The 144,179-nt window shown below is 42.9% G+C and overlaps 1 protein-coding gene, 1 long non-coding RNA gene and 1 other non-coding gene across 3 annotated transcripts; 2 read left to right on the top strand and 1 right to left on the bottom strand.

The window, feature by feature from the left end:
* Positions 1-30,604: 30,604 nt before the first annotated feature.
* Positions 30,605-30,760, bottom strand: LOC129063987 (U1 spliceosomal RNA). The gene has a single exon (XR_008528417.1). It is a non-coding gene; the product is annotated as a U1 spliceosomal RNA (small nuclear RNA).
* A 24,099-nt stretch (positions 30,761-54,859) lies between these two features.
* Positions 54,860-59,375, top strand: LOC129063881 (uncharacterized). Its single transcript, XR_008528403.1, has 3 exons — positions 54,860-54,917; positions 55,920-56,040; positions 57,203-59,375. It is a non-coding gene; the product is annotated as an uncharacterized LOC129063881 (long non-coding RNA).
* Positions 59,376-82,794: 23,419 nt separating this feature from the next.
* LRIG2 (leucine rich repeats and immunoglobulin like domains 2) lies at positions 82,795-128,241 on the top strand. The gene is made up of 18 exons (XM_054564978.1): positions 82,795-83,152; positions 102,403-102,468; positions 104,067-104,141; positions 104,305-104,439; positions 104,983-105,126; positions 105,236-105,379; positions 106,359-106,502; positions 106,708-106,851; positions 109,304-109,384; positions 110,061-110,132; positions 110,271-110,339; positions 114,210-114,373; positions 114,832-115,152; positions 116,329-116,610; positions 117,998-118,447; positions 119,057-119,206; positions 120,817-121,107; positions 123,091-128,241. Exons 1-18 carry the CDS (start codon positions 82,914-82,916, stop codon positions 123,315-123,317), a joined length of 3,198 nt encoding a protein of 1,065 aa, XP_054420953.1. The 5' UTR covers positions 82,795-82,913; the 3' UTR covers positions 123,318-128,241.
* Positions 128,242-144,179: the final 15,938 nt, after the last annotated feature.

The raw sequence follows: 144,179 nt of genomic DNA, 5'->3' as shown, positions 1-144,179 counted from the left end.
AGTAGTTTTTCCTCCCAATTCAGACTTTAGTTTCGTTCTTTTTTTTTTTTTTTTTTTTTTTTTTTTAGGTTTTTATTTATTTTTAAAGAGAGGGAAAGGGAGGGAGAAAGAGAGGGAGAGAAATATCAATCAGTTGCCTCCTGCATGCCCATAACCAGAGACCTGGCCTGCAATCCAGGCTTGTGTCCTCACTGGGAATTGAAGGAGCAACCTTTCAGTTTGCAGGCTCGTGTTCAACCCCCTGAACCACACCAGCCAGGGTTATTTTTGTTCTTAAAAAGCCATTTAGTTTCATGCAATTATGAAATTTCACTATTTAGCAGTAAGGTTTGATAAAACTGCTTGGGACCTGACATTTTAATAATAGAGAGTACATTTTCTTCTAGACCACAAGAGGTGTTTTTGCTAGTGAGTAGTAATTCTCCCACAGATTTAGGGGATAGAGGATAATCTGGCTTTGCTTAGTTTGGAATTTTTAGAGCACTAGCCTAGAACCAATAATAAAAATGTTTTTCTGTCAGTCAAAGCCCTTTCCTTAGCTGTACCACATTCTGTTGTTTCTGAAGGCATTTGTGAAAAGCTTAATACCATTTGGCACAGTTATTTTAACAATGCCATGCTATACATTATGGACTCCATAAGGCTTTATTAATCCAAGTGCAGGCTTAAGACATTCATTCATTTTAGTTAATTCATCCATTTATTTATTCATTCCATGTTATTGGATACCTAGTATGTGTAGTAAGAGTTTTATAATTCTGTTTTTAAATTGTTAATTACTGTACACAGAACAACACTTTAAAGGTACAAAGTGAAAAAGAATACAAAGTAAAAAGGAAGTCTTGCATCCCAGTTTCCCAACCATTCACTTCACCTCTCCAGGGTCAACTAAATATTACCAGTAGCATGTTTATATGTTACTGTTATATCCTTCTCAAGGCATCCTATAAATATGGACATAGATATGTCTTTTTTATACAATGCCAGCATACCATGTATACTATTCTGTACCTCTTATTTCACTTAGCGGTTTCTAGTAAAGATTTATTGCTCTTTTGGTATATTACATAAATTTCAATAAAATAATACATTTCAATATTAAAATGTTAATTGGCTGGGTGGGTCAGTTGGAGCATCGTTCTGTAAACCAAAAGGCTATGGATTCAATCCCCGGTCAGGGTGCATGTAAGAGGCAACTGATCAGTGTTTCTCTTTTCTCTCTCTCTCTCTCTCCCCCCCCCCCCCACCCACCCAAAATCAATAAACGTATTGTCAGGAGAGGATTTTTAAAAATTAAAAAAATAAAATACATTCCCCACAAAAGGCCTGGAAGTGATTTCCTGGAAGTCCATAAGTACAGTGTTTGTTACAGAATCAAAGAGTTACCACAACTTTTACCTTTCCAAAAAAAATTCTAAAAATAGCTGTACACATGAAACAAGATCCAAAAGGAGATCAAAAGAGAAAATAATAGATATATGCTCAGAAAAGAATAGATACAAACCCAGGTAAAGGTAATGGGGAAATAAGCTCTGTGAGGATGTGCTCTGTGCTCTGTCCGTTATGGTTCAATGGATTGAGTGCTGGCCTGCAAACCAGAAAGTCGCCAGTTCAATTCCCAGTCAGGGCACAAGCCTCGGTTGTGGCCAAGTCCCCATTTGGGGGTGTGCGAAAGACAACCACACACTGATGTTTCTCTCTCTTTTCTCTCTTAACCCTCTAAAAATAAATAAAATCTTTTTTTTAATGTGTTTTGATATTTCATACATGTCTGGCATGTTAAAAGTTGATCTTTTGAATGATCAACTACCAACAATAACCTGCCCAGCCAGTAGTTCCAGAGTTCAGTGAGGGGATTCTGTGGGTTTTCATCAATTCTAGCTTAGTATTTCTTCTAAAGGCTCTAAAGAACACCCCAGACGAAAGCTTTTCGTTTGTTGAAAAGTTTTAACGAAGGTCGCCACTTCCAAGGTATTTACTTTTTTACTTACCCAGCTAGTCCACACCCAGAATCTGATGAATCAAATTGTAGGGACATATCTAAATGTAAATGCTTTGTTCTGCTACAAGTTTCATATATATACCCTAGTAGGTTGTACATTTAAAAATCGAATTCCTGCAGTGTGCTCAGGTTCATCCCATATATCCAATATTAGTCTACAAATGTTTTAAGATTTATTAATGTTTCGATGCATAAAATGAATGGCCTTAATATTCTGTTAAAATATTTCATTATTAAACTGTTGATGGAAAAGGTGCTCTAGAAGAGAGCCCTGAAATGATTTTACTGGTAGGTTTTGTATTTAAAAAGAAAAACAAAGTCATAAAATAATTTGTGGATAGGCCAAAGGAAAACTTTTTAAAAAAGACATTAATTGAAGTTTTGATCTGGGACCTTAATTACAGTATGGTAATTTTGATATTCAACTACAACTGAATCTCCCTAAACCGGCAGGGTACCTTGTAAAATCTACTCCATCAAAAATAATAAAACATTTCAGGCATCTCAAAAAGAAGGGGGTGAACAGATAGGAAATGGGCAAAAGGATGGAATTGATATTTAACCAAAAAAGAATGGTTAAATTCTTTGGTCATTTGGTGCAAATGACCAAAGCAAAATACAGGAAAATGTTCATTAATATTCAAACATGGATATTGACAAGGGTTTCTCTAAATTAAAAAGCCCAGAACCTCAAGAGCTTTTCATTTGGGGTTTCTTTAAATTATAAAACCAGCTTTATTACCCTCAAGGTGACTGGAAACCACCACTCATACATTGATAGTAGGAGTAATTTTTCTTATGAGAAGTTATCCTTAGGAAAAAAGCAGCTATTCTTGTACAAGTTTGTTCAATGCAGTATTATTTATAATAAAGAAAGACTATAAATTACCTAGATGTCTTAACACTAATAGGTGAGCTTTTCTGGCATTTCTAGATGATAGATTACAAATGCAGCCATGAAAAACAGTAATACTTTAGAAAAATGTGAGGAAATATTTATGATATAACATTGAAGAATGTGGGTTTCAAAACTAAGTACAAAGTGGTCAAAGTTTTGTTTTTAAGTATGCATAGAAGTATGGCCACAAAAGTAATATTAGAAGATTGTAACTCAATGTTAAGAATGTTTATTCTTTAGAGGTGGTATTATAGGGTAGCATTTATTTTCTTTATATCTTTATATTTGGGTATTTTTATAATTTTTAAGCGGTACCATGACCACCTGAAAAAAAAAAATAAGGCAAACATGCTATATAGAGAGAGGTATTTTATTTTAAATATCTGTGGTAAGTGACTTAAAAAATAAAACAGAAAAGATTGGGCATTCCATAAACAACTACAAAGATGACAAAGGGGAGTTTGCCTGTCAGGTGATACCATAGACTATCCAAATTGGGGAGTGGGTAGAAATAATTCAACCCAGCTGTCTTTTATTACTAATGAAAAATTAAAGTCCAGGCTTACTCAAGGCCACACAAATAATATTTAGAATTGAAGCAATGATTGGATTTTCTAATTTCTAGGATTTTTATCTCATCTTTCTCCTCATGTATAATAAAATAGTTGGCAATTGTGTTCTTTTAAGTCTGAAAAAAGTGAAAAATTTTTGGGATACAGAGGAAAGCTCTGTGTTAAATAACATAGTAATATAGCTTTTTTTCCCGTGATTTTGAATTAGCATTTGCCTTCCTTCCCCCAAATAAACACTGTGTACTTATCTTCAGTATAGCCCATTTGAAATAAAACCTTTAAATACAACTTTATGATGCAGATTTAAATGTTTTTTTCCTCTTACACTTTTCCCCCAGCCAGTTCCATTAACCTTCTTCATGGCCACAGCCTGATGATAAAAAGTAAAAATTAAAATCAGCTCTTACTGGAGGCCCTGCTAAAATCTGAGTTATTGATGGCTGATGTTGAACTGTTTGATGCAATTTTAATCTACAAATAAAATGTGGTTGTCAATGAATTCAGTGCTCACTTGTATTAGAAAGGTAAGATCAGATAACATATTTGTTCATACAGTCTTACATTTATTCAGTATTTATTGAATCCCTACTATGACACACACTGTGTTATCCCTGGGTATAAAGCGGTAATTGAAACAGACCCAAAACTTGATTTTGGAACTCACAGTCTATTGTATAATAACCTCTACTAAATTATATATTATAAAGGGGGAATCATGGTATTCATCAGTACAATGAATAGAGAAGATTTTCTTTGAATATTGTAGACTAAATGAATGAATTTACCAGGGATTACTTTGCCCTAAACATAACTAAACATACTCTAAATGTAACAGGCATAAACTTGTGGGAGTTGAGAAATAAGTGGACTAAGAAACCCTGAAATAACCTCACTAATTTTAGCATGTTCCTTTCAAAGCAAGCCAGTCATTCACATCACCCAAAAGTGAGTCTAATGCCTGATTATGAAGAGATTTCTGACCAAAAAAAAAAAAAAAAAAACCATTTAAATGTGGCCACCCAATGATAAAGCAAGTAGCCTTGATACTGCTCATAGACAGCTGTCATTTAGATTAGAATAGATTTTTATTATTGTAATATTGTTCTTTAAAAAGAAAACCCTTTGACATTTATTTTTATAATGGTTTTCATAGTTGCCTGAGATAATTCAGGAAGTAATCTGAGAGGTTATATGACCCAGCATTTTTGGAAGCACCAATATTTCATGTGCTGATACTTAATGGAAATATCCAAAGTAATATATTTTTAAATGATCATAACAACAGGAACTTTATTTTGGGGGAGATTTGTTTAGGCACCACGAAGTCAGGAAATCAAGACATATTCGCTTAAAAATCAGAAGCAAAAAAGAAGAGTCTCACAAATAATGGGAAGACAAAGAAATACCCCCTACTTAAAGGGGAAGACAGAATCCCCACAAAGAGAATTAAATGAAATAGAGGAAAGTAAACTATCAGATACTGAGTTCAAAACAATGGTTCTAAGGGAGCTCAATGAGCTCAGTGAGCTCAGACAGAATTACAAAAAACTACAGGGAAACTATGAGGAACTTACTACAAATTATATCAGCATGAAAAAGGACATAGAAACTATCAGTGAGAGACAAGAAGAAATGAAGAATACAATTTCTGAATTGAAGAACACAGTAGAAGGAATCAAAAGCAGGCTAGATGAAGCTGAGGACCAAATCAGCGAGCTGGAAAATAAATAAAAAAGCTCCCAGAAAGAGCAAGAAAATGAAAAAAAGACTCAAAAAGAATGAAGAGCCATTTAGGGAAATGCAGGACAACCTGAAACATAATAATATCTGTATAATAGGGATACCAGGAGGAGAAGAGGATGAGGAAAGGATAGAGAACCTGTTTGCAAAAGTAATGATGGAAAACTTCTCTAATTGGAGGAGAGAAAAAGTCATACAAATCCAGGAAGCACAGAGGGTCCCATTCAAGAGGAACCCAATGAGGCCCACTCCAAGACACATCATCATTAAAATGGCAAATATCAAAAACAAACAAAATCCTAAAGGCAGCAAGAGAGAAAGAGGTAGTAACACACAAGGGAGCCTCGATATGGCTAGCAGCTGACTTCTCAACAGAAACACTACAAGCCAGAAGGGAATGGCAAGAAATACTCCAAGTAGTGAAAAGGAAAGGCCTGCCACCAAAACTACTCTACCCAGCAAGGCTCTCAATTAAAATGGAAGGTGAAATAAGGAGTTTCCTAGACAAAAGGAGGCTAAAAGAATACACCTCCACCAAACCAGCATGGCAAAATATGCTAAAGGAACTGCTTTAAGATGAAGAGAGAGAGTCTGAATACCCAGTTCCTTTCACATTCACCAATATTTCATATTACCAATATTTTTAATATGTATTAATTTGATTGTGACAGTGATGTTATTTTAATTGTTTCTTTATAATTTGTTGAAACTAAACCTGTTCTTGTATATTTCTTGCCTATTTCTATTATTTTTAAAAAGCTTTAAATGACTTTTTGGTATTTATCCATTTTTGATTAAATGTTTGTAGAACTCCCCCCCAAAAAATCAAAACAAAACAAACCATTAACCCTTTTTTAGATGTGTTGCAAATACTTCCTATTCTATTATTTGTCCTTTAACTTTTTTATATGTATGTTACTGTACAGTCTTAAATGTTTAATATAGTCATATTGTCAGTATTTTACTTTATAGCTTCTGGGTTTGACTATTTTACTTCAGGATAAGAAAAATATTAGTCTCTATTTTCTCCTAAAACTGCTTAGATTCTACATATTGATTTTTAACTCACCTGAATATTTCTTGTATAATGTGTGAAACAGGGCTCTATATTTGTTTTATTTCAAGTAATAGTGGTCCACCGTATTTGTTGAATAAGCCTTATTTTACCCATTGATTTGAAATATCAACTTAATCATATATTACATTGTTAGATATATAAGTTTGTCTCTAGAATGCTCATTATATTTCATTGATCTACTTGATTATTTCTGTGCTGGTGTCATGTTTTAATTGCTGAGACTTTATAATGATTTTAAAATTTTTAATATTTTGCCCTGGCTGGTATGGCTCAGTGGATTGAGTGTCAGCCTGTGAACCAAAAGGTCGCAGGTTCGATTCCCAGTCAGGGCACATGCCTGGGTTGCGGACCAGGTCCCCAGTAGGGGGCACTTGAGAGGCAACCACACATTAATCTTCTGTCCTTCTCTCCCTCCCTTCCCCTCTGTCTAAAAATAAATAAAATCTTTTAAATAAATAAATATTTTTTTTAATATTTTATAATTTGACATTTTATCAATCTGCATTTAAGAAAGAGAGAGAGATGAATCTCCTACCTTTTGCGACAACATGGATGGAACCGGAAAATATTAAGCTGAATGAAATAAGCCAGTTGATGAAAGACAAATATGATCTCACCTATAAGTAGACTCTATTCAACAAAATAAAACCAACGAACAAAATAAACCACAGGCATGGAAACATGGAGCAGACTGAAAGTGACCAGAGGAGATGGAGAAAGAGGACAATAATGGAAAGAAGGGGAAGGGACTAGACAAAGGACATGTATGAATGACCCATGGATATGGACAACAGAGTGGGAATTGACTGTGGGAGCAGGGGGTGGTGGTGGGATGGGGGGGGTAAAGAAAAAAAAAGATTTTATTTTTATTTATTTACCTTTACAGAGAGGGGAAGGAAGGAAGAGAGAGAAACATCAATGTGTGAGAGATACCTGTACATCAGTCAGTTGCCTCTTGCCAGCCCCTAACTGGTTCACAAGCCAGCCAGGGCTGGAGATTGTTAGTTGTTATGCAATGGTATCTTCATTTGCTAAAATCTCAATCAAATCAAGATCTGTGTTCTTGAATCAAAGAAGCAAAAGTTCCTCATGGCTTTCCTCTGTTATCTTCCTTGTAAATAATGGATTTTTCTACCTTAATATACCTGGGGAGGTAAACAGGGTATGAGCAGGCAAAGCTTGGCCTTCCCTGGGTTGGGACTACCTAATGGATAAAGTGGCACTTACCTAGGACTCCATGAGTTAGCCTCTACTGTGTCTTCCAAAGGAAAGAGAATACATTGTCCTCTGGGCTGATGCAAATGGGGAAAGACAGCAACTACATGTATGTGACCTTGTGTTCTGACAAAAGTTCTGGCATCTGGACAGAATTTGGTAGCCTGTGCTTTGTCTTCTAATGAGTACAGAGACCAGGCACCTCGGCCTAAGACTAAACCAATCCGCAAGATTGCATGCTTCCTTGAGGGTACGAGAAAGGGGTGCCAATATTCTCAGCATTTTGTTATTCTCAGAAGAGTTTTAGAGTTCAGCTAATGAGCAGGAGCCACACCAGGAAGAGATACGTGAGCCTGGATATCAAAGGGTATGTACTCTGAAGCTGAAATCATAAACCAGAACATCTGATGTGTGTCTCATGCACAACGAGGGAGGGAGGACTGCTGACGGAAATGTCACATGCAGCTGCTTTTAGCACTTGGCTTTCAGCAATGAGCTTACTCTACCACTGCCCGCTGTCCTCTCCTGCATGAGAGCCATTTAGGGCCTTGCATTTCTGCACTCAGTTCAGCTCTTTGATGTGCCTGACAGGCTCTGGGAGTGATGGCCTCAGCTACTGTTTGGGCCAGGAAAGAGTCTACCTTAGACAATAGTGTGTTCTGCCCTAAAAGGCAAGGAATATGGCCTGTGGTCCTAATTAAACTACTAGTCAATATCTTTTGAACACTTCCACCACTTCTCCAGCTATATAACTATGTAATACTGTGTGACTCCATAGTAAGGATTGTGAATGCAAGCTATTCCCTCTACCTGGAATTCTCTTCCCCTCACTTTTCCATTGATGAATCCTCCCTATCCTTTGGATTTAAGTTGAAACATCAATTTATTAAGATTTTCCCTGACCCTACTTCTGTACCACTCAAAACCAAGAAGTCCCCCAGTTCATCACACCATATAGCACCTGGTACTTCCTTTTTGTCACCTATGTCATGCTTATTATGCTGGTGGTTAAGTGTCTGTCTTCCCTAAGTTCCATTAGGGTAGGAATTATTTCCTCTTGTCTGAATCTCCAGAACTAAGCATAGTGCTTTGCATATTTTTGGTGCTTAATAAACATTTGTTGAATGAATGAGTGAGTGAATGAATGATGACTTACATCTTATAATCACTGAGATTCCTTCATGAACACCCAATATTGAATTCTGTGCCTTCATCACCATAGAGGCAATAACTTACTGTACAATCCCCATACCCTACTAGTGCTTGCCTTTTCCTACCACAGTCTGAATTCTTATCATCATGGGAAGTTGTGCAACTATTTCTATGGAGAGTGCAGCCTGTTTTCATTTTTAAGTGAAAGCAAACATCAAAACTGGCTTTTGAGTTGAATGTTTTGTGCCCTCATATTTTAGTCAATTTTAAAAATCATTAAGCTCCTAAAGACAAGAATTCATATAATCTAATTATATTTGAGAGTGAGTTTGCCAACTTCAAATAAATTCTTGCCAAAATACCTTCTTGTAAACTCTAGATATTTCTGAAATACTAACCTGAACTTGAGAATCTAATTTGATTAGAAACTTTTCAGAGTAGATTTCATTGTTGAAATGAGGAAAACCAGCTTCAGGTGCCATTTATTCATTGGTTTATTGATTCAGTAATTATTAGTGAACATTATAGATAATTGAGAATATCAATGAATTCTTGCCCTCCAGGAAATAATTATAGGACCACTGTGGTATAGACAGTACTCGTCAAATACGCCATTGCTCCTCTGCTTTTCCTAGCCTCCCTTCAGTTAGGTTAAGACCATGTGATTGCTTCCAGCAAATGGCCTGTGAAGGAAATGACTTGCATCACTTTGAAGCTGAGGAACTGAAGTGCCTCCCTTCTTTCCCCCTCACAGCAACTTTAAAGGTTACATGTTCCTCGTGGTACATCTACAAGATGATGAATCCTAAGTCTTCTTGGCTACCAAGTGAAGGTGTGGAGTAGAACATTACAGCCTTCACCACCTGCCAGCCTGGGCTAGATATATGATGTGGGAGACATATTTTGTTAGGTAAGCCACCAAGAAAGGTTTGAGCCCTGGCTGGTGTGGCTCAGTTGGTCGGAGCGTCATCCCTAGACCAAAGAGTCGTGGGATTGACCCCCCCGCCCCCGTCAGGACGCAGACGAGAAGGCACCCAGTCAATGTTTCTCACATCGATTCGTTCCCTTCCTCTCTCTCTGAAAGCAATGAAAAAAATGCCTCAGGTGAGGATTAAAAAAAAAAATTCAGGGTTTGACTACTGGGAAAACCAGCATTAACTTACCCTGAGTAATACAACTATTATTCGATACCTTTTATGTGCTAGGTACAATATTAGGCTGTTTGTGATAGTGATTTATTATTGTTAAAGGATTTATTATTGTTAATCCTTGCCAAAAGGGAGGCAGTTTCAGTGTTCATCCTGAGCTGCTCTGTTCATTTTCACCAGATCTCTCTCTCTCTCTTTTTTAAACAGGAGCACTAGGATTGATACAAACCTTGAAATCTTAGAGGGAAAAGGGGATTTTAAGCCTACTCTAGAGGTCCGAGTCCTTATCCTGACTCTCTGGTTGTTTGGGTTATTTAATCTGCGTTTTCCCACATTTGGACTAATTTTTTTTAATTGTTCAATTGTACTTGCCCCAAACTGCACCTCCCCCACCCCCCGCCCCATTGCTCTCCTCCGCTCCCCATCCCCCAAAGTCATGAGTCAGTATTTTGCTCCTAATACTACAAGGTTATGACGATGACCAAAATGGGTTAACGATATGACCTATGAAGCATTTATACAAATACAATATGACCATTCTTACTGAACCTAAGATTCACCTAAGATACCACCAGTGGTAGGGCACAACATTATTTTGTATGGCACTGAGAAAGAAAATAATGCTTCAAGTCAACCTATGGCACGGTGCTTGCTTATGACTCAGCTTTTATTAAAGGACTTACTCAAGTTCATTTAAACATTGATTTTTTTATCATATATCATACTTGTGTATTGATAAAAGAGAAGTCCAAAATGTCTTCCCCGTTCAGAGTTGTCTCGTGAATCACTTTTGAGCTCCAGGTCACCGATGTCTGTTTACAGTGCAGGGCCACCCCCGCACTACCAGGACACACCCGTGGTGTGCCTTTCCTTATGGAGGCGCTGTCGTTTTTTTCCTGAGCTTTTTTTCCAAGCTTCTGACATTGGTTCTGCAAGTTTTGAGGCTGGTGCTCTCTTGATCTCACTAGAAGATGTCAGTGGAAGGTTTTCAGGCATCAACTAGGACTGATTCCTTGTGTAAATGGTGCTTAAGTTTTTTTGTGTTTTTGTTTTTGTTTTTGTTTTTTTTACTGAAATGTCCACGGGTTTTAGTTCAGTGATGCCACCAGGAATGACAACCAAACTTGCCAATGAGCAGGCAATAGCAACCGTGTCGACAGCTGAGCAGTGGAAACAACTAAAAACACCATCAATCGTCTCAATTTCAGATATGTTAAAATGTGAAAACATAGTATCTTGGAATAGATAAAGTATTGGTGTTTTGTTTCTTAAAAACAAGCACATATAATAACAAGGCCCTAAGGAGCTCAGCTACCCAGGATGTCACCAATCATTCTTTGACCTCCAACCCATTGTTCGCACTCTGATCCAAGTCATCACAATCTTAAATCTAGGACAACACAGTATGGAGGGCCTGCCGTTTAGGGGACAGAGAACTGGCTTTGGTGTCTGAAGACCTGAGCCTGACTGCCCTGCCACTTTTCAGATGTGCTACTCTGGGGGCCAAGTCACTGCTCTGGGGAAAATATCTAATTCAGGTTTTAGGGAGGGTATAATGTAGGCAAATGCACTTTGTGAATTGTAAAACATATCTAAAAGGAAGAGAATTAGTATTTGTTGAGTGGCAGGAACTGTGCTTGGTACTTTGTATGCATTGGCTCATTTTTTCTGATATAAATTCTAAGGCATGTAGTGTCTTGATGCTTGTCACCTTGCTCTCTCCATTTTATACTATATTAAATCTTTTTCACAAAATACTCCTTTCATTGCCTCCCTCCTTAAAGTAGAAATTGCCTGTGCTAACTGTTTGGATCACAAACAAGTTGATGACTATGAGCTCATAAGAGAGCTGCACCCTCTTAATTGTTTTTGCCTTGTAGCCAGAAACCTTTAAAATAAGAGACCCTTAGGTTACCAGTGTACTGCCTGCTCTGTGACCCTGGTGTCAAAACTATCCCCGAGGACCATGCAGAAAGTTTTAAGTCCAAAATGAGTAGAACATTCGGGATGTTAATCTAAACAAGCATTAGATAATTTGAACAGATTTAGGTGCGCAGAAAGTTGGCATCCAAACACCTGGCCATCAAAATCAGAGGCCCTAGTGACAAGGATATAGTTTTGGGACCTGTAACTATTCATGGAAGGACAAGTTACCAGCAAGGAATCTAGTACTGGGGAATAGAGTATAAGGCAGGAACACCCCAAAGCTTGATTGCTTTTGAGACTCACTCTTTGAAGTAAGAACCTAATCTCCTCAAGTTCTTCTAGCAGGAAGACTTGGAGTTTTTGAATGGGAGTGAAGCTTAATCTACAAATTGGAGTTATTGATTCAGGCTCAAAGGCAAGAGGGATATGAGATTAAGAGCTAAGCACATTATTATACCACTTGTATGAAATGCTATCTTGAGATACTAATGGGGGGGGGCTATTAAAGCAGTAAACTTTATTATTTTTTCAGATGTCTGTAGGATAGAGGACTTTGTGAAGCTTTAGAGGAGCAAAGAACCACAAAAATTGGGAAACTTCCAGACCCGGCATCTCAAGGCAACCTTTAGGACACCTCCCCCAGCAACATTGTTGTAATATTTAATTTGTAACTTAATGTACCACTCATATTGTTCTCTGATTAATTTTATGTGTAACACACATTTACTTCCTATTAAGATTTTAAGCTTAACGGTAATAATATTATCTTTTAAAAATATTCTGCCTGTACTATACCTAACATAATGCTAATGTAGCGCTAAGACAATTTATTAATGTCACCCCTTCTATTTAAATCTGGCAAGGATTATATTTTATGTGATTACAAAGGTGAGAACACAGGTAACTTTTTGCCATTCAACACATGTTTTTCTGCGAACTCAGCCACTCCAGAAAATCGATCTTATTTGCAGAACTGTTGCAAAATCTGACACTCCTCTTTACTTCACTGGAATGCCCTTGTAATTGCCCAATGTTGCCTTGCCTCATGGAAATTCTTGACCAGACCTATGGATCGCCAGCCTTGCAGCTGTTGGCCCTTGAAGTACAATGTACCTATAACATCAAATCAAACAGTATTTCTTAAGGCACTGGGCTAGTTGGCATTGAAGGTACAGTGCCTTGCTTTACTGCGCTTTGCTTTATTGAGCTTCACAGATCATTGTTTTATTTTAGATCTTGAAGGCAAGACCCTCCACCATCAAAAATATAACTTGCTTTGTTGTAATACTTGCTTTATGGTGGTGGTCTAGAACCAAACCTGCAGTGTCACTGAGGTCTTCTTGTGTAAGGGTGTGATTGCTGTGCTCGCGTAGTTTATGTAAGAACAAGCACGAATAGTTAAATAGTAGGTAAAGACAACTCACAGTTATAAATAGTAGAAGGGCAATGATACCATAAAAGTGGCTCAAAGGATTCACTGGGGGACGAGATGACATTTCTACTCCTACCTAGAAAGCTGAGAGAGCCCAGTGTAGGAGCTTCTCGTGTCCTGTTTTTCTTCATGTCATTATTTTGAAGTGCACATATGGAAAAGATATGATGTCCTTGTGCCATACAAGTTTTTCATGTACCTTGGACCATTCTGGGCCTTAGATTCTCACCTCTTGACTTGAGGTTACTCAGTGGCCTGGGGAAAGGTCCCCTTACTGTCTTTACTACTAATTCTGTTTGTTAGAGCATATATTCTTGTTGATTTTGTTTTAAATTTTCAAGACCTGTGTTCCTTGGACTAGTACCAGGCCACAAATACATATTTATTCATGCTGTCAAAAGACTTACTTTCATTCCCCCAGGATATATATATATATATAGGATTTCTACTCATCCCCATCATTCTGCATGAAAAATATAATCTTTCTTGAACAGCCTTTTCTTCTGAGATTAAGGGACTCTGTCAAAAGCATTTTCCCTGCTCCCTTCCTAACTTCTCTCCCCTGGTAACTTCATCCGTTTCCCTATGAGAATGAATGCTATCGTATTCCAAGTCTCCAATCAGTGTGTTCTAAAAGGAGAGAGAGCCTGAGAGTATGAGTCAACTTTATTCCTGGTACTGAACCCTGTCTGTTCTCCAGTTAGCTGGCTTGAGCAACAGGGAAGGGATGTGCAATTTTTGTTTCTCTTGCTATGAAAGGGAGGTGAATGGCAGTCAACCCATTTTATGAATTTAAAAGAGAGTGATAACACGTTGAGCTCCTGATATATGCACACAGGACATTACAAAGCATTTTTGGTGCTTAATATGTTACTGTTTGTTTGTTTTTTAACCTTGCTGCTGGTTTCTTAGGCAAAAACAGAATCAGACAACCCCAGGAGACAGATCAACAGACATCTGCCTGCTGGCCTGTGGATAAAAATGCTCTCTGTCCTTCAACTTCCTTAGATTTGGAGAGTATAATTGTGACCTGCCCTTCTATCGCCACCAGAAATTACGGTGATTTGCGTTTGCTCCTATGTCTCCATTAGTGTGTAGCCTCCTCAAGGTGAGAAATCTGTTTTCTGATTCATCTTTGTTTCCCCCGCATCATCAAGTGGCACACCGCACATGCCAGTGCTCAACAAACATTTGAAATCTGTCAGGCAAGCCTTGCCAAAGCAGTAGCCTAGCTTTGTGGAAGTCTTTCAACTCTGTGTGCCAGCTCCCCAAGTGTTAAAAACAACAACAACAATAGGATTTCCCTGAGGCAGCCACAAAAGGCAACTCCCCTGAGAGCCAATGACAACAAGCAAAAGGGCAAGGAACCAAGCAGAGCCAGGGAACAGCTCAGAGGAACTGCATCCAGAACAGGGCCAGCGGAGGACACCCACATTCAGTATCTGTCTCTGGCTTTCAGCACTCGGCAGACAGCCTCCAAGAGTCTTTGCTCTGTGTCTTCTACTGTGAGTGAGAATGGGGAGACTGTCTCGGGCCCAAGCCTGTAAACTCGAGAGGTTCGTTGACATTGGGATTGCCGAGAGACTGAGCAGATGTAATAGGAATGCCTGTGCTCTTCCCGGACTGCCTATTTTGGCCGCCTCCTTGCTTTCAGACACTGCAGTGGAGGGGTCAGAGGCTTGAGCAAAGCTGAAGATACAGGAGAAAGATCTGAACTCTACCTCAATGGGAAGGGCCAATTAAGACATGAAGGGAACACACAGAGGGGAAAGCTCAGAAAATAAACTTTTTGCAAGAATTTGGAGTCACAAACGGGCCAAGTCTTCCTACTTGGTTAACTCCTGAACACTGGTAGGAGCATCATTTTAATGTGTGAATGTTGGAGAGAGGCAGGAAATGGTAAGAAATGATATTTTGAATGAGTGGACTTGACAGGGAGAATGAGTCCAGTCTCCCTGTTAGACTTCACTGCAGAGAATCAGTAACTATAGCTTGAGTTCCTGATCAGCCATTTCCTTCTCTCCCAGCATCATCTAGAGATCTGTACAGGGAGAGCCTGTGGGTATAATCAGGTCTCTCCAGTGTCCGCGCACCAGTTCTGAGCCTGCCCGAGAGTCTTTCCATCCTGCAGAAAGGAGCTAGGAAAGGTAAGCCTGGAAAGACAGGGCCTTCAGTTCTCGTCCCATCTCAATGTGGCAGCTGGAAAAGTTCTGCTTCCCAGGACCCCTTCCTCTTCCTTCTTCCCTGAAGGTACATAAACCCTTGAGGAGAGGAGAGGAGAGGGGAGAGAAGTTTGTTCACACTTTTCTTTCCCTGTGTTCTGCTGTGTGTAGCTGTCAGGTAGCACACACAGGTAGTGAGGCAGCCATTCCTTGACTTTAAGCTCTGCAGTGACCCTGGGTCCAAAGGTTCTGGGAGTGACTGCCCTCTTGGAAGTCTTGGCTGCTCTAACGGGAAGGGCTTCCAACCTTCTCTTTCACTGGTTCCAAACATTTCATGCTGTTATCAGCTGGAGACTCCCAAGCATTCTGGAAGCTCTTCATGTGCGTAGGAACCCCTGTCATTGCTGTTGCTGCCTGGACCCACAGCAGAGAGCCAAGAAAAATCACTTCACACCATGTGCGCTGATTTCCTCCCAGAAATGACGCAGCCAGGGAGTCTGCAGAGCCACATAAATCTTCCTCCCAGCAGTGTATCTCCAGTTGCTACAGAAGCAGTGTTTGTTACCCTTTAGTTTTCGTAGATGGGTGCAGATCGATGCTAACAGTCTCTCTTTCTGATGGTGGAGAACCAACCAGAAAAACCTTCAGAAGGGAAGAAGCAGTCCCACCAGAGGGTTCCTGTCTCCTTTCGCCACAGTCAGTATTTCGGGGCCTCAGCTAGAGGTTACCCCCCTGAGACCCTGGAATTAAAACTGCCCTTTTAGATTGAAGCCTTAAAGTTAATGAATAATGGATCAAAGTTTTATTGTCAAAATCTTAATGAAAAAGAACTACCCTATAACCTGAAAAAATCATCCTAAATTCAAGAAAGAACAGCTCTGAAAACTGAGGGCAAAAGAGGATCTCAGAGACAAATCTGGTGGTGGTTAACCAAATGTGTTTGGGTCAGAGGTTACCCTTGCCTCTTCAACTCTGGAGGAAGGTAGATTGCTGCTTTGGGGTTGGTTGTGTTTGCCTCTATCAGGCATTCAAATCACAAAACAGACTCCCTTGTTCTCATTCCATGCTCTGTAAGCAACCTTCTCTTTCCATCTGATTCCCAAGTGGTGGTCACAGGACATGAATGTGTTGGCCCTTGGCCAATATATTTCTTTTTATTTCTATTCATAATTTTCATTATGAATCATAACTGGTATGCTAGTTTTGAATGCCAGTCTGTGGGAGCTCGAGTTCACTGTGGGAGCTGAATCCACCATCTGTGTGTTCACAGACTGGATTTCTGAGCCTACAGGGCTGAGGACCAGAACCTCACCCTGGTGACTCACCAAGGTAAGACCATGCCATGGAGAACCTCTCGGGATCCTGAAGAACTTCCTGACAGGCTGCTGGTCAGTCTCCTTCCCGCTCAGACTTGTAAAGTTATCAGACCTAGTGAGGATTCTGTCTATATTCAGGGGCTGGCAGGAGAGAATTTTGTTCAGGTCCCTGGGCTAGAGTCAGATTTGGTATATGTCCATTCTTCAGTTGTTAAGCCAATTGCCTAATCTTTCCATGCCTCCAGTTTCTCATCTATGATTTGGGGGAACAAAAGTATCTCCTTCATAGCATTGTTAGGAAAAAATGAGCATGTTAAGTTTTCATGTAGTGGATATCATAAAATGATGCTAGTAAATAGTTACTCTTATTTTTAGAGCTCTCACTAGATGCCAGACACTGTGCATTGATATATTTGCACAAAGTCAAACAGCTGGCAAGCAGTAGAACTTGGGGTTGAACCAGGCCAAAGCTAACGTCTTTGACTACTAGGTTAAACCGTCTCTGATTGTTTAACAAACATGGCAAAACCTGCACTTCCAAAATGTCTCTTCCCCTTTAAAGGAATGAATTTGGAAGACTGTATACTTATTTCTAAGCCTATTTGGAATTCCTCTTTTGGACTTACCTGAGAAAGTGGTATATTTTTAAGACATCCTTAACAAGGACAAATCTTTGTTTGTAAAGAGAAGATTTCATCTTTCTTAATAACCAAACTTATTCTGTGACAAGCCCAATAAATAAAGTGGAAAATTACAGAAGATGTGGAATAGAAATCAATTCCACAGTTATGAAAAAAGTTGCAAATATATATTGTCACAAAGCATTTTCTGACTTTCCTATGAAGTTGGTCTTGTATGGGATAAAGTAAGGAAATATGTATTGTTAGTAGTAAATTAGGTTAACTAAAAATGATTTAATTCTTGTAATTAATGACTGATTAGTGGATTAATATAAACAAAGGTTGCCAATGAAGGCCTTGTCCTTTTAACAATTCTATCATTGACATGAAAGTATGCTCATCAAACCTGTGAATCAAAGACGGAAATGGGTGATTTTAAAAAGGAGGGAGGGGTTGAAAATTAATTTTAATAGAGTTAAATGAAAGATCCTGCACTTCAAGTTAGAAAAAGATAACTGAATAACTGCATGTATGGGGTAAGCAACATAGGCTAAAAGAAGCCAAAGGAGAAAAATGCTTGGAGGTTTTAGTAGATAAGAACTTCGTCTGAGTTAATGACTGCCAAGAAAAATACTAAGATATTAAGCTGAATTAAAGGACGCACAAATTCTAGAACAAAGGAGGTGACAAGTTGACTCTGGTGACTATAATTCTAGTAACTGATTTAAGAGGAATATGGTCAAACAACTATTTAGAAGAGAGTAATCATCATGGTAAAAGATTATAGAAATGTTGAAGAGTTAGGAGGTATGTTGTTTGAAGATGAAAATATTGAGGGGCATGATTGATTTCTTTAAATATTTAATGTGCAAATCACAGGGGGGCAAGGATTCAGTTTATTGCATATAGTAGCAAGAGATAGGATAAGAGAAGTGGCTGGGAGCCTCATTGACAAAGATTTTTAGTTGAGTATAAAAGAGCTGTGCAATAGTGACAGAAAACGAAAAATGAAATGAGGTTTCAGGAAAAAGAGCTTTCCCATCACTCGAGGGGCTCCTGCAGAAACAGAAACTGCACAACTTCCAACTCTCCCCATAAGAGGATGTGTGCTTCTCAGATCCTCTTTATAACCATTACTGTCACCCAAAAGCAACCATAAAGCCCTCATATATGCTGTAAATCTAGAGTGACTGACTGTCCTGATTTTCCCAGGACTGAGGGGTGTTTTGGGGGGTGGGACTTAGAGCTAAACCTGGGAAAAGTCCCATGCAAATTGTGATGACTTGATCACCCCAGAGGTGAGAGAGTTTGCAATAAGGTGGGTCCTGGAAGGCATGGTTGAGGCAAACATAAAAGATACGCAGGCAATCCAACCTTCATTAAACCAATACATGAATAAATGAAGATGCTGTCTTTTATGTGCAGGGTGGGGCAAAAGTACAGGTTTATAACTGTTCGTGTGGACAATAATACAATAATGATAATATAAGAATAAACTTTTGTGTACTCACAACTCTAAACCTACTTTTGACCCACCCTGTATAAATAAAATTTGTAAATATTTGAAGCTTGCTTTTTTAAAATTTATTGATTTTTAGAGGGGAAGGGAGAAAGAAAGAGAAACATCAATTTTTTGTTCCACTTACTTATGCACTCATTGGTTGATTCTTGTATGTGCCCTTACCAGAGACTGAACCCACAATCTTGGCATACAGAGGCAGTGCTCTAAACTGTGCACCTGGCCAGGGTTTGGACATTACTCTTTAAATACCAACAAATTTATACATACTATATTTAAGATGTCCTAAGATATATAGTTCCCTGGCTCTTTATCAGGCAATAAGAAGTATAGATTTATCTTTTTAAAAATAAAAGATATCAGCAAAAAATTAGAATTGAAACATAGGACAATAAAAATAGTTAAGTATTGACTGAAGTGGGTTTAAACTTACTTTTGTCCATTAGAGCATGTCACATAACTTAATCTATATCTTAGTTTTTTCAACTGTAAGTTGTAGATAATATTTATACCTACTACATAGAACGCTGCTGAGTAGACTATTGTAAGCACTCAGTAAATGGTATTTTATCATTTGTAATAACCAACATAGTTATTGTCAGGGCTAAATAGCAGCAGCCAAGTTGTATTGTCTGCTAGATCATCTGAGCAGACTCTACTGTCTGCTCTCAGAATCTCTGCTCTGCATACTTAAGTTCTTTATTTTAAACACAGTTGAGTAACTGTGTGAGGACACTTAAACTTCCTAAGGAGCAAAACGCAGGTGCTTTTCAATGGCTATTTATTCATCTATATCTAGTCACTGGAGTGTTTTCCAGATACTCAGGGGTTCTGGCAGCATTACCTAACAATAAGTGTGACATTACAAAAATCAATCAATCTGCCAATTTTACCAGCAGTTTGAAGTTAAAAATTTTCAAACATAATTTTATGAAAGGTTCTTCTCTATTTTACCACCCATTTTGCCCCCACCCCTCAATGTCCTTATTCTTCTCAATGGGTCCTCAAATACTGAGGGACCACTTGAACAAATGTGCATCTGAACTTTATTAGTTTTCTCAGGAAAGCCCAAGAAAGGAACATTCCTAAAGTGTAAGAATGAGATTTTAAGGTAGTAACTGTTTTTTGCTTATAACTTTACCCTTGATCCTATACTGAAAAAGCAGTAGATAGACATGTGATTGAGAATAAAAAGAAGGCTGTAAATTAATAAAGGAACTCAGAGGCACACTTAACATGGCACCGTTTAATTTCCCTGCCCTTTTCTCTTCTCCCACCAGCAGATCTAACCACTGCAACCCAAATCTGTAGGGCATTATTTAACCAGCTGTGTTCCTCACTTCAGGACTGGACAAAGATTAAAGTCATTGTTCTCTCAAATCCATGGTACAGTCCTGAGGTGTTCTTGGGAGAGAGGAAAGACTTCAGAAGAGCCGATCAAGTCATGTGCTGGCATCATCCCGTGTCTGTCTGAAAGATGCAGAGTTTTAAAAATCTCTTTAGTCCAAAGTTAACCTATTTGAAACCACTGGGAGTTGGCCTCCTGTCTAAAGGTTTAGCTGTAAGTAAACAATCTAAAAAAAAAAATTAAAGACCTTGTTTTTGATCAGACTGTTCAAAGAAAGACTTTTGTGGGTAAAAGTTCAACTAGGCTGAAACAATAGAAACATTGGTGATTGGAATATGACCTTCCCTCTTCTTCTTTAGTTTTAATTTTATTTAATACAGAAAATTGAAGATTCCAAACAAACCAAATTCATGTAATACTTTCTTTACTATTTCATATTTTCTAAGTAGCCAATTGCATTTTCTAAAAAAATTAAAGTATATTTGCCATACAGTGGCCTTCACTCTTAAAAGTAGAGGTCTCAGACCCCCTTTGTGAGCCTCCTTCATGGGAGAACACAGACACAGTCAGTTCACCTCACAGAATGCTTGACAAGTTGATCACTCATATTAGGAGAGTCATAGAAGGTACTATTCAGTTGGGCATTTATCTAGGTCCGGGAAAAGTTGGGTACAAGTTTCAGAAGGGTTGGTCTTCCCTTGGCAAACAACCTCCTGAATCATCTGGCCAGAGCTCATTTAATGATTAAAACACAAAAGGAAAAAGTAGCAGGAACTTTCCACTCCCATGATTCTTTATCGACCCCACTGTAGATTATAATAAAAATAGTCCAGAACTGAAAAAGAAAAGATAGCCAGTCTGACCTGTCCAGTGATTTAAACCTAACTTTTTAATATTTAAGTGATAGAAGTTAATTCTTTATTAATGTGTCCAATGCTTTACTATTTCAAGAATATGAAGGTAATTACATGTCCATAAATTTGCCTATGTGTTTCAGTTGTGGCAAGCATATGTCCTAAATTATCTAGGAAAGGTCAGATTTTACATATCATGAAGTTAAAAATTTTTTCAGTTTGTGAAATATGATTATTTTAGCTATAGCCTTATAAGATCTGCTAACAGTAATGTGCAAAGCTGTTTTAGGCTGAGGGAAGGCTGTTGAGGAACAGTCTCCTTCGATCCCTCTTACGACATCTTGCCAATGTAATAACAAGTCATATCCTCTATATGATTTTAACACACATGAAAAGAACAGGGTTTATTGCAATTAAGCCTAGAATTATCCTGAACTCAGTACTTTATTGTAAGTGTAGAGAAAAGGAGAAGCATAATGGTTTATATCCCTTCTGAGTTGTCCCCCTCCTAGTTGGAAATTACATGCTTTCCCAGGTGCCTGCTGCATCGTATGCTCTTCACCAGCCATTTGTTCCATCAAGGGTCATATTCATGATGTGTGAAGCAGGGCAAACCTCTCTTTACAGCTTCATCCCCTTATTATCCCCACCTTCACTACACAAGGTGGTATAGGGCTTAGAGAATAGTTGAAGTAACTTAAGGAAATCACTGTAGGAAGGGAAACAAAGTTTTAACTGAACATGAAATGTGCTCTAATTGCACAATTGACAGTATAATTTAATAGGTAGGAACTCTATGTAAGCTGTCTTCCTGGAAGTCCCATTCATACTTCCACTTAATCTCATTAAATAAAAACTTAGTCTCATGGCCAGCAGAACTGCTGCTTCAAGAGCAAAATCCAGGACTTTCAGCCAAGATGGAAGTGTAGGTAGATGCGCTTTGCCTCCTCATACAACCAAAAGAAGGACAACAAGTTTAAAAACAAAAAACAACCAGAACTGCCAGGAAATTGAACTGTATGGAAGTCTGACAACCAAGGAATTAAAGAAGAAACATTCATCCAGACTGGTAGGAGGGGCGGAGACAGGCAGCTTGGGCAGAGAGGACACTTGGCAAGGCTGTGGCTGGAGGATCAGGTGGTCCCGCATCTGCTTGTGGATGAACTGGGAGGAACAGCTGAGGAGTGAAACCAACTGCACAATCCTGGGTTCCAGTGTGAGAAAAGAAAGCCTCTAAACCTCTGGCTGTAAAAACCTGTGGGGGATGCAGCAGCAGGAGAAACTCCCAGCCTCACAGGAGAGGCCGTTGGAGAGACCCATGCAGTTCTAGAACATACACAAGCCCACCCACCAGGGAATCAGCACCAGGAGGGCCCAATTTGCTTGGGGGTAACGGGGGAAGTGACTGAAAGTCGTCTGAGAGCCGAGGAAGCAGCGTTGTTCCTTCTTGGACCCTTCTCCCACATATAGGGCCACAACGCACTGACCTGGGTTGCCCTGCCCTGGTGAATACCTAAGGCTCTGCCCCTTCCAATGTAACAGGCACACTGAGACAAAGAAATATGGCCCAAATGAAAACAGATCAAAGTTCCAAAAATAGAACTAAGTGATGAACAGGTAACCAACCTATCAGATGCACAGTACAAAACACTGCTAATCAAGAGCTCACAGAAATGGTTGAATATGGTTGCAAAATGGAGGGAAAAGTGAAGGCTATGCAAAGTGAAATAAAGAAAAATATAGAGGGAACAAATAGTGAAAGGAAGGAAACTGGGGCCCAGATCAACAACTTGGAGCAGAAGGAAGTTATAAGCATTTAATCAGAACAGAATGAAGAAACAAGAATTCAAAAAAATGAGGAGAGGCTGAGGAACCTCTGGGACAACTTTTAACTATCCAACATCCAAATCATAGGGGTGCCAGAAAGAGAAGAGGAAGAGCAAGAAATTGAAAATTTATTTGAACAAATATTGAAGGAAAACTTCCCCAATCTGGTGAAGGAAACAGACTTCCAGGAGATCCAGGAAGCTCAGAGAGTCCCAAAGAATTTGGACCCAAGGAAGCACACACCAAGGCACATCATAATTACATTACCCAAGATTAAAGATAAAGAGAGAATCTTAAAAGCAGCAAGAGAGAAGGAGACAGTTACCTCCAAAGGAGTTCCCATAAAACTATCAGCTGATTTCTCAAAAGAAATCTTGCAGGCAAGAAGGGGCTGGAAAGCATTTTTCAAAGTCATGAAAGGCAAGGACCTACATCCAAGACTACTCTATCCAGCAAAGCTGTCATTTAGAATGGAAGGGCAGATAAAATGCTTCCCAGATAAGGTAAAGTTAAAGGAGTTCATCATCGCCAAGCCCTTATTACATGAAATTTAGAGGGACTTATCTAAGAAGAAGATCAAAGGCTATGAACAGTAAAATGACAACAAACTCACAACTATCATCAACTGAACCTTAAAACAACCAAAAACCAAACAAACTAAGCAAACAACTAGAACAGGAACAGAATCACAGAAATGGAGATCAGAGGGGAGGGAGAGGGGGGCAAATGGGGGAAAAGGTACAGAGAATAAGAAGCATAAATAGTAGGTACAAAATAGACAGGGGAGGTTAAGAATAGTATAGGAAATGGAGAAGCCAAAGAACTTATGGCCCATGGACATGAACTAAGATGGGGGAATGCTGGTGGGAAGGGGGATGCAGGACTGAGGGGAAAAGGGAGGAAAAAAATGGGACAACTGTAATAGCAGAATCAATAAAATATAAAAAAAAAAGTAACAGAAGGCATAGTCAATTTGTAATAAATGATTGTTCTCCAAAGACGATGCCCATAGGTAATTTTGAATCTGCTAAAAAGAAAAAAGGTTAAGTCCATACTCCACTTGAAACATTTTCATGCCACTGTGATTTCAGCATGGGGTACCCACAAAAGACTAAAGAAGGGAGGCCAGCAAAATTCAGTGGTCTTCCTTCCCCCTCACCACAAGAGGAAGTTGGCGTGGTAGAACAAAATGAGACTGGTGATACTAATTGATCAAGTGACATTTTTTATACATCCTAGTTTTAGCATATCAATGGTAGTCCTTCTAAATGACCTTTCTGATAGTCCCAGGAAAGCGAACAAGACATTCTATCCTTCCAAGGAAATTGTTTTGTAGGTAACCCAATGTATAGTCTTGCTGCCCTACTCTCAAGTCTGAGAGCCTGCCATTTTCTAACCTCTGCCATGGAGCTATCCATCTGTCTTTGGGAAGTTGTATTTGGTCTCAATCTAGGAACTGCTTTCAGCAGTTCATTCTCTCAGCCTGGCTTAGTCAAGGAAACCCAAATGGGCCCTGGCCAAGTAGCTCAGTTGGTTAGATATGCCAATGTTGTGGGTTTGATCCCCAGTGAGGGTACGTACAAGAATCAACCAAGAACAAGTGATACAGGTTACAAAAAAGGCATTCTAGCAGTACAATTATTCCTCAGTTACTCAAGGTTGTTTATTTGGTTGTTAGCCTCTGCATATAACTTTTTCCTCTTTTTCACTTCTTACCCTCCATCTCCTATTCTTAGTGTAAAGCATTAATATTGGGACACCTGATCTGTGAAGACAGTGGCCACAGAGGAGTTATGAATTCCAACCAAGTAGATCAATAGAACTGATCAAACTCTTAAGTCCCCTTTACGCTCTACCAAAGTAGAGTTTTGCCTCAAATTTCTAGTTAAATTTGACCCGCATAAACATGTTGTACAATATGTGACCAACATTAACTCTGATTCCATCAGCATTGCACTATCCAATATTTATCCCTTATTTCTGCTCTCAGGCCTTGTTCTCATGGCACACTGTGGCTGCCACAGTGGCAGGCACACGGGTGACTACAGTCAGAGCATGGCAAGGTGATATAGACTTAAAATTAATTGCAAGCAATCAAAAATTGCCTCTTGTCTAGACATTGTGACAATTATTGGGAAGCATATTCTTGTGCAAGAAATTATAAAGAATGTTAGTTTCACCCATACAAAAGACTTCATTGAATTATGGCTTTGGGACCCTGAACTAAGTTTCATCCAGTCTTTGGTTATGGTAAAATTGTATTATACCAACCAAGAATGTTTAATGACTTATAACCATTTCCTTGCATTTGCTGATATGTCAAATCCCAAATGAACTTCATGATTTCCAGTTTCATCAGTGACTCTGTCCACAGGACCTTGACATATACTTATCCTACAGTACTAAAAATCTTAGCGTGGACTGACAGTGCAGCTATGGTCCTTACAACAGATGACTACTTTGAAGGGATAAAATCAATTTTACCTTTCTGTCAGGGATGTGTTACGGAAGTACACAATAGTCCATCACTTCCCTCAAGCTTTAAAGAAGTAACAAGCAGTGCCATAGACAAATTATCCCAGCAGCTTGAGCAGACCATAGAGACTCTCAGCAACTATACCATTGTGGCTCTGGAAATATGCTCAGTAAATAAAGTAAATAAACTCCTTTCCTGCAACTGGCTTAGTTCAGTAAGATGAGGGCTGAGAAAGGAGACTCTCAGTCACTCCTTTCATATGGATCTTGACTGCACAATGTGTTTGTTGCTGAATATATTAGGGGGCATCTGTATAAGCATGGGATGTGGCCTTCATGAAAGATCTTGTTACCAGGACTTGCCCACTAATGCTCTATTGCAGCTTAGTCAAGGCAGTATAAATATGATGACTTCCAAGATGTTTCCTTAGACACATCATCTACCTCCTTGGATCTAAATCCAGATATCAATGATCTGTTATCTGACACATTGATAATAGAGTCAAGGAAACACTGGAAGTATGAATTTAACATTGTAGCATACAGAGAAAAGAACAAGCAACCCATACAACATCCAGCAAACACAGCCTCAAACGTTTTGTCAAAGCTTTAGTTGATGGTCATTTGGTTAACGTTCCTGCAATGCTGGCTCCATTTTGCGTAGGGAAATTGAAGTCCGGAATGTGTTTCACAGTTCTGGTTCCTAAGGAGAAAGAACTCAAGAGAAAAGCAAGATTCTTTAGTGTTCAGTCAACCCTGGCCAGTGTGTCTCAGTGGACTGAGCTCTGGCCTGCAAACCAAAAGGTCGCATGTTCGATTCCCAGTCAAGGCATATGCCCATGTTGCGGGCCAGGTCCCTAGTTGGAGGTGTGTGATAGTCAACCTATCAATGTATCTCACACATTGCTGTTTCTCTCCCTCTCTTCCTCCCTTCCCCTCACTCTAAGAGTAAATAAATAAAATATTTTTAAAAAAAGATTTTAAAAAATAATTACATCACCAAGTGTATCAAGTTGTAGCAGAGGTTTATATCAAAGAATGCGTAATGCCACTAATCCAAATGCAGTTAAATCTTGTTCTTGCAAAACTATCTCATATTGCCACAATACTTAATAAGTTTGTTATCAATCTAGATTCCTCATCATGGTGTAATTACTTTAACCAGAGATCCAGTATGCATTGTGTGCAGAATCAGATGTCTTTCTTGGATGTGACAAATTCTTTAGGACAGGGAACATTATGCTAAGATATACCACATTTACTACACAAGATAAGTTCAACCCTCCCTGGCAGTTACCTGATGGATTGCCTGTGGAGGACATAAGAACCTGCATACACGGTGCCAGCTGTCCTGGAGAAGGGGTGAGACAAAATTTGTGGCCTCTTACTCAAAATTTTTCAGCTTTTGAAGAAGTTGAGATCAAGGGTGTTATTCTTGACCAGGCTGACAACCGAACAATAGTTGTTACCTGTTCTGAACAAAGAACGAGTCCATGATAGCATGCTGGAATTAATACGAAAACATGCAGAAGCGATGGGCCATGTCTTTTAAAAAGGAAGAATGTTGGGCAAGTGATTGGACAACTGTGGAAAATGGCAGTATCTTCAGAGAACAATAGCACCTAATTTGTTTAAGATCATGTCATGTGTTTCTGATAGCACTGGTGGGATCTTCCCCAATATCTATTCCAAGATTTCATGTATTGTCTCATCATGAGAGGCAGCTGCCAAAGCAGGCCATATACCATGGACAACAATAGTTATAAAATTTACCATCAAACTGACATTTCACATTGAGTTTACCACCAAACTGACCAAATAATATGGAAGGATGTGAGCCACATCATCAATTCATCCGTTATTGGACCGCTGTTTGTTAGGCTGCTGATGGTTACAGTTACTCCATTTACTCTCTTCCTTGGACTGGCAGATCGACAACCATTGCAGGTTGCTGTCACCAGTGCTGGAGTAGAAGAGGGCATATCTCACCAACTTACTCAAATTTCTCTTCCATTTTTAAGGAGGAATATAGCACTTACTACTGATCCAACCTGCCTAAACATTGCACACCCTGAGAAAGTGTTAAGAGAATGGGTAGAAAATGCAATATTGTCTAATGTCAGATCTGTGAGGCCATCTGACCTGTTTGCCACATCACTAAGATATGTCCTCAGTTCTTGTAGCTGATCTAGTATCTATGACTCCATTATACCCAAGAATTGTGAGTGCAATATTTGAAATAAGCAATGTTGCCCATGGGCTTTCATTATTAAATAAATTCCAAACATCAAGTACCATTAAAGCAACAAGCCAGGAACTCTATTTTCGTGACCTGGTATACAAAAGAGATAGATACAAGAGTGAGGTTATGACGTGCTTTATGGGTAATGTCATCCCTGATTAAATCGACATTTTGTCTATTGTTCTTACAGATTGCAGTGCACGGAGTGCTGATATACTCATGGCTTGAAGGAGTCACCATGCCCTTTATTGCTGCACAAATTCATATTACTATTAAGATCAATCCATCTGCTGTTGATCAAAGTATTATATTCTCACCCTGGCCAAGTTGCTCAGTTGTTAGACTGTGGTCTCAATATACCAAGTTTGCCAGTTCGATCCCCAGTCAGGGCACTTACAAGAATCAACCAATAAATGTATCAATAAGTGGAACAAATTGATCTCTCTCTTAATCACTCGTTTCTTACAGCTTGTCTTTCTTCCTTACCCATGATTCCTATACCAACATTTGCTTCTTGTGTCATGCTTTCATCATTACCACCATCACCAATAGCCAATGTTACAGGTTTCTCAGGTGAGGTTATACCTTGGATTTCTGCAGTGGTACCATACGACAGTCCAATGCAGCTGAACAATTTCTGCAAACACCCATAATAGTTTTTCATGCTCTCAGAATGCAAGAGATACACTGGTCCCATCTACCACCAGCCCATGCTAATTCATGCAATCCTCTAATTCTAGCAAGCTACCTCAACTGTTCGCACATTCACTGATTCCTTGTTTATAACTTCAAGGATATTCATGGTTCTGTGGAAATGTCCATATGATAAACTCGCACTAACAGCTGTTTCATGTTTATCTCCGTTAAGTACCCCATATTTTGATACCAACCATTCTCAGTGCTTCAATAGTTTTGAACTTTATCTTGTAGTCTCTCTCCTGCTATAGCTCCAAGTAATGTCAGGTCTTTCCCCATGAGCTAGCTGGAAGACATTTGCCAATTTTTCTTCCTGTTGCTGCAAGACAGTCCTGGCTTCAAATAGGCATCTATTACTTCATACTCTTCAGTTGTCAACTGTCTGTAGGCCATGTGCAGAGGTCTTAAGCCTTTCAAAGCAAATTCATCTACACGAATTGTGGGTTTTTTTATTTGTCCACCTATACATAGGGAGAATTGATGATTCAGTTTAGTGCCAATGATGGCTATAGAAATAAGGATTGTTAGATAAATTATGAGAAATGTATCCATTGACTCTTCTACTCCACATCGTTTCTGTGATGGCACTCATAATTTAATGCCATCTTTATTTCCATTCCTGTGTTTAATATAGAGCAACACCCAAAATTTCTTTGGTTTTTTTCAATCTGATTCCACAAAGCATGACACTCTCTGGCCCCAGAGGTCTTACAACATCTTCCATTTTTTGGATTATTACCATTCATCCCATGAATCTGTATGAGTCTGTTTCTGGTTCTGACATCACAGCTACAAGAGTGTCAACTGTTTGTGATACTGCTGTTTCTGGAGCTGCCACATGTGTCTTCAGGTAGTTTCTCCACCCAAACTAGCAGTTGCAATGTGACAAAAACCAGCAAGTAAGTCTGGGGACAGAAGCACCAAATCTGTAGGGAAAATTTCATCTTTGGCTATTTGAACACTATCATCCACCTGGGTGCTTTTTCGTTTAGTTTTTACAAAGCCACCACTTCAAACAACAAACAGGAGAACAGGAGCTCCGTTTACTTCATTATCTGAGTTATGTTGTAACCAGTCTTCATATCCCTGCTTTATGGCAGTTACTGTTATTACAAAGAACAATGGAAGTTTACTGGTACTTGAACCGATAGGTGTATTATCAATCATAAGCTGAACCAAAAATATAGTAAGAAAATAAAAGTTTGCCACTCTTCTAAAGTGTTCAAAGAAGTTCTTTGGAACAAAATGCCACACAGTATACTCAGATGAAATGATCCGGTTACCTAGAAATTTCTGAAGAATGTAAAGGCCATTCTGAGGAAACCTGTTGGCTAGGTAAAAGTTCTTGCGTCACTCTGACGGGGGCAGGGGTCAAACCCAGCTACTACCAGACCCAGTGCCGCATGCGCACACTGTCGCTGTTCGGTCCTGTGGGACACAGGGGCAAGGGGCTGCAGTGGAGACTGAGGAGCCAGAGGGGAGTGCGGGAGAGCCCCTCTACCGCTGCGACCTCACTCCCAGCAGTACCTGGCCCCCATCTCACCTAGTGGCTGACATCTTACAGGCGCGTCCCCGGGCCTGGTGCAGCTGGGCCTGCCACCTCACTGCAGCCACCCCCATTATTCTAAATTAAAGTTTTGCATAGGTGTATATGTATTGGAAAAATCACAGTATATATAGGGTTCCATGCTACCGTGGTTTCAGGCATCCAGAGGGAATCTGAACATATGTTCTGGAACATATCCCTGTGGGTAAGGGATGCTGTATCCTATACTACGTGAACGTATTTCCTTTTCCCCCTTCTGCTTTTCAACTTTGTCTTTTGAATCTTCAGTTATAATAGGCCACTCACTTAGCTACTCCCACAACACATGAAGTTTTTAAATGTTCCTTTAAAGATCTAGGTAAATTCTTAGTAAGACTTATACTTTCCCCCAACATTTTACCTACTGGCAATGAAGGGGAGGTTTGTTTCTTTTCTTTTTTTTCCAATTACAGTTGTCATTCAGTATTTTATATTAGTGTCAGATAGGTTTGATTCTTCAGGCCACATTCATAGTAGTCTTTTTCCAAGTTCTTAGTATTCTCACTGATATTACTTAGAACATGGATAATTGGGCAATAATCACTTCAGGATTTCATTTAATAATTTTTTTAAATTTATCGATTTGAGAGAGAGATAAACATTGATTTGTCTTCCACCCATCCATGCATTCATTGGCTGACCCTTGTATGTGCCCTGACCAGGGGTCACACTCACGATCTTGGTGTCTTGGGACAGCACTCTAGTCAATTGAGCTGCCAGGCAGGGCTCATTTAATCATTTTAATTTCCTCCTATTATACCACAGAACATTTTGTTACGTTCAACAAAGTTGTTTTTCAGGGGAGAGCGCAAACGCAGTTCCCCACTAACACAAATTATGCAGTTGAGTTTCTCACGTTTGGGGAAACCACAGGGGTCGGCACATCCGCAGGGCAGTGGGAAAGCCTTGCCCTGGGAAAACTGGTCATGGTATCTCCCCTGCCAGGCAAGCCTTCAACGAAGATTTTCTAAACTCCTACTATGATATGGGCATACTCATACAGTAAATAGAGCAATAAACAAAATAAAGCTCCCAGCCCTCATGAAGCCTACATTCTGGCAAACGTTTTCAGTAACCACAGTAGAGAGCCTGTTGTTAATGTCTGTAATGCTGAAGATTTCATATACTCTGGCTTTAATGCAGAATTACCTGTCACATGTGTATCTTTCATGTAATCAGATTTCATCTCTACTGCAGTAAAGTAATTGCATATTGTTAAGCACCAACTTAGTAATGAAATGTTCAAATGTAACACATCTGTGACTCGTTAGCTCAGTAGATAGAGAGGAGTCTCATGACATCAAGGTCATTACCCTTCAGGCTCATAGCCACAGGCTACTTTGCTAACCTGGCCAGCCCTCCTTCGAGGCCTGCAGTTGGGAACAAGAGAAATCAGAGAATGATAGATTAAGTGTCTATTAGCACTGTTGTAAGAACAGCCTAACATCCACACCCTGGTGATGGTACTCTAAGAGGCTTGCCAGACAATAGCGTCATTGTGATCAAATGTGGCCCAGGGCAGTCCACGTTGAAAGCTTCCCAGGCTTCCTTCTTTCTCCTCCAGCCAGGAAAATCAAGAGGGAGTTCTTTACTTTGGACAGGATTGTAGTCCTTTTATTTCCGTGCTGCTTCTGAGGTATAGTCTTCAAGAATTCCTGAATTAAACTATTAATGTGGATAATTTAAGAGAATAACAACTGTGATGGAGAGTGTTGAGAATTTAAGCTGACACATTTGGGTACTCAGAAGAGTCTGGAGGAGTTGGTTCCATGTGTCTTGAAGGTCCCGTGTGTGAAGGATTAAGAAAGATCTCATCCTGCCCTTACTGGCATGACTCAAACGTTTATTGGGCATTGTCTTGCAAAGGGAAAGTCTCTGGTTCAATTCCCAGTCAGGGCACATGCCTGGGTTGCAGGTTAGGTCCCTGGTCAGCGTGCATATAAGAGAGAGGATTGATGTTTCTCTCTCATATTGATGTTCTTCTTCCTCTCTTTCTCCCTCCCTTCTTCTCTCTCTAAAAATAAATAAATAAAATCTTAGAAATAAAGAAAGATCTCATTCTGCCCTGGCAGGGTTGCTCAGTTGGTTGGAGCATCATCCCATTCACCAAAAGATAGCGGGTTCAATCCCTCTTCAAGGCACATACCTAGGTTGTGGGCTTAATCCCTGTCAGGTTGTGTATGGGAAGCAACCAGTTAATGTTTCTCTCTCTCTCTCTCTCTCACTAAGGTCAATAAACATATCCTCAGATGACAATTTTTTTTTTAAGTTTAAAAAAAGACCTCATCCTATCAGAAGAGACAACCACAGCCGGGGTTGGAGGAAAGGGTTGATTCTGGGCACAGATCACATTCATGTTTGGATCCTAGGGAAAAGGAGGGAAAGTAGAGGGCATGTAATACCCAAAAGAGTAGTTTCCATAAAAACATCTGTGAGCCATCAGCACCTTACAGCAGCCCTTCCAGACTGGCCATGTCACTGTGTGGGGCAAGGCCGGGGTGACGGGCGCTATTGCCAGCTGGAATTTCTAGTATAGGCATAACAGGCTGCAATGGCCAACATCAGGGCCAAAGGAAGAGTGAGTGAGCATGGGTGATGAGCACAGACACCAGTGGCTTCAGGTTATTTTGACACCCATGAGTACGTACAGGTTGGCTTCATGTTGACAGATTGCACTGAAGTGAACAAGAGGAAAGAGTGGGTATAGGGGTGGTTCAGTGAAGTAATGGAGACTGTAGTTCCACACATTTCTTGCCGTCAGAGAAGGGGGTTATAACTAGGGAAGGGGGAAGGCTAACCTGAACCCTGCGGTGCTGGGCTGGAATTGGAAATACCAATGCACTTGGTTTTTACAAGTGTGTGTGAGAGAGAGCCTGCCCTCTGAGAGAGCCCATAAGCAATGACATGCCAATACAAATTAGTACACCTAGAACCCAAATTTTCTAAATACTATGCTCCTCTAAAGGAACCAGGGTATCTTAGAGCAGTGGCTGATTTGGGGGCTGGAGCTAGGAAAATCCAAGAAAAGACAAGAATATCTTGTGTCAGGAAGTTAGAAAGCTCAAAGAATTTTGGGAGATAACAAAAGAACAGTTTGAAGGGTCTCTCACTATCCAAGTCAGGGACAATTTGAGCATCACAATAAATAATGTCGATAACATACTATGACCCAGTTAATACAATAGGAATCTGTGAGTCCATACTGGTATAAATAAATAGCCAAACAAGTCATGGAGAAGAGAAAACTTTTCCTTACAGTAGAATTCCAACTAAAACATATAGAAGGGGTGATAGAATTATAAAATCATCATTTGACAATCATCACAGCAATAACTGATTCAGGCAGGGATCATCAATGACTGACAACCATGGCAGTCACAGCGTTGTTGGTGTGAATGAGGCTTGGCATGTGGGGCATTGAGGACCCTGCAAGCCCTGAAAGTCAGAGAATTTCAGCTCCAACACGGCTCCGTCAGGGAGGCTGACGGGGCCACAGAGGGAGGGCGCAGGAGGGCAGGGGACAGAAGAAGGACAATACCTCCCAGTAAGGACTAGAGAGCAACTGGCAGCTTTGAAGAAATACAATGATGATGAGATCACTCACCATAAAAGGAGATGGAGTGTCTGCAGAAAGAAATTGAGCAGCACAAGCAGACCATCAAGAAACTAAAAGATCACACTCAAAGAAGGTCAAACTAAAAGATCATATGTTAAATGCTCACAGTTCCCATAGAACAGCTACATAGTGCACACTTCCATGAAGACATAGTTTGGGTAATTACCATATTTTGCCATGTACAATGCACACATTTTCACCCAAATTTTTGAGCAAAAAATAAGGATACATATTATTCATGGGTATAATAATCCCATGTCTAATGCACAGAAAGACGTGGGTGCACATTATACACGGGAGTGCATTATACATGGCAAAATATGGTAATAGCTCTCTGTGCTGCCAACAAATTATAATAAATTGTCATTGTGAAAAAAAAAAGAATCATCAGTGGATGCTAACAATAGTGGGTGAAGTTAGATGAGGAACAGGATATTTGCAGAGTCCCAGCATGTCTCCCCACAAGATACTTGTTAACAATGAAGGGAAAAATAATTATTTTTTAAGAGCTTAGTTGAGCCAAACTTATGACATATTCTGGGAAGCAAGATCTCAAATACTTCCTGAAAAATAGTAACTTTAAAGCATAGAAATCTGATAGACGCTATCTTAACCAAGTCATTGAAGGTAATTTTAACAATAAAGGAACAAATCAACTCCTGACACTACGTGCTGAGAAGAGCACAACGTCACTTCTGTGGTATTCCTGCTAAGAATGCATAACCTGAATCTAATCACAAGGAAATATCAGGCAGCCCAAGCTGAGAAACAACTCCACAAAACAACTGGCCTGTAACTCTTCAAATATGCCAAGGTCATGAGAGACGACAAAGTATGGAAAATCTATTCCAGGTTAATGGAGACTAAAATAAAGACAGTTGACAACTGAATGCAAGGTATGATCTGGAATTTTCTTTGACTGTAATGGACATTATTGGGGAAATGGCAAAATTTGAATGAGCTCTGTAGATTAGGTAATATTATTGAATCAGTATTGACATAATTTTAATAATTGTACTGTGTTTATGAAAGAGAATTGTTCTTGTTTTTAGGAAATATACCCTGAAGTAGGGGGACCGGGCATTATGTCTGCAATTTACTCTCAAAGAGAAAAAATTTCCAAAACAGTTTATAAATGAATATATATACCCACCGAGAGAGAAAGAACGAGCGTGCACAGGCACACACTTGACATTGGCCTAAGTTGCTAGAAAAAAAAAACTGAAAGTAACAAGCAGCTTATTCATGACTATGTCAGTTCTGACAATATGCCTGAAACCCTGTTATTGGGTACCGAGTGCAAATTTATGGTGTCAGTTAACCAATGTGTTTTTTAAATTTTATTTGAGAGAGAGAGAGAGAGAGAGGGAGGGATAAATAGAAATAGAGAAATGTCGATTTGTTGTGCCACTCATTCATGCATTCGTTAGTTGATTCTTGTATGTACCCTGGCCAGGGATTGAACCTGCAACCTTGGCATATTGGGATGACGCTCTAAATAACTGAGCTACCCAGCCAGGGCTGGTGTATGTTAAAATAAGGAGCCCACAGGGCAGGAAGTCTTGAATACCAGTGCGTCATTCCCTATGTTTGAGAACACTCTTCTAACCCTAAGTCAGGTTAGCCCATCCCAACTTCAATTCCACAAATTCCTCTCCCAAAAATTGTTTCTTTCTTTAACTTCCTATTAAGTCATTGTGGTCACATATTCCACCCAACCTACTTGAACAATAGAATATTCCATTTTCTGATAAACAGGTTTAATCTAAATAAATACTAAATATTTATCTAACAAAAGTAAAATATTATCTAATACAGGAATAAAAGTCAAAGGGATTAAATAGGGATTTTAATATAGGGATTAAAAATGAACATGGATCAGATTGAACCACCACCAACCCCTCTTTGCTCTGTTATTTCTATATCTCTTGTGGGCAGGAAGCAGCCATATTGAAATACAAATTTTACTTGTTTCTTAAAAAATAAAAAAAAGAAAAACAAATAGATGGTTTATTTTAAGAATGTACAGGAACTTATATTCTAAACGTCCAAAAATACATATTCTAGGCGCTCTTATCACCTCGGAACCCTACTACAGCTTCTCTTTAATCTTTTTAAACATCCTGTAACAGAAGTTGCAGCTGCATCTATAGCAGGAAGCGTAATAAGATAATGATTGGTCAAACATCAAAAGCACTTGGGTGGTTCTGACATAGACCTTTAGCCTTCTCTTCCACCAACACCATGTTCTTATTTTCTTTTCCAACCACATTAATGTATTTTTTGTTTGTTCTTTTTCCTTTCCCCTGAGTAATTACTATGAGTTTTTGCCAAGATCAGGAATTTTTCTCAGGAAGAGACCACGAGTATTAAGAAAGCAGACAAACAGCACCTGAAAATAAGACGTAAACTCCTTTCAGGCCCACCCTTTGCTTTGATTTCTTTCTCCATATTGAATGGGATTAATTGGTGGGATCGCAAGTCCTTTGTATGAGGGAGAGATCCTCAGCCTATGCTAGGAATTTCCTACTCACTTTCATGGGATGAACTTAGAACTGTCCTTTCCACCCTGTATTATATAGTAAGAACCATACCAATTGTCTTATGAGGACTGTGAATCTAATAAATACATGTACACGCAGCAAGTGTTTCTTGATCAGAAAATGTTAGGGAGAGTTTTCGAAGGTATTTAGCTTGACCTCTCTTCCAGTACAGACAGTTCTTCCACAAATGGTCACCTGCCAAGCCCTTGTTATTTGTTGTAACAAGGAGCTCCCCGCGGGGTTGGGCAGCCACCTCCGTGCTGGACAGCTCTCGTTGTAACGCTTCTGGCTGCGGTTCCTTGAGCCTCACAGAATATGTCTATGCCTCTTCTACACTGCAACCCTTCCCACATTTGGTGGCTGCTAATATGTCCCAATTAAGCTACCCCCAGGTCTTGTAACGATTCTTCAGGTCACACTGAGTAAATAAATCACTAACATTCCAAAGTTAACCATAGTTAACTCTGGAAGTTAAGATTATGGTTATGTGTTTGTTTTTTGGTTTTTGGTTTTTGTTTTTTGGGGGTTTTTTTGCTTATATATAAATTCTATTTTTTTACAATAAATATTTACTTTAGTAACAATGACAACATTAATTCTTTTTGTTGAGTTTATTCTAGATGCCAGCTCTGGCATGCATATATAATTTCCCCACAATAACCCTGAGAGGAAATACAACTATCCCCTTGTACAGAGGCAGAAACAAAGGCATAGAGGGAGTACGTCATTTGCCAAGCGCACACAGCTGAGTAAGTGGCCGAAAAGAAATTGGAACTCAGATTTGCCTGATTCTTAACCATTCCTCTTATAACAAGAAAAGCAATTTATTTCTTTTTGTTTTGTGTTTAGTGTGGTGTCCTGAGATTGATACAGTATGCTAGGTTTGATCTGAACAGCATGAAGTACACTACAGTTATTACATCCTTTGATTTGGACTCAGTACAATCTAATAATGTCCCTAGGACTGTGTTTGATTTTTCACCTGTGACATGAGGTTATTGACTCGTATAGAACTTTCAGAAAATGCTTTGGTTTTTATTTTATTTTCTTTTTCCCCTTGACTCACTCCCTCTTCTCCCCTCCTCTGTCATCCTATCAGCTCTTATACCTCCAGCAATCATTTTATCATCCTAGCCATTAACATTTTTCTCCATCACATATAGACAAATAACAAATGGATGCATATTCAATATAGACTTTTTTATCATTTAAAAAGTGACTACATTTTGCCTCTTATAATTAACACAATTTCTGGTATAAAATCCCTCTAAATCAAATGGTAGAGTACAAATTCATTCCTTTTAATAATGTTCCAAAATGGGGATGTACTATAATTTCGCAGTCATTCCCCTATTGATGAGCATGCATAGTATTTACAATTTGTGTGTGTGCATCACCACTTAAAATGCTGTTCTAATAAATATCCTTATATGTATGTTTCATGATGTTTTTGCTTTAATAGTTTTATTGAAACCAGCGGTTTTATTTCAATAGAATAGATTCTCAGAACTGAGATTTCTGGGTCAAGGAGTATAAATTTTTTTAAATAATAGCTGTTGCCAGATTGCTTTCCATTTCCTATTTCCATAGCAGCACATGAAAATACCTTTTACTCCACATCTCTGCAGCAGTAGGTGTTACAATGTATTTAGCAGACATTCTAATTAAGTCCCTGTGAAACAAACTATCAAAGGAAACTATTGTACTTAAAAATATAATAAAGATTATGTACTGCAAATCAACAGGAATCCTAATCCTAACTGGCAAAATAGTAAAAGTGTAATTCAAAATCGGGAACTACACATTGAGCTTTTAATTACATACATCTCCCAGGTCTTTTTTACTCTTAACTTTAAAACTGATATATAGCACACATGTAAAAGGGGGCCCAAATCATCAGTGCACAGATCAATGAATTGCTGCAAAATGAACACATCCGTTATCACCACCACCCACGCCGGAAACAGACATTACCAGCACCTCAAAAGCCTTCCTCATGCCCCTCCCAGTCATTGCCCCCATTTCCCTTGCTCAAGAGAGCCGCAGAAGAGTTTTGCCTGATTTTGAAATATATGGAAATAGAATCATGCATCTGTACTCTTTTGTGTGTCTTGTTTATTTCCCTCAGTGTTATCTTTGTGAAGTTTCTCCGTGTTGTACATTAACGGTTCACTCAATTTTATTGCTGCACAATATTTCATTTTATAAATAATATACCACAATTCATTAGCCATTTTATTTTTGATAGTCTTTCAGGTCCTTTTGAATCTGAAACCAATGATCCAATATATTAGCCACCAATACTCCCAGCTTTGTGCCCTCAGAAATTTGGGTGATTGCACCATTTCTTTCTCTGCAAACCATTGACTTTTACTCATTTGTCAGGACCAGATGGATTTGTGCCAGCCAATCAGAGATCTCCCTGCAGGTTAATCTTAATCCACTAATAAATATTATTTGGACAAACTGTTTGATTAGCTAAGACTGTAGCTATTTGTAGTATCATTTAATACACATTTCCATACTTTATCCAACTCAATTTAACAAATATTTATGAAAGGTTTACTAAGTTCCAGGTACAGCGTGGTAATAGAGCAGTGAACAAAACAAATCAGATCCACACCCTCATGTGGAATTTACACTCTCGCTGATAAGACACATGTAAACAAAAAATAATCTCGATAACTTTATTTCAGTTCATAAGGAAAATGAAAAAGGGCAGCACGACAGGCAGCAGAGAGGAAGGAGGCAGACAGCTGTCGGGGGAGCTCGCCCCGCGAGACTGGCAGGGTAGCAGCCCGGAACCGCGAGCGCGAAGGCCCCGAAGAAGGGAGGGACAGGAAGAAAGAGAAAGGCTAGTGAGCCTAGAGCAAGTTGCGAACCGGAGCGAGTGGAGAGGAGGTAGACCGGGCCGGCTCCTTTAGGAGATGCAACACCAGACCTCCCTTGAAGAAGGGCTTAAGGCCCCGCCTTGAAGGGTGTGATCAGCAGACAGCCCTGAGCTGGCAGCTCTTTCCGGCTCTCGGCTGCGGAGAGCATTGCCGCCTGGGCTCACATTCTCCGGGGCAGAGCTCGTCTGTGCCTGAGCGGGGGGCTGGGGGCGGCTCAAAGGCTGCGCCGTTCGGATCTGGCACGGGGCAGGTCTGACTGGCAGTACCCGTTTCAGAGCTCCCTGGTGGGTCGGCCAGAGCTTTGCTGGGTGTGTATCCCTATGATTTCTTACTCGGTCCAATCTTGTTGCCTCCTCTTTCCTTTCGTAGGTGTTCAGCCCTAATCAACGTCTTGGATCCCAAACTCAGTCTCCACATGCGTAGAGAATCCAACCTGTAACAAATGGAAAGCCACGGATGGGGTTTAGGCAAAGGGTTCGAAGGAAATGGTTTGGTTTTTAGATCACGCCGGCGGCTGTACAGAGAATGGATTGTGGGGTGGGGGGTAGGGGGTAAAAGGAAAAACACAGCGGCCCTGGTAGCGGTGGTTGTGTCCTGGTCTAGAGAGGAGCCAGAAGGTAGGGAGAGGTGTGTGGGCTTCGGATGGAATCTGGTTGTGGAACTAAGTGTATTTCATCCCAAGCGTTTTGATCAGTTGTCTCCATGAAAACAAATTTAGTGTGCCTTTGTACCTGTGCAGTGATCATTGACCTGTCCTGTCTAGTGATTCTTTCAAAAAAAGGAACTTGCACCCTGCCGGATAGCTCAGATCTTAGAATGTCACCCCCGTATGTCAAGGTTGCCCTTGGATCCCTGGTCAGGGCTCAGGGGAGAGTCAGCCAATGAATGCATAAATAAGCGGAACAACAATTCACTGTCTCTCTCTCTCTCTCCTTTACTCTTTCTAAAATCAATCTATATATATATATATATATTTTTTTTTTTTTTTAAAAAGGAAATACCATTAATTACACCCCATAGTCACCTGGGCAGTCTCATTGTGCGCTCCCCTTCCTGTTTGCTGTCCTGGCCACCTCATGCGACCTTCCCCTAGCATGCCAGGGTCACTGCTGCCCCACGCCTTTTCCTTGGGATTTTGGATTGTCTGCCACAGTCCCCAAGGTTTGCCCACCGAAATCCTATCTGTCCTTGGGGGCTCAGATTACATGCTGCTTCCTCCCAAGAGGATTTCTCTGGCACTGCCCCCTCCCACAGTGAGGCTAGTTCCTCTAATTAATTCCTCACATATATTGCTGTGTTTCCTTTCATAGCTTATCACACATTGTAATTATGTTGTAATTTGCGTTATTTGCCTTCCTCACTAGAGTTCCACAAGGGGCAGGAACAGCCCCTATTTTGGTTTCTGCTTCATCGCTAGTACCCTGCACAGTAACTGGGACCCAGTAGGTGCACAGTTAATATTTGTTAATGAACTTGCCCATAGTGGACTCATGTTAAGACCTAGGGTAAACTCCTTTAAATGCTCATAAAATATCTTTTCATAATCCATACCAAAATCTTTCAGGGATCATTGAGATTTTCAGACCGTAGTTTTAATGTCTCTCTCTCTCTCTTTCTCTCTCTCTCTCTCTTTTTATTCCCCCCCAAATGAAGAACATTTTGTTGGGTAAAATTTAGTTACTGTATTATATGGATAAAATCTTAAAGTAGTATTGAATATTTATAACGAGAACAAAATAACTCTACTCCCTAGTCTTACTCTCTAGATAGGCAACTACTTTAAACTAAGCAGGTTTGGTCAATCTATCTTTTTCACACTAGAAGATCAATATACTTCACCTTCTTATGCTTTTCCTGCTGTAGATGATTTTTATATTTCCATGTGTGGTTTACAATCATATGGGCAATTTCTTTCACTGTCTTTCAGTATGTAGGACTAGAAGTCTTGCTTTGTTCAAAGCGACAGAACATCTCATTATCTCACATGCCTCTCATGTTAAAAATTTCTTACCTGTTTGTTCTTCCTCTTCCAGCATGAAAATTATCCTTTTTTTCTTTTTTTATGGAGATATAACCTACCATCAAATTCATTTTAAAAATAAAAGTATCTTTCTTCATAAAGAACATGGAAAGAAAAGTGTGCAACCTCCGTGGTTCATCAGCAGATGCGCTGCTTTCCTCTAGAAACAATGGCCTCACCATTGGAGGGCGGCCTGGGCCTCGAAGCCGAGGTGAGGAGGGCGGGCGCCAGTGAGAGCGGATGCGCAGAGGCGGGAAGGAGCGAGGCCTTGACTTTGATCAGAAAGGGATAGAGGATTCCTTTCAGCAGTTTAGTCTCATAACCAGTTTGTCATTCCTTATTCACATCAGATAGTCATTTATCAAGTATCATACGCAGACTTAGACACACATTTGTTTTTATAGAGTTTGGAGTTTATGCTGCCCAGGTCCCTCTTAAGAGCCTCTTCTGCTCTAGACATTGTTACCTTTGGAGAGTCTATGTAGTATTATATATACATATTAAAATATATAATCACATCCCAAAGCAAATACCAAATTTTGCTGAAAAATTTTGACAGAATTTGGTGTAATTTTTCTTTTGAAATTATTAAATTATGAGTAAATAATGTTTAATTTATGCTTGGTTATCATTTGTCAAAAATTATCATGTAATCTTGTGAATTTATTCAGAATGAAATAAAATCTAAACTTCAAATACTTTCAAATGTGATAAAACTTCTTTTGAATATTAATTTCATAATTAATGAACTTTACATGTTACATGTGTAGACATTTAATTAAAAATTTTATTAATCAAAAGAATGTGCACAGGCATAACTTTTGTTTTAAATGTGTACATTTTAAAAAAAATAAATACATTCACATAGTAAACGAATTGATCAGTCAACTCAGAAAAGTAAACTCCTTTTTCCTATCAGCTATTCCCATTTTCTACAGTCTAGAAGCAACGACTATTGACAGTGTCTTGTGTGTCCTTCAAGAAAATTTGCATACACATCCCTGCGTGATACATAGCTATAAAAATACACAGGAGCCCTGGCTGGCGTGGCTCAGTGGACTGAGCGCAGACCTGTGAATCTGAAGGTCGCTGGTTTGATTCCCTGTCAGGGCACGTGCCTGGGTTGCCGGCCAGGTTCCCAGTTTGGGGCGTGCAAGAGACAACCAGTTGATATTTCCTATTCTTTCTCCCTCCCTTACACTCTCTCTGAAAATAAATAAGACATATTTTTTAAAAATACATACATAGTAGTGCATGATGATTATTGTTATGTATCATACCTTCACTCTATAATTACTACGGGCTTTTTTTCATGCCTATAGATTCATCTCATTGTTTTCAAATGTTGTATAACATTTTACAAGATGAATTATGTAAATATTTATCTTTCTGGGGGTAGTTGTGTTTTGGTTGACCTTTCCTGCCTTTTATTTAGAACTGTATTAATGTTGCTGTGCTGCTCATGTAATTAATCATTTTTAATTAAAAAAGAAAAAGAACCATCCCTTAGGGTGTGATCTGTAGTAACAAATTTAACAGGGGCCTCTGGGAGTCAGCAAAGACCGAGAAGGGGCATCTGAAATTGCCATTGAGGAGTAGATAGCCTCTAACTACATTTTCAATAGAGACCAAAACCAAGTGGAAAGGGGAAGGTAACTGCCAGGGCAAGTCATTTGTTAGAGGAGTTTGCCAAAGGCAGATAGAAACAGGACAGACTCTTTAAAGAACAAAACAGTTGAGCAAAGTCTTAGTTCCTTGTTGGAAAGGCACAGACAAAGCAGGTGTTGGTTCTGCCCCCTTGGCTATTCCGACTGTAAGCCTAAAGATGACCAGAGTAACAGTGGAGAGTTGGTAGCATCTACAAGAGCTTCTCCCTCTTTTTCCTTCCATTTCTTTCAAAGGGAAGTGAAGGGCAAGACCATCATTTATGATGGTCATGAGCGGTCCGAAACAAGGCACTGGGAAGGGGAGAAAGCCACTCATCTGTAAATGCCTCACCCTTCACCCGTTAGCCAAACCTGTTTGTGTCAAGCTGGCTCTTCTGGAAGATTGGGGGGCCATGGGAAAAAGAGCTCATTACACTTCAGATCCTGAAATCGAATTTGCCCTAGTGAGGGTCCCTTAGAGCTTTCCCAGAAGGGCGTTTGTTGTGCGGAAGTAGGTGGGGAGAACAAAATCACTGGAAAAAAACAATGACTAGGTTGCTGAGCAGAAATGCCTTCAGGCAAAATTCCCGAGTTTGACAGTTACCCTTCTCCTGCGTAGTTCTGGAAGTGATGCCCCCTTCTTTGCTTACTGTAGGGATTACCCCTCACTGGGAGGCATTTCCTGTCAGGCTCAAGGGAAGGTGGTGCCAGACCAGGGCAGATATAGTTCAGACAAAGCTTTGCATCTTTTCACACTTCTCAGATCGATGGGGGGCGCAAGAGTTGGAAAATGTTAGTTTAATGTAATAGTTGATAAGCCTAGTAGTTGATGCACGTAAAAAGCTATTGTTTCAGGAACTGAAGGCACAGCTCCCCCTGACTCCAGGAGACCACAAGCCACTAACCTTTGTGCTCCCAAGAGGCCATAAGCCATCAAGGTGGTGTCCGAGGCTTTGTGTTCCAGGGAGAGACATTCCACCACCCAGGACACAGATAAAGAAAATCACACAGGACACAGGACACAGATAAAGAAAATCACTGGTCAGTAGATGAAAGGATGTTAGGGAATTTGCCAGACTGCAGCTTTTATCTGATTAACCTCTTTCCTGAATTCCAAATCCCTTACCTACACTTTTTTTCCCCTTAAATTCTAAACCCCTTGCCTGCACTTCTTCCCCCTTATAAAAAGGCTGGCTTGAAAGGAAATGTAAGATGGTCTGTTAGGATACAAACCCGCCCTCTCCTCAGACCATCAACCTTCTGAATAAAGTGACCATGAAGATCCCATCTGTCTCTGCTCACTGGGCCTGGTAGGGGACAGGCAGCGTGAACACCGGCTTCCCCGATTTTAAAATCATTCCGTGTGAAGAGCATTCTCTTCCAGTACCCGAAACCTTTACTGTTTAGGCTGAATCAAGGTCTTTTTGGTATTTTACGATGGTCAGGTTGGCTGGCAGGGGCGTGGGGGTCGGCAGACGGAAAGTGACTTTTCATGTTATGTCTTTTGAATGTTGTATTATAGACATGTATCGTTTTATTTATTTTTTTTAACAAAGTTGTTGTTTTAAAGACTCAATTAAGGCTAAGAAGAGACATTTTGAATTTTGTTCTCTGGGCAGCACAGCCTCCTGGATTTACTTAATTTCAGACTCTGTTGTTAGGGTGGCCAGTGACATAGGCTGTGGAGGGATTCACAAAAAGAAGAAAGTGTAGAGCGTAAAGGTGTTATTCGCTCTCCCAGAGAGGAGAGGGGCCCGGCGTGGAGAGACCCCAGCATTGGAGGTGGGGGGCTCTGCGCTCGTATTGGATTATAATCGGATCAGAGAAGGGCGGGGGGTTGCTGTTGTGAGGCCCCTGCGCTGTTGAGGGAGAGCACAGGCTGCAGTTTGTCCCATTATCTTCTGCCGGTGGCTGTAGGGAGTGGTCCTGCTCTTGCTGTCCAGTCCTTTCCAGTCCTGGGGACACAGGCTCAGAAGAGCAAAAGGGCAGTCATGTTCAACAAGGTCATAGGCCTGCTAGGCAAATGGCGACACAATAGCAATGGCGCTGACTTTTATCGTTTCACCTCTTTTGTTTTTATTTTTAATCCTCACCAGAGGATATGTGTATTGATTTAAGAGAGAGACATCTAGGTGAGAAAGAGACATTGATTGGTTGATTGCCCCTTGTACGCACCCTGGCCGGGGACTGAACCCAAAACCTAGGTAGTTATGTACCCTGACCAGGGACAGAACCTGCAGCCTTTAGGTGCCCAGGACGACTCTCCAACTAACCAAGCCCCCCGGCCAGGGCCAGACCCTATCTGCTCATCTGATTTGTGATTTCATAGTGTGATGTTTTGGCAAACCACACCCCCAATCTAAGATTAACTAACCTTGTCTAAACAGGTCAATTTATTTGTGCTATCTCTTTTTCTTCCACCGCACTTTTGTTTTTCATCAGCAAACAAAACATCTTGTTAAACACACAGTGTCACCTCAAGCTTGAGATCGGAATCGCAGGCAGCTGCCAGCCCTGCTGTTTAGTAGTTCTGTGGCCTTGCAGATCGTGGAAGGCATTCTAGGGGAGCGGGGCAGTAGAGGGGGTCAAATACACGGTGCTGGAAGATTTGACTCTGGGTAGTGAGCACACAATGCAGTGTACAGATGATGTATCATAGAACTGTACACTTAAAACCTATATAATCTTATTAACCAGTATCACTCCAATAAATTTAATTAAAAAACATTCTGGGATTCTGTTTCCTCATGCGGGACTGTAGAAGGTGCACTTAGGTCAGGAGTCAAAGGGTGTGGGTTCAACTTCTGGTTCTGCCGTTTTGTTGCTGTCCGATACTGGGATACTGGACATGCCTGGCCTGTGAGCTTCCATTTCTATAAAACGGAGATAAATCTTGTTAGAGGGGACATTGGGAAAGTGAGATGAGAGATATGTGTCCAGGACACATTCAGCTATCAAGCCATGTTAGTGTCTTTTCTTTCCGTTTTTGTTTTGTTTTCTTTTAACTTTGTAACGCTTGCCTGTTACTGAGATCCCTTACCTGTCAGGTGCTCTTTAAACTGGAGAGCAGAACATGTGGTTGGCTTGGGACCAGGCAGACACAGGGCCCCAGGCTGTTAATGTCTTTGACCTCTCTAAGTTGGGCTTGAAAGCCCAAGGGAGAGCTCTGTTTTTCTCGTTGGAAATTAGGCGAGCTGTTCCAGGAGCTCCCCCCCCCGCGCCCCCCCCCGCCCCCCCCGCAGCTCGCAGGGGCTGGGGCTTCCCTCCCGAAGCCTCCCATCACTGCCAGAGGGGCTCAGCACCGCAGGCCTGCTGGGCGTTGCTTCGAGGAGAGGAGCCGCCTGGTCGCTGGCTTCTCTGACTAGGCCCGCACATGTCCTTGACACTGGCCCTTCCAAAGGAAAGGCCAGTGTGAGAGAAGCTGCTCGAGCTTTTAAATCACCCAGCTCACATGTGGGAGCCAAACTGATGAGGACCATGATGTTAACGATGACAACACTATTAAACCGCAGCTGCTCTTCACTCTGTGCACTACGGTCTGGGAGAAGGCAGAACGCACTTAGCCCAGAACTTAATTTGATTATTAAAGATTCTATTCCTTGTCTATCTCCTCTGAAGTTTTGCTTCTACAGGCACGTCTAGATGTCAAATTAAAGCTCTGAACTAGGCACAGTGAGAGACTGGAAAAGAGAAGACTGTTAACCTAAAAACTTGTAACTTAGTCACGTTAATTAGTTTGGAAATGCGCCAGAGGTACAAAGTGGAAATTTAGGAGAGTTCATTAAGATACTTAGCTCTGCCACTCAGTGGATTTGTAACCGTTATTAAACTAGCAACTGCCTCCCGGCCTCGATTTCCCTGTCTTAAGGTGAGAGTTGGTGAGCTGATGCCTACCACTTCTTAGCTCTACCTTTCCTAGGCCAGATGCTTACACATTGAAAGTCCTCAGAGTCAGCCCTGTCCTCTTCTGTGGACAGAGGGGAGGAGATGGAGGAGTCCTAGTTTTGATAGAGCAGCTGCCATATGCCAGGCACTGTGTAAGGGATTTCGTGTACATTAATGTCTATATTAATGCCTAGCACAGAATTGCTCTGTTAATTTGACTAGCGGTCTTCAAATGGGTATGCACACAAGCCAGTGGTACCATCACAGGATAGACAAAGGAGAAGTGTGTGTATGTGTGCATAAATTATATTCATACATAATTTATATAAGTTATATATTTATGTGTGGTGCGTAATTTAAGTTTTACATTAGGGGTGCAAAATTTTTACAACAGCATTGAGACATTATCCTAGACACTAGAAATAAGATAATCACAGTTAACCTGCCAAACAGATATTTTACTTGGGGGTAATTTAGAGTTCATAGTATGTCTAAATCAAGTTTCATGTATAAATTACAAGTGAGCTGTTTCTCAATTTCTCCCTCCCTTTCTCCCTCCCTTCTTGTTTCCCTCCCTCCCTCCTTTTCTTCCTTCTCTCTTTCCTTACTTAACAGATTTATACATGTAATTCACTAATCATGCTCATCGTGAAAGAGTCCATTGATACAGAGCAAAGGGTCCTGGTTGGTTCTCCCCCAGCCCCTGGCCTTACTCCCTCGCCCACCCAAGTCCTCTCACCAGAGATAAGCACAGCTATTATCATTTTGATGTGTATTCCAGGCCATTTTCAAATTACAGTTTTATTCTCGCTAACATTAAGTGGGTGCCTTAAGAAAAAAAAAGAGACTGGAAAGAGTGAGGAGCAAGTCGGAGTCAGTACCTACAGCACATTTTAGGGAGGACACTTTTCAAACTGCGCCAGGCAGAACTGGAAACCGCATGTGGTTTCCAGAGCAGGCCGGCAAGCCACCTGCAGGCTGGCCAAGGCTGCCCGTTGACTGGCTCCGCCCCGGCTGCGGCCCGCCTGCCAGTGGCAGCCAAGCCCACGAAACCCAACAGATCACTAGCATTTTGTCTCCTCTCCTTTTTATTCTTTATTACTTACCAGTCCCCCGTACCCTGATAATGGCTTGGAGTACAAGTTTCTCTTTCTATACAGTAGCAAGGGCGTACTTTCTCTCCTCTTTCCTTTGGAAGGGCCAGTGTCAAGGACATGTGCGGGCCTAGTCAGAGAATGTTACATCAGAGATACTGCTGCTATATTTACCCCCACTTGCCTTTCAAGCCAAGCAATTTATATGACGAAAAACAGCAAAGGCAGACTGCCCAAGGTATCTCCAGAGAAAAGCATTACATTTTAAAGCTGTGTATGATTTTTACATTGCAGTAAATTCCTCTGAGGCTAAGTTTCCTTTTTTTCTTTTCATTTTAAAAGTTCTCTCTTAGAAGAGTGTTAAAGAGACATTTCTTCACCCCGGGTCTAGAGGCCTGCTGCTGCTCTTCAGGGTCTAACCCACGCCAGGCTGCCGCCGTAGCCTTGAGATGAGAAGCTGAACAGGAGAAGGACGAGTAGGGCGATCACTGTTTGCTTCGGTCGTGATGTTTCCATGTTGGCCTCTGCTGCACTCGCGCTCCCCACCCCTCTGGGCCACTTATTCCTGTTCCCTAGACCTCAGTTTCCTGCTCACTAAACAAGGAAGAATCAGTTCGGTTTCACTGGGAGGGGTGTTGGTAGGTGAAGAAATGTGAATGCAGTCTTGATGGGGAAGGAAGGGGTTATTCAGCTCTGGTTCAATTCAACAGTCACTTTCTGAGCACATGTGAAGTGCTGGTAGACAGTACTCTCCAGAGTAAAAGATTTTACCTGCCCTTAATGAGTTAACAATCTGATAGCGGGTTAAAAAATGTTTTACGCCCTGACTGGTGTGGCTCAGTGAGTTGGGCATCATCCCCCAACCTGAAAGGTCACCAGTCTGAGTCCTGGTCAGGGCACATGCCTCGGCTATGGACCAGGTCCCCGGCAGGGGGGCCATGCGGGGGGCAACCGATTGATGTTTCTCTCCTCTCTTTCTCCCTTTCTTCCCCTCTACCAGTAAATAAATAAATAAAATCTTTAAAAATTTTTTTATTTTACAAAGAACCTTAACCCCCAGGGAGCAGATGATAAGAGCCTAAGTTTCACATGGAAGAATGTTGAAGGAATGAGAGGATCAGGAGAAGCTCCAAAGAGAGAGGATCAGGGGAGGCTCCTCCATTTGGGATGGGAGGGAAGAGAGGACATTCCAGATGGAGAATAAAGAAGGGCGTGAAGGAGCCAAAGCTCAGGATGAGTTCCAGGGATGGCGAGCACAGCGGGGGCCCGTCTGAGAATAGCGGGTGGTAAGTTGGGTTCACGCTGGAGAGGTTACATGAAGTCTGCACTATGTGCTTAAGTCCCCAGGTCTTGCAGATGTTCCATTGAGGAGCAGCCTGATTAAAGTGATGCTTTAAGGCAGTCTCTGGGGCAGTTGTGGCAGTTGTGGCAGTGGAGGGCCCACACTGGAGGGATAAAAGGAACAGGCGCTTGAGTGAGGATGATGGTCTTGCCGGTGGAAGTGGAGTCCTTGCGGTGTCACAAGAAAAGCATTTTTGGGGACTCACAAAGGAAGATGAGGTCTGGTGATAACAGTTATTTTTGGCACCAGATGTAAAACCAAAGGAGTTCCCCTTGGTTTCCAATATCCCATCTCTGTCCATCCTGTGATGGAAAAAGTCCAATCTTGCCTTCTTCAGGCCCAGAAATAGGGCCGGTGTCAGAGACTCTGTGCCGTGCCAAGGCCAGTCCAGTCTGGCCTCTCTCCCCATCCGGCTAGTGCCGTCTGTGTCCCTGCTGAGCTTGGGCTGGCTTGTGTCCTGGCCTGCACTTGGAGCCCGCGTGTTCTGCCCCAGGGCCCTGGGCAGCTGCTGGGGCCACATGGCTGCTACAAAGAAAATGTGTAGCATGAGAGAGAGAGGAAGCTCTTTGTTAGCTGGGATTGTATTATCTCAGACTTGGGAAGTACTGGGAGCTTTTTCAAAGTAGCCAATCAACTTTCCAAGCTTTACTAGGCTTTTGGTGGTCTACTATCTTTTCTCGGCCTAGACTGATAGCCTCTACGGTCACCATTTGGGCTCCCATTAAGCATATGCTCACCTCCCCCTTTATTGTTCTATCCCCCCCCCAACCCCAGTGATCTTTGGGGACGGACCAGTGGTTCCCTGGGGCATGTGTAAAGCTTCAGCTTCCTAGGGAAGCAAGCCTATGCTCCCTAGTGGATTATGCTTAATAATGCCTGACTTCCTTTGCTCTCTTCCTTTATTAAGATCTAGCTAACCTATGCTATACTACCAATGGCAGAGCATCAGAAAGTCCTCCTTGATTAGTCACCCACAGTGAATCTCTGTGTCAAATGCTGTTAAAGGGAACTGCCCTGGCTGGCGCGGCTCAGGGGCTGTGGACCAAAAGATCACCGGTTCCGTTCCCTGTCAGGGCATGCCTTGGCCGCAAGCCAGGTCCCAGGTTGGGGGTGAGAGGCAACCCATCAATGTATCTCTCATGTATCAATGTTTCTGTCCTCCTCTTTCTTCCTCCCTTCCTGACTCTCTAAAATAAATAAATAAAAATATTTTTTTAAAAAGGCGGGAAGCAGGGGGAGAACTTCCCTCCTAGCCTTTGCCTATTCAATATTTGTACTTACCCATATCTGAATTGGGTGGGTCTTTCTTTCCCAACCATGATTCCTGGCTCCCCATTGGAGGGTGAACTTCCTTTATCTTCTCTGTCTGTGCCAGCAGCCCAAATACCTTCTAGCGATGGCCAGCCAGAGCTGTAACTCAGGGTGAAGAGATTGGCACATGCCCTCCAGACCCAGCCTGCACTTCCTCTCTGCTTTTGTTTCAGGCATTTTCAACATCATCCAAAGCATCCGTTATTTCTGAGGGTGAAAGAGGGAAATAATGGGTAGGCAAATGGAGGAGGAGGAGATGGGCCTGTGTCAGAGTGAAAGACCAACTTTGGATTATGGTCCTTCATTTTTTTATGTAAATTTTTTTTCTATTTTATTGATTTTAGAAAGAGAGAAGGGGAGAAACATTGATTTGTTGTTCCACTTATTTATGCATTCATTGGTTGATTCTCATTTGTGCCCTGACCAAAGATCAAAACTTCAACCTTGGTGTTCTCAGGACAATGGTCGAACCAACTGAGCTATCCTGCCAAGGTGGATTATGGTCCTTTAAACAATTTTCAGACAGCATTGATTGGGCAGCTATTATGTCAGGCATCTTGCACTTCAAGTGCATTATCTCATTATACCCAGTTAGCAATTCTATGAGATAGTGACTATTATTTTATAGATAAGAAACCTGATGTGCAGAGAAGTTCAGTAATTTGGTCAGTAACTCATAACAAGTGATAGACTGAGGACTTCAGTCAGTCCTTCAATCCATACCTTTCTCCTCCAGCACAGCAGCACAGTTCACTGAAGAAGTTTAGCCTCAGATTGACTTTGTTGCTGGTGGTTAAATTGCACAGCCCTAGCCTTTCACTGCTAAGTAGTTCTCAGTGGTAGATCTTAATGTTTCAGAAGACCTTAGCCTGCCAGACGAATAAAATTTATTAATTAATTTCATTTCCCATAAGACAGCCAGGCCTACTGCACAGAGCTGATGGGGCTGCAGACAAAAACAAAGATATCTGAGTAGCCTAAAAAGACAGTTTTTTGTGGCTTCTTTGAAATGGAAAGAACAGCTCTCTGTCCTTAGAGCTGTGGCAGTGAGGGTAACAGAAGTCCCAGACCGCTGTTAGCAACCCTTGCTCCAGCCGCATGGGTTAGAATGCTTGACTGTCTGGTATTTTAGAGAGCTCCACGTGACGGCTGAGGGAGCTTAGAAGAGAACAGAGCATCTGAAGAAATGAGGGAGAGGAAAGGATGGTAAGAGAGAGAGAAGGAAACGTTGAGGGAGAGAGCCATTTTGGGTATTCTGCCTTGAGTTATGACGCTTGTAGCTTTGAGCTCCTTAATTGAATTAAAGCCTGTTTCGATTCAGTTGTTAAGGTGGTGTGGGCGGAAGGATTCTGAGAAGGGTCACATTCAGATTTCAATTCCTGCTTTTTCTTACTGCCTGAATAACTTCTGAATCTCAAGTTATTTCTTAGGATTGTTGTATATGAGACAGAATATTTTAAAAAAGAATTTCTCGCTTAATAGGCATTGAATAAAAGCTATTTATTAAAAGTCTTGAGAACTATCATTTTGTATTGATTTAGGAGGCCTCAGAATTAGACAATTTGCATAATTCACAATTCTTCATAAATTTCAAGAATGTTATCTCTAAGTAGTAATCATTGAAATAAACTAGAAAGACCTCAGATATTTTTAATAGATGATGTGGTCAGCCAAACAAAAAGAGCGTGCATGATCTTAATGAATTTGCTGATCCTCTGGGGATATAGAATGTTAACAAAGTTACCAAATTGTCTGTCAGAATTTTTCATTTAGCTTTTCTAACATAAAATTTTCTCGATCAGTTTTAGACCAAGAAGTAATATTTTCAACATGAAGATCACAAAGAACATACTAAGTAGCATCATTTCAAGTTAGATCTTGAGACATAATTTTTGTTTATTTGTGTTTTTTAAAGATTTTATTTATTTTTGGAGAGGGCAAGGGAGGTAGAAAGGGACAGAAACATGTGGTTGCCCCTTGAGCGCCCCCTACTGGGGACCTGGCCCACAACTCAGGCATTCGCCCTGTCTGGGAATCGAACTGGCGACACTTAGGTTCCCAGGGAGTACTCAATCCACTGAGCCACACCAGCCAGGGTTGCTTATTTGTGTTTTTAAGAGTCTTATTTCCAGGTTCTGCTGGATTGCAAGCTTGGTATTTCAAGGGCCTAGTTTTAGCTTCCAAGCTTCATTATGACTTTCCTGTTTTGTTTTGTTTTGTTTTCTCACCTGAGGCCGGTGCTGAGCCCTAGAGCCAGGAGATGTGATGCATGAGTGGGTGCTTTGTCATGATGAAGTGGCCAATCACCAGCTGCCCAAAGAAATGACCCTATCTCTCCAGTCTATCCAGGCTCATGAAAATAATGAGCATGAAAGAGGCTCCGTAGGTACTCTACCTGGTTCCAGGGGACCCAGGTCTACTTGGTGAGGCTCCTTTAGATCCCACTTCTGACACCATATGTGTTAACCTATAAATAAATGGCCGAAGTGAAAGGCAACAAGCATTTATTTGAAATCCAAAAGAATAGCCATTCAGGAATCATGGACTCAGGCAGAAAGCCGAATAGTGTTTCAGTTAGGAGGTAAAGGCAAGAGGGATTTGTGAATAAAGGAAGGGGAACAATTACATGACTAGAAGAAATAAATTTCTATGAGTGCTAATAAGATAAGGCAATTTCTAGAGGTGCAGATAAACTGACAGTAATGCTAATTGTTTTTCTTTTTTAAGAATTTAATTAATTAATTTATTTATATTTTTATTTTCATTCATTTATGTATTTATGTGCCCTGGGAACCAAACTGGCAACAGTTCGCTTTATAATATGATGCCCAACCAACTGAGCCACACTGGTCAGGGATGCTACCTTTTTTTTTTTTTTTTTTAAGTCCTCACCTGAGGATATGTTTATGGATTTTAGAGAGAGGGGAAGGGAGAAAGAGAGAAACTCTGATGTGAGAGAGAAACATCGATCAGTTGCCTCCCATTTGTGCCCTGACTGGGGATCAAACCTGCAACCTTTTGATGTAGGAGACAATGCTCCAACTAACTGAGCGACCCAGCAAGGGTGACAGTGATGCTAACTTTAAAGGATGCCTTTAATTTTCAGTTTGGGATGCATAACATCTGCTTTCTCGTTACCATCACAAACAGTTGTCCGCGCTACAGTGCTGCTCTAGGCCCAGTCCCATGGTGTTTTGCCCAGTTGTAACACTCCGGAGGTCTGAGGACTGAGACGTGCCGGGCAGTTCCTCTGGGATGGCAGCTCCAGCTTCATTTTGGAGTGACTTCATTTATATTGTATTTCACAAGAGGAAAGGTGGACTGGCAAGAATTAAAGGAGATCAATTATAATAGCACAAAACAGTAAGAAAACTGCAGGACAGGAGGAATAACAGAAGAGCACAAGAAAGGTACAGAATAGAAATCCTTCGAAGAACCCTTCCCCGCCTTCCGGGTTTTGAGTATCTGACTGGTGTGTTGCCTTTGTTTCTCTGGGTGGGGAAGAGCACTGGCTTGTCCTGAGCTGTTCCCTCCAGCCGCACCCCCGCTCCTCTCCTTACCTTACACACAACCCCTCTTCCCTCCTCCCCCATCCTGGTGCACTTACGCATAAGAGGTCTGTCTGGAAGGTATCCAGCCATGTGCTATGGAAAATAGAGACATTTCTAGAAGAAGATACAAGATACAAGAAACATTGTACAGAGGACAACGGCAGCTCAGTCTCCTTCAATGTAGGCACCTTGTGATTTCACACAGTTCTCCCAGTCGCCATCCATTGCCCCGTCGTATTTTCCTGAATCTCATCGCGGGTGTGAAATCTCTTCCCTTTCAAAGGTGGTTTTAGTTTGTGGAAAGGCCAGAAGTCGCAGGGCGACATATCTGGGCTGTACGGCAGCTGAGTCATTTGGGTGGTTTGATGTTTTGCCAAAAAACTCTGCAGGAAATATGATGCGTGAGTGGGTGCTTTGTCATGATGAAGCTGCCAATCACTAGCTGCCCATAGCTGTGACTTCCTGAATCATCCTGATAGATTCTGAAGAGGAATGTTTAAGTTTAATGCTAAATCTGATGCAGAGCTATTCCTGTTGCTCTACTCAATCATTTTGAATGCAATGGGCACACAGTACACATGCTCATTCAATGGCATCTACCGCCCCCACTGACTAGTACAATGAAGTTGTCATTGTTCACGCATATGCATTCCAGTCCACTCTCCTTGGCGACCAGATTATACCAATGTCACACAAACTGCACAAACTGTTCTCATATTAACAATGGCTGGATTTTTCTGGACAGACCTCATGTATGCATCCACTGGGCCCAATTACTGCTGGATGTCTGGCTCACACCTCTTTCTGGCCATCTTTGGTGGTCTGCACACATCCTCCCACAACTCTTGGGATGAAGGAGTATGTCTTGGGCCCTGGCCAGTGTGGCTTAGTTGGTTGGAGCACATCCCTTAAACTAAATGGTCGTAGGATCGATTCCCCATCAGGCACATGCATTGGTTGCCGGTTGGGTCCTAGTCAGGTGGGTATGGGAGGCAACTGATGGATGTTTCCTGCGCAGCTGATGTTTCTCTCTCTCTCTCTCTCTCCCCCCCTTCCCCCCCCCCACCCCGTCCCTTCCCCTCTCTCTGAAATCAATAGGCATGTCCTCGCGGGAGGATTAAAAAAGAAGTATGTGTTGGAATGGAGTCTGGTGAGGGTTGGTTTAAAGGGTGGAATGATATTCTGCAGGAGCCCAGACCTTCCCAAGGAGGGTAAATCAGTATGAATTAAAAACATATATTTCAATCCCAGACATTGTTTCCTCAATTCACACTAGAGGAAAGTATAAGTGTTTATTATTATTTATAATCAAAAGGGATCATGAGCTTTAAAAATTTGAGAGTGACTGGTCAAAAGAGTTAGAAGGTCCTCCCGTTACCCACTGCTCCAGTCACCAAGGAGTTTGTGTGCATGACTGAGCCAGCAACCAGCCGAGGCTGTGTGACTCGGAAGAGAGTAACTGGTGTTCCTCACCGGGGGAGGGGGCGGGGACGGGGGCGGGGAGTGGCTGAGGAGGAAGCTGAAGAGTATCGGCCTTTTCCCTGGAAGAGCCTGGTAGTGCTTCTGAGTCACAGCCCTTCTAGATTTCCCTCTCCGGAAGTGATGTTAGCCTAGAGCTGTTTTTTCACTTTATCTTTCTAAAAGAGTTTTTAGAAACCACGTACTCACACGTTTTCATTTAACTATTCAGGAAGCAGTTAAAAAAATTTTTTTTACTGTTTTTTCCCCCCAGTATTCTCACGTATACATTTTAAAGTTGACATCTAACATTTATCATTGTAAGCTCAAAGAGTTCTAAGAGTTGTAAAATACAATTATTGGCCTCCTGTAAATATTAATATCAATATAACAAAACTATGAAATCAGTCTTCTGAATGAACATAAAGGAGTCATATAAATATCATAGTAATTTGATATTACCTTCACAGGTTTAATCAATTCATGACTAACCTTTCTAAATTGAAAGTTTTATATTGTTTCTTTTTTCTTTGAAATCATATTTCTATTTCTCTTCTATGTAATCTTGTCTTAATATAATTTTATTCATCTCCTATTATACATACTTTTCAACAACAAAAATACATAAATTGAAATTCATTTCAAAAATATTTCCAATGACAGAAAGCTCTAGTTTAAAAAAAAAATGAGTAGCATTTATCAAGACAACAGATGTTACATTTTTTATAATTAACAAGCACTGTTTTACTTCTTAGGTGAACATTTTTTGGAAATTCGTCTCTTAAGGAGTGGAAAGAGTGGAAGAGGTGTGTATAGTTCCTTAACTGAAATAATTGTGGAATTGTCCCTTTGCACAGGATTAGAGAAGAATGAGAAGTAAACTTTATTGTTATTATGGGGTATTTTTGGTCAAGTGGCAAGAGGGCAGCTGAAAAAAGAGACAAGAAAAGAGAGCCAGGGCGGCCGCACCCTCTGAGGCACATCAGTTTCTAGGAAGGACACACGTGGAAACTGAGGCACCGGCCGGGGAAGAAACTAGGTCACGGTCACAGTAACCAAGCAGTGCACTTTGCTCCCTACCCCATGGGATCTACACAACCTCCAGCCCCTGCAAGTTCCCCCTGAGTCCATTCTGGAGTCCGTGGTGGGGGCTTTGTTGTGCTCACAAACTTGTCTTATTGGTCCTTTTGAGATTTTTTCCAGTTTTGTTCATCTTTTGCAGAGTTCCTAGCCCTCAGCTACCACAGCCAGGCAAATGGTTCCACATGAGGAAACTGAGCTTCAGACCCCCAACCCCCTTGTGGGCCTGTTTTGGCTCAAACAGTGGCTCTCCAGAGGCAAAAGTCCCCCCGGCCACGCCCCCCCCCCCCACCCAGCGGATGAGGGTGACCTAGCAGGAAAAGCACCACCTGCTGACAGTTCGTAGAGGGGCTTATGACACAAATCTCCCCTTGGTCTCGGCTTTGGTTTAGGAGTGGTAGTAAGTGTGCAAAGTGGCCTCAAGTGCCAGGTTCTGTGACAGGAAGGAGCCCGTCCCGGAGTGCGATTTGTATTCTGTATTTCAGCGTTGCCTGTATTGTCTTCAGAGCCCAGCACTCAAATGGCCCCTTCTCTTGGCCCTGCCCTTGTCTGCTGGTGAACTCACACTTCCCCTTCAAATCTCAGCGCAAACCTCTCTCTTTCAGGATGCCTTCCCTGTCTGCCAAAGGCCCTGAGGTTTTGGGTCTCCCCCTGCACTTGCTTCATGCTGGTACATTTGCTGTTACACATTTGCCTCTCTCTTCAATTAAACACCGGCCCCTTGAGGGCTAGGACGAGGCTTCCCAGAGACTCTACATCCCCAGGGGCGTGGACAGAGTAGGTGCTCAGAGGGTGTTTGTTCAACCCTCTGAGGGAATGTCGGGCCATTTGGAGAAACTTAGAGTGAAAACTGATACTAGAAGTACCCCCTTGATTTCGGCCTATGTCATAAATGGGGGTGAGGGGGGTGAGAAGTGTCCATTGATACTTTTCTCTGTCTTGTTATCTTCTTGTGCAGGAACAGAAGTGAGTGGATGTCCTTGAATCACTAAGTGCCTTTGGGTGCTTAACTCTCTTGAGAATCGTCAGCTCCTCCCATGAGTCCCTGGGACGCCAGAGGTTCTGAGGTTTTCAGGGCGCTGAGGAGAGACGAAGGCCTCTGGGCGCGAGCTGTCGAACACAGCCATGTTCTGTCGGTCGGCTCTTCCATCTCCTGCCCAGGAATGAAGGGGGTGCCCACTGTGATTATCCCGCTGGCCTCGATGACAGAAGCAGTCCATGGAAACCAGCCTCCTGCAAACAATGCTGGGTTGATACTTTCTCTGCTCCTTTTCCAAGGGGAGGGAGCAGCAGCTGGCTGATCTATGAAGTCTTCTGGCCTGGATTTAGGAGGATCTGGACTAACGGCCTGTTCTGGGTGAGATCATCTTAGCAGGATTTTATCCAAGCAAGCCCCTAACCCAGATCTGCACCATCGATTCGGTGCATTTGATGTATAGCAGTGCTACTGAAAACATGGTCCACCACTGGGAGCAGTAGAATATCTTGGGGGTGTTAAGAATGCGAATTCTTGGGCCCCCCTCCAGACCTACTAAATCAGGTGATTGTTTGGTGTACCAAAGTTGGGAAAATACTGCTATGTTAGGTTCATTCTCTCTCTCTCTCTCTCTCTCTCTCTCTCTCTCTCTCTCTCTCTCTCACACACACACACACACACACACACACACACACACACAGCTGCCTACAGCTCCTGCAGCCACTTGGTCGTTTTCCTGCAGTTTCCCTCAGCAGGGCCCTGGGGTTGTTTTTCTCCACTGTGGACCTTGTTCACTTCCTGCTGCTTCCAAGAAGCTGGGAGAGGAAAGAGCAAGAATGGAGGCAGGCGGGAGGGGGAAGGGGCTAGTGAAGGCAGTGGAGCTTTCAAGAATGAAAAGGAAAATGCTTAGTGACAATGTCCCTTTGTGAAGAGTTAGCTTTATGTTGATGGAGCTGCGAGTCATTAGCAATCAGGCCACGTGGTGCAGAGCTGACCTGGTCATTCTCCAGGGCCAGATCGCCCTCTGCTGCCGACTGATAAATAACACTCCTCAGGGACCCTTGAACTGCCAAGGAAAAGGGGAAGAGTCCCCGGGGCTGGGTGGAACGGCAGACGTGACTAAGGCCAAGAGGTCACAAAGTCACCACTTCAGGCAGCAGAAGAATCTAGTTAGATCTGGTTTGCAGGAAAGGAAGAAGTAGCCAGTTCACTGGGTGTTTCCGGAACCCATCCAACCCCAACAGTGGGGTTCTGCCAAGGTCTCCACCAGCTCCCATGATTCCGAGCTCCCCGCTTGATTTGGCTCGGCAGTCATGGTTTCCCCCTTCTTCCTCACCCTTACCTCACCTTGAAAAGAGAGGTATTTAAAATAGGAAGAGGAATTTTTTTTTTAGAGGATGGAATTTTTTTGGTGTGGAGTCCCCCAGGGGCAGAGGGTCAAGCCTCCAGTTTTTCCTTTGAAATCTCCCCTTCTCAGTGTCGGTGTCTTTTGCCTCTACGAGAGCACTGTGTCTCTCTGTCTCCTCTTGCCAGGGAACTCTTATCCCATGGATGTGGACTCAGCCCTCCTTTATTGCCCCACTTAATTGTTGTTGGGAATTATGGTTCATGTGGGTCACTGGTGAAGAGAGCAAAGATTTGTTCCCAGAATAAAAGCTCAAGCACAGCAGTTGCTGCTGCCAGCCACGGGGCAGTGACCCATTTCCTGCTAGTCCTCGCTTCTGCCTCTTCCCAGCTCTGATTGGAGATGGCCACCACCACACCCCGCGCCCTCCGCCTTTGGATTTCTGCAGATCGCGGGTTCCTTCTGGGGAGATACCTTCAGGGTCAGATCTGGAAAATTACTGCAACTGCTCTAGAGGAGCTAGGATGGAGTAGAAGCTGGAAGAAGGAGGGGTGGTGGGCGGGGACATGGAGCGTGGGGGCGGAGATGAGACTCTCCCCCGAGCATCCTGAAGCACAGAGTAAGTTCACCTACACGATGCCAGGCCCCGCGACCCAGATATCTTTAGAGAGGGATTTGGTTGCTTGCTTGGTTTGGGGTCTCCACGAGACCAAACATCTGGATCTTCAGATACCCACATTTGGATGATTTTATCTATAAGCCCCCAGATATATGCTGGTTATCTCCTTGGATTAAAATCAAAGTACTTTATACACTGCCTTGTGGCTGTGGTACTTGAAGGGCAATTCCACCTCGTGTTAATAATCGACTTGCTTGTCCTCATTGTGTGCAAGGTTACATCTGGAAAGCCAGCTTGTGCCTGGGGTTGGGTCAGAGCTCCCAGGGTGGGGGGCATAATCATGGATACTTTAGCTGATGACAATGGTCTGGTTTCTGCAAAAGGGTGCAGGTAGGGAGGTAAGGAGAAACATGGTTCATCGAAGGTATGATTGGTACACTGTCATGATGGACGATAACTAGACTTATTGTGGTGGACATTTCACAATATACACAAATGTTGAATCATTATGTGGTACACCTGAAACTAATATAATATGCCAATTATATCTCAATAAAAAAAAACGGGGATGTGAGTAGCAACACAATTTGCGGGGCTCTGAGCAAAATGAAAATACAGCCATTCTTCTTAAAAAAGGATTAAGATTTCAAGAAGGCGACCGCAGAACATGAAAAGGGAGGCACTGGTAAGCCTGGGGGCCTGGGGATTGATGGCACAGGTGGAAGCCCCGGAACCAGCTCGGGCGGAGGGTCCCCGAGGGAGGCTGTGGACTAACTACCTCAAGGAGCCCCGATGTGTCCCCTCAGGGTTGGTTTTCCTCCGTTTCAGTGTCATGTCTTCTGCTATTCTCAAGGCTTCTTTCTGGCCTTTTTTCATGCCCGCTTGCTGGACAGAGGTAGCTCTGCTTTGGGGTGGGAAGGGTGGAGCCCGCATCCAGGCTGGGGGGATGCACGGGGCGAGAGCAGCAGCAGCAGCAGCAGCACCTGGGAGGGGCCAGTCCCCAGATGGCATCAGGTGGCCCTGGAGCTGTGGAGCAGCAGCAAGGGTGGCCCATGTGTTTGGGGAGGAAACGCCAGGACCATGTTGGCCTTCTTCCGGGATTCCTGCCACAAACAAACAAGAAAGTAAAGGTGGATCCAATGAGAGTTGATCTGTCATATTTCAAAGAAGACAACTGGAGTCACACTGGAAATGTGTATGTTAAAAAAATGTGACCTCATTCTGTGGTCTTGGAGCCAATGGAGACTTGGGCCCGTTTTTGGTTGCATAACGAGGCGAAGCTGATGTGACACACTTTGTGGCTTAGGGTGCGATGGTAAATATATATGGTCTCATCTTTTAACTTCCCATGAACCACTTGAGCCCTCAGTTGCTTTTAGTGCCAAGAAGTTCAATGTCTCCTTAGCGACCTTGCCATCGCTCCTCTGAGTTGTCTGAGAACAGGGGGAAGCAGCTTCCAGCTGAGTGGTGAGTTCGCTGGCCGGGTGTTCACCAGGTTGAGAGAGCAGGGCCCCTCAGGTTCCGCTTTCCGTCCTTCCCGTCCAGGCTGAATCAGTGTTCTATTTCTGTTCGGGGGAGAATGGGCCAACTGCATCCTTCCTGACTTCCTTCTCGGGTTAGGAAACACTGAGGACATTCAAAGCCCCACTCATTACAGACGCCCGTCATTAATCAAGACCTACATGACCTGCAGATGACATTTAATATTAAGGAAGATCAAGTATCTCTTTAAATATTCAAAACATGTATTTTAAATGTGCTTAACAGATGTGTTTAAAATGCTTATAAGCCTCAATAATCCAAATTGACATTTAAAGCAAGAATTGATTGTCACAGTTTCTTTTTTTCTAAGGGAGGTGACAAAATGCAAGTTGATAGAGAAATAAATCTCTGCCTTGGGTCAGATAAACCTGAGCCCCCCGGGGCCCGCTGGGGAAAGAGAAAGGAAAGGAGATTTCTGAGTGGCCCTGAGGGGTCGACTGGATCTGGGGAAAACGCCAGGCACCAGCCTAGCTCTGCAGAGAAGGCCCGTGGCTGGGTTGGGAAGGAGAAGTCAGTGGTTTTGTGGAACAGAGCGAAGGGAACTGACTTTCTGGGAGGTCAAAGGAAGAGAGGCCTGATGTTGGGTGAGCAGGGAAGCTCTGAGGGGAGAACCGATGACCAAATTCAGTCTGCATCGTTTGTGTTTCTGCAATATAAATTCTTTTCTCCCCAAATCTTCAGTGAAGTCTGCTAAGCACACGAACACCTTGGTCCAACAATGAATTAAACAGCACATAATACTTGCTGTGTATCACATTATTCTAAGCACACAACTTATATAAAATATACACAACTTCATTTAATACTCATAATCATCTTATGAAGTCAGTACTGTTATTCAGTTTTCATGAATGAAGGGACCGAGGCACAGAGAGGGTAATTTGCCTAAAGTCAATCATGGTTAATATATTTTGAAACATCACTAGATGTTAATATGCTATTATTTATTTAAATGTCAGTAATTCAAAAAGCTCAGAAAATTATCCATCAAATACCTGACAAATAAATTTGAAGTGATCAAATTCAACATTAATGGTGAGAGAAAACAAGGGGGAGTGTGGGCGAGGACTGTTTTCTGTTGGTTTGTTTTGTATTTTTCCTTCACAAACTAAAGAAGCGCTGAGGCCAGAACTCCAGCCACTGTGGATGCAGCCAGGCGGAAAGGGACGAGCAAAGCAAGTGTAAGGACAGAAGCACAGTGCTGACCAGGAACTGGAGCCCAGAGAGGAAGGAGGTGGTGAATGAGCTTGTCAAAAATAACCCCTACGATCTCTGGGCTCAGAGCATTCTATTCCATAGCAGTAAAATAACTGCTGATCGGATTATGAATCTCCCAGCAATCTTCTGTCTTTGACCACAAAGTTATACACATTTTAGCATTAAAAATTCTTGCGAAGTTATGATAAAAATAAATGGGTATCAGATGGAAACATGAAAACATTATAAATGTCATACATGGGAAAATGGCAGATTCTGGAACTTCATACCAGGAAGTAGGACGTTGATCACAGGAAAAAGAATCCCAAAATAGTGTGTTAAAGAGTTGTTTTGTGGACACTTCATAAACAAAGACGTTGACACTGGGAATGAGTATGAGTTTTCTAGGACTATTTCCTGTCAAGTTATTTATATTTTATTTTATGATAAAGTTACCAGGTGTGCGAATGACTGAGATGCAGTAGTCTCACTGTCTTGATTTTAGCAAGACATTTTCCGAGTAAGTTGGTGTCATTGAGGAAATGATGAAAGATGTGACAAGACTCTAATATTGTTTGCTGGGTTGTATGGATTAGTTTGTGTCAATGTGAACTTATTTGGGGCCTTTGACCCTATCCTTCTTGGTGTTTTTATCAAGGACTTAAAAAAAGCATTTTTGTTAAAATTGTAGATGACTGAGAAAGTGAAAAAAAAATCGTAGATGACAAATTTGGGAGCAAACTTTAATGAATTAGATAACAGAGTGAAGATTTTACAAGATCTTTTTATTGTTGAATAATTACCCCAAGCTGGTAAGAATATTATTATATCCTGGAATTAAATCTAGAAACACATTGAGCAGGTACGAGCTTTTGGATGATGGTTCAAAAGAAAATCCTATGAAAATCCCCAAGGCCGGTCTCCATTACTACCAGTATAACTGCTAAATACAAACAAGCAAGCAAAGAAACAAAGAAGTGGAAGAACTCTGCCTGGGTGGCCAGGGCTGGAGCTCTGTATAAGGGCTGGAGGGCCATTCTTTAGGAAGATCCTTGAAAAACTGTGGGATATTCAATGATGCTAACACAGTGCAAGAGGCTTTTGCATGCATTTTCTCTTATGATTCTTAAACAATCTTGTGTGATAGCTATCACTATCCTTCCACAAATAAAGAAATTGGGCATTATAAGATTAAGCATTTGCTCTAAATCATACAGCTGTAATGAAGATTTGTACACAGATCTGGCAGACTTTCCCACCCATGTGCCCTGCCTCTGTGCACGCTGCCTCTCGGAAGACTAACCAGGTCACTGTGGTTCTGTATGGTCCTGGAGCAGGTCCTCCCTCTAAATTCTTTTAGGCATTTAGGGGGAAGGCCAAAGGTTTTTCTGAGTCTTTTGTTTCTTGAAAATAGCCAGCTTAAAATAATCAATATCCCAAAGAGGCATATTTTGTGGCGGCAAACTCTTAGTCCTAAGAATTTAGGACTAAGGAGATGTTCCTCCTTAGTCTTAAATTCAACTGTGCCTTAACACAAATGGTTCCAGAGTCAGGATGTGCATTTTAAATATGTTTAGTTTCATGTGGAAAATGTGGCTCCACAAGGCATAATTAGGACAAAATAGTTGATCACTATCTGCTACACATCAAGAAAGACTTGATACTTATTAGAACTGTCCCGAAATGGAATAAGCTGCTTAGGGAAAGAGTGCATCCAGCCTCTGCTCTCGGTGCTGGATGGAACAGAGCAATAGCCCAAGTCCCTTCCTTCATGGAGTTTCTCACCAGGGTTTCAGAGCTTTGTGCAAAGTGTGCTCAAGGCAGCTGGCGAGTCACTTGGGTGCCTCCCAGAAGTGATGACATTTGAGTTGGGTCAATGCAGGGTGGAAGCTTGGAATGGTGAATTCTGAGTTGTGCAATCACCTCAATGACTCCTCTTTATAACTATGAGGATAATTCGACGTTTAAGAGTTTATGCAAACGTTAGCTACGTATACTGAAAAGAAAGAGCTCGCATGCTGCTGCTACCACTCTACCCACGTTTCCTCTTCAGTCACTCACAGTTATTGCTGTTGTTGTTTTAAAAGTTATTCAAATAAGATTGACTATGTGTCTTGTAGTCTTTTTAAAAACTCATTAATTAATTATTTTAATTCTTTCTGTTGAATTTATTGGGACGATACTGTTCAACAAATTATACAGATTTCAGGTGCACAATTCTACAAGTGCACCTCCGGAACGGTTTGTTCACCACCCCAAGTCAAGTCTCCTTCCATCACCATTTATCCCCCCATACCCTCCTCCACCTCCCCCACTTCCCCATAGTCTTATACACAAACATTCAGAGCAGTTTTATTTGTAATAGACACAAACTGGAAATGGCTCATTAATAGATAAACATATTAAAGTACATCCATACCATGGAATATTACTCAGCAACAAAAAGAAATGAAATATCGATACACACATAGCTCAACAGATCTCAAAATGATTATATTGCATGAAAGAAGCCAGACCAAGAAAGAGTATATGGTGTGCTGTTTAATTTACATAAGACTCTAGACTCTGTCCAGTCGCCTACAGTGACAGGAGGCAGGTCAATGGCTGCCTGTGGACAGGGTGGGTAGGTGTGGGAATGGATTACAGAGGAGCATGTGACACATTGGAGAGCGAGGGGAGGTGCATTTTCTTGATCATGGTTATGGTTTCCCAGGTGGAGATACCTGGGAATGTCACCCACTGGTAAACTTCAAATACATAGGCAGTTTATGATATGTCACTTACACCTCAATAAAGCAGAAATTTCAAAAGGAAAATGTGGAAAAGGAACCGTACAGGACACTGTAATCAGTAATTACCTCTGAAGTTAGGACTGAGGAAGGAATGACTTAATTTTCCCTTCTCATGCTGTTTAAAGTTTCATGGAAAAAAAAGTAAAAAATGAAAGGTTTTAAAAATAAAACTGCACAAGCAAAAAAAAAAAAAAAAAAAAAAATCAGTCTGGAGCCCAGAAATTAATGGATTTGGAAAAACTTCAGGATAGTTGCGTGTAGAACAGAGAAGGCTGATGTAAGATCTGTTCGGAGGGGGCCCAGTTACTGAGACCTGCTAAGGCTGAGCTGGAGGCTCTTTCGAAGGTCTCCTCTTGGTCCTCCTCCCTTGGAGTCAAAGTCTCTGGGACTCAGCAGTAATAAGAGAATGGCTCTCTGCCTCCCTGGGACTGAGTTAGAGGGCTTTATGTTAAGAAACCTGGTCATCGGCGCTGGCTGGAATGGCTCAGTGGATTGAGGGCCGGCCTGCGAACCAGAGAGTCACCGGTTCGGTTCCGTCAGGGCACATGCCTGGGTTGCCGACCAGGTCCCCAGTACAGGGCGCATGCTGCTGTTTCTCTCCCTCTCTTTCTCCCTCCCTTCCCCTTCCTCTAAAAATAAATAAATGAAATCTTAAAAAAAGAAAAGAAATCTGATCATCGCTCACATTTAATGAGCACTTAATACTTAGAACATGCAGACACCAGGATGGGTACTAACTGCCTTTGTTGTCAGCTGTAATGGTGATCGTCATAACTGACCCATGCAAGGCTCGCTGCCGAGGACTTCAGATGTGTATCTTGTTTAATCCTAACAGGCGTCTATGATATGGATATTATTATTATTATTTTACTGACTGATTTTAGAGAGAGAAGGGGGGAGAGAGAGAGAGAAAGAAACATCAATTTGTTGTTCCACTCATTTATGCTCTCATTGGTTGCTTCTTGTATGTGCCCTGATTGGGGATAAAACCTGCAAACTTGGTGTATGGGGATGATGCTCTAACCAACAGAGCCACTGGGCCAGGGCTGATATGGATGTTATTTTTACTCTTCATTTTACAGATGAGAAAATTGAAGCAAAAAGAAGTTAAGTATCTTAACCAAGGTGAGAGAGCTAATAAGCTGGGGGCTTACTTCCAGAGCCAGTTTACTCAGCCACCACTTTATACCAAAATGAAAAAGGTCGAGGCCCAGCCCCTGAGGCTGCCAAGGTCTGGCGGGAGACTGGCATAGAAACACATCGCCCCTACCGCGGGGCGAGCCTGGTAAGGAACGGTGTGTACACAGTGCCACAAACAGACCGAGGAAGTCGCCCCGCCCCCCAAGGAAGACGGGTAAAGTGGCCTTTGAGCTGGACCTTGAAGGATAGGTGGGGTTTGCCATGTCAGGAAAGGGGAAGGAGGATGGCAGGCAAAGGGCACTGAGGAACGAAATGGGCAAGCATGCTAGACTGGAAGAGAGCCGGTCATCTGGAGGGAGACTGGAGGGGTGCGGTGGGAGGTGAGAACGGGCAGCTCGCGAGGGGCCTCCACGGGAGTTGAGGAGCCATGGGACGCGTGTGCGGAGTGACAGGCTCAGAGTTCTGATGACAGTGATGATGTGGTGTCACTCCACCCCTACTACCAAACGAGGAGAATCTAAGGCTTTGGCCAAAAGTTTAAGAGACCCTGAGTACGACATGGTCATGACTTTGGAAGAAGAGGAGTTTACGGCTCTGGTTGTTTATTTGCTTCTGCTTAGAGGAGTCAGCCTTGGGCTCTTGGTTCTAGGAGGGTCAGGAAGGGGATCTAGGAAAATACCTGCTATTTTCCTGTGAAATAAAAGGAAACAGTAGCCATGCTTCCTTGTCCGTTGTTATTGCTACCTACACAGAAATATGCTATTGGGATGCTTTCCAGTGCAACTAACACAAAAGTAGACTTGAGTATGGAATTTATCAGCTCATGATGTTAGAAAGTCACGGGGCAGCTAGCTTTAGATGAGGCTTGATATAGCAGCAAAACAATGCCTGCCTTTGTTCTCTGTTGTGTTTTTACTACAGCTGACTCCCTCCGGGGTCCCATGCTGGCTAACAACAGCTCCCAGGGCTGCCTGCTTTCTCATTCACACTCAGCAGGAAAGATAGCACCTTTGTCCCAGAATTCCCACCAACAGTCCTGAGAGTCACTCTGATTACAACAGCTTGGGTCACATGCACCTCAGTGGCTGTGGATAAAACTCAGTGATTACCTTGGCCTTCAGGGGTATCCTGCTTGACCTCTGAAGTCAGGGAAGGAGGCACCTTGCCTAGGACTAAGCAAATCTCCAAGTGTAAACCAGGACTACTGGGAAAGTAGAAGCCGGCCAACCCATACCTGTCCCTACAGTCGGGTGTCAGGGGTACCCTGGGCTTGCTCGATTAAACTGTTGATTTCCATATAACCTCATTGACTCCTTTTTTTAAGTAAAAATTTTTTATTGATTTCTTTTGAGAGAGAGAGAAATATTGACTTGTTGTTCCATTTATTTATGCATTCATTGGTTGATGCGTGGATGTGACCTGACCAGGGATCGAACCCAGAGCCTTGGCCCATCAGGATGACACTCTGAGCTCCCCTGCAAGGGCCGTCAATTGTTAGCAGCCCCCAGAACGTCACACTCATGGCAGGCTCGGTTTAATTTAATGATTCTCAACGCCTTCAGAGATCATGATTTCATCGGCCTGGGCGTCAGTGTTTTGTTTCCAGCTCACTAGGTGATTCCCGTGGGGAGCCAGGCTGAGGATCCTTGCTTAACCTTTCGCTACTGCCACTTCTTCGGGCATAGGCCTAGTTTCATGTATGACTGAATTATGTTGACTCTAAATAGGTAAGAATTTGATAAGTATATTGAAGGGATGAAAATTCTGCCACCCTAAGGCTGCTGTGGGGGACATTGATTTAAGCTGTTCATTAAGAAACAGGGCCCAAAAAGAAGCTTTAACCTTCCTCCCTGTCCTATGCAGGACATTCCGATAGAGAAACCTGCTTCAGGAAGGAGACCTTAGGATGTGGCCTCAGCCTAATTTGAATGAAGTCTGGTAAACAAGAGTGCTTCAGGCAGGGGCCTGTTAGTTAGATACCCGCTGGGCCCCATTGTATCTCAGTCACCTGGCAAGAATTTCCCTGCCAGGTGTGTTCTGCTCACCCTCAGTCACCAATAAAACAACCGCGCTCACTTCTGAAATCTAAGACTCCATTCCCCCTTTCTCCTTTGTCCAAAATTGCCCTTATACACCCAGGGTTGCCCCGCTGTCTTTGGAATTATCATGCCTGTGTGAGTTCCCCATGAGCTCGCATTAAAACTTTGATTTTTCTCCTGTTAATCTGTCCCTGTTAATTTGATTATTAGCCTAGAGAGAAAAACTTACTTGGTGGGAGGAAAAGTATGAATGTATTTTTAGCCCCCACAATGTAATTAAAAGTAACAATAATGAACTAACACTTATTGAGATGTATTATGTTCCAGACACATTGCAAGATGTTTTACGTCCATTGTCTCATTTCATTCACTCAGCAATCTTATGAAATAGAAAATATTGTCTTTTTCACAGATAAGAAACCTGGGGCGCTGAGAACTCATTTTTTCAAAGTCATGCACCTAGTTTGTGCTTAAGAAAGGACTTGAACCCAGATGTTTCTGACTCCAAAATCCCTTGCACTTAGCCCTTTTTACACATTGTTGGTTCCAGAACCATAACCAGAAGAGCTCTCACGTCTAGTGCATTTCCCTGACACTTTTGTGAGGACCTGCATGGGGACCTTAACCAAGGTTTTGTTTTTACCCACCTCTTAGCATCTCCGATACTGTCTACCACATTAAAAAAAAAGATTTTATTTATTTTTAGAGAGAGGGGAAGGGAGGGAGAGAGAGAAACATCCGTTCACAGGAGAGACTTGGTTCTTCTTGCTGACGCATGTAAAGAATTACATATCAGCAAATCGTCCTTGAGAAGAAAACAGAAGTCCGGAGCTCAGCTCACAGGCAACTCATGGTTCCCCGTACTATCACCTGTGCTGCCACGATTTCCAGTTCTTAATCCAGACCCACGTGGCACCTTTTCCTGGCCCACTAGCAAGAGTCCTTTCTCCCCTTCCTTCTGGCATGGTCTTCGCATCGTTCCCCATGGCATGGGGCGAACCACGTCTGAGCTCCTGTGCACGCGCACTGTAACCTGGGGAAGCTGCCTGCATGGCTGCTACATCTTGCTTTCCAGCTTCCCAAACCGTGTGGTCAAAAGCCTCGGGCACAAACCCCAGTGCAAATCCTCCCCCACAACCCCATCTCCGACTCCATCAGCAGGCGCTGCTACGGGGGGAGCTGCTTGCCCAGTTACATCCAGGGTTAAACTTCTGCAAAATTTCCTGGTTAGCCTTGTTGATATCCAAAGTAACCATCTTTGCAATGAGGAGTGACGCTATCCAGCTGTTACTGACATGCAAAGTAACTCTCAGTGGCTCTGCTCCTTGTCTGACAGGAAGTTGGCCGGTTACTCATATGCAAAGCAATTCAACGGCCCTGCTCCTTGTCTCCCATCCCCCTTGGTAGCCCACCTTGGGCTGGGGTGCGGGTATATCCTATATTTTTCTTGGACACCCCAACCTCTGGAACCTATTACAAATCCCCTTTGGGAGGGGCCTATCTGCACCCTGTTACACATCAATGCGGGAGAGATATATCAGTTGGTTGCCTCTTGCACGCCCCCAACTGGGGACGTGGCCTGCAACCCAGGCATGTGCCCTGATTGGGAATCAAACTGGTGACGTTTCGGTTCGCTGGCCAGCATTCAATCCACTGAGCCACATCTATCACATTTTTACACACGTTGTATTCTGCACACAGAGATTACACCTAGTGTATGAGTATAGGGAGAAAATGGGGTATGATCCAAGTATGTGTTCACAAATGACACATTGTGCACTTAGGGTTTATACCTATATACACCCACACCTCTGTTTTACACACTTATAAAAGCTATAGGTGTAGTGCAAGGGAGAAGCCACTGATCTAGAGTTCCAGTCCTGACTAGCATTGTGACCTTGGACAAATCTTCCACATTTATTAACTTCCTTTTTAGCATCTCTAAAATGAGGAGACAATGCTTGCTTTTTTTTAAATGCATTATTATCTGAGGATCAGATGAGATCCAACCTAGGAAGGAGTCTTTTATTATTGATTGATTGATTTTAGAGGAAGAGAGGGAGAGAAACATCGATTTGTTGTTCTCTTTAGGATGCAGTCATTTGTTGATTCTTGTACGTGCCCTGATCCAGCCAGTAACCTCGGCGTATTGGCAACTAGGCTCTAACTGTCAAGGGACAGGGAGCCTGGCCCTGAGCATGTCTGCCCGGGGCCAGCTGTAGTGTGTGGGTTCTTGACTTTATGTAGGAAAGGTTTCACAACACAAGTCCAGGTGGCTAAGGGTACATTTATTAAAGCTGGGGACAGTGAAACAAGTAAGGCGCTGGCATGGAGGAAGCAACAGGCAAGCTTTGGCTTGTCTGCTTCAGCTCACTGGGAAGGGAGGGAAAAGGAGGCCTCAGGGGCAGGTTCAGGGGGTCAGCCTGGGACGAGCTGCCAGCTAGCTGCCATGGCCTTAGCACTTAGGAGATGCGTGCCTGGGAAGAAAGGCGTGGGAGGGCGGAGAATGGAAAAGGAATGGCGGAATGGAATGGCGCAGGCTGCTCCCCAGAGGGAGAGCACACGCACTGGGTCCTTTGTCTTGAGGCTTTTCTCTCTCTGGCAGGCGGGATCTTAGGGGAGGCCCCAGGGGAGCGTTTCAGTAGCGAATGCATCAGTTCCCCGGGTGCGCCCGCCCGTTCAGGGTCATGGTCTCCTCTGATTGGTCACTGGCAGGGCAGGGGGTCTTTAGTCCTTGCAGCTGGTTCTGTCCTGGCCCACCCAGTTTAGCTGCTTTTCTGGGCCTCGGGCTGAAATAGAACTGGAAGGTTATCTCCAGGGAGGAAAGGCCCAGGGAGGAGAGGTTGCCCTGGGGGCGAGGTTCTTGTTTTCCCAGTTTAGCCCCTTGCCAGGCACGCGGGGCCTGCCCTGCCTCCCCCACCCTCCCACCACTTGACCCTCTGCATCTGGCTGTAAATTGCTCCTGGCTGTAAACTGGTGGTCCCTTGTGCTCAGCTCTCAGTTTCCCTATTCCACTTGCCAAAGAATTTTCCTAGCTTCTCACTACCCTGTCTCATCACCAACTGAGCTACCCAGTCAGGGCCCTAGCGAGGAGCCTTGACCATACGTTTTTGATGGCTAATGAGCCATACACGTGAACACTAGCGAATATGTATGATGTATCGTTGTTACCTTTTATAGAGTAAACTTGCACCTCTGCATCCCAGTTAATGAGCCATAAATCCCTCCTCCCCTCATTTTCTAATATACTGACAAACCTTTGGAGTTCCATGTAATGTGCAAGGATCAGAGGTTGTGAATTTAATAGAAAGCAGGGAAAAGAACAGAAGGAAAGGAAAGGAAAGAGTGGGAGACACATTTTTACAATTTACATACCTGCATTTTTTCTTTTACTGCAAAACTAGTCACTGTTGGCTAGGATGGAAGGAAATGGGCCCTTTTATACAGTTGGTGGAGTGTAAATTAGTTTAAAATTTTGGAGAGCTAGTTATCAAATTGAAGACCAGCATATCAACCCCATTTTGTACTAGACACTAAAATATTTTTTTAAAATGTAAACTGCAATTCCTATGGAGATTCAGAAGAAAAAAAACCATGAGAAGACCGAAAACAAATAGTTCACAGTGACTATCCCTGGTGGGTGGGAGTGTCTGGGAGAAGTTCCACTTTTTTGTTATATTCTTCTGTATGTTTGAACTTGCAGACAAACGTTTATGATGTTTTTGCAACAATCAAAAACAACGGAGAGCAGCGATAGCTAGAGAGGCGCACATCGGCTCTGCCGCGGTGCCCTCGATCCCTGGCTCCTCTCTGCGAGTCTGGCCTGGAGCCCGGGGGACGCTGACCCCTGCCTGGCAGGCCCTGTGCTGTTTTGCAGTCCATCACCAGCTGCTTAAGCAGCAGGTTCCTGGTGGCTGGTCAGCTGGAACCTGCCTCTGGAGGACAAACAGGAAGGGCGCAGCTGCCTGGAGAGATTACCCCGTTGGCCTCCTTGGCAGGAAAACAATCCAAATCTTAAAATGTTGAGGAAAACTTCACGCCTCTGCCTGGAGAGGGAAGTGAGCCAGGCCAAGGTGGCCCTGGAGGAAGCCTTGCGTTTGCTTGTATTACAAGCTTCCAGCCCCAGGTCCTGGCGACTGGTCCTCCGCACTTGGTGAGGGCTCTAGATCCACGGGCTAAGGCTCACTGTGATCTGGATGCCCTGTGCTTAACCGGAGCTTCCCTGGGAGAAGAAGAAACCGTCTCACCGTTCCGACAGCTAGCCTTCCGTTTGCAGGATGCCTGCGGGACCCCGGGGCAAAGACGGATTAAGAAAGGCAATGAAAGCTCTGGCTGGTGTGGCTCAGTGGGTTAGCTTCATCCCGCAAGGCGAACGGTCACGGGTTCCATTCCCAGTCAGGGCACATGCCTGGGTGTGGGATCGTCCCCCATCAGAGAGCACATGAGAGGCAACCGATCTGTTTCTCTCACAGGTCTATGTGTCTCTCCCTTTTTCTCCCTCCTATCCCCTCCCCTCCCTCTAAAAACGAATAAATGAAATCTTTACAAAGAAGAAAGGCAACAAAACAGGGCACGAGTTCAGGTCGATGGACATCAGATCCCCACTCTGGTACTTTCTAGTTGTGCGGCCTTAGGCGAACGACTTCACCTCTCTGAACCGAATGTCCTCACCTGGAAGATGGGGTGGATAAAACCCACCCGCTTTACGGGGCGGGGGCGCTGCTCTCTGCGAAGGGCATTGGCAGCCTCTGCCTGACCTGGAGGGATCCTCAGTGAAGGCCACACTTCCGTGCGTGCGGAGCCCTGTGTCCTCTCTCTCCCCGCAACGGCAGGGGTGAAGAATTTGGACTCCGTTATTTGGACAAACCTCTTTGGGCCTCAGTTTTCTCATGAGCAACACGAAGAGAAGGATCCCCAACTTGTGGATCCTGTGAAAATTGACTGAGATATACTGACAATTTGCCAATGAGAGATTAGCATGTTTCCTATTAAGCAGGGTAGACAGCAAACCCAGGCAGGGAGGAGGAGGGGGACGTGTCTCGCCCACTGACTCAGCAGGCCTCAGCCCGCTCCGATGACATTGCCAGGTGTCCCGACAGCGCAGGAAACACCGTGCTGACACGGGAGGAGGGCAGCCCTTGAAATTCTGGGTGTCTCCTCCACTAAATGGCAGAGAAAGCCTTTGAAACTCTGCTTTCATCCCAAGGCCTGAAAGGCCGGAAAGGGCCCGCAGTGCCCAAAGGAAGAAGCCTATTAACACCTTTGGGTATTCACACTCCCCCACACCGAAAGCTGATACCACCTTTACCTGTCAATCAATATGTAACTTCTTCACCCCATCCCACCAACTGAGTAAGTCGTCAGAACAAAGGACTCTCAAGCTTGACGTTCTTGGCTCTCTGGCCTCCTGGCCAGAGGCTGGCTGCCTGGCCCGAGGCCACCTGGCCTCTGGTCCCTTGCACGCTTGCCACCCCAGCTCTCGCCACCGCAGCGCTTGCCACCCCAGCCTTTGGCCGCCCTTACCCGGCTTTGCCCTGGACCTATGCCTTTCACCTCCCCACCCCCACCTTACCTAGGTTGTTCTCCTGAACAGATCACCAACAAACCCTGCTTGCATGCTGATAGACTCACTGATCTGTAGCTCTTTACTACATTGGCAAGAAGAACGGAGTTTCTGGGAGTTTCTCCGATAACACTGTTAAAAAAAATACAAGGTTTATAAAGCCATCTCCCCAACCCCTGCCTTCCCTGGCCGCAGACTCTCAGAAGATGAGCTGCTGGTCCCAGCCCGAAGTTCTGTCCTTAGCTTCTGGGCTGCAGGGTATTCCTGTCTCAGGCCCTTCCCTCCCACTCCTCCAGCTTCTCTTTTTCTCCCTGCCTGCAAGGCCTCTCATTAGTCCAATTAATAAACTGTTACTGTCACTTTAGTTTAGCCCCGGGAGCAGGGTCCCTTGGGGGTGTGCATTTTGTTGGGGAGTGGGGAGTGGAAGAGGGAAGCAGCGTTGGCAGCAGATGGGCCGCCCTGGGCCGGGTCTCCTGGGACGTGACCACGATAATCACTGAGAACTTCATTATACAGAGCGAGAGCTTGGCTGTTTGGCAGAGCACCAGGGTCCCATTCATGAGCTGGAAGGTTCTTCCCTGGAGATAATGACCACCCTGAGGCCCTGAGCCTTCTCTGCACGGGCTTTCGGCTCTCTCTCAGGCATGCACGTACACGCACATGTGAACGTGCATGCAGGCACGCAGGCCAGTTCCCTGGGCCTTCACTCAGCTGAAGGGCTCCTGAGTACATTCCAGGCCTGGAAGGCTGGTAAACAGGGTGAGGCTGGCGGGGCCGGAAATGCACGACCGCTCCTACTGATTGCTGAGAATAACCGAGCCCCGAGGTTCCCAAGGGCCTATTAAACCATCACAATGCCTGATGCAGATGGCTGTTCCCTCCCGGCCTTAGAAGGATAAAAGATAATGGGCCCAACTAGCTAGCTCAGAAGCTCAAGCAGCCCTGGGACAGGCGGGTTGGTTGGGTGCACAACGGAGTCATTTTCAACCCCCTCCCTCACACAGCGCTGGGGTGTGAAACTGGAGTTTATACTGAGGCTGGGGAGGGGGCTGGAGGTGAGAGAGAGAGAGAGAGGGAGAGAGAGAGAGAGAGAGAGAGATCATGAGGTCATGGCTTGATGGGAAGTCAGCCCTTATTCCCTTATTCCCTTATTCAACTAGCTACACTATACTTACCTGTTCAGGCTTATGCTGAGGCAAAAGGAGGTTCGTGTCAAACTCATCCCGCTGACAGACACCTGGCTCTGCCCTGCTGCCCCGTTAGCACCCTGCTCTCCTCCGGGAGTTACAAGCTTCTGTGCTGGCCCCCCCGTCCAAGGTGAATGTGAAGAATGCCACATTTTCTTTCACTGCTCTGTCTCTAATCCCCCACAACCACAAAAATATATGTGCTGTATATAATGGACTTAACCGTAGGCCTCAAAGTGCGGTCTGTGGACCAGCTGTTTCAGCATCACCTAGAAACTTGTTAGGAGTGCGAATTCTCAAGTACACCCCCACATCCACTAAATCAGAAACTGGGGGCGCGGCTCAACAAGATGTGTATTAACACGCTCTTCAAGTGAATCTGATACTTGCTGAAATTTAAGCACCTTTGATGTATGTTTGAGGATAACTTGAAAAAAATTACAACGGAGGGAAGGAAATTAAAACAGAATTGCAAATAGGAGTGTTTGCAAATCAAGAATATAAAAAGGGTCTTTCATGGAGTTTTGCTTCCCAAGGTGAAGGCCCCAGGCAGAGATTGATTTCTTCTTTTATCAAGACAATTCAAAGCATGCACACGCGTGCGCGCACACACGCACATCTATTCCCCACCCTCTTTCCACAGAGGCCACAACATGCTTGAATTTGGTGTTTATCATTCACATGCATGTTTTTACTACCTACTTATTACATAGTATTTTTTGCATACTGTATATACCTGTTGGCAGTTTGGTTTTTTCCACTTGCCATTAAGTTTTGAGATAGATCTTTGGTGCTACTACATCTGTTTATTTTCTTGTTGATGGACTGTTAGGTTGCTTCCAGTTTTTAGCTATTACAAATAATGCTGCACTTAACACTTATATATATGTCCCTTGGCACCAATGTACAAGAATTTTTCTAGGCTATAGACCTAGGAATACAATTACTGGATCATAGAAATGTGCATCTTCATCTTTACTGGATCTTTCCAAGTTACATAACTCCAAAGTGATCATATTGATTTAAACTGCTACAAAAATTTGGTACAATGGTTCCTATTGTTCATTGCCAAGATTTGGTATTGCAAGGCTTTAATATTTTGTTAAATTTTCCTATTTTTGGATGTCAGCAGTATTTTTTTGTAGTTTTTATTTGTATTTATCTCATTACTGTTAAAATTGAACATTTTTTACATGCATATTTGGCCATTTGGTTTCTTTTGTGATTTCATGTTTATTTCCTTTGTTTCTTTTTCTTTTTTTTTTTAAAGATTTTATTTATTTATTTTTTTTGGAGAGAGGGGAAGGTAGGGAAAAAAAGAAGGAGAGAAACATCAATGTGTGAAAGAAATATCAATCAGTTGCCTCTCGCAAGCCCTCAACCAGGGGCCTGACCTGCAACCCCGGCATGTGCCGTAACCAGGAATCGAACTGTCAACCTTTCAGTTTGTGGGATGATGCCCAACCTGCTGAGCCACACCAGTCAGCGCAATTTTGTCTATTTTTCTATTGGGTTATCTTTTCTCTACTGTTCTGAGGAATTTTTTTTATATATATTCTGTGTATTCATTATAAATATTGTCTTTCAATCATGGCTTGTATTTTCACATTAGTTATGGTGTTTTATGGTTAGATATTTTTCATTTTAATGCATTCAAATTTTCAAACTTATTAACATTTTCCCATCTCATTGGTTCTCTTTGAGTCATGGTTACCAAATAGTTCTGTGTCAGTGAAGATGGAGATGCTATAACAGAGATATACCAAAATACAGTGGTTTAAAGAACAGAGACATTTATTCCTCTCTCCCAAAACAGTCCCAAGATGAGTATTCTGATTGCTAAGGAGGCTTTGTTGTGCATAGGCATTCAGGAACCCAGGTTCATGCTGGCTGGTGGCTTCGCCATCCTCTCAGGCATATCACCATCTTGTATGGTCAAAGGTGGGTCATGTCCACATTCAGGTTCCAAACAGCAGGAAAGAGAAGGGGGGTATGGGGGAGACGGAGCTAATGTCAAATCCCAGAGCTGCAAGGGGCACCCATCATTTCTACTCACATCCCACTGTGGGAACCTCACTTCATTACCTGACCCAGCTGTTGGGGAGCCTGGAAAGGTGCCTAACTGCACGGTGGTTACCATGGAAGCAGGGGTTTTGTCGGCAAGGAGTAGTTTCTGTCACACCTTCTCTGCCCCAAGGTCTTTATTCTTTTAGGGTTTTATTTTCATTGTCATGTGAGCTAGGGGTCTAATTTTATTGTTTATTTTTATCCAGCATATTTGTTAATTAATCTATCATTTCTTATTGCTTTATAATTTGACCTGTGTCTTTTTTTAAAAAAAGATTTTTATTTATTTATTTTTAGAGAGAGAGGAAGGGAGGTAGAAGAGAAGGAGAGAAACACTGACCAGTTGCCTCTCCTACTGGGGACCAAACCCACAACCCAGGCATGTACCCTGACTAGGAATCGAACCGGTGATCTTTTACTTTGTGGCATAATGCGTGATCAGCTGGGCCACACTGGTCGAGGCTGACCTGTGGCTTACATCAGCTTTCCTTGTGTGCCTGACTTGACTTTGTGGACTCTCCACTCTATTCTGTTCTGTTTGACTATTTATTTATCTTTATATCTCTTCCCTAGTTTCTTAAAAACTAGAACATTATTAAAAGTCTCATTATCTGGGAGGGTAGGCCTTAACTTTTTCTTATAAAAATAGTCTTTGTTCTTCTTGGCCCTTTGCTCTTACTTATGAAACTTGTTAAGTTTCATAAAATACTTTGTTAGAATTGCATTACACTTATGATTCATTTTGGTGGTATTGTCATTTTTAACCTTTCTATTATAAAATATAAGATATAGGAATCTACATTATGATTGTAAAGCAAAATGCTTTACAGGTCACCACCACTCAGGTCAAGAAAACAGAATACTACTGGAACTCCCTAAGTCCCCTATAATATTCCTTACCCACCACAATGAATTTTTATAGGATTTTTTTGCTTTTCTTTTTTAGTTTCATTGCCTGCATATGCATCTCCAAATAAAACAGCCTTTCTTGTGTTTAAGATTTATAGGAAAAAAATAATGTCAAGCGTACTCTTTTGCAATTTGGATTTTTGGCTCAATGTTATATTTGGATTGTTTCCAGTCTCTCGCAATTATTACACATTGCTTTCTACTTGTGGGTACATGTACCCAGAGGTAGACGCATGCCTGTCTCTGACATGTGTGTCTAACTGGAATTGCTGGATCATGACACATGCAGGTTTCCCGTTTTATGCCGCTTTCCAAAGTGGTTGTGCTAACTTCCGTTCCCACTAGCCTTTGACGAGACACCTCATTGCTCCACTGTCTTAGCAGCTCTCTGGTTTGTCAGGTTTTGTAATTTTTTTCCCCAAGTAATTGTCTCTGCTTTATTAGAAAATGTGCATTTTTGCCTTCTTTTCTCTAGTAAAAAACTTTGCATTTTGATAAGATAGGGGGAAAAGGGAGCCTTGAAAAGATCGCAGAGGATAACCAGGACTCATTAGTCCTTCATATGTGCGAAGTAGGTTTCCCCGCCCCAATGAAAAAAAAAAAACCAAAACACCCCCAAAACCCCTGCTCTTAGAGGAAGCCACCCAAACTCGTTCACAGCACGGTATAAATGACTAATAAGGCTTGCTGGCAGCAAAACGGCACCAGGTGTTAGACCTTTCAGTTCAGCAAACTGGGTCCTTACAGTTCTGGCTAAGAGGGACTTCAGAACCAAGACTTCAAAGCCAAGACTCAAACTGTAAGAGAAAGTTTATTTAAGTCACGGAAGTAGAAGAAATGCGCTGTCGAAGAAACGGGCCCAGGAAACAAGTTACAGAGGCAAAAGGAGCGTCCTTGGAGCTTAGGAGGAAGAGAGGCAAGGAAAACCGAGGCCGGGGAACCCCGCGGGGGAGGGGGAGGCGGGAGAGGTGCGGGCGTGCTTCTCAAAGAGAGCCGCGCCGGGTTCCCCGCCCCGACTGCTTTTATCTTTGTAATTTTTGTCAGTCTGATGTGTATAGTAGTATTTCACTGTGGTTTTAATATTTGGTTTCCCTGACAAATCATGAGATTGAGCAATGTTTCATGCGCTTTGTGGCTATTTTCTTTTTTCTTTTGAAGTGCACGTTAAAATCTTATGCCCATTTTCTTTTGCATTTCATTGCTTTGTAGGAATTTTTTTTTTTTTTTTTTGCAAATTCTGGACACTGTGTTGGTTATATATGTTTCAAATTTTTTTATGGTGCATTTTGTGAATGAAAATTTATTTGAATGTATTCAAATTTATACATTTTTCTTTTTTTCCTCTTTTATTTATTAAATTTTTTAGAGAGGGAAAGGGAGGGAGAAAGAGAGGGAGAGAAACATCAATGTGTGGTTGCCTCTCGAGCGCCCCTCCACTGGAGGCCTGGCCTGCAACCCAGGCCTGTGCCCTAACAGGGAACCGAACTGGCGACCCTTTGGTTCGCAGGCCGGCGTTCAATCCTCTGAGCCACACCAGCCAGGGCTACTTAGGTCTTTTAAAAGTACTTTTTTAATAATGTTTTGGAATGTTTTCCATATGGTTTTTCTTTTGTACTTCTTTGCTCGATCTAGATATCTTTTAGATTTTATTGCTTTGCATATGCTAGCTTTAAAAAATTATGTAATTGCTGTTATTAGAATAATATTGATTTTAGTATATTGATCTTGTAGTTACAACCTTCTTGAAACTTTTGAGTACTTGTAATCATTTACATAAAGATTCTTTTGCACTTTTTTCTTCAGATAATCATATCCCATGTGAGTAAGGGTAGTGTTATTTCTTCTTTTAAGATCCTTATACCTTTAATATTTTTGCTTGCACTGGCGGGGCCTTTTGGTGCATGAGGAGGACCTCTGCCACTGTGTCGTACAGAAGCAGTGCTTGGCGTCATTTCCTTGATCCTAATGTAAAATGAATATTACTAATGTTTTACTATTAGGCAGGAAGTTTGCTGCAGGTTTTGGTAATTACCCTTTGTCAGCTTAAGGAGATTCATTGTATTCCAAGTTGGTGCATAGTTTTTATAATGATATGACTGCAGTATCATATTTTACACACATATATGATATTACATCTCATAGAGTAGATATTTATGTGCATCTTATAGACACGTGTGACGTATATTATATATCATATCGTATCATGTGCTAAAGAGAAAAAACTATACAACTACCTCAGAGTATTAAAAATATTATATATGACATTTATTTATACTATATATAACATATATGTGGGAGTGTATATATATATACACTTATACATGTATATATTTATATACTGTTTCTGATAATGAAGTCATTTATGGGCACTCTCTGCTTATCAAAGAGTTTATTCATATCATTTGCTGTGTGGATGGTTTTGAGGGGTACAGTTTTGTGGAAAGGAGTTCAGTCAGGAAGTGGCTGAAGCGGGGTAGGGGAGAGATGACTGTGGCTTGGGCTGGTGCGATGGTAATAGAAATGGATGGAAGTGAGTTTTGAGATATATTCTCAATTTGTTGATGGCTTGGAGGTGGGAGAGCCGTAGGGAGCACATGGAGAATAAAGGGAAATGAAAAACTCAAAGATGGGTTCCAGATTTCTGGTTTTGGATTTTAAAAAATTGTGGTAAAATGTAACATAACATTTGCCATTTCAATCACTTGCAAGTGTGCAGCTCAGTGGCAGTAATATGTTCACTGTGTCGCGCAACCGTCACCGCTGCCCGTCTCCGGAACTTTTTTATCATCTCAAACTGAAACTCAGTGTCTGTTAAACAGTAACTCCCCGCCCTCTACCCCGCCTAGGCCATGGCGACCACCATCCTATTTGCTGTCTCTGAATTGGGCTACTCTAAGTACCTCATGTAAGTAGAATTAACAATATTTGTTCTTTTGTGACTTTTTTTGGTTTTTAAATTTTCCTTTATTTATTTATTTTTTAGAGAGAAGGGAAGGGAGGAAGAAAGAGAGGGAGAGAAACATCGATATAAGAGAGAAATATCCATCGGTTGCCTCTCATATGGGCCCGGACTGGGGACCGAACTGACACCCAGGAATGTGCCACACCCGGAACTGAACTGGCCACCCTTTCGCTTTGCAGGGTGACACCCACCAATTGAACCACGCCAATCAGAGAAGAATTCCCTTCTTAAGGGTGAAAAATATTCCATTGTATGCCTCTACCGTTTTTCTTTATCTGTTCATGTTTAATGGACACTTGTGTTGCCTCCTCTTGGTTATTGTGAATAATACTGTTATGAACATGGGAGTGTAAATATCTCTTCAAGTCCCTGCTTTCAGTTCTTTTGGACATTTACCCAGAAGTAGAATTGCTGGGTCATATAATAATTTTGTTTAATTTTTTTGAGGAAATACCATACCATTTTCCACAGCAGCTGCATCATTTTGCATTCCCACCAGCAATGTGCAAGAGTTGCAATTCTCCACATCCTCACCAATACTTATTTTTTTGTTTTTTAATAATAGTCATCCTGACGGATGTAAAACAACATCTCGTTGTGGTTTTGATTTGCATTTCAATATTAGGGATGTTGAGCATCTTTTTATGTGCTTTTGGCCATTGTATATCTTCTTTGGAGAAGTGTCTATCTAGATCTTTTGCCCATTTTTTAATTTGGTTTTTTTAAAAATTTTATTTATATTTAGAGAGAGGGGAAGGGAGGGAGGAAGGGAGAGATAAAGAGAGAGAAACATTGACATGTGAGAGAAACATCGATCAGTTGCCTCTGGTATGCACCCTGACTGGGGGCCAAACCTGCAACCCAGGCATGTGCCCTGACCAGGAACCAAACGGATGACCCTTCGCTTTGCGGGATGAAACCCAATCCACTGAGCCACACCAGTTAGGACTTCAACACTCTCTTTTTTTTTTTTTTTTTACATGTTTCATTTGCTTTTCTGTGTGTATGTATATAGGACAGCGTTCTCCAAAACAGAGGAAAGATTATTTTCCTTAGAGACGTGCCTTGCAGGTGCTGTCCCATCACTTACTGAACCTCTGAGCTAGAATAGAAACTGGAGGTACAAAGATGTATAAACAGGGCCTTTGCATTCAGGAGTTTACAAGTCCATCCATCCTTGGTGCTGTTAGGAGAGTGGGAGTCGCTGCCCACTTGCAGGACTGCACCAGCTGCAGACAAGCAGAAGGGGGCAGAGGAGGCCCCAGCTGGGATCTCGCGGCTGTGGGCCAGATGGGGGATCCCAGGCCACTTTCGTGTCTTCTACTTGGAATGCAGCCCTCCTGCTGTTCCACTTTCTTGAAGCTCAGAGAAGATAAAAGGTCCTATTCTATTACTATAGCACAGGGATTTTCAACCTTTTTTCATCTCATGGTAAAACATAAAGTACTAAAATTCTGCAGCACACCAAAAATATGTAATAGTTTTGCCGATCTGACAAAAAATAGGCATAAGTTTGATTGATTTACTTCCCCCCCCCCAAGATAATCACCTCCCTTTTTGCTCCAAAGTGACTTTTTAAAAAAACATCAGGTGCCTATACTTGTATATAAGGATTTCTGATGCCAAGAATTAACCAATCGGACTTAACTTTATTATGCATTGTGACCAATAAAATGCAGTTCTATTTTATGACCTATATATTTATGGTTCAAGACAGGGCATTCACACTGGAGGGCTACAGCCGTATTGGCTATTGTTATTTTTTATTTGACAATCTAAGGGAAAAATAGGTCAGTGCCCCTGACTAAAAAGACAGGAGTTGCATGTTTCAAAAATTCTTGCAGCACACCAGTTGAAAATCGCTGCTTCAGCAGATAATACTCCACGTTGGGACTTCGGACTTGCAGCGCTGCTCGCCCCCGCTTACTCTTAAGGAGCCACGGCGCCCTCCAGCGGAAGAAGGGCCGCACCACCGAACCCCAAGGTGCCCAACAGCTAACAGTCATCCTTAAGGAACCCGTTGGCTCCAGCCCCGCCCCCTAGACGGGGTCCCGCCTCCGACGCGATCTCGTCCTGTGGCACCGATTGGTTGGCTTCTGTGCGTGAGACGTTGCGCCGCGGGGCGGGGCAGAGGAGCGTCGTAGTTTTGGCCTCAGCTGTGTGTCCTGGGTCGCCGCCCCCAGTGCCTTGCTGTGTCCGCCCCTCGCCTGTCTTTAGAGGATACAGGCGACAGCCTGGGCTTCGGGTGGCCGTGCAGCCGCCAAACATCTCGGCTGAGCTGCCGCTTCCAGCCGGCTCCTCTCGTCAGCCGGGTCCAGGTCGGGGAGGAAAATGGCGCCGGCGCCCCGAGGCGCCCGGGAGGAGCCGCTGCTGCAGCGTCGGTCCCGACCTCTTGCCCGGCTCCTTTTCTTCGCCCAGGCCGCCGCCGTCCTGCTGCCGGCCGCCCGGGCGGGCGCCTGCCCCGCGCCCTGCACGTGCCGCCCCCCGCTGCTGGACTGCAGTCGCAGGAGGCTGCCAGCGCCCAGCTGGAGGCTGCTGTCGAGCCCGCTGCCCCCCGACGCCGCCAGCCTGTGAGTGGAGTGGCCGGGCGGGGTCGGGGGCTCTGAGGCCGGGGGAGCTCCCTTCCAAAGGGGGCCGGCCTGGTCGGAGGGCGCGGTCGCGAGCCTGAGCTCTGAAGAGAAGGGCCCTTACGATGATGTGAACTTCGGTGGCGGGGAGTGTTGAGGTTCTGGAGGTTCTGGAGTTAGAATCCTTGCGGCCGGGGCGGCTGTGAATCCTGGGTTGGGGAGGAGCGAGGGCGGGGATATCGTTAGGGGTTCAGTCGTCCTGGGCCCCGCACTGACTCGAGGTGGCTGGGGCTCCTCGCCCACTGTGGGCTGCGTGTTCCCGTGCAGTGTGGACCTCGGCCGGAGTGGTCCCCAGGCACGGGATTACAACCGCGACCGCCGAGGGCACGCGGGCCGTCTTTTGTCCCACGTTTGCATTTTGGCTCGTGTCTTGCTGCAGTTTTGATGCGTAACAAGATTAATTAAAACTAAACGTGTGAGGAGAGCCAATACTACCCTGAACAAGTATCTTTATAAGTAGCATTCTTGGTCTAATGTAGGAAAGGAGCATTCTTTCGAAAATCACGTGATGCTTTAATTGTTTGCAGTGCATTTATTGTAGCAAAGAAACTAAAAATCAGCCCTCTTTGTTTATGTATGAGAAGCAAGTACAGTGATTGGCTGAATTCTCCTAGAGACTCCACTGCCGAGTGCTCTTTTTGACAGGCCTCTGTTAGTGGCACCCGGGAGCTCATTGGTCTGAGTCAGCCTGGTGGCACTAGGAGCAACAGTAGGTAATAAATGCTGCGATTATGGGGCTTCTTAACCACTGACATAGTTATTTCTCTGCCGCTAACTGAGCAATTCATTTTTTAATGGACACTGTTCTAATACAGTCGACTTCAAAAAAGAGCTGTCACAAAAAAGACTAGCTTGAGGTGCAGTTGAAATATGAGGGTCCGTTTGGATTTTCAGTGGAAAATAGTATACAAATACAAGGTTCCTCTCTGCTGCAGAGACTATTTCCACGTTTGCATACAGGTTAGGGTAGACAGGAAAGAAAGCTACCGCAAATTCCTTGAGAAAACTAAGGTAAGTTAAGTAGCAAAGTGCTGTGGGAGCATAGATCTGTAATGTAATAAGATGCTTTCTGTTGTTTTAAGATGTGACATCTGTAGCAAGTTCTGGCTCTGTTGATGCAAATAAAATTAAAAAATTCTTATCAGTGTGCAACATAGTCTGAATGAAACCTAGCCCGGCATCTTTGTAATGCAGCAAGTGCCTTTTTTCTAAGAAATTTTTGGAACAGCTACCTGATTAGGGCACAGTAAATCTGGTGCACATTTAAAAACAACACAGCTTCATTTAGCTGTAATTGAAATAAATGTGGCCTACTTTTTAAGATCCTCCATTGGTAGGTAAACAGTAACTAGACATAGTTTTACATCAGATACATGTGTTTTGTGTCTAGGTTTGATTTTTAATCAAGATGAATTTTCTGAAGCCAAATGACATTCAAAGTTTTTAAATGTTCTAGAATGAAATCGACATTTTCAATTTAAGTGAAATGCCTTGGAGAGCAATTCTGTTTTAGAAATATAATTGGGTGGAAGTCTTACATTAGCAGAACTGTTAGAATATTAAAAGATGGGATTGTGCTGTTTTAAACTGAGAAATATAAGTCTTCAGCAGTAAAACCACCTGGTGCACATGGGTTTCTTTATATAATTTTGAATTTCTAAAACACATGCTATGCTAAAATGTATTCGTGATTCAAACTCACGCTCAGACTTGGGGTCATCATCACAAAGATTGTAGACAAAATTCATTAATCCTGGTTTTCAAAATATATCTGCCCCCAGTTCCTGGCATAGAGCTCCTGAAACCCTGGTACTTTCCTAAGTGATAAGAGTACTAGGAGCATCTTTCTAATATTTAGCCTTTGACCTTGTTTCTTGACACGGGGCTCCTAAATCCCTTGGAATTTCCTGGGTAATAGAAGAAGTGTCTTTTGCTCTACTGAGGCAACTCTTGGTGGGCTCCTGGATGGCATCAGGATCGGGCTGGTCACCAGAAAGACCAATCCGTCATTAGAGGCTTGGGACTTTCAGCCCCACTCTTCTTCATCCTGGAAGGGGAGAGGGGCTGAAGATGGGGTTAATAATTGATTATGTCTTTGTGAGGAAGTCACAATAAAAATCCCCAAATCTCAGATTTAGAGAGCTGCTTGGTTGGTGAACATATCTGTGTGCCATGAGGGTGATGTACCCCAACTCCATAGGGACGGAAGCACCTTTGCTGGGCCCGTTTAGATCTCACCCTACATATCTCTTCACCTAGCTGTTTGTGTCCTTTATAGTGTCTTTTATTATATAATACACCAGTAAATGTAGTAAGTGTTTCTCTTGAGTTCTGTGAGCTGTTCTAGCAGGTGATTGAATCTAACGATGGGGTCATGGGAACCTCTGATTTATAGCCAAGTTGGACAGAAGTTGTGGGTAATATGGGGTCATACTACTTGTGAGTGTTGTCTGCAGTGGGGGTGCAGTCTTGTAGGGCTGAGCCCGTGTTCCAGGAAGTCCGCACTAACTCCAGTTAGTGTCCGAATTGATTTGAATCAAATTGCAGGACACCTGGCTGGTGTTGGAGAAGTGGTTGGTGTGGGGAAGGGAAAAAAACCAAAACAAAACACGTTGAGTGTCGGAAGTATTATGAGTAAAGGAAGAAACGTGACAAAAATTCTTTGCTTGATCAAAGTTTAGTCAGGCTCCTGAACCCTCTCCTAGGCCATCCGTGCACATCCTTGTAAAATGCAGTTTTAGCAAGAGCACTGCTGTATCAGGTTAGCAAGAAGCTGCTACCCTCGTTATCTGATTGGGTTCCTCCCCTGTACCATGTTCCAGGTAGTGCCTGATCACCCTGACCTGCTTTTAACAAGAATCCTGTTAGGTCTGTTTAGTCAGAACCCTCTTACCCCTGATGTTTTCTCTTAGTATTTTTCATCCATTGACCCCACCCTGCTCCTTAGCCTTAAATTCCCATATACACAGGCAGTATTTGGAGTTGAGCCCAATTTTTTACCTACATTAAAAAATTTTGTTGCTGTGGTCCGTATGCCTAGCTCCCGCAAAGTCTTCCTTACTTTAACAAGTATCATTGAATATTTTTTTCCTTTTAACAGTTATGGTGCCACAACTCCAATAGGATCAGATTCATCATTGGACCCCCAGACCTCTCACCCAGGACCCTAAGTGCATATTTTTGAAGCCTTTATCTGCCTCCTGACTGATTGATCGGGGATCCATTGGTGAGTCTGACTCCTAAACCACTGCTCCGGACGAATGTCCGTGGAAGCTGGTAAGGACAGATTTTGACTCCTAAGAGTCTGAGTATACACCAAAAGATGGAATAGAGTCCCAGATAAACGCAAGCCGGGTTAGAGTCCCAGGTATTCCTGATGGTAAGAAGGTCCTTCCAAGTCCCAGGCAGGCAGCTGTTGGTTAGAAGCTGGGTTAGAGTCCCAGGCTTCTTTGTTTGAAAGGTACCTATTGGGCTGGAAGTCTCTTCTTCCTGACCGCCTTTTTGATTATTTCTGGACTCCTTGCACTGGCAGTCTTTCTTCCTGTCTCTCTCTGTGACACCTCTTAGTTTTCTCTGTTTGATCCTGGAACTTCTCAGTTGGAATGCCCTTGTCAAACCCCTGCTGACTATCCTCTCCACCAATTCTGTAAACTTCCGTTTTTGTGGCATGCTTTTGCTGAGAGTAATGTGCAACTTCATTGGCCTCTTTGGGAAACTTGGCACCTCAAACTGGCACCTCTAAGACATCTCCTTTTCCATTCCTTCTGCTGTTCCTTTCTCCTCTTACCACCTTTAGTCTTCCCTCCAGTTCCCTTGCATCCTTTGATAGGTCCCCCTCCAGGCCCCTTCCTCCTTCATCCCTCTGACCTTTTTCCTGCCCATCTCTGTAGTCACTTGAACTTTGGACTCCCTGCCCTCCACTGGGACTGTCGGGGGACTTAGGGACCTTCAGAAGCAACTGCTTGAGGCTGAAAGAGAAAAAGGCTATTTGGAAATAGACCAAATGTTTTGGTTAGTTGGATGGGCTTTGGAAACATCCAGACAGCTGCCATATGTCTCCTTGGTCGCTCACCTAAAATTTGGTCCACAGCCTCCAGAAGATTACGTGTCATGGCAAGGGAAGGGGTTGAAGGTGGTCTGTACAAAACTGGTAAACAGATAACCTTCACTTGTCCCTTTTGTTAGAAACACAGTTTGCATAAAAATAAAAGTCAAGAAAAGACAAGAGCTAATGATTTATGAATCAGTGAGTTTGTACTAACTGATGGGTAAAATTTTAGAATGTAAACCATAAGATTTCTATTCGTGCACTTACATTACAGATGTGTGATATTTTTCTATCTCTGGATGGTATTACCCAATTAATTTATAAAATGCCTTGAAGGAGTTCTCTTCAAATTGGCTTAGAGATAAATGAGCACTTACCTAAACTAAGTATTCTTGAAGCTCTCAGAAACAGAGAAACTAACCAATGTTCTAACTTTACATGATCTGGGATAATTTTTCATGAATAAAACTAATTCGAAAATTGGTAAAATAAGAACAGGTACGTATTGAGAATTATCAGCATTAAGTATAATGCAGACATACAATTTTTTCCTGCCTAGGTTTACTAGCCAAACAAGCTTGTTAGCTGTACTCAGTGTTTAAGGTTATAAAACTATAAGTCCAAACTAAGAATAAAATATACAATAAAAATTAATTACTGTATGTTAAAAACAGCAGTACAAAAAGAAAAAAAGGGAAAGACCATGTATATTTAACCTTTTTATGTATTTGCTTTTTTGATGCCTGTTTAACATGCACATGTTATAAAAATAGGTAATATGAAAATAACTTGAGATGATGGCTAGCTTTGGTGTTATGTCTGCATAAAAAAAATTTAAGTCATTTTTAAGTAAAATAAACCACTGAAACATTCATTACTGAAGTATAACTTTATATATTTATGGCATCTTGTTTTTATATAATGTAAAGAAGCTAAAGATTCTTGGATCTATTAGTAAGCATGTCCTTTGCCACATTGAAAAATTATACTGTGAGGAATCATTGGCCTCTAGAAATTGTAAAATTGAATATTCATAAATGGACTAGTCTACAGAGTTCTGATGTATGACACACCACAATTGTCTACTTCCTAGTTCTTTCCTGTAAAAGAGGTTACTAATAGTTAAAAATTGTAATTATTATATGTAAATTAAACTATTTTAATAGTTTGCATAAGAATGAAGAGAGCCCCTGGAAAAATCCCAAAGGATCTGTCTTGGACGTTGTAAAAGAGACATGTTAAACTAGTTAGGTTTATTTGGTTTGTTAAGTTACTTGGGAAGCATTGGCATACACGAAATGATGACAAACCTTAGATTATATTGTGTCGATATATGTTACTAATATAGGTATTTCAGAAATATATGGAGTTCGTGGAAATTTGTCAGTATGATTGTTGTCTGCTTATCATGTAAAAATATTGTATGCCACAGGAATAACTACTTTTCCTTATCAAATGAACTCTCATTAGAACTGCAGCCATAGCTATTTAAAAATCTTTTTTCGTTCATAGACAAGCTGTTTTACTCTCATTCTTCTCAGAAAGCATTTACAATCAGCTGTAGACCAGAATGTTCCATGATGGCATCAGTTGAATAACTTTTCATGGTGCCACTGGACTAAGAATTTCCAGAACTAATGAAGAAGTTGAAGAATTCATAAAACTGTCAACCCAAGATCAAGCTGAATAAGAGTTAATTACGTGGAACTGGTTGAGGATGATTATAATGTTTGTTTAAAAAATTATTTTAAGAATATGTATTTATTTTTAGACAAAGGGGAAGGGAAGGAGAGAAACATCGATGTGTGGTTACCTGTTGCATGCCCCATACTGGGGACCCAGCCTGCAACCCAGGCATGTGCCCTGATCAGGAACTGAACTGGCGACCCTTTGGTTCTCAGGCCAGCACTCAGTCCACTGAGCTACACCAGCCAGGGTGAATGATTATAATTTTTTATGGCTCTTTGAAATGTTGTTTGTTCTTGAATGTTTTGATTTCTGGATTTAAAAAATCCTTTTTACTTTCCTCTTAAGCTATGTGGTTGATTATACCTTTGTGAACAAATATGAAATGATTACCATTTCTTCCTAAGTGAATCCTTCAGAATTCAGAAACTCATAGTAATTCATTGTTATTTTCACAACAATGTAGTTATTTGCATTAAGTTAATTCTCATTAATTGAGAATTTGTTCTTGTAAGGGGTTACAATTGGAAACATGTTATAACATTGGTCATATTACCAGGGGTTTTACTGGAATGTTTGTCAGCAGTATACACAGAACCTGGTTTAAGGAAGTAAGGTTGACCTCATGGAGCCAATACTCTTGGAAAAACTGGTCTGGTATCTGGCTTAGAGGGTTCCCAGCTTGTTAAGTGAGCGAGGAAGGTCACTTCCTGATAGGCCCAGGAATCTCAGGATATGTTAGGGGGAAGTCACCCAAATCTCTAGGCTGGGAGACGAAGACTGGTGGCTACTTCCTGGGTTGACTTTCTGGCCTTGAGAGGCTTTTAAAAGTCTAATGAGATTTCTTACAAAAAGGTCCAGTAAAAGTAAACTAAAAAAGGACCTGTATGGTCAGTTGGTACTTTAGCTGCACTTAGTAAATAGGACAAATCTAATGAGATCACAATTATTTTGTAAAGAAGAATTAAAAGTTTGACTATAGCGAAAACCCTTTTTTTTTGTTTCAATGCAAAACTATAGTGCATGGTTGTAGAGTCCATTTTACACATTTTGCCAGTTTATACCAAATTCTCAATTCTGGTGTCCTCTAATACCTGCTGTAACTCATCAAACTAATGTTTCCAACACTCCTCCTGCCCTCCTGACTTGGCATCCTTGAGAACTAAGACTGCCCGTTTCCTGAAACCCTGCAAGCTGACGCTAACGACTTGATGTAAACTTAAAAAATAATTACCACAACAGATTAGATACGGGCAGCCTTTGTGCCTGCCGCTGTGCAGGCCGCTCACGGAGTTCCCCAGAAACCCGAGGGCATCACCGGAGACTCAGACTGCAAGCCCCGGGCAGCCTTCAGACGGTCACTGTCATTCTCATGTCGTTCAAAGCGGCTGCAAATCCAAGTCTGAAAGTCTCAGCTGGCTGCCCTCTGGACTCAGGAACTGAGTTTCTGACTATTAATTTTCATTTTTCTTTTACTTACGTAGAAACTCTCCTCATTAACTGCCTGACTGCTGGCACCACCCAGCATGTATCCTCCAACACCAAGCCCCCACAGAAGCTTCAGCTGGTCCTTGGTGAGCAAAAGGCTACTGACTGAGAAAGTAGACTGATGCTGTTCAGAGGAAAGAAGAGTATCTGCTCTTTCCTTGAACAAGAGAGGGTACTGACAAAGATCCTTTGCTTGACCAAATTTTGGACTCCTGAAAGTTCTTCTAGGTTCATATGTATATTTTCTTGTAAAGTGCAGTTTAGGCAAGAACCCTCCAAAGTTATTTTAGCAAGAAGCCCCTACCCTTGATATCTGATCACCCTTGACATCTGATTGAATTTCTTATTTTCCACCATCCCACAGGTGATGTCTGATCACCCCGGCCTGTCTTTGGTAAGAATTCCTTTAGGTCTGTTAGCCAGAACACCCCACCACCCCCGCCAGCTGTTGCCTCTTAGTAACTTTCCATCCACTGCCCTTGGCTGACCACCCTGCTCCTTGGCTCTAGATTCCCGCTTGGCCGTGCGGTACTTGGAGTTCTCTCTTCCTCCATAGAAAAATTTCGTCACAGTGTTCCCTATACCTATAGAGATAACCTCCACCAGCTTGAATGAGGTCTTCCTTACTGGGTTTTAACAATTTTCTTCTTTAGACACAGGAACTTTTTTCCTGGACATTTGTTGTCACAGAAATGATACTTACTAAAATGGCTCTGGCTCATGGAAACTTGTGGTTTGGGAAAAGAAAGGATAAAGGGGTGGAGGATGTGGAACCTTTGTTTCCTCGGTGGTCATGTGGTTGCCCTTGGTGTGGAGCAGTAGCTGTGTAGCTCTCAGTTACTAAAGATAAAAGTTACCAGTGGAATTTAGAGATGGATCCAGTAAGGAGCGCATTAGTTGAGTCCCTTGGTTATTACCTGTAATAGCAAAAATGAAATTATAAGAGAGTGCTGGGTCAGACCTTGATGCCAAACCAAGCTCAGATTTCACTGAGTCTGAGCTTTGGCCACTAGCCTCAAAGCTGACCTTCAAGGGAAAAATTGGGCAGGGACAACAGAAAGGCCCTTTAGACCTCTGGTCACCAAGAAGGTAGTCGGTGTGAGGGATGGGTGAAACCAAGAAACTATATGAAACTAGGGAGTATAGTGTGAAGGAGTGGTTTCATTTTTTGGATCAATAACAGCTTCCAGAAGAATTTTTACTAAAATGTGCTGAGAGTAATTTATTTAGGAGTAGTACCTGGTTTTAAATACTGCAGCGGAGGAAGAGCATGTTTGGGTTGATGTAGGATTTATAGCTCATTATGAAACAATCACAGATGGCTGTATGTGATCCAGGCACAGTGCAGGTTATTCCCGAGGGAACAGCCAGGCTGGTGGACTGCCTCAAAGCCCTGTAAGGTCTGTTTACCCTGAGAAAGGGGACTGCCGGCCCATTTGCCCCATAAATGCCAAGTGGAACAACTCTGATGAAGTAGATGGTAAGTTCTGTATAGAAGCCTTGTGATACTATTTTTATGATAACAGAGATGTTCACCTGAATATGCCTGTTACTGAGTTCATGGTAGACACTGTGGTTAAAGGGGACTCTTTTTCATGGACACCTTATTGCTACAAAACCAAGAGATAGTCAGGGAAGCCTTGTGCATTTGCTGTCTCAGCTTTGCCTCTGGGTCTCAGATGCTAGTAAGAGTTAAACAAATGGGAATGAGGAAAAGCAGAAGAGAGTCAACAAACTGGTCTTAAAAAGGTGAATAAAGCAAATCTATTAGGAGCAAAATAAAGGAACAAGAAAGGGAAGAATCACCATACTCAACTCAGTAGAATGGAAGGCTTTAGATGGTTTTCAAGAAATGGGTGAATCATATCCATATAGGAGTACCTAGGTTTGGGAGGCCAAAAGGCTCTCCTTCTGGTTTCCCAACTTCAGAGAGCCCAAACAAGTCTGCCCTGTTTACCTCAGTTTCGTGAAATTTAAAAGTCCAAAAGCAGAGGTTACAATGAGAAACTTGACCAGCAATTCCTTGAGGCATTGATTAGGCAGATTAAATAAGACAAAAACTGACAGAAGGGCCAGAGTAGCTTTCCTGACTCCTGGTGGAGTGGGGGGTGGGATCCAAAATCTCATGCATAAGAGTGTGTAAAATGATTAAGAGTCGGAGAAGTTTTCAGGATTCCTTGATATGGGAGCCTCTTACACAGCAGTACCAAATCCATTGGTGAAGTCACGGTGTAATTGAGAGGTGTGAAAGCTGGAATGTTTAAATAGAATTTATGTAAAGAAATGAATGGTGTCTCCTTTATCTGAATATATTATGGAAATGATGTTATGCCTGGCTGGGGAACACTACCCTTATCTGGTATTGTAAAACCAAAGCCGATTAATAAAGTCCTAATGGAGATAACAGTGAGGAATGTGAGGTCAAAGTTTGTAGGAGAAGTGCATGTTTGAAGAGGTGTATACCTGATTGTATTATGGAGATGGACATTGTATCCTACTGGGGAGTGTTTCCTCTACCTAATATTGTAAAGCCAAAGGCAAATAAATCCACCCTTCAGGCAGTTTTAATTGGACATTCTCAATGGGACCCAGTAAGGTTGCTGGCGCCCACAGTGTCGAGTGGAAAGTGAAGAGCCGGCACGGACACGTTCTCTGTGCCAAGCCCCGTGCGCGTGGGAGATGGGGCTCAGGGCACAGGCCTCTGAGTGCTTCCCAGCAGCGACACTGGAGGCTCTGGGCCAGAGCATTTCCATTTGAAGGGCAATTATTTGCTTGCTGTTGGGCATTAATTGAAATTGCCACGATGACTAAAAGTCATAAAATAATCTTGAAACACGAAATACTCATGATGTCTTGAGTAATGTCAGATAAACACGCCAGTAGTGTCCAGAAGAGTTCCGTAATAAAATGAAAATGGTTTATATAGGATCATTATGCTACCTGGGGAATGTGAGGAAGAGACATTGAAGAGCAGAGAACCATTTTCCCTCTACTGACTTTGGAGCTGTGCTAGCTTCTCTTGCCCCTTAGGCAGTGCCCCCTATAAACAGCCCACAACTGACTGATAAGGAGCTGCTTGGTTTGTGGAGGGCAGTTCCCAGATGAATGGACAACACCCTATTTGGAAGGCTGCCACTCTGAGGAAGATAAAGACAAATGAGCTCGATGGGCTGAATTGCATGCTGCTTTCCTAGCAGGAATGGAAGAACGACAGTGGTAGAAAATCCCTGTGTTTGTGGGAGCTTTTACAGGACTGAGTCGTGGGCAGTGGCCAGGGGCCTGGTCCTAGGTCAGGCAGAAGAGCAGTGGAAACCTGGCCTATTGAAGGGATGCCTACAGGGGGTACAAACAGTTCTGTGGAAATCACTCTGGGACTTGGAGGGGTGCATTACAATAAGGCATGTTGACTGCCATCAGAAGGACCCCTTCCAGGTTCAGAAGGTGATTGGAACCAACAAGCAGGTATCCCTGTGGGTCCATGAAGTGGGTGGATATGGGGGCACTGCAGCAATGCAGAGATGGGCAGAATCTCAGTGTGTTCCTCTTGCACCCTCTGAGGCTCAAAATGCCAGTAAGCTCTGTTCCGTCTACCAGGAAAAGAGAGGGGCTGCCAGCGGCTCCGCAGCAGATTCCCTGGTAGGAAGGCCCTGAACGTAGCTGCAAGTGGTACTGATGCTGATGTAGCCCTCGGGGGCTACAAATGGGTCCTGACAGGAATAGTTGCTGGCTGCCGACTGCTATATCTGATGGTAGATGCAAATGCCCAGAGTGCTATAAAAGAACCGGAACACAGATAATTGTACCAGTTTGGATGGCTGACCATCATTTCTGGAGACCAGGAAATACACTGTACAGCCCATAATGCCCAGCAGTGGGCAGGGAGATACCCTGCTCAGAGTACAGTAAGTCCTCACTTAACGTCATCGATAGGTTCTTGGAACTGTGGTGAAGTAATGTATGATGAAACCGATTTTACTGTAGGCTAACCGATGGAAGCAGGTTTCTGCAGCATCTCATCACGGTTGTAAGGAAATGATGCTTTTGAGGACATGTTGTGCTAGTGTGATAGAGGATTAGAGTGGGCAGTGAAAACACTGATTGTCTTCAACCGGGGGAAGATAAAGATGGGAAGGACTGGCTCATGTACCGTCCTGAGAGTGTGCAGGCGCCCAGTGTCTCGTGGCCCCAGTGGACAGAGCTGGAGGCCTCTTTCTGGTGGATGCAGAAAAGAAGGGGTGGGGCAGGGTGCTGGGGCGATGATGTGTTTGTTCCTAAGGGAGGAGTGTGCTGGCACAACGGCTGTACTTTTTTCTTCTCCATACGCCTCAACTTTTTTTCCTACTTGATGAAGTGGTCCTAAGACCAGGGCTGCAAAATGTAGGTGCTGGAAACAGGGATGAGGCCTAAGCAAGAAACTATATTATTAAACTGTGGGTCAGAGTTCCTAAGGGCCTAATGGGGTAGGTGTGCCTTCACCCCCATCTAGCAAAATTGAGGTTAACAGTGAATGCTAATATATTGCCTGGTGATAAAAAATAGTTCGTGACTTTTTGCACCTGTGTAACTTGACCCTAACTGAATGGAGTAAACTGAGGGGGAGCTGCTTGCTAGGCTAGCAGTGCTGTTTGCAGGCTAGACCAGCACAGTGGCCGAACCTCATGTCCCTTCCAAAGGTGGAAGAGTTTGGGTATAAATGGAAAGAAGGAGCAATAGTAGCTGAGGGTAAAGGAATGAGTAAGTGGTTGTGTAGTGAGGGAGATCCAATTTTAGTATGTTGAGAGGTGCTCAGAGCAGGAGATGATACTGTCTCTTACTTAGCCCCGCTATACCAGTTGACTGAAAGGGTGAATCCATGTTTGCTTAGGCCACTCCTGCTTTGGAACCGACAAGGTGAATGGAGACCACCTGAGCGGCCTTGTCCGGGAGGCATTTTTCACGTCCAGCGTTTTGCTGCCAGGGGCTCTATGGCCAGACACCAAGGGGGTGGGCTGTGGGATAGTAGAAAAACTTTGTACTTGTTTCTGCCCCTGGTTCCTGGCACAGAGCTCCTGAAACCCCTGTAATTTCCTAACTGATTAGACCACTTACGGGAGCATCTGTTGTTCTCATAGTTAGTCTTTGAAATTTTTCTTTAGTTGCTTCAAACCACAAAGTGGTAAACTAAAAATGAATCCTTTTAAAAAAGTTACAGATTAGATTTTCCTTCCATTTAAGGCCCCTCATGTTTACCTCAGTTTTTACTGTCTACCTTTATTTTCCATTTCTTCCTTCCGTTCATGTCCATATTTTCACCATACGTCCTACAGAGAAGTGAGATTAGCGACGGGGTTGAGCATACATGCATTAGGAGCCTGTTTATTCCGATGCAGGTAGGACTCTTCTCCACTAGCCTCAAGGCCTCCATAGGCAGGAAACAAGAGGAAACTCTTCTTGCTCTGGAGTGTAGACTTGCTATTCCAAGTCTACACCTCAGAGTAAAGAACTCTGCTTACTCCTGGAAAGAGTCCCCTCTCCTTTCCCCTGAACCCGCAGGTCCTCAGCACCAACCAGTGTCTGCCATGCGACCATCAACCCTGGGCTTACCATGCCCTTTATTCTTCTCTGCCAGCCTCCGTGAGAATCTCAGGACGGGCAGGGGGTCTGCTCTCCCAGGAACACCCTGACCCGATACGCGGCTTTACTTTTATCGTTAGCAGGCATCATCTTCTGACATACTACATATTTTACTTTGTCATCTTTTCAGTAGAATATAAATATCTTCAAGGTGTGGAATTTTGTCTGTTTATTCATTGTTGCAGGTCAGCGATTTTTCAGCCAGTGTGCCACAGGAATTTTTAAAACATGCAATACATGACTGTTAGTCAGGGACACTGACTTCTTTTCTCTTAGATTATCAAATTAAAAAACAAAACAGCAGCAGCCAACACAACAATAACCATCTGGTGTGAATGAATCAAAATGGCATCTATTTTTTTGTCAGATTGGCAAAAAGTATATTTTTTTCGTGTGCCATAGAATTGGCAGTAATTTGGGAGTAGTTGGTTTACGTGTGCCGCCTTGAGATGGGAAAGGCCGAAGTTCGTTGCTGTAGATGATGAGTGACCTGCAGTAGACATGCAAGAATATTTATTGAGTGAATGCAGTAAATGAATTATAGAATGTGTGTGTCTGTGCCTTTTGAGGGAGATGAGGAGAAACTCTCAAAGAAATTAAAGCAGTTCTCTCTCATTTGCTTTTCTAGTATCTTATTAAATGATTTATTTTTAAGGTGCCTCATTCTCTGTAGTAAATGTCGTGAATGAATTATAAGTATTATCTTAGCTAATTATTTGTATATTAAGATCATTTTTTAAAAAAGGAAAAATTTGAAATATAGGCACATTACATTACTAACTCTAACTCCCGTCTCACACTGTCTGGGATATTTTGTCTAATTGCACCAAAATTAACAAAAATTTTTGCATGCACAAATAATCTTTCATTTATTCCAATCATCTTTTTCTTTTAATAGGGCTTTGTCTCTAATAGGGCTTTGCAGCATCTATTAGATATTTACTAAATATTACTGAATGGTCAGTTGAATGCAGAATGTCATTATGGCTTGCAGCTGTAATTTGAGGAGTTTTTAATACAACCTAATTCTGACCTGTATACCAGCCATGCATTTCTGAAGTTGGGAAGCATCGAAGGCATTGTGGATGGCTTTTACATATCCTGTCTTTTTAGGTGCTAGCAGAAACACCAATTTTATTCTTTTAAATACGCAGAACTACTGGTAAACCCTTAAAGCACATTTGGGGGGAAGGGGAATGTGCTACCATCATATTTTCCGAATCTAAAATTCTTGGCTTACGTACTGTTCTAATGAACTGTTTCACTTCCAACAATCATTGCAAAGCATACACAGTACGCTTTTCATGGTATTAAGGATTGTAACGTATTTCTTCTGTATCCTGGTCTGTTTGGGGATGTGGTAAACAGAAGGTGTGAGCCCATGAAAGTGAAATCCAGAGGCAATATTTAGTTTACTACTTTGATTTATTGTAGAGGAGGAGTTCCAGTCAGTTAAGATTTTACCTCTGGGAGTGGATTATAGCTGCACGTACAATAGATAAGTACTCAGAAAAGGTGATGGTACTGGACCATCATCCTATTTCAAATCTAGTATTATATAAGAAACTACTGTTTACACACTGACCTGTATGCTAAGCATTTTATTTATATCCTTTTAATTTTCTGCACAATCTAGTGAGGTTGATACTACTGTTCCCATTTAGCAGTACAGGAGACTGAAGTTTGGAGACTGAAGTTTAGAGGTTGAGTGACTGGCCCAAGGTCCCAGAACTGGGCATGCAAAAAGTCTGTTTTTAAATGTAACTGTAGAATTTATATCTCCTCTTTTGTGGTTGTTGTATTCCCCCTAATGAAGCAGTATTTTCATTCATTAAGAGCCCAGGGAAAGATAATGGAAGAAAAGAAAACATGCCTCTTATTCTTGAAGTGAATGCTCTCATCTTCCTATGACCTTCACCTTTTGGATTCATAGACGTATTGTATGATATATTACAAGTAAGTAACACAAATGAAGGATAGAAAGTTTAGTCTGGAGTAGCATTATGTTTCATGATATAATAAAATCTTATTTATCCGAAAAATATTTACATAATATTTCTAACCATCTCTATTTTAACAAAAAATAAAATAAAATAAAAAAGGTTTCCAGGAAGCATTTATTCATAAAGGAGCCTCTCAGGCTCTCAGATCCCATTTGCTCCTATTTCAGACCATTCTGACAGGCACTGGGGTTCCTCACCTGTGCCAGTGATGAGCAGGAATAAATCTAGGGACATTTCAGACAGCTCTCTTATGGACAGGAAGGCTGACTTTTGGTGTAAAGCTCTTAGTGGTAAAGAAAAAGCAAACTTAAAAGCAGACAATTTTAAGAATTCTTTTGGAATCCTTGTCTTTTAAAGGTAGATTATGCTAGATATACTCTAACAAGACATTCCCATTTACAAAAGAAAGAGAAAATTATTCGGGATAAATACATGAAGCATTATCATACCCAAACTATTGGATATAATATGTTCTTATCTTTGAACTTTTGCAAAGAACTCTTTTTAAAAAAGTTGAGTTATTGTTGAAGTTCACAGTGTTGCCTGTTAGTGCTGCAGATGACTCAGAAATGTGCCTGTGTGACTGGGCAGAAGAACCCCTGTGCCTCGGCCGCCGCGGGGCTCTGCGGCCAGCGCAGGGCTGATTCCCCGCCTCGGCCTGTGGAGATTGCTCAGTGCATCCTATAAATTATTTACACCCTGATGGTACTAAACGACTACATTAATGGCACCTCTGGCTCCACATGATACCAAGAACGTTAATAATTCATCCTTTATTACAGATACATCCCTGTAGATTAGCATGAGTGGGAGCTGAGTTTATAACACTGAGATAAAGGCCTTCTTTGAGACCTTTACTCTTAAAACATTGTGTCCATAAATAGTCAGATATTCGTGGTGTTAAAAAATAAAGGAAAGATTATTGACTGTTTCAGAGCTTTAGACTCTTTAGGTGATGTTGATCAAGCGTGAAGTTACTTAAGTTTTTAAGTACATTTTAGGGATGTGTCATGGGGAGAATCTTTGAAAGACAATTCTCTGCTTCTGGACTCTGGCTTTAAATAACAGGCGAACTAGCATTAGCTTATGCAGAGTAAATGGGATTAATGACTGGCCACTGGGAAGAACAGTGAGAGGCTTTAACTTTTAAAATTACCCAAATTCTTAATCTAAGAGTTTTGCATCTGATATTTAAAGTCTTCAAAACAGTCTTCTTCAGCTTTTTGGGAGTACTTTTTATTTTTAGAGAGATGGGAAGGGAGGGAGAAAGAAAGGGAGAGAAACATCGATATGAGAGAGGAACATCAATCAGTTGCTTCATGCACAAACCCCAACCAGGGATGGAACTGGCAACCCAGGCATGTGCCCTGACCATGAATCAAGCGGGTGACCTTGTACTTTGCCAGAGGACTCTCAACCAACTGAGCCACACCCATCAGGGCTTGGGAGTGCTAAAAGAAAGTTAATCTATGCATTTCCAGTGAAGGGAAAGAGTGGAGTTGATGTTGAATTTATGTTTACAGTTTTGGAATGATTCCACTTCCTAGTACTATAAATGTAGCCTTTGAAAAAGTCATAAAAGTTACTAACGTCAGTGTCTGTAACCCTAGCATCAGCACAGTACCTTGCACGTGGTTCAGTAAATGTGCGTATAGCTGATGTTCAGATCAATCTATATAATTCTAGTTAGACACTTTGTGTTTTGGTAAGTTAAACAACTACACCAATTTATACTAGTTGCCTTCAATGATAGTACTACTTTGGGAGCGTATTCCAGTTTACTGTTAGTGTTTTTCAATTCATTCAATGTGTGTTTGTTGCAGAAGAGCCCAGAGAGCCTCATTGTGAGGCCTATATTCTTAAGACAACATTGCCTTGTAGAGAGGCTCCAAAGCATTTCTAGTATCCTTTGGGTTCCACTGAAACACCTTAGAGGTTCTTGAAAGATAGTGAGAAAATCGCTCTTTCCCACAGTAGAGACACTGGGCCATTTTTTACTGATACTAAATTCAGTGGTTTATACCATGCTGAGTTTACCAAGTTCATACAAAGTTGAGTTTAATTTGATTGCTTTCTATTTCTGTAATAATGGTTTTCTTTAAAACTGATGATCTGGTCATCATTGGCATTCATGAGAGAACTATAAGGGATGAGTATAGTCAAGAGTTATATGGCCAGGGAGGTTAGGGTAGGGTTTGGAAACGTATTAGAAGCACTGTTATTAAAATGAAAGCCCTTAATCTGTAAAAGAAAAAAAAACTAAATTTCAGCAAGCATGAGGTATAGAGTTAAATCATAGTATGCTAGTTTGCCATGCAAACGATATTAGTTCTCTATTTGCCGGACCAGCCACCTTGGAGGAGAACGTGGAATATCCAACTTAAATCAGAACAGCTGTATTTCTTCTTCAGTTGAAACACCACAGCAAAGACCATATTTTTCCATGCATAAGGCACTCCGTGTATAATGCGCACCCATGGTTTCGTGTGCCTTATACATGGGATTATTATACCCATGGTATGTAATCATTATACCCATGTATAATGCATATCTTTATGTTTCCCTCAAAAATTGGGGCAAGAAACTGCGCATTATACATGGGAATTTTTTGCTCAAATACAGTAAACATTCTTTTCAGTTGTATGAAATTCTGTGTGTGTTGTTTAGTAGCAAATGTGAATTGGTATAAAGTTTCTGAATGTAAGATTTTTATATAGAGTGAATTCATATATTTTATATTTCCCAACACCTCTCTATTCATGAGTGTCCCTGAGCTGCTACCTGGTGCCAGATATCTTAGAATAAAGGTTTTAGAACTGTTGTGGAAAAGTGGTGGTTTGATTCAGTCTTAGTTATGTTATAGTGTAAGTTAAGCTCTTAAATGAACGTGGCTGTATTTTATAGATAGACATGGATCTAGCTGAGAACAAATGGTTCTGTGATAGAGACATCGTTCAAACCTGCACGCCTCTGTCAGCTGCCTGTGGTGGCACAGCAGGATACAGCGATCTGTAATGTTTCCTTAATGTGCCCCTACTACTAGCCATATTGCAATGCATAATACGTCTCTTGGGCAGACAGCTTGTGTGGGCTGGATTCCACCTCAGGCTTGTAAAGATGCCCGGAAGCATCAAGGTGAACTTTTCTTAAAGCCTATTTAAATATTTAGGCTAACGGCTAGTTTTAGTGAAATCTCTGCTCTATTTAATAAACTTTTTGTTAGAAGTGAGAGGCAATTTCAAGTTTATGGCTTCCTCATTTATTAGCTGTGGGACCTTGGGTTGACAAATTATTATCCTCTGCCCATTATTGTATCAGGAAAGTAGGATTGTAAGAGTATTTGCCTCATAAGCTGGCTGTGTGGATTTAGGCAGTTCACATGTTTAACGTGTATGGAAGAGCGGCATTGAATGTTAGCTCCCACCACCAGCACCACCATCATCAACATTATTTGAAGTAAGATGATTTTCCCTTAAGGTAGATTGTCCTTTTTTTTTTTCTTTTTCTTTTTTAAATGAAGACCGTATCTCTATCGAGGATGTAGTCAACAGTGGTTCTAATACAGAAGCTCATTGTCTTGACTTGTGAAATCTACAAGTTTGTCTTCAGCTAAAATGTAATCATACTGTTATATATCATACTATATATTATGTAAAGTGTATGTTACTTTAACAAGGACACGTTTAGCCCTGACTGGCATGGATCAGTTGCTTAGGGTGTTGTTCCACAAAGCTAAAGGTCACTGGTTCAATTCCCAGTCACGACATGTGCCTGGGTTGCAGGTTTGGTTCCCAGTTTGGGCCCATATGAGAGACAACCAATCAGTGTTTCTCACCTCAGTGTTTTTCACCTTCTCTTTCTCCCTCCTTTCCCCTTTCTCTAACAATAAATAAGTAAAATCTTAAAAAAATACATATTTATATTATATTACTTTAAAATATATAAAGTATAGTACATTATGACAAAGCATAATATCACTAAAATGGATGAAGGTGCTCTGAAATGATCTACAAGATATATTGCTGAGTGAAAAAAGCAAGGGTGAAATAATGTGTAACTTACATAAAAATTTGCTGGTACATGCATAAAAGCCTGACAGTCTACACAAGAAGGGGCCTATTTTCATTTGTTGCTGTGGAAAAGGGAAATTGTATGGCTGGAGTCAGGGGGGAAGACTTTTTACTGTATATCCTTTTATAGTTTTAAAATTATTGAATCATGTGAATATTTCTTAGTTGTTAAAAAAAAACTGAAAATGAAAAAGTAAAATCGCTGTTTTGAAATCTAGGTAAATTTTTTTTTAAAGTCTGTTTTCCAAAACTAAACTAAGAATGCTCTTTTGTGTCCTCCATTAGAGATCTGAGTCATAATCGGTTGTCTAACTGGAACATCAGCTTGGAATCTCAGACATTACAAGAAGTGTAAGTTATTTTACTTACTTAAATTCACATTAAATTCAAGGCGATTTAGTGACTATTAATTTGAGGACATTTAATTTAAATTAAAAGACATTCTTTAAAAACTTAAACTATCATCTTTGGCTTTATTATCACAAACCCTGCGCGTTGTACCATTGGGTTGGTGATTGTAAGTTGCAAACTATAGAAATACCCTTTTTGGGGGGCTGAAAGTAAGATTTTTTTCCTTTCTTGAGAGGAAATATGTTTTGTTTGTTTTTTGCCGGTTTAAGCCAACGAAACTCTCTGTTGTATAAACTTTTTTTAAATGTCTTATCTAAAATAGAAGCATCATGTTTATAGTAGATTTGTAAGAAATACAGTACTTTTGGTATCATTTGGAATATGGTATTTAATCTAATTCAGTTTTCTACTTTACTGAAGTTTTTCCTTTAATACTGAGATACATTATTCTTTGGAGGAAATTTTCTCAAATACAGGGTGGGGCAACAGTAGGTTTACAGTTGTGAGCAAGTGAAACACGGAGTTCATTCTTATATTATTATTTATAATTATTGTATTATTTTCTATACAAACAGCTGTAAATCTGCTGTTGCCCCACCCTGCTTTAGTGCTGTCAGTTACTGCTTTGCGACATTCCCAGAGGGAAAGCTGTTCAGCCTGTTGAGCCTTTCCCCTAACTGCCCTCTGAACCCTCGGATGTAGTTTTCTTTCTAGATTCCTGCTGACAAGGTAACCCGCTGTTCCTGCATTCTGCCCTTCCCTGCCCCTCACTGACGTCCTCCCATCTGCTGTGGAGTCGGGAGACAGTTGATAGGCTTATTAGCTGAAAGAGCAGGCGCTGAGGAAAGGTGTGAAAATGCTTTCGATGGGGGAAGTGCATGAGCTTTTCTATTACATGGACTTTGTAACTTCTTTTGGTTCCTTGGGGCCTTTTACTTAGGTTTTTTTCTGTATTTTAAATTGTTGAGGTTGTTTGTTGATTGAAAAGCAGGTTAATGAAATGTGATTATATTAGATTTGCTACTAAAACGTTTGAGACAATCTGTTTTAAAGAGCTGCTGGGATCAGACGGTGACATGCTATGTGATCTGTAAAATTTAGTCATAGCCTCCATCTCTGGGTTGGTAAATTTCATCTGTGCTCTCAAGCAATCCTCTCTCACTTGGACTGACTTTAAAACATATGTATTTTTTCATGTGTGTGTGTTCTTAAAATTTGTTTAATTTATAATTCCTTTATAAATATATAGAAGAGATATGGATGAGTTAATCATTCTTTGTTTAAGAAGGACGCAAGTTAGGTGTCATAAATGTAACTACTCAGAGAACATTAGTGGCATTAAAAGTATTTAATGTGCACAGTATTTCCTAACCTTTTAAATATCGAGATCAATCATAGGTCTCTACCATGAAAAAGCATTTCTTAGTAAAACCTCTAATTTGTCAGTATGATATACATAGTCTAACTCAGTCTGAGTCATAGACCTTTCTTCAAATGTGGTACCTGTCCTAAATAATACATGTTAGCTAGTAAACCAAACTCAAGAGGTAACATTTCTCTCACTAAATTTTGAAATCTTATTTTCCTCCTGTGCCTAGGAAAATGAATTATAATGAGCTAACAGAAATCCCGTATTTTGGAGAACCAACCTCTAACATTACTGTACTGTCATTGTAAGTAAATAAGATTTCAGATCTTTCACTTAAATTATAAAGAGTACATCATTTTTTGGTTTGTTTGTTTTAGGCACCCTTATTGTTGATCCCAATTATTTAACATTTTTGTGACCTGGAGCAGATCACTGGCAGTAGCTTCAATATAATCTTTGTTTTGTAGGGTCCATAATACAATTGCAGAAATAAATGCAGAGGTGTTCCAGTTTTATCCTGCTCTCGAGAGTTTAGATCTCAGCTCAAATATAATATCAGAAATCAAGACATCTTCATTTCCTCGAATGCAGCTTAAATACCTGTAAGTTAAATAGTTTAAACTAGGTTTACTTAAAGTGCATGTTTATTATTTATTGACACTTCTCAGAAATATCTGTTGTGATTTTGATATGCTTATGTGAAACAAACCTGTGGTCAGTTTTTTGGGGTTTTGGGTTTGTTGGTTTTTTTCTCTCCTCTTAAAGAAAGAATGGACTATTATCAGAAAATATTGTTATGTATCCAGGGTAATTTTTGAGATTTAATTCTGGATTGTGTTTTACTAACAGTTTTGTAAAAAGTAGATAGGAATTGGTTTGTTGAACAGTGGCTCAGCCTGTGCTAATAATTAGCATGTGTTAGTGTTTTACAGTTTACAAGTATATTCACATGTAGTGTTTCAGCCCAAATGATGTAGGTTTTACCCTTATTTTGTAGTTGAGGAAACAAAGCAGTGAAATGATTTGTGAGGTTGGCGCACGGTTGCGAGTGGTGGAGCCCCGTTGTCAGCCACGGCCTTTGGGCAGCTTTCCTGTAGTGGAGTTTTTGTCCCACTAATTTTTTGTCGTTATCTTATTCATTTTAGGAATTTGAGTAATAATAGGATAACCATCTTGGAGGCAGGTTGCTTTGATAATTTATCAAGTTCCTTATTAGTGGTCAAGTTAAACCGAAATAGAATTAGCATGATTCCACCCAAGATCTTCAAACTACCTCACCTCCAATTCTTGTGAGTAACTCAGTAGATAGATTTTTTTTTTTAGTGTCTTTTCCTTTTTAATTATTAGAGAATATTAACAAACTTATTTTTTCTGACTGTAAAACTATTTTTGTTAAAGGGAACTTAAAAGAAACAGGATTAAAGTTGTGGAAGGTCTAACATTTCAAGGGCTGGACTCCTTAAAATCTTTGAAAATGCAGCGGAATGGAATTAGCAGACTTAAAGATGGAGCTTTCTTTGGCTTGGATAACATGGAAGAGTTGTAAGTACTGTGGACTAGAGTAGGAGCTTGCTAGGAAAGGGGTCTGACTGGGACGTTTTAGTGCCAAACAGCTAAAACAGTTGTTCATTATAAATGTGCCAAGGCACATTAGTCCTTTTCCCTTCTCTGATGTGGAGTAAGTGTACACAAAGCTCTTTAAGTTTTTTTTTTTTATCTAACTGGCATTTTTGTCATCATTCTTAGAAACATTTCATCTAAATAGTTTATGTTCTCTTAATGTTTTGGTTGATATAAATTATCAGAATTTATCCAGAACAAATATACTATAGCTCTTGGTGTCTTGACTTTGTAGATCTGATTATTTTATTTTATTTTATTATTTTTTTTGCCTTTTTAAAATTGTTGTTCAATTACAGTTGTCCCCATTTTCCCCCATTACTCTCTCCTGCCCTACCCACCTCCTACCCCCACATTCATTCCTCCCCCCGTGTTGTCTTTGTCCATGAGTCCTTTATACATGTGCCTTGACTTGATCCTTCCCCTTCTTTCTCTCGTTATCCTGCTCCCCTTTCTCCTTAGATCTGATATTTTAGACAGTTTTACTACTTTCTAGCACTAAGTAAGATAAATATTCATTGAACAGAACTTGTTGGCTCACTTGGATTGAACAAAGGTATATGTTTCTCAGAGTCAGACCTAATGGAGATGTTTTTGAGTCTTCTCATTGCACTGCTACTTTTTTTAAAGATTTCATTTACTTATTTATTTTCAGGGAGAGGGGAAGGGAGGGAGAAAGAGAGGGAGAGAAACATCAGTGTGTGAGAGAAGCATCAATTGGCTGCCTCTTGCATGCCCCCAACTAGGGAACTGGCCCACAACCCAGGCATGTGCCCTGACCGGGAATTGAACTAGGGACCTTTTGGGTTTGCTTAACCCCCTAAGCCACACCAGTCAGGACTCCTTGCACTGCTGCTTGTGAAACATATTTTCTTTTTTTTTTCCCCCACTAATTCTGCAGAGAACTGGAACATAACAACCTTACAGAGGTGAACAAGGGATGGTTGTATGGCTTGCGAATGTTACAGCAGCTCTCTGTGAGCCAGAACGCTGTGGAAAGGATCAGCCCTGATGCATGGGAGTTCTGCCAAAGGCTGTCTGAGCTGTAAGTGCTGGGTGGCAGTTCAGTGGGGGCTCTGAGGCTAGAGCAGTTTGGAATAGATCACTGCCATGGCCAGCAGTAGACTCTGACATTCCTCTTTATAAGAAACTTGTTGAAAGCTCTAAATTTATCATGTAAATAGAATAAGGATATGAAAATTGAACTAAAATACAGTGAATTCCTTTCCTTTCGTGTTTTCTGTCTTCAGTGATTTGTCCTATAACCAGTTGACCCGCCTGGATGAATCTGCCTTTGTGGGTCTGAGCTTACTGGAGAGATTGAATTTAGGGGACAACAGAGTCACTCACGTTGCTGACGGTGTATTTCGGTTTCTTTCCAATCTTCAGATACTGTAAGTACATCTGTCTTACTTTTTTTTTTTTTCTATTTTTTAAATTTTTATTTATTTTTAGAGAGGGGAAAGGAGGGAGAAAGTGGGAGAGAAACATCAATGTGTGGTTGCCTCTCGAGTGCCCCCTACTAGGGACCTGGCCCGCAACCCACATATGTGCCCTGACTGGGAATCAAATCAGCAACCCTTTGGTTCGCAGTCCAGTGCTCAATCCACTGAGTCACACCCACCAGGGCCTTTGCAATTTTTTTTTTTTTTAAACAGTAAAGCAAATAAAACACTAATCAATCTACAGATTTTTATATATTAATATTTTGTGGTTCTTTTTGTCCTGTGCCTCAGTGCAAGACAGTCTGTTTCCCTATATCTAAATCTTATTTATCTCTTGCTAGTTCTGTTTGTATTTTAATTCTGAATTAAACAACTAAACAACAGAGCATCTTTAATGGTAGGTACTGTGGAATAAAACGCAGTTGCTAGTTTCAGGAATGCACATTTTCTTGTTCCTCTAACCTTGAACTACCAGCAGTGTACCAGAACTACCACTTCTTATTTGAAAGGATATAGGATGTGTAGCTTTGTCAGGAGACCCGTTCACTGTTACTGATTTGCTGCATGACTTTGGACAGAAAAAACTAACATTAATAATGATCTGGCATGTGCCGACTGCTTTCAGAATACTAGGATATTATTGCTCTTTACCACATCAGGAGACCGAGGGTTAGAGAGATTAGAATGATTTGTTTAAAGTCACATAGCTTATAAAGGTTTGGGCCAGAATTATATCCAAAGTCTCTTTGATATTAAAGCTCATCTGCTTTTACCATGCTGCCAGACGAATAAAATCACTTAACCTTTCCTGGGTATCACTATATTTGTGTCTTCATCCAAAGAAATTAGACATGGGATTAGATGGTTGCTGAAGGCAATTTAAACACTAAAATTTGGTGGTTCTGTAAGTTGAGTGTTACGACGAGCATGGTATATAATTGAATGAAGAGATAGTTTAATGAAATGCAGTAATCGCAAACATAGAGCAAAACAAGAGAAAATGTTAATCAGTATAATTTGTAGAGTCTTAAATTTCCTGCATTAGGGGCCTTGTTGCCCATAGGGTTCAGGGTTGATAAATGATCTCAGAAAAGAGGCAGGCTCCCAAAGTTTGGGCCTTAACCAACAATGAGAAAGAAAGCATGATAATTTTCTAATGGTGGTGCATGTGTGGATGGATGAGTGTGTGTGTGTGATTTTTTTTTTTTTTTTAACTTAATGAGGTAGCCTTCCTTCAGATATGACCTGGAAAAATTAAAAGTGACCACCCCCCCCGCCCCCGTCCCAACTTCCCCCTTTTCTATATTATCAGAGGTGAAACTGTATTTATCAGGTTCAGGTTGCCTTTGGCAATGAAGAGATAGCAAACAGGTTCTTTCAGTATATTACTGATTATTATTTGTAATATTAAAGTTCAAGAAAGTAACTGCAGAAGTACAGGATTGTATAATGCCACAGAGATAGAGTTAAGGCAGAATGAAGATCGGACCTGAGAAATTTCTGCTTGCCAGAGTAGATACAATCCTTACCATTTTGGCAAGTGAATTTTCTTTATGCCGTGCTGGGGGCGGGGGGGGGGGGGCAAGTCCTGAAGAGCCATGTTATTCCTTAGTAAAATAAAATGGGCCTTGTTAGCTTTCACCTCAGGTAAAGGTACAGCAGAGTAAAAAGAGTGATCTCCTGTCTCCTTAGTGTTATTCAAATAACTTTACCTACGTGTCTGTCTTATAGAGCATAAAGCTTTGTGCTTTATTATAAGATGATTCAAGGAAGCAAAAGTGATTGTCTTCAACGGGTATTTCTTCCATCAGGCCACAGCGTGGCACAATTGCATTTCCTCTGAGAATTGAGCAGTGGATTTTAAAAGATCCATACTTCTCCTTTTAAAGATAACAGCAATCCCTCTAGCTCATGGGCATATCATTCTCTGTCCCAGGGGGCATGTTTAATTGCCCTGGAGCTGTGAAACTGTGTCGACCTTACTTGTCAGCCATTTCAGGTTAAGGGCCCAGGGGAAGGCTTGGGTCGCCCAGAAACCCCATTAGTCTGAATCAGATTTGTGAGCCGGATCTCCTGTATCTTGAAGTCCTCCTGCTTTTTGCAGGATCCTAACTATTAACTTTTAATATGCTAACACATTTAGGGGCTATTAGCTAGGGCGATTGATACTCTTAGGAGATTGCTTAATTTATTTATCAATGCCAGCTTAATTTTCAGTTTATGAGAATCAGTTTTTGCATACTTATTGCAGATACTCTTTTTTTTCAAAAAAGGGTTATCTTTATCATAACTAGGCTCATAAAATAAGGATCATAATTAGCATTGCCATGCCAGAATGCTGTCTGATGGTGTAACGGTCATGTTGGCTAACATAACCTGTCTTTCCCTGACGTTTTTGTAGAAACTTAAGAAACAATGAAATTTCATGGGCCATAGAAGATGCTAGTGAAGCCTTTGCTGGACTCACAAGTCTTACTACATTGTATGTATTTAAAATATTTCCAAGAACCAATTGTATTTGTGATTAGATTATGCCTATTTGCTATGGCTGGAAAGTCTAAAAAGCCCTTTGACTCATTCACTAAAAGAAGAAGCTTTGTTGATTATTAAGTTTTTTGTTTTTGTGGGGTTTTTAAATTTTTGTTTTATGTGGTGGGGCACTTTCTATTGAAAGTGCATTCCTATGGGAAAGTTGTTTATGGAATTGAATTTCTATTTTAAGTAAAAAAAATGTACTGAGAAACCAGAGCTGAACCAGTAATCCTGTGAGATAGGGATAATTTATCTAACACGAGAAGATTCTCTCAGATTTTTGGGTCTTCTCCCATGAGAGTTTCTTTAAGGCTTCACACTTGTCTGAATTTCTCTGCTAATGATCTTTTGCTAAAAAGGGAGGAACGGGGAGTATGATCCAACTCCTCGTATGGAAACTGCCAGTGTGCTGGTGTTCAGATGGTTATTCACGGGCACCTCATTGAGCTCGAACAGCTTAATGGAAGCCCTCATTCTGCACTTTGCATTGGTTAATCGTAAATGTTTGCAACTTTCTTAAAAATGCACGTTAAGCTTATTTTCACCTTTATAGGTAAATGTTTGATTTAATGAATTTAATTTTGTTTAGTGGAGAGCTTTATTAGAAAGGTCTGTTTGTATTTCAGAATCTTACAAGGAAATCAGATTAAATCAATTACAAAGAAAGCATTCATTGGTCTTGAATCCCTTGAGCATCTGTAAGTATTTTGCATATATTTGTCTCAGTATATAAATAATCTTTGCTGTTAGCAGAAATTTTCATGACCATTTAAAGTGTTTATAGAACTTAACTGTAGAAATGGTGACTGGTAATGTTTCGTTTGTCTTCATTTCAGAGATTTGAACAACAATGCTATAATGTCTATCCAGGAAAATGCTTTTTCTCAGACTCGCTTGAAAGAACTGTACGTAATTGAATTATTTTTTGTTACCAATTAGATAATTATCCATGCTTGTGCTTAAAAAGTGTGATAAATGTGACCCAGATGTTTTTTAAAAGCACACAATTCAGGCAGGAAAAAAGGTGTTAATGTGCAGTTATTTTAGTGGCTGGATATAATTTAAAAATAACCCAAGATTGAAAAGCACAGTGTGGCATCACAGCCTTCTGTTTGCCTGTGCTTATTATTGGCACTGGTCCTTGTGCTTTACGTATTCCCCACTGTCCCCCCTGCCCCCACTTCCTCCTTGGACTCTTGGAAACATGTGTTTCCAATCCTTACCTCTTGGGGTGTGTTACAGTTAGGTATTGTGTAATCATTCTGGAGATGATCTAGCACTTTCAGTACAGTGGTCAGAAAGGATGTCTGTAATCTCTTCATGCCAGTGGTTAGAATCAAGGGACAGTAACAATTCATCTTGCCTTACCTTTCGAAAGCTACTTAGAGAAGGTCTGTGATCCAGGAGTGGTTCACAGTGAGATAAGGATAGAAATTGAGAGTAAGTGAAACTTTTAGAACAGTTTGACATTACTGTGATACTTTTGTTGAATTTTTTAATAAAAGTATTCATCTACAACAGATGGGAAATGTCAGGAACTGGTTGTTTACCAGACAGTTTGAGATGCATTGGCCGTGTGTGAGTTCAGATGACCTGGGTTCGAATGCTTGCTCGGTTCTTACAGCTATGGACAGTGGGCAGATCGATTAGCCTAAGACTGTTTATCTAGTTAAAGTGATAACACCACCTTCTTAGGGCTTGTGGGGATAACATGAGATTAATTTGTTTATTCAAGGAGTTTATTTCCATCTTCTATGCGAGGCAGTGTCCCTAGAAGTGACCCAGACAGTCTCTGTCTCACGTAGCATATCACACCGCAGTGAGTTCCAGTGAGGGCAGCAGGTAATGTAGCTCTGTAACGCCTCATCAGGTAACAAGTGTTGTGATGAAACACAAAGCTGGGTCAAAGGTATGAAGAGTGACAGGCATTGCTGTTTTAGATGACGTAGTGCGGAAAGCCTTTCTGAAGATAACAGCATTTGAACCAGGACCTTAATGAATGAAATGGCAAACCACTGAATACTGGGTGAAGGGCATCCAGGCACGGGAAAGGACAAGTGGAAAGGCCTCAGACAGGAGCTTGCTCTTGGGCTGGACACTGGTGTGGCTGGAAAACAGGAGCGGGGCGGGGAGTGGGAGAAATGAGTTCAGGGAGTTAAGCAAGAACCAGATCATGTAGGGTCTTGTAGGTCAGGAGGAATTAGGCCCCCCCGCCCCCGCAAATTACGTAGGAAACTTTGGAGAGTTTTGAGATGTTCAACACAGAGCCTGGCACATAGTAAATGTTGAATAAATAATATTAATAACAAACATAAAAATGTATGACAATTATTGTTATTTTCTACAGATTTACAGATTTTTTAAGTGCCCCCCTTTTTTTTGGTCAAGATATTTAGAATTTTTTCCTAGGCTTAGGTTAATTTGTAAGGACCCAACTTATGGCATGTCAGTGCGGCCCTTTTTTGCCTGTGATAATCTGAGGGCCAGCAAGAAAGTTTTAACTCTTGTTATGAGCTCAGTTCAAAATGTAATTTAGATAGTAGATGAAAGCACATATTATAGTCTTACTTTTCAGAGAGTCATTTAGTAATTTGGGAATTGGTATAAGCAAACTGCTAATGCAGGAACTCTAATGCAGCTTTTTTACTGAGAAGTTTGGCTGTTTTCAGTTACTTTAAATCTAAGCGATATTTATACTTCTTTTGGTATTGTTCATAATGCTGTGTAAATATTGGAAGGAGGTGGAAGAGTTGCATATAAATTTTTTAATGCAAAAGATATTTTGCATTAAAATTATATAATCATGGTAGAAAATTAGAAAGTATAATTAAACCAAGATAGAGAAAAAGATCCCAAATCCCAACTATTCAAAGACAACAACTGTTAATACTTTGGTGTCTGTCCACCTACTTGAGGGAATGCGGGTCCTCTATTAGGCACCTGTGGGCATGGTTGGGTAGCATGTGAAGGGTAGAAAGATGCTGGGAAATAGAAGTAAAGTGTGAATTCAGTGGTATCTGTGGCCAGGTACTGTGCTGAGTACTATATTTAGAATTTTTTTGATGTGGGCATTTTCAGCCCCATTTTCTAGAAATATGGAAACTGAGATTTTGGAGACATCACACAGAAGAAAACAAACAATTCAAGCTCTTAGTTTATAAAGCACCCACGCAGCCTGGTCCTCCCTGCCCAGCTCTCCGACCTCATTCCTGTCACCATTCCTCAGGTCCCTCTGTCAGCGATACCCTTAACCACAGGTCTTCCCGAGATTTGCCGTCCGGTCTTGTCCAAATGTCATCTCTTCAAAGACTCTTTCCCTGACCACTTGACCTAGGCTGGTAGCTGCTGTCTCAGTGTCGTTGCCTAGCTGCGTCTGCGTGTGTGTCCACAGCACTTACTTTCTGACATACTTGCATTTTTTGTTTATTGCTTGGTTCTAAATACGTAAGCTCCATGAAGGCTATGTTCCCACAACCTACAACACTTTCTGGCATGTAATAGATGCAAATATTTCTCTATGAATGAGTGAATATAATATAAAAATTGTTAAATGCATAAGGTAACTTTTGGCCTGCTTAATTAAAATTACCCTTGGTAAAACATGGCTTTTGATATGCCCTTAAAAACTGTTTGAAATCAGTCTTTGGAATCATATCTTTGGTACTTTATACCAAACTTAAAAACCAGATGAGGGGCCATTAAAAGAAAACACTGATTTTTTTTTTCTTTTAATATATGAGAGACAGCAGCAAAAGTAGGTTTACAGTTGTAATACAAATAAATAATACATAATAAATAGCAATACAGGAATAAACTATGTTTTGCATACATACAACTGTAAACCTACTTTTGCCCCACCCTGTGTTTTATAGGCCTATTACAGACCACAAATAATTTTTCAGTGATTCTTAGTTTAAGTTGTAGTACACATTGCCACAGGCTGAAGTGTTTCCGTCTTGATTAATTTGAAAAATTATGCTCATATATATATAGTAAACTCGTGTGTGTGTGTGTGTGTGTGTGTGTGTGTGTGTGTGTGTGTGTAAACAAACTTCCAGAGAGAGAGAGTAGACTTATTCCTAAACTTTTCTGGGAAAAATTTTAAACCTCAAGGATTTAAAGGGAGGTATAAAGAACATCCATATACCCTTTATCTAGATTCACCAATTGTTAATTTTTTGTTAAATTTGTTATCTATTTCTCCTTCCCTCCCCTCTCCCTCTCCTTCTCTATGTCTCTCTCCTGTCTCCACGCACACAGGTACATATATACACACACAGACTATTTTCCATTTGAAAGGGAGTTGGAAACATGACAGTTTACTTAGAAATACCTCACCCTCTATTTCCCAAGAACAAGACTATTTTCCTGCATAACCACAGCATTATTGTCACACCCGGGGAAATTAACATGGATAAAATAGTACCCGATATGCAGTTTATAACTCAGATTTCTACAGTGTCAAAAAATGTTCTTTGTAGATTCTTTTTCCAGTCAAGGATCATGCATTTCATTTGGTTGTACGTGTTCTTCAGTCTCCTTTAATCTAAAATGGGTCCCTTGCCTTGTCCCCGCCCTTCCCCATTAGTGTCTTTCATGACACTAACAATATTTGAGGAATTCAGGCTGAGAGGCTGAATTTGTTTTCTTGTGTTACATTCAGGTTAAACATTATTTTGGCAAGAAAAATGCATAAGTGTGTAGTGACCTTGTAATGCTTGAAGGAACTTGGAATGTAAAATAAAAAGTACTTCTTTTCCTCTTTGTTTCTGCAGGATTCTGAACACAAATAGTTTGCTCTGTGACTGTCATCTGAAGTGGTTGCTTCAGTGGCTGGTTGATAATAGCTTTCAGCATTCTGTGAATGCAAGTTGTGCACACCCTGAATGGCTGGCAGGGCAAAGCATCCTGAATGTGGATCTGAAAGATTTCGTCTGTGGTTTGTATTTTTGTTTTAAAATTTTATATATGACACACTTATATCTTAACAACAGATTTTTTTTAAAAAGGAGGTAATAGGATTACAACTTGTCTTGAAATTTTAATAAAGGTTTTTCTTTTTTTCCAAGTAACTGCTAACGCTTAAGAAGTACATTCTAAGCATAAGTGACAATAACGGAGGGGGGAAGCGTGCTAAACCATGAAGCCTGAACACCTGAGTTCCAGTCCAGGCTCTGCTGCTGACTGACGAGCCTTTGAGCAATCCATCTGACCCTCTTGGACCTAATTTTTCTCATCTTTGAATGAGGGAATTGGATTCTAGCGATAATGTCTTTCAGTCTTAATATGCCATTTGTAAACAGAGCACACAGTTTTACATTATTTGTTTTAAAATTGAATCTGTAGAAGCAAAAATAAAAAACTGACCTTGCTCCCTGTCCCATTCTTTTCCCTTAGATGATTTTCTCAAGCCACAGATACGAGCACATCCTGAAACGACAGTTGCTCTCAGAGGCGTGAATGTGACTCTGACGTGCGCTGCAGTGAGCAGCAGCGATTCCCCCATGTCTGCTGTGTGGCGCAAAGACAGTGAGATCTTGTATGAGGCTGATATTGAGAATTTTGTTCGTTATCAGCAGCAAGCTGGAGAAGCTCTGGAATATACTAGCATCTTACATCTTTTCAATGTGAATTTCACCGATGAGGGAAAATATCAGTGCATTGTTACTAATCACTTCGGTTCTAATTACTCTCATAAAGCCAAGCTGACTGTGAATGGTAAGGAATTATGCTCCCTAATCGTTTTTTGTAGTTAGAAAGATTTTTCGCATTCAATTTTGAACCTCTTGACTCAAGAAAATTAGGCTAAACCTGACATTTGACAGGGTCACCTTACTGTTTTTGTCTTTAGGGTTGTGATCATGTGTAGACTGGATTGTCAGTTTGTCCACTTACTGTCCCTGATTGGTCATTGGTTGAGGGGTAAATTTGAATTCCATGGCCCTAAGGAGATAGGCTATTTTCACTGTTATGTATGCTTTTGAAAAAAATGTTTTTTTACAATTTTATTTATTGATTTTAGAGAGAGGGAGGAAAGAGGGGAGAGAGAGACTTCAATTTGTTGTTCCGCTTGTCGATGCATTCATTGGTTGACTCTTGTTTGTGCCCTGACTGGGGAATCGAACCCACAACTTGGCAGGTTGGGATGATGCTCTAACCAATTGAGCTCGTCAGCCAGGGCTGAAAAAAATTCTTTTTGAAATTTTGCATTTTCTTTCCAGAACCATAATTCTGTTTTGAAAACTATGAAATTTATTCCTAAAAGACACTGCTCACAAGGCCTTTCAATAACTGGAAGTATTTAGGACATTTCTAGGTCCAACGATCATCATCATTGTCTGAACATAGTCACACAGAACCATGTTTGAAATTAATGCTCTTCTTTACTGTGGCTATCAAAAAATTCTCCAAAACTGCTTGATTTACTTAATCACCTATTAGATTAAATAACTACAATGTTTTAGGCTTTGTGCAACCTAAAGATGTACTTGTGTTTTGCTGCTTTGTTGTTTTATGAGATTTTTGAAGGCATAATTTTTTTTTACCATACTGTTGCCTTGGCAGCTCTGCAGATGTTGGTTTGAGAAGCACTGTTTTGTCTCTTAAGTAAGAGGAGTCACAGCAAATACCAGGTTCTAAAATACGGAGTTCGGAAAGGCTTTGTGGCCATCTGTTTTCCCTGCCGCCTTGCAGGGGTCAAGGAGGTGTGTGATCCATTCTGGAAGAGCCACTCATCGCTGTGCTCTAAATACTCTGCGAGGAGAAAGGGGCCTCTAAGCTTTTACTTTACTGTCAGTGTAGAAGTGCAGCATTGCAACAGGTGCCATTTGGCCTGTGGGTTTTGTGTGTATTTTTCACCCACCCACTTTTTCTCCATGATCTTTCTTGGAACAGAAATGCCATCTTTTCTGAAAACTCCAATGGATCTAACTATTCGCACCGGTGCCATGGCCAGATTAGAATGCGCTGCAGAAGGGCACCCTGCACCTCAGATTTCCTGGCAGAAAGACGGGGGTACTGACTTTCCTGCGGCCCGAGAAAGACGAATGCATGTCATGCCCGAGGACGATGTCTTCTTCATTGCAAACGTGAAAATAGAAGACATGGGAATCTATAGCTGCCTGGCACAGAACATAGCAGGAGGCCTCTCAGCAAATGCCTCACTCACAGTGTTAGGTAGGTTTACCTCTCCATGGATCCCTGCTTTCGTAGGAGCCTTTTTATTTAGGGACCTGCCCTTGGCCTGAATAACAAGAAAAAACTAAGTCTGAGATTTCAGTTGTTATCCTTACGTCTTCATCACCCTATTTTGCCTGTTTATACAGGGTTATGTCAGCCTCGGATATTAGTGGATCAGATAGCTGAAATCCGGGAAAGTGCTAAGGGCGGACGGATATAGAGATCTTTATCACATGAATGATAAATTCAAGTCCCCTTTTCCTGTTATGTCTTCCTCTGTAAGGTATCTGCTTCATGCACATGGTTTTTCTGCTCTTCAGTAGTGAGTTTCAGTTTTATACAACATCAGAGAGAGCTTGAAACAGTTTAACTGTTTTTCCTCCATTCCATTTAAAAATTTTTAATACAGACAAAATGACCTGTCTTCTAGGTAGATTCCCCATTTTCCTTCCAGTGTATTATTCTTAATTTTATGCTGTGGTAATAAAATATCTTTTCCCTAAAGATTTCTCTAACAAACCTGTTTTTTTCCTTATGAGAATGCTTTTCTTTATGGGACTTAAATCCAGGGCAAATTCTACTTTTAGTTCTCCATTCCCCTAGATAAAAAAGGTTAAAAGAAAAAGGTTTTATTTATTTTTAGAGAGAGGGGAAGAGAAGGAGAAAGAGAGGGACAAGAAACATCAACGTGTGGTTGCCTCTCATGCCCCCTACTGGGGACCTGGCCCGCAACCCAGGCCTGTGCCCTGACTGGGAATCAAACCCATTGCTTCGCAGTCCGGTGCTCAGTCCACTGAGCCACACCAGCCAGGGCACATTCCCCTAGATAAGATTTTTAAGTTTGTTGGTTTGTGTTGTTTACTTACTTATATAATGACAAAACAAGTTTATTGTGTTTAAAAACTTTATACAAAAAAATTAGAATAAAAGGGAAAATCACTCAAACGCTTGTTAAAGATTTTGTCATATTCTGGACTTTTTTTACTCTTATTTTTATATAGTTATGTTTAACTTATTTTTTCCACTTAATATTATCACAGGGTTATCCTGTCATTGGTCGTCATAAAATATCACATGGTTGTGTACTGTAATTTCTTAATCATTTTCCTGCTTTTTTTCCCCTTTATTTTTAAAAATTATAACTAATTTTATAAACATCTTCGTGGAGAAATTTTGAATTTCTTCATTTAGGATAGCTTGCCCCAGGTGGAATTACTAAGGTGAGATTTAGATTTCTTGGAGGCTTTTGCTTTCTTGAAATAATAACTTTTAAACTTCCCACGAGTATGTGAAAGTACTTTTTCTTTTTAACCTCAGTAACCTAATTCAGTAGGACTTGAGAAATAAAATTGCTTACTGTGATTTTTATACGTCTCTTTGTTAGAGACGCCCTCATTTGTTAGGCCCCTGGAGGACAAGACGGTGGCGCGGGGTGAGACCGCGGTCCTGCAGTGCATAGCGGGGGGGAGTCCTGCCCCGCGCCTCAACTGGACCAAGGATGACGGAGCTCTGCTCGTGACAGAACGGCACTTCTTCGCTGCGGCCAACCAGCTTCTCATCATTGTAGACGCTGGGCTGGAAGATGCTGGGAAGTACACCTGCATCATGTCTAACACTCTTGGGACAGAACGAGGTCACATTTACCTAAATGTCATCTCGTCCCCTAATTGTGACTCCTCCCAGAGCAGCATTGGGCATGAAGATGATGGCTGGACCACAGTCGGCATTGTCATCATTGTTGTGGTCTGCTGTGTGGTGGGCACCTCTTTGATCTGGGTCATTGTTATTTACCACATGAGAAGGAAAAATGAAGACTATAGTATCACAAACACAGGTGAGTGGAACCAGTTGACACCTATGGCTTGTACCTGAGCCAGAAATGTAGTACAGGATTTACTGTAAACTATAAAAACTAAGGAGCTTTGATAACCTTGTGTGGTCAAAGGAAGAGTTGTTTCTGTTAAAATGTCCTATTTCCTTGATATAACGGAACCCCTGATGAATAATTTTAAGAATCTGTGGACACTCCCTCAAAACTTCGCTCTTCTTTCCTGAGTGCCTAATGCTTATTTCCGTCATCATGTCCCTGTGGGGAGGAGTGGAACCCTTATTCCTGGGACCCATCTTCCACCCCCCCCCCCCCGAAATCCTGAGGGAGAAGAGGTTCAGCCCTAGCCTATGAAAGTGTGCATGTGTGTAGATGAGATTTCAGACTTTAGGTTTTGTTTCTTCTGATAATACTTTTACAGTGAAGCGCTGAAAGGAATTCTAGTGAAAAATAGTTCTAGGGGAAAATCTCAAGAGTTGTTAATTTCCTAGGTATGTGTAACATTTTCCTGACCAGTAATATCAAAGTGGAACACATTTGCAAGATAGTCTTCTGAGTGTTGGCTTAAATCGCCTAACTTCATTTGTGAGCTACATTCGGATTTCTCTTTTACAGAGGAGCTTAATCTGCCTGCAGACATTCCCAGCTACTTGTCTTCCCAAGGAACGCTGTCTGAGCCACAGGAAGGCTACAGCAACTCTGAGGCAGGCAGCCACCAGCAGCTGATGCCTCCTGCCAGTGGGTACTTACACAAAGGTGTCGATGGTAATGCCTCTTTGTGGTTTATGCTTACAACTTCAGCCTTACCCTACCTATCGAGTTTCCTTTTTTTGGTGTATAGTTTCCCCCTTTAATCTGAAGCAGTATTTTAAAGAGATACTCAAAACATTTCAGCCCATGCAAAATAAGATGAAAATTGACTAAAGTCTTAGCAGAGAAGTTGTCACCTGACACAAAGGAGAAATATGTGCTAAAGGGATTGGGAGTGGACAGGGCAGGCTCCCAGACCAGTGTTGTTATGGGATGGGGACACACTGAAACTGTTCTCAGCTGTCTTTGGTCTGATTGAGGCGCGAGCATCCTCCCGACCATATGCTGGGGGGGGGGGGGGCAGGGGGCACAGAGGGGTGGTTTCTCCTGCTGACAGGTAGATAGGCACTAAAATTTAAAGGGTGAGGATGTTTTTCAGCATATATCAAAGAGAGAGACAGTGCACTCTTAATTAAACGGACCTGACTTCTCAACACAGATTTTCTTCCCACTGCACCCTTCCCACGGGGCAGAGCAGCACAGGGAGGGGAGCGCAGGGTAGAAGCGCTGGGTGTGGTTCTTAGTTCCTCTTTCCTGCTCTGTGGCCATGAACCACTTAAGAGCTGAGCTTTAATTGCCTCATTTTTAAAATAAAGAAAATACTTAAAAAGCACTTTTCTCAAGATTCTAGCAGAGTCTTTCAACAAATCTGTGCAGTACTTCAAGTACTATACAAATTAAAGGTCTATTCCATTTCTAGGGATTTTTATGCTGGGTTGAATTTTATTTTGGCTTTCCATGGGAAAAGGGGCATTTCTAGTTTTTAAAATAATACTTAAAGAGTCTTTACCCTCTGAAATTTGTGGGAAATTACACTGTCTTCTGGGTTAAACTAAATTACCTTTGGGTCTCTTCTAGTTCTAATGTTTTGTTGCTTGTTGGTGAAAAAGTAACTCACTCTTTATTTCTCACTGTCTTTCCTCTCCTTCATCTTTCAGTTTCAGACACACATAGCAGTCCAGGGAGCTCATTATTAAACTTTTACCTCTGCCAAGCACATACTTGTCATGCAGGACTCTTGGCTCCCTTTGGGGGTACTTTCCGCAACTAGCATTGCTTAACCTCTTGACTCCCAAAAGTGATGGGCTTTTGGTGAAGTGAAGTCATCATGACTCCCTGTTCTTTGCTTTAGTTTTCTCAGCCAAATGTGTCTTGTAGCACAGTGCCAGCCTTGTCTTGGCGCCCTTGATCGGAGCCTGACCGTGTCCAGGCTGGACAAAGATGGTTCTGTCGAGAGCCTGAGCTCTGCAGCCAGAGCCTCCGCCTGAGTTCAGACTTGAGCTCCTCGCTCTGGCAGTATGTTTGGGCAAGTTTCTTAACTTCTTTGTGTTGTAGTTACCCCATCTGGGAACGGGGATAATAATAGTCCCTACCTTACAGGGATATTGTGATAATTAAGTAGTTAGTTCACAGAAAGACCTTGAAAGTCATTCTGGTTTATAAAGTAAGTGTTGAGTAAAGGCCAGCTGTGATGATAATGATAGCAGCTGTTGAAGAAACCTGATGCTGGTGAAGCTTGCTCCTTAACCAAAGGATCTTTGGGCTCTTTCCCATGTTGTCCTCAGGTGGCACTGGTCCCCGGGTTATCTGCTCAGATTGTTACGACAATGCCAACATCTACTCCAGGACACGAGAATACTGTCCCTATACCTACATTGCTGAGGAGGATGTTCTAGATCAGACATTGTCCAGCCTCATGGTCCAGATGCCCAAAGAGACGTATCTGGCACATCCTCCTCAAGATGCAACCACCCTGGAGGGCCTGGTGTTACCAGCAGATGGAGAGCTGCCCGCCTTCCCCACCAACCGTGAGAGGACCAGTGGGGAGAGACCGTCCTCCACACAGATGAGCAGTGGTAAAGGGCGCAGTGTTTTTTGTTTATTTTGTTTTTACTTTCACCTACTTGATTTTCTCTTATTTGGTAGGAAGCAAATTAGTATAATGGAGTAATTAGCTACTGTTAACGGGTATTAACTAGAGCAAGAGATTTTCAGAGATTAGAGTTACAAAGAAGTTTGCATCTGTAGGATGAAAACAGCTTTTGTGGGAATAACAAGATTATAACTAAAAATTCAGAAACTATATAGAAAAAGCTTTTAAAAAGTTACATATTACTTTCATCTTTTTTTAAATTATGGAGATTTGAAATGCTAAGGATGTAATTTGGTGAAGATTTTTCTTGAAGATTGTAAAACGTTTTGTTTGGTTACTGTGCTGTCAGGTTAAGCATTGAACGTCAGTATCACCTGGCAGGTGTTTGCTTTTCTCTGGGAGTTATGATGATCAGGGCAATGGTGGGAAAGCCGTTGGGGGATAGTGTCCTTGGTCCCCCACGGCCCAGGAAGAGGACTGCATGTTACATGGTGCAGATGAAGCATTTGCTAAGAACGTGGTCAGTAAAAAAAGCAAAACAAACAAAAACCACTTTTGAGACAGGGAAGGGCACTACTGCACATGTCCTCCTGTCCATCCAGGCATTTTGCTGGCTGCCAGTCTCCCTTGGGTGGGCTGAGATCCCAGAGCGCTGGCAACAGGGCGGGCTGAGCCACGCAGGGTCCAGAGGAAGACGGTGTGCGGTGGTGCTCCGGGGCGGCTCCGGCAGAGGGGAGGGCCTGGCGCGGGGCCTTTGAGATACGCTCTGTTGTTCTGATTAAGAGACTGACTCTCAAAGGTTCTGATGAAGGTGCAGGTCAGAAAAAAGTACACTGCTACCAAAGTTAGCCTCCTGTCTTTAAAGTTAGTCTCAGTGTCCAGGAAAGAAATACACCAACACTAAGTACGTTTTCCCATGTCCCAGAAGAGTTATACACACAAAAATCTTTAAGTAGACCCAAAAATGCAGTGCATCTTTTTCCTAACTTTGGGGATATCTTGACTGTTAATCTGTCTGGTCTGTAAGTGAGGAAATTGGCAAAGGAGAGTGTGTGGGTGCTTTGCCCTGCCCTTGCCCAGGGCGCTCTAGCTCCTTGCTCCTCACAGAGTGGTCTGTCTGCAGAGCTTGTTAGAACGGCAGATCATGGGTCCCACCCCAGACCTGGTGAACCAGAGTCTTTATTTTAACAAACTCCCCAGGTTTTTTGTATGTATATTAAAGCCTGAGGAGCCCTGCTATCTACTATTCACATGGGTTTTTTACACATTTTATTTCTGAGCATTTGTTTCCAGAATGTTTCACTAAGCTTTTTTCAAAATCATCCCCATGAAGTTAATATAACTTTCAGTAAATGATCTTTGGGGGGAGAGAGCACACCGCTGCAGTAAATAGAGAGAGGAATGCACTCTTTCTAATCCAAAGTACAGATAATCCAATGGTTATTATTTTATTATTACAATTGTTGGCATGATAGAAACTGGAGGGGAAAGGTTTATTTTTCAGATAGCTTTTTTTAAAACATAGCATTTAGTTATTTAAAAATATAATGGCTGCTTTGAATCAATTTTTATCTACGTATCATGCAACTCTCATTACAATATGGGTACTGTTAGTCTCTTAGTCTTGTTTCCATGTATCTAAAGAGTTTTATTTTCAAATTTTGTAGCAGTAGGACCACTAACAGTAGGCAAAAGTAGAAGACATATAGCGTGGATTCAGTAAATAATTGGTTAAGTTTGCTGAGTAGAAGGGTTTGCAAGACCATAGTTCCAGATTTTGTTTTGTTTTCTTTTTTTAAATTATTGCTAAGAAGATGGCAACTATATATTTGACCTCAGCATCCTTATTCAGGAATATTGGGTATCTTTAATTTTTTTTGAGGATTTGGGTAAAATAAAATTAAACTTTAGAAAATTAAGTTTGAACTTGTATTCACCCCTGGTAATTCTTGTCTTTGATTCTCAGAAACATTGCAGCGGCCTCTGTGGAATGTAAGCAAGGAACTAGGCCCGCCTCGCCCTCCCCTTCCCCAGCAGCCGGGCCCTGAGTCGCCACAGCTTCATCAAACTGAGGGCGTGGCGGAGAGTGACGCAGACTGTTCCACGGCCCCTGTGCCCCATCACAGGTTCCACGACCATGCTTCTGACTTTGCTAGGACTCGGAACATTCAAGATGGTAGCGAGGGCACATGAAACACTTGGGATGAAATCTGGGCAAAGGCCCACTTTAGTTAATTTTGTATTTACTACCTCAGAGTGAGAAGAAACCCCCAAGTCAACATTTGCTTTACTCTTTGTCTACGATTCCATCTGACCACACCAAGGTAGGCTAGGCATTTGTTTGGGTTTATAAGCCCTGACAAAGAAAGGGCAATGGCTGATGGAAACAGTACGTGTAATAGACAATGTGCAGAGGGGCAGAGGAAGACAGAGGACACACGTGCTTCCTGATGGTTCCGTGGGTGCGCCCAGGTGCGCATTGCACCTTAGGAAGCGTCTCATTGCTGCTTGACATGCCGATTGTCTCAGCCCACAAGATGATTCTGAGAAGACGAAACTGTTCTATTTTGTCTTCTAAAGAACAAAAGTAACTCTGGAGCCCTCTGGGATTCCGGGATTGGTCAGGGGCTTTTAGCATGTGGTTGAGAGTGGGGCTTTGATATTCAAGGTCTTCAACAAGAATCCCAGGTTTGACCACCTGTTACCAGGTCAAGGAGTTTTATATTCTTGTGAAATTTGTGTGTGTGTGTGGAGGGGGGTGGGGTTCCTTATCACCCGGGGATCTCATTGTAAATATATGTGTATTTATAAATAATTTTGTATTCATTGACCATATGTGTTGTCTGCAGTGTAAATATTTTTGATATGCCAAAATTATATGTGACATCCAGTTACAATATTGACAGCAGCTTCTCAGACCACAGACAGATTTTGTATATGTTGGCTTAGTGAATCTAAAGACTGTTCAAAGTTTTAAAAATGTTATTTGTTAAGAAGTATATGTATAGAGCAAGGTACCTAGTGATTGGGTATGCACAAACACAATCTTGGTGTAATTAACCACTTCATCCCTAGAGGTTCATACATCTACTCATTTGCCACCTGTTTACGAGTGCCAGGTAACATTACCTTTCTAGCATAAAAAGGCTCACTCAAAACACTAGCAGCCTTGCCATTGCCATGTGCACATGGATAAAGGAAAACTTGTTTGGGGAATACTTTTTTTTAAACAAAGTACTTAGTTGATGAGGAAACCAAAGATTGCTTCTTTTCTGTGTTTTTTAAAATGTCTCTTCTACCAATGCACAGTGTATCTTAAGGGAAGAGGGCTTTTGGAAGTACAAGAATGTGCAGAAATGTTTACGCTATAATGCTTTGGAGTGATCCTTGTGATTATTTAAGCCAAAAAGTTTTCCTGAATTCCTGATAGCAAAAAGCTTTATGTAAACAAAGGACTTAACACTCTAATGGAATGTAATGGGCTGAAGTTCCTTGTGCTTCCTGATTTCCTTACATAGGCAGTCAGAATCTGTCCCCTGCATCTAGTCAGTACCAGCTGTGTACTAGAGAACGTCAGTCACTTAGGTGAAAATGTCTGAGTCATTGTGCATTTCAAGGGTTCTAAACTCATAGAAGTTCTCAGTTTTTTGATAGAATTTCATACTTGTTTTTGACCCTAAATTTTCCTCCCATAGGCAGCAGTACTTCTTGACCGGTGTTATTCCACCACACCTTTTTCCTTTTCAAACTGTCAGCCACTGTTCTTTTTCACTTTGAACTTCTTAAATATGTTTTTTTCCCTATCCTTCAACTTGTGGTCATTCTTCTTAACTTACTGGGTTGTAGTATGATTTATACTAACTTAGGATGATGAGGCCTGATTTCATGCCTGGCTGTGCTACTTACTGGTTGTGTAATGAAGGGCCGGGCCCTTTACATCCCGCCCCAGTTTTCTCATTTGTGAAATGAGGGCATTCTCCCCAATGCTCTAAAGCCTTTCCCGGCTGTAATGCTCTATGAATCTGTGATCCCTCCAGGAACCAAGGAGGATTCCGCTACTCTAACAAAAAGCTGCTTTCATGAAACGTTTGTTAGGGTAGAACAAGAGTAATGCTGCTCACCTTGACTTGAGCCAGATTTATGTCCTCTATAGAGGGAGGTACAAGAAATACTCATGAGGAGAAATGTTTTGTTTCTAAACAGTCTCAGAAAACCAGGACCCTGGGCTGCATGGACAAGCGCTCGGTGCCCTCCAGAGCAGCAGGTCTGGTCGCAGTTCTCCAGAGCATCGGAATCCCATGGAGGCTCTGCCATAGCTGATCTGTGGCCAGTTTGTGACTCACTGACCTTTCTCATGTATTCAAGGTTATCCCAGTGATGATAGTACTTTTGCTCACATTCTGACAGACTTTCTTGAGAGAAAAAGGTGGAGTTTGAGTTAGGCTGCAGGTGAACATCAGCCGTTAAGCGTGATGGGACAAGAACAGGCTGGACCAGTGCCGCCTCGCTGCTTCAGCAGTGGCCGTTCTCTGCCCGCGGTGGCTGAGCCGGTCTCCGATGGCCAGGGTCTCCATTAGGGCAGCTCAGGCGGTGCGGTGTGCCCCTGGGTATTTCCAGCTTGTCTACATCACGAAAGAACTTGCCTAAATAACTGGTCAGGGATTTGTTTAAATGTGGATAGTCTACCCCGGTCTTGAAAAGTAGTAAGTTTAATAAATTCTCGTCTTAGGAAGAATTCTTGAAACTTTGCAGTATTGCATGTATTTCTGACCAAGCAGTGATTTAACCCTCTGCCATCGTCAGGATTAGTGGCTCATCAGCCATTCTTTCCAGCAGCGTCCTGTCTGCCTGTTTAACCAGGGGCGTCACAGAGCAAGGCCGACAAAGATGCTGGGAGAGCTGCTCTCTGCCCCTGCTCAGCTCCCACTGGGCGTTGCACCCCTCCGGCTGCTTCTCCACGTCTGCCTGGAAGAACTAGTTTTACCCGTGAACTCCAAGCTTTACTGGCACAGGGTCTGCCCCGAAGCCATTGGCTCTGTCACTCAGCAGCTTCTAAAATCCTCTTCCTAGTATGCAAGTTACTCCATAGAACAGAAGGTAGCAGAAACCGAGCGCGGTGCGCACTTCCACCTCCTGTGCCATCGGAATGCCTAAAACATTTTCCTGTAAGGTAACTTTCATGTTTAAAAACAGTTGTCTTTTCATTGCCCATTGGGAGGTTGTAAAAGAAACATTAAGATGTCAAGCAGCTTCGACTCTTAGCCATCTTCCTAAGAAAAGAAATACGATAAAAGCCTTGAATTACTTAAAGCATTGTCATATGGAATAAGGATGAGATGCACTCATTTTATTTCACAGGATGTGGGTCAGATCAGTGGGGCAGGAGTTACAGGGAGATGCAGGATACACTTGCCAATAATTTTATGTATGCTCGCTAACAATTAGATTTGCCCGACAATTGGAATAATCAACCTTTCTTGGGAAAGGTACACACAGAAGCTAAGTAATCATCTGTTAAGAGCATCGAAGACATGTCTGCATTGAGATGGAATATGGCCAAGATGACTGTTAGGACTCTCTCATTCTGTTAGAAATCTCCAGAAAAACTTTCTCCTTCAGATTCCTTTATATAAAGTAAGTGTACAGCACTTAAAAATTTTTTAAAAAGAATTTTGGAGTTTGGCCTATTCTGTGTTAATAGTTAAAAACATAAAAGTCTGAGTTTATTCCTATGAGGAAATCTATAACTAGTACCAGTTAACACAAATAGCACCACCATAATAAAAAGTTTGACAGCCTATAATGTATTATAACCCTCTTATTTTACTCTTCACTTTTTAATTCCTGCTGCTTTTTTTTTTTCTTTAAAGATTTTATTTATTTTTAGACAGGAAGGGAGGGAGAACGGGACAGAAACATTGATGCGTGGTTGCCTCTCACACGCTGCACACTGGGGACCTGGCCTGACCAGGCAGGGATGTGCCCTGCCTGGGAATCAGACTGGTGAGCCTTTGGTTCGCGCAGGCGCCCAGTCCACTGAGCCACACCAGCCAAGGCTGATGCCTGCTGCTGGTGATCAGTGGGATCCACTTTGAACAGGGTTGGAATTGTTCAATTTTATACCCAGTATTTTACCTGAGTGTGTTGTGGTCTTTTCTAATTATTTAAATATCCACAGAAATGCCAAGAAGGTAATGGAGTAACAGAGGCAAATTTGCTGTCATTTTATGCTACACCCTCCATTTCTTGCTTCTTAATTCCAATAACAGGTGATTATGAAATAGTCAACGTAAGATTTTTGATTTTTTATTTTTGTAGTCTGCAAGTAATGAGAAAAATGCTTTGTTTTTCTGTTACATGCTTCTCTTTCCAGTTCAGTTAGGCAGATGTGGTCCCCTCCTGCTCCTTCTAACTTTTTTATTTGGAGTACAATCTAAACCGATATCAGTTACCTTCATTTTCTTTCTCTTTTGGCATTGCCTGGTTTGTTGCAAAAATAAGTTCTGAATGGAGAGAGAGATTACAAGCTGCTTTTAACAAAACACCTGAAAGCCCATATATCATCTGAAAGGGTTTTTTTTTCGGGGGGGGGTTGTGTGTGTGGGGGTGTGTGTGTGCGTGCGCGTACATACGTACGTACTTGGACCTGTTCCCTCAAGGTTGTGTGTTGTGTTTTTAATCAGTCCGATAATCTTCGTTAATGGGTGGGGTGAAGGGGAAAACCAGCTTGATTGAGCCTGTTTGCAAATGTTAAGTATAGTTATTAGCTGTAACTGTCTTGAAAGAAATTGATCATCAGCTGGTCAACTGCTCTTAAGAGTATTTCTGGCTGCTTGAAGTGGCCTCTTGATCAGAGATTATTTCTACCTGCTGCGTCCCCTCTTCTCCTCTGTCAGAGGACATCGGTCTGAGCAGTCCTGGTACTGGACGTCCCTGAGGAGAGCTATAATCCACATTGTTCCGTGTGGCCCTTCCCTCGTATCTATTTATATTTTCTCACACATGAGAATGTATATTTTATAAAGCATGTGTTTGTCTACTTGTCTACTGTAATATGTCTTCAATAAAGCTAAAATACACTACGATTTTTCTGGTCTTATGCAGGAGCGAAATGGTGCGTTTGTGTGAGTTTGTGGGGTTTTTATTTTTTCAGAGGGCTTCCAAATAACTACAAGTTTAAATGGGGAAGAATTTACCTGTTTGTAGTGCCTGCTGTAGGGAAGAGTCACACGTGGCCTTGAGCGCCGTGCGCATGCGCCCAGCTGCAAGGCCCCCGGGGCGGGCCTGGCCTTCCTCCTGGTGCCCACCCTGGTGCAAGGGGCCTGGCGGGAGAGAAACGCACGCGCTTAACAGTTCTTCAGGAGAGAGAGGAGATAGAGCGCACTCTGTGCAGGGGAACATTCAAAGGCAGCATTTTTCTAGTTCAGTAAATCGACAAAATATTTGGAGTGACTATTCTGGTCAGCTTTCTCACTGCGCCATGTTGGGGGCTATTTTCTTTGAGACTCAACTCAAGACTAGGCTCACAATACCGATTTTGTTGTGAGCATCTGGGGCATTTTAGGAGGTGCATTCCAGAGAGGGTGAGCTTATTTAAGTCTCACAACACTCCGAAGATGTAGACAGGGAGGATCGTTGAAATCACTTTTTGTGGTTGGGAACTGGCTCTGTGACACTCTCACAAACTGTTCAAAAAGCTTTTAGACAGTGAAGCCAGGGTTTGAATCCAGGTTTTCTGAAGCATATTCAGGACTTCTCCCACTGGGATGCCTTCCAGTTCTGAACAGTGTTGTACTGTTGTGTCTTAGTGTTCATACACATCTGAGTAAGAAGCACTCGGCCTCGGTCACTTTCAATGTGGTGAAAGATTGAACTGGAATGTACACTGGAAACTTTTTTTTTTTTTTACTATATTCGTGATAGGAAAACAGACTACCATTTTCTTTTAAGGGCGAAATGAAGAAAAATGCCATGCTTTTGCTGCTTTTTGGAGTGTCATGTATTAGGACCCAAGTAGCAGCATAGTAGAGCAGTAGCATCCTGCTGGGTTATGGAAGATCTTTTCCACATTCCTGAGTAACCCAGTGCTGAAACTCTGCTGCAGGACTCGTTGCTGGGGACCAGGGGTCCTGCGAGCATTCGAGGCCAGGCAGGTTCACACAGGACTTGGGCAGACGGGAGAACATGCGCGGAGCCGTGGGGGTGCCTGGCGTGCCTTTATCCCAGGGTGGGGCGACCCATGCCATGAGCTGTCAGTTGCCCTGTGGGAAATCCCAACTCCCTGACATGCTCAGTGCTCACAAAGCTGGCCGTGCTGACCTTCAGTTACATAACAGCGCCGTTCTATGCCCGCGGCCCCTGCTCAAGGCCACGTGAACACTGCCAAGCCGCAGCCGTATGGACATCCGGCTGAGGGAGTCGGGCTGGCTCCATTTTCCCTGACCAATACTTTGTAAAATACAATGAGTATCTGAAAACATGGAACAAAAACGTGAAAATTTTTTAACAGATTTAGCAAGTGTAAAATTATTCCGTCAAACTGCTGTTTCTAAATGCCTCCTTTTGACTTGGGTGCTGTGTCACACACCCGGAGCACACAGCGTATGGTGGGCGCGGACCTGCAGGCTGCTTTTGGAGTAGAGCTCCTGTAACCGTGGGCACAGTTCTGTTGTGCTGGGGCTTGGTTTTCCTGCTTTCTGGAGGTTCTTTTTTTATTGCTGGTTTGGACGAGTTGAAGCTGAGAACTGGCTCTCTGGAGGACTGCCTGACTAGAAGCACCAGTGGAAAACACCACCTTTTCAAAGCTCCTCACATGCCTGGTGGAGTCCTTCATAGCATGTTGCCCTTTCTCCATCGCCTCTGTTTTTCTGGCCAGTGCTCTCAGGATGGGCCGCCTGTGACTTCTGTTGTGAGGGAAATTCTGCCACGGGGCAGGCGGGGGGAAAAGGGCAGGGCACAGGCCACCGTCCTGGGACAGAGACGTCTGATGAGGTGGGGCCGATGTGGCCTGTGTCTCATCACCAGAGTAAGGCTTTGCTGGGGATCTTTCATCCACCACCTCAGCTGCTGGCTTTGTTTAGCCAATCAAGAAATATTTCTGGATCTCTAGGACAGAGATTTGTCACTTTATGTAGTCCTCAGGACATCAGCAAGGCTAGTTGCCAAAGCACTTTGAGGAAGAGGCAAATAGGAAGTATTGATTATTGCTAGGAAGGAGTAATGCAATAATAGCAAATATACCCAGTCCAGATACTGGTACGCATTGCATGTACTTAATACTTTATATTCACAACAATCCCTTTGAGGGAGATACTCTCATTTACAGAATGCATAGAAGAAACAGCATAAGCAACATGCCCAAATTCATGTAATTAGCAACCAGGCATTGGAATTATGCTCTGTGATTCCAAAGCACAAGTTCTTTCCCCCTATTTTGTTATTTACTCTTCATTACGGCCTGAGTTGTGTGCCCCCAAATAAGAGGAAATTGGGACACCAGACATGCATTGGCAGTGAGGAGGCAGCCATCTGCAGGCCAGCAAGAGAGGCCTCAGAAAAATACCTGCCAGCATTGATCTTGGACTAACAGCATCCAGAAACGTGAAAAAATGAACTGTTGTTGAAGTTACGCAGTCTGTAGTGTTTTGTTATGGCAGCCTGAACAAACGAATACAGTCTTCCGGTAACCCAGCCAGGCTGGTACAGTAGACTTCCCTTATAACTCACTATGTGCTTTGCCTCAGGTCACATGCTTGAAAGCCCGTGCCCTTGGTACTGAGCCATGCCGTCCCCTGGCCCCAGTCAGCGCCCTGTTTACTGCAAAGCTCTGCAGAGAAACAACACCGCCAACAAACACCGTGCTGGCGTGTTTGCCGTCCTGACACAGGTACTACACCCCAGCTTCATAGGAAGATGCTGCTGGAAGCAAGAAGCTGACGTGTCTGCCGCATAAGCGATTGTCAGTTGGGTGCATCCAGAAACAAAGAAGTAAGGTATTTGGTGCATTCAAGAGTAAGTGCTTTTAAGATCCCATTTTTTCCTCTCCCAAGGAGAAACCAGGTTTTTAAATCAATAATTGGAATCCCATATGTGGAATAACTGGCTGCTCTCGAGTTGTTTGGCTCAAGAAGTTTAATTTTGTGTTTGTGTCCTTTTAAAATCCTCTATCAAGGCCAATGGGAATTCTTCCATCTCAAAAACGATAGGCACGTGGTTAAGGTCGGCAGGGGTGGAATCTAGCTTGAATTATTTATTCTTCTGCGCAAGCTCCAGAGACGAGTGCATGGGTGTCCGTTTCATCCCAGAAACAGCTGGGCAGAGAAGAACTATAATTGCCATCCAGCTGAGTTCCTGCTGCTTGCAGGCCCCGTTCTTTACACATGTAACCTGGGTGTGCTTCAGGGGCTATAGCAGATAGGCTCTTACTGAAAAGGACCTTAGAGCTAAGATCCTGTGCGCAATGTTGAGAACTTTTGACATGCGGAGAAGTACAAAATCACAATACATGGCAGATTTTGGAAAAAGGCAATGTGTCACGTTGGCAGGAGTTTTGCCTCCGGGACCCGACTCCTCCACAAGCAGGCTTCCTCTGTCACCTTTTCTAGTCACCTGTCTCACCTGCCAAATGTGTGCCAGTTCCCGAAGATCCCTTGAGAGCAGAAAACTTTTCAAACTTTTTGCCTAGGAGGGCAAGGAGTTTGAGGACAGCCCCCTCTACCCGTTGAAAGTCTCTTTCTTTGGGCAGCCTTGAGAGGGAGGCCGTCAGAGCCGGCTGGGTACGGGACTTTCCTCACTCCAGGAAAAGGGATTTTGTAAAGAGCAATAACAGTTCACAGGGATGTCTGGTTCACTTCACCCAGAAGTGTTGCGTCTAATTTAAGTTCTAGCAGATGCCAGACTTGTTCGTGAAATGGTTGCTGGGGGTGGTGGGAGAATTTAAGAATGCACAGAATTCTGTAGCTCCAGGAGGCGAAGGTGTGACTTCTACAATACATTTGGCTTAAAAAACCTATTTTCTTTCTGTCCCCACTGACCCTCCAGTCCTGAATGTTTCCTTTTCGCTGTCCTAGTCTTCTCCATGCCCCGGTAAAAGAGTGGGCAGGAGGAGCAAGAAACTAAACCCCCAAGCCCCAGTCTGCCATCCTGGGGGAACTCCCCGCTTCCCACTCGCCGGGCTGCAGTTGGACCTGGTGTGCGAGGGCTCCGCGTGGTCAGCCAACGTTTACTTTGTTTCCCTGGGCCCTGCACTTACCACGTGGTTGGCTATAAAAGGTCAGCACGTTGGAGCACTGTCTCTGAAACAGCTGGACTCCATCCCTACCTCCACTTTTTTGAAAAAGATGTTCTTTATTTTTAGAGAGAAGGGAAGGGATGGAGAAAGGGAGGGAGAGGAACATCGATCGGTTGCCTCTCACTCAGTCACCAACGGGGACCAAACCTGAGACCCAGCATGTGTGCTGAAAGGGAAATGAACCGGTGACATTTTGCTTTGCAGACCGATGCCCAACCCACTGAGCCAGCTGCCCTGGCCAGGGCCTGCCTCCACCTCTTAGCAGTCGTGGGAACCTAAGCCAGCTCCATAGGTGCTTTCCACAGAGTGTCTTACTCTCCCTATCTGTAAAGTGGAAATGTTCATTTCACACTTACATGGCTGTTGAGATGATTAGATGAGCTCATACCCAAAAGTACTAAGCACAGGTCCCAGCACAGCGCTAGGTGTTTGGGCTGCTATTAGCTATTGTCACAGGTGCTCAGAAGGAAGTGTTCCTCTTGCCCTCCTCCTGGCCATCACTCCCCTCCTCTCCTCTCCCCTCCCTTCCCTCCCCTCCCCTCCCCTCCCCTCCCCTCCCCTCCCATCCCCTCTGCAGAACAGCTGAAGGTGGGAATGTCAGCAGTTTTCCCAAGTCATTTTCGGAGGAGTCCTGGAGACTTTTGTTCCTAGCTGGATTTTATTTAGAAACAAGATACAATCTCTGGAAATTATGATTAAATGAAAAGTGCCTTTAAACTTGGAGTCAGTTGGACTGGGATTCTGACCAGCTCTGCAGCTTGCTGACCACGTGATCTTGAGAAGCTGCTAGATGGCTGGGTCTCGGAGTGGAGTGTGTGGACTGTCACCAGAGACCCTCACAGGCCCTTCCAGCCCCGAAGTGCCGCGGTGGCTCCAGGCACAGAGAGCTGCCCTCACCACTGCCCCTGCGGAGCCTGTGTCTCTTCCCGTTGTTTAGCGGCTTCTTCACTCTCCCAGGAGGGAGCCCACTGTGTCAGGAGGAGGATTACAGACATTTGCATGGGGTTTTATAGGGAACAAGAGCCCGTCTGACTTAAATGACAGGAACGAAGGAAGAGACAAAATCAGGAGTAATGTTTCACTTTAATTGAGAAGCTTTGAGCTGCCCAGAAAAGGGTATTGTGTGAACTGACTTGAGTGAGCATTATTCCTGAACGAGGGTCGTCCGTGGTCCACAAACGCCACCTTACAGTGTAGTGCTAACGATTGTGAAAGAGTTACTGCAAAAATCTATCGCAAACTGAATTGCTTTTCAAAATATTCTTTCAGTACTTAATATGTTGGATGTATGCCAAGAGAGATGGTGATATTGGAAAAACTGGAACCGGAACACGAGTCGAAATTTTGGCGATTTTGAATACAGAATAATGACTCCAGTTTTTTAGACTCCATTTCCTTCTCTGCAAGACAGCAGCGATGGTAGTGTTCGTCTCTAGATGAACATTGGGTGGGATTGTTTCTACTGGGGAGAAGCAAACACTTCAGTTTTAGCATATCTGACGTATGGAATTATGGGTAAAACAAGCGGCAGCTTCACTGCCTCTGGGCGCTTTGGCCAGTCAGTGGACTGCACTTTATGCATCAGGAGCGGCTGTAGCTTTTTAATGAATTCAAAGAGCCTTTTAGTTTTTCCAAGGCTCCTCAGGGTTTACTCTAAAGGGAGCCTCTGGTTCGAATTGTCATTGGTCTGAAGAGGGACCAGCAAGTGCTTGTCGGCAAAGACCTGTACGCTCTGTCACTCCCTGGATACCGCACACAGCTGCAGCCCCCAAGCAGCGACCTAGGACGCTAGGGCGCTTGGGTGGGCAGTGGGCTTGAATGTTCTTTGTCTCTTGTTTTCCAGTTATCCATAACAACTCAGTAAGCCTAGTAGTAGGAATCTAAATTGCCAGTCTGGCAAAGGATTAAGCAGAGAAAACCTAAAGTAGGAGGGTTTAAAACAAACTCCTTGCTCAGTTGGGAGCTTGGCTTACTTTTCTTGATACTTTGCTACCATCTGGCTTGGATTTTCTTCAGGCAAAAACAACTCCATGCTGTTTTTGAACTATTGGCGTATCTTTGCAGACTCACCCAGCTACTTCTAAATAAATGGCCCATGAAAAATGTGTGTTCATGCTTAGCGTAGGGCAGCCAGTTCCAGAAATGTAAGCAGAATCAGCAAACTCTCCCCCACGGAGGCCTTCCCCGCTGAAGAGCCGCTTCCCCAGGCTGGGGAGCCTGGGCCTTGGGGCGGGAGGAGAGCAGCCGGTGGGCTGGGGCCTGGGCTTCAGGGCAAACCACAGGGTTTTCTTGGCGGCTTTGCTCTCGGATCTGGGTTTTCAGTATGTGAGAGAGTGACATTCTTGCACTGGTCCCTGGACAGGGAGGAATCCTGTTCCCCTGAGAAGCTGAGACATTTCACCTCTAGACAACAGGAGGGTTGGTGAAGGGACTTACGGGGTCCTCTGCCGTTTTCTTGCCTTTTATTTCTCTGAACATCTCTTTTCCGCTTTGTTTCCACCTGCTGAGGCAAATTGTAGAACAGGCCCATACACTCGTTTGAGCCGGAAGTGGCCTCCAGGTGGCGCTTCAGCACAGAGAATGGCAGTGGCTGGCGTCACCTCGGGCCACCCTTTATGAGAGGTATCATTATATAAGGGAATTCACGGAAATCGGGCTTCTCAGTGGAAAGAAGACCTGGCCTTTGTCACTTCAGACTGGGACACTGAAGAGGTCAGGGGTTGGCGCGGGGCTGCAAAAGCACTTAGTCCAAAGCACAGAACGCGGGCTTAGGCTGCTGCCGTGACAGCTCAGAGCTGCTGGGCCAGGGCAGCGGGCTCTGTCCTCGGCGCGGGAGCCGCGCCCAGGCTCGCGGCCCGAGACCAACCGCTTCGCCTGGGCAGCTGCCTGCGCAAGGGCGCCAGACCCGAGGACAGCTCCTGGGTTTAAGTCCCCGCCCCCTGCGCACGCTGCATCCTCACCCTCTGCCGCTTACAAGGCACTTTCCCCTGCCTGATCATCTTTGCTGCCCAAAAACCCTCGGGGGAGGAGGGACAGGGTGGCGCTCTCCCTTGCCCCCAGGAGCACTTCTAGGACGCTGGGTCATCAAGCCCACTTTGCCCATCTGTCTCTGCGTCTCTACTCGCAGAAAGCAAGCACCTTGGGGGCGGCTGTGGAATTCAATTTAGTGGTTTCTGGGCTTAGTACTTGGTGCGTGGCCAGGAGGAGGTGCTCAAAACTGTCTATGGAATGAATAAATATTTGCAGGTGAAAAAACAATCAAGGAGCAGAAGGTAGAGTCCAGTCTAGGAGTTAGGGCTTCAGGCTTCTAGAACCAGCCACAGTGCTACAATAGATACTAATGACATCATGGGGTTTTCTACTCAAAATACAATTTGTCAGTGCACAGAGGGACACATGCCAATCTGTCACAATGGTTAGCACTCAGGAACCTGAAAACTGACCTCGGGGTCAGGCACTGGGCACCGGTCTGTGGGCGAGTGGCTGGCCTGCATTGGGGTGGGGGGGGAGTGCGTAGCACTCTGAGCCTCCCATTTATTAAAACTCTTCTATTTTGGCTGATAGAAGCCTTGGTGGGGGGACTACGCCCAGTATGATTTACCCCACCCCACTTCAGTCCATGATTAGCACTTTGTTGTACATATTTCAGGTAGTTTAGGATTCGGCCAGGAGAATACACAGGTTCGAATCCCGCCTCCACCACCTCCAAGCTGCTGGCCTTGGGCAAGTCATGTAACCCCTCTGGGCCTCTGTTTCTCATCATTTGAATGATGATAATAAAAGTAACTCAGCGTTTTTGTGGGGATTTGGAGAGTTGATATATATAACAAAACAGCCCTTGGCGATGAGGAAAGATGGGGAAGTGCTCTGCTGACCCCTCTTCACAGTGTCCTGGATTGAGGACTGGCTTGCGCTCGCCCTCCCTGGGCTTTTCACGATTTCGCAGAATTCCATGGAATGCCTGCGTTTTAGCTCCCAGGCTTTCAGTTTTCCCGAAACTCAGTTACAGGTCTTTTAAGGCTGGAAGAAGAGAGAAAGCAACCAGAGATACGTTTTCCTGCTGATCAGAGCAGTGGCATATTCCCTTTGTTTAGTACGCAGCCCTCCCTGGAGGCTCAGAGGTCAAGGGCTTTCTTCTCTGCAGCAGTGCTCACCTCAGTGCACATCGTAGGTGCTTCATAAATGCTTGTGGCAGGCAGGCAGGAAGAAAACTGTACAGAGAATAACATTACTACGGAGCAGTTTATATGGTCAAGGTCCCTACGGAATTCACACTTGTCCCGGAAGACCTACTGACTAAGCATGAAAATCACCAAGGAAATGTGATCAGCTGGAAGGGGAAGGAGTGGGAGGAGGAGAGGGAAGAAACTGGAGCGGCCTGTTATCTGACCAACGATATCAGCCTATCCATTGCACATGGTTCCATTGCACATGGTTCCACTGGCTCAGGCCAAGTTGAAAACCCTGCCGCTGCTCAGGGACATCAAAGGCATCTCCAGTTGCTGTCTGCCCCAGAGATTCATCTTCCTCAGGATACTTTGTCATTTATTTGGTAGCCTCTCAGATGCTCTTCTTCATGGCTAAGATGAACCAGCCCACCTGATGCATCTGTGGGTTCAGGCTGGAGAAGGAGAGGGGACGTGGACAGGGCTCCAGGACAATTCTTAGTGGAAGCTGTCCTGAGCTTGGCAGTCTTATTCCAATTCTTGTGCCAAATTAGATTCCTAATAGATCCTTGCCCACAACCCAGATTCTCCCCCCGAAAAGCTTGGAGTAGAGAGAATGTAACTAGAGACTACTCTAGTTTAAGGTTCCATAAGGGAGTGGAAATTGAAACTCAACAGAGCTTTTCTAGTAAACACATTAGCTATTTAATCCACTAGGTCATTGATGGTAAGTAGGACTGTCTCAGCCGGCGTGCCAGCTCTGATTGATGGATCATACCTGCCTGGGCATTGTGTGGAGAAGGACTCTGAATCTACATCGTCACCTCTGGGCCTTAGGAGCAAGTGCTGTGATCAGGACAGGGTCTATCACAGGTGCAGGAAAGGGGCGTCGCCCCTGGAGAGGTAGGTATTTACCTGCACAAGTTACTAATAAGAAGAGGAGGCTATTTATTTGGAAGTTGGGAAGCAAAGATTGTTGAAAGGGATGGACTTTGAGCCACTGTCTTCTTGGGGAGAATGTACCAGCTCAGAAAGGAAGGCAAAGAGGAATGGGCGGGGACAGAGGTGTGCTCTGGCTCCCTGTCTCTGTAGAACCCTGGCAGTTCCCCAGTCAGACGCGGACAGAGCTGGCGCGGGAGCCTTAGCTGATGGTTCTGAGCTGGAGCTCAAGGCCTGGGCAGCTCCCCAAACAGTCAAGCCATTGGCAGGTCGGCGTAAGAGCATCATGGGGGTCTCTCACCCTGGGTCCCACAGGTCACTTTGTATCCGTGAGATGGTACAGCTATTTTTCCAGGACCACTAGGCAATCATAGGGAGAGGACGTTTTATGGTATTCAAGGTTGGGGAACCGCTGTCAAAAAAATTGAGGAAAGTTAACAGTAGAGCCCCAGCTGGGTAGCTCAGTTGGTTAGGGCACTGTCCCAATACACCAAGGTTGTAGGTTTGATCCCCAGCCAGGGCACATACAAAACTCAACCAATGAGTGCATAAAGAAGTGGAACAACAAGTCAATGCTTCTCTCTCTTTTTCTCTCTCCCTTCCTCTCTCTAAAGTCAATTTAAAAAAATTAAAATAAAAAGAAAAGAAAGTCAACAGTAGCCCAAGGTGGGCCCTTTGCCAGTGGGGGTTACGGAAGAGAAATGTAATAAGCTGCGACGGCATAAACGTGGGCTGGTGTAGGCCCTGAGGGGCCTAGAATCGGGCTGAGGAGTTAGGTTCTGCAGGAGGGGCCGGAGGCCTGCGGCCTGGGGACGTAACGCACCCAGAGCTGGCCTCAGAAAACAGCGGGGGTGCCTCGAAGAGGGGAGAGACCAGAAGGCAGTAGCTAGGAAGCTGTCATATGGGCCAAACCAGAGGTGTGAACGGCCTACTGGGGGAGCAGCAGTGGGAACGCAGAGAGGGAGGAAGTCCAGAGCCACGTGACCGGTAGTGATGTCAGGACCAGGCTGCCTTCCCGCGGCTCTCAAGGGAACGCAGGGCTGCGCTGCCGGCCCCCACCGGGCCTTCTCTACAAGGCGAAGAACAAAGCCTGCAGTGTGCGAGGCAGGCCGCTGAGGTGGAGGGTTTGGTTGGACAGGAAGATAACTTCTGGCCTCCTCGAGGGACGATGAAGGCCTGGCAGAGCGGCAAGGGCGCGAGCACCGTTCTTCTGGAGCTCCCAGGGCAAACGACCTGTGTCCTGGGCGCGGAGCTCGGCCGCGCGGAGCCCCTTTCCGCTCGAGTCGGCAGTTACCCTCCGCACGGGAATGTGGGAGGGGCCTCAGCGCAGTTTATCAAGCCGGGAGCAGCAGGGTTCCCTAAGGAGCCCATCCAAATGCAGATTTCCAGAGACTGAGATTCAGCTAGCGGGCCCGGGAATCTGCACTTTCGGATGGCCTGCAGTGATTCTGATGTACAGTCCAACCGAGAAATTATTAGTCCCATCACTCCGCTTCGTAGAGGAATAAACTGAGGCCCAGGTAAGGGTGTGCCCGAGGCCCAAGACCCTCGCACAAGGGCACCCGCTGGCGGCAGGGCTGAGACTAGCACCCCGCGACCTACCCTCCGACCCATGGCTTGGCTTTAGGCGGAGAGTTTCGCCGTGATTGAAGGGGTAGAACCTTTTGCGCGGCGAGCGCCTCCTGGAGTCCCGTTGCTGGGGTCCCGGACGCACACAGGCACTGTGAGGGCACAATCGTCGCGAGCAGCGCTGCGTTTCCTGTGAGCCCGCACTGCGCAGAGCACTGCACATGGGAGCTCTTTCGCGCCTCACGGTAACTTCATGAGGCCGCTCCAGCAGGCCCCCGGGTAACCCCATTTCGCTTAGCATGTCCTTGTAACACCGATGAGATGCTACAGGAACTTACCTCTTCTTTATGTCCATTAGCTTGTGGCAAAATTGGTTTCCTTATACTCATTTCCCTAAAAGTCACAGAACCTATGGATGATGGTGAGGACTTACTGTATTATCCCCGTTCTACAGAAGAGGAAACTGAGGCACAGCGAGGTTGGGAGGACAGGGAGCTGCTTTCTCCAGGTCCTGTTTCCCACCTAGTCCTTTGCCGTGGGCACCTGCGCCTCCGCTTCCTTTATTCCACATCAGAGTCGGCCCCTCCCCCTCCCTACTTTCCAGAGGGAGCCGCTCAGAACTGGGGCGGGGGCGGGGGTCAGGGGGGCGGTTTGGGCTGAGACATTGGGACCGTTCAGGCACCTGACACCTGTGCTGGCCACCAGCCCTGCCAGTCAGCAGAGCAGGCAGGGGACAGAGGCTGCTTCTGCCAGGCCCCGCCTACTGCTGGAATGGTGGGCATTTCCAGGCAATTTATTATTTGGGGATGGGAGAGAGGGCACGTTCTTGGTCAGAGTAGAGGTGGCAAGGTGTGTGTGGTGTTTTAAATAAGCTTTTGCTGGAGCTGAGACACATGGTACTGCCCTCTCCCGAGGACCACCAGTGGGACATTGTCTCATTCTGTTCCCCAAGGCACTGTGTTAGGACTCACAGGATGAAAGCTCCCCTTGGCCTGGGGAGCGAACTTTCTCTCTCAGGGAGGCCCCAGTGGCCAGTTCTCTGGGCGTGTTTTTATTTTCGCAGTGGCTGCTGGGACACCCCGGGGCCTAAGGGTTGATTAAGTGAACGCTCCATCTGATTTTCAGTTCTTGGTAAAATTAACTTCCCTCTCTCCAGTTTTCCCTTCGGTTTTACTGGTTATTAATCTCTAAGCCCATTTTAACAGCAATGATTCTAACTACAATATGTGATAGTGTCAGTTGCGTTGTCGTCTTACCTGCTAATCTGACACTTTTAGTAGATAATTTTTGGTTGCTATTTAAATGTTTACGTCTGTGGAGTGTTTTTCCGTGTTGTTGTTTTCTCCGATGAGCTTATGTGCTCATGCCCTACTTTCATGAACCTAGGTGATTAGTGGTTTACTTATTGATCCGCAGAGTTTGTTAAATACTGACATTATCCATCCTTGGGCTGTAAACAATTTTTTCTTAATTGCCAAATAGTGTGTGTGTTTTGATGTTAGGCTGCTGCAAATAGTTTACCAGAAGAAAGCAGGGCAGAACATGAATGAATGAATTCAGTTCCTTGTTTCTGTTCTACGGTATTTACGGAAGCATCTTTCTGGCCACCCTCCTGATCTGCATTTGGTTACTGTGAGCAGAGCAATGGCCAGCATTTATTGAGTGCTTATTACGGGCTAACTGCTGTTTTTTATACATATTAACTTATTCATAACAATCTTAGGAGCTAGGTATTATAATCCCATTTTACAGCTAAGAAAATCAAGGCACAGGACAGTTAAATGACCTGCTGTGCTCACACAGCTAGCAAAGGGTAGAGCCAGGGTTCAGACCTGAAGCTGGAACACCAGTGGTTCTTCACAAAGGATGGCCTTACCCCGCAGAGGACATAAGAAACGTTGGGAGACATTTTTGGTTGTCACAGCTGGGGAGTTGCTCTCTCTTAGGTAGTGAGGAGAGGCCAGGGTCGCTGCTGAGCATCCTCCGCCGCACAGGGCAGCCCCCACCACGCGGGATGCGTGGGCCCAGATGTCCGCAGTGCCAAGGGTGGGGAGCCCTGTGCAGACTAAGCATTATATGATCTGCCGGGGCTTCTAGAAAGCTCTGTAGCCGGGCTCTCCATCCTTGACCCCCCCCCCCCCCCCGTACAACTTGAAATGGCTCGGAACGCTGAGGAGACTTGTGTCCCCAGGGGGCACGCCGCCCGTGGGGCTCTCTAGCGGAGCTGGAAGAGTAGAACCCTCATGGGGAAAGATCGCTGAAGGCAGAAAGCAAAAAGCAGGAAGCCGTTCTGTCCATTGTCGTTGCTGGTCCACAGAGGGCGGGGCTGCAGAGGGAGCCCGTGGGCTTGCTGCGTCTGGGAGGAGCGCTGCGCCCCGCCCCAAGTGCCAGCTCGAAAGCCCCAGGTTCCCGAGCCCCAAGTAGCATGCTTCGCGCTCTCCCTGCCGCACTCTAGCTGCGGCTTCCCTCGTCCTGGCCTCCCAGGCACTAACTCCGCATCCTGCCTGCTCTGGGCCTCTGGGGGCAGGTCCTTCTCCCCACCCCCTAATCTCATCTGGACACTGGCCCAGCCACCGCAGCAAGCGCCTGCGCCTAGCAGGCGCCTCGCATGGAAATCCCAGCGGTAGCCCCCTGAGCCCACCGCCGGCATGAAGCTCCCGATCCCGACAGCCCGGGCGTCACTCGGGAGGGCAGGACTGCTGGGGAGGACACTGCGCCAGGCATCAGGAGGCCCAGGCTGCTGGCCCTGTGTCTCGGGAGCCCTGCGTGTGGCTGGGGCAGGCCCGAGTTGCATTTGTCTCCTCCATGGTGCCTGGCACGGGGCTTTGCGTGGGGCCGGCTGCCAGCTGTTACTTGTTGGCTGGGATAAACGCATCACCGCTCTTGGCTCTTCTGTCTCGGTAGATGGAAACCATCTCCACAGAGGGACCCAGGTGGCAGTGGCAGCAGCCTGCCCGCAGCCAAGGATGCAGGATTTATGTCAGCCCACATCGGGTGCACGGCCGAAGGCCTTCCCAGCCTCCTCTTGCCTGCTGTGCAGGCCTGCGCAGAGCGGTGAATCCTACCCCTCGCCTGCAGCCTTGTGTACATTTTATTTAGGTTTCCCACGTGTCCCCCGGCTTTCCTGGGAAGCTGACCTCACCCTGAACTTCAGGGCTGGTCTTGATTGGTGTAACCCCGCTCTGGCCACCTCTTGGCTCCAGCACTCAGGTGTACACAGGTTAGCAGTGGGCACGAATCCAGCCGTGTGCTCGGGGGTAGGAGTGCGCAAAAACAGAAGCGGACTCTGGGTGATTCAGACCTTCGGAAGTTTATTCAAAGGATCATGGGAGAGAGCTGGCTGGCCCAAAGCATTCCACAGGTCAGCGATGACAAGAAAACTGCCACCACCACCTGATGCAGGCGCTACAGGTTGTATCCCAGCTGCGTCTGTGCTGGGAGACCGACTTTATTGCAACCACTGATGGCTTCACTGCGTGTGTGGGGAGAGAAGGGAAGGGGGAGGGCGGGGGGAAGTGAGGCGCGACCAGTGTTTTTGTTCTTGCGTGGCCAGCTCCTGAGTGAAGGCCCCATGTCTGTGTCAGGAGAGCAAAATCTGGCTCCTGTCTTGAGGAGGTAGAACTTAGAATTTCAAACTTGTCCTAACAAAGGGAGAGCAAAACCTGGCTTCTACCTTGGGGAGGTGGAACTTATAATTTAAAACTTGTCCTAACAAAGGATGAGTGCTCGGAAGAGCCAGAGTGACCGCAAACATGACAGATGTCGACCACAAGATTTGTTCCAGTTTGAGAAAGTGAGGCACAAGGGGCTCGTTTGTTGGGACTTCTTATAAAGAATCTTCCTTATTCATAACGAGACGCAAGGAGAGGCTCTTTCCCTCTGCACATTGGGCCATGTGGATATGGAGTTTGGGTGCAATAAATCATTTTGGCATGAGCGAAGCCAGGTTAGAAATGAAGTCAACACACACAGGAGGCAGAAAGCGAGGGAGGGGCGGAAAGGGAGCACAGAGCCACTGTCTTACGCTGACTCCAAAGCCATCTAACATCTGGATTTCCGGCCGCCCTGGCCAGCGTGGCTTGGATTTTCTGTTGCTTGCAGCCAAAGGCAGCCTAACAGAGGCAGCAGCAGTTACACAGGAAAGCTGCTGTGGACAGCGACAGGCGGGAAATCGGGGGGAAGGGCTGGGCTCTCGACCCGCTCCCACCTCGCACCTCTTTGCTGAAGCACTTCATCTCCGACCCGCGGTTTTGCTTTTTCCAGAGTTGCTGTGGCGGGGAGTGAGGGCGCCAGAGCCCTGTGTGGACGGTTATAAAAAGTGCAGATTATTCTTCTTCCCCACAGGCTCGTCATCAAACGAGATGGAGCAAAAACATGGTACACAAACAAGCAAACAGCTGTTTTCTCAAAGGCTTTAACTTTCCACGTTCCCATTGGGCCTAAGGTTTCATGTAGTCTCTATACTTGGCAGCTGGGTGGGAGGTAGTGGGAGGAAGGAGAGAGAAGCAAACACTTTGAAGTGGAATTAGGTCAAAGCTGATCATTAAACAGTGTGCAGATTTGTGAGTTTGCTTTTTCTTTTCTCTGCCTTCTTAAAGAAGCGTGGAGGAAACCGTTGGCTCTTGTTCAGCAAGGGAAGGAAGGGGGAGGCAGATGTTTTACCTTTATTCTCTTATATGATCCGTCCAGCAGCCCCAGGAGGTAGGGATGTTTGGGTCCATTTGTCAGATTCGGAAATTGGGAAGAAGGTGCAGGTCACACACCACACAATAGAAACCTAAACCAACCTCTCCGTGGGACACATGCCTCCTCCCCGACTTCTCCTCTTACATGCCTCTTCCCTGCCAATCACCTCTTGCTCTCTCTGTTGTCCCTCTACAACTTCTTAAAACTCCCCAGGTTGCCCAGAACAGTTCATCTCTACCCTCAGCTGGTGTGCCCCACTCAGCAAAGGCCAACCAGAAGCCACCCTTTCAGTTCCCTGAGTGTGTCTCTCGGGGTGGGGGGGTGGGGGGCCTCAGTCCGTCCTACCACGTGTAAATGCGGTGTCAATGAGAGGTTAATTATACTTACCTTCCAAGGCTGTTGTGA

The sequence above is a fragment of the Pteronotus mesoamericanus genome, unplaced genomic scaffold (assembly GCF_021234165.1).
Source record: "Pteronotus mesoamericanus isolate MK-2021 breed Mesoamerican mustached bat unplaced genomic scaffold, CSHL_Meso_final scaffold_99, whole genome shotgun sequence".
In the NCBI taxonomy this organism is placed as follows: domain Eukaryota; kingdom Metazoa; phylum Chordata; class Mammalia; order Chiroptera; family Mormoopidae; genus Pteronotus; species Pteronotus mesoamericanus.
This window is presented reverse-complemented; position numbering and strand designations above follow the sequence as displayed.

Bases quoted from the DNA above. Each gene is read 5' to 3' on its own strand.
- LRIG2 (XM_054564978.1), top strand. From the start codon at position 82,914: ATGGCGCCGGCGCCCCGAGGCGCCCGGGAGGAGCCGCTGCTGCAGCGT. The intron at 115,153-116,328 runs GTAAGGAATTAT...TTCTTGGAACAG, and splicing joins AGCCAAGCTGACTGTGAATG to AAATGCCATCTTTTCTGAAA. The intron at 118,448-119,056 runs GTGAGTGGAACC...TCTCTTTTACAG, and splicing joins CTATAGTATCACAAACACAG to AGGAGCTTAATCTGCCTGCA.